This window comes from Sarcophilus harrisii, chromosome 6 (genome assembly GCF_902635505.1).
Source record: "Sarcophilus harrisii chromosome 6, mSarHar1.11, whole genome shotgun sequence".
In the NCBI taxonomy this organism is placed as follows: domain Eukaryota; kingdom Metazoa; phylum Chordata; class Mammalia; order Dasyuromorphia; family Dasyuridae; genus Sarcophilus; species Sarcophilus harrisii.
In genome coordinates, this window is record NC_045431.1 from 162,784,359 (window position 1) to 162,928,537 (window position 144,179).

The 144,179-nt window shown below is 35.8% G+C and overlaps 2 protein-coding genes across 3 annotated transcripts; both read right to left on the reverse strand.

Moving 5' to 3' along the window:
* Positions 1–6,512: 6,512 nt before the first annotated feature.
* On the reverse strand, positions 6,513–40,444 carry DCK (deoxycytidine kinase). The gene is made up of 7 exons (XM_031944259.1): positions 40,198–40,444; positions 26,753–26,868; positions 18,928–19,121; positions 18,233–18,380; positions 13,393–13,508; positions 11,420–11,510; positions 6,513–7,059 (listed from the first exon to the last, which is right to left on the reverse strand). Exons 1-7 carry the CDS (start codon positions 40,280–40,282, stop codon positions 7,033–7,035), a joined length of 777 nt encoding a protein of 258 aa, XP_031800119.1. The 5' UTR covers positions 40,283–40,444; the 3' UTR covers positions 6,513–7,032.
* A 14,814-nt stretch (positions 40,445–55,258) lies between these two features.
* Positions 55,259–121,210, reverse strand: MOB1B (MOB kinase activator 1B). Of its 2 annotated transcripts, none has more exons than XM_012551949.3 (6): positions 120,883–121,210; positions 76,096–76,262; positions 72,096–72,189; positions 66,827–66,960; positions 61,989–62,152; positions 55,259–60,873 (listed from the first exon to the last, which is right to left on the reverse strand). In XM_012551949.3, the coding sequence occupies exons 1-6, from the start codon at positions 120,894–120,896 to the stop codon at positions 60,796–60,798; spliced, it is 651 nt and encodes a 216-aa protein (XP_012407403.1). In that variant the 5' UTR covers positions 120,897–121,210; the 3' UTR covers positions 55,259–60,795. The 2 variants fall into 2 exon arrangements, with proteins under 2 accessions (XP_012407403.1, XP_031798671.1); XM_031942811.1 differs by lacking the exon at positions 120,883–121,210 and adding an exon at positions 82,625–83,023.
* Between the last annotated feature and the right edge of the window lie 22,969 nt (positions 121,211–144,179).

A 144,179-nucleotide genomic window follows, 5' to 3' on the forward strand; every position in this document is an offset into this window, starting at 1 on the left:
TCTTTGTAGAGAGAAATGTGTGTATATGTGTATATATGTATACATGTATATGAATAACTACCATATTTATATAGAATATGAATATGCCATATTTATGTCTTGCAACTTTGTGATATATACAAACACAATTGGAATTCCATGAATAGTCCCCCTAAATATTTAATTAGAAAAACTTTCATATAATTTAGTCAACTAAAATTTTAATTGAAACAATAACTTCAACAGTTATTAGACATAAAATACTCATAAATCATCAGCATTTCTATCCAAAAGGAAGAGTTAGAAAGAGAAATTCCATTCCAGAAAGATAGAGATTGGGCTATATAATGATTAGGTTAAATATATGATAGTTTTTGGTAATGCTGCTACTATACTGTAGAGAGTCATAGTCAATCTGGGTAAGGTATAAGACCCTTCAGCCCAGAGGGAACCTACTAACAATGTCTGGTTCAGATCCCCATCTCCCCTAAGGGTCTGGGTCTTCCTGAGAAGTTAGGGGGCAGTGACAACCTATGTTGAGACTGAAACAGAGTGATTCCAGGTGTCAAACTACATACAACAGCAAGTTGTTTATGTGGTCCCACATGCACAGTGTTGTTTTTTGTTACATTATATAAATGAGATAGTCCTTGAAATAAATGGTCTCCATTTTTACACCATCCTTAGGAGTCCCACCTTATCACTTCTCCACTAGGAAGGTATGGCTCTAGAAAGCAATGGTTTTGTCACCCCAACTTGGGGGCTGGGCTCTAGAAAGCAGAACTCAATATTTTAATCACCCCAACTTGGGAGCTCTAAAAAGCAGGACATACAACACTATACACAAGAAAATAGTCACTCAGATACTTATTAATTAGTTAATGCTCACATTCTAGCAACATCTCCCCTCCCCATGCCTTTTGACCACCAAAATTTGAATTATAGCCAATTCAGCAGGAAAAAAAAAAAAAAGCATGTGATGACCTCATGTGGCAAACACCTAAAATTACTGCTTAAATTATAAAATAATCATGAACTTTAATATTAAGTGTTAACAGTGATAGACTGTTTCTCATAATTCTCATGAGATTTAAGGGGGGGAAATGAATACTATACTGAATGTGCTTAAATTTATGAAGCAATGATATAAAGTGTTGCATATCAGACGTTAGTGGCTGTGATTCAAAAAATAGAATTAAAAAGCACTCCATGAATACTCTCCCTTAAAGATTAAATTTTTAAAACATGATGGTTTATTGAAGCAACTAAAATTTTAGTTGAAACAATAATTTTGGCAAAGTTGCAATACATAAAATTTCAGTATTTCTCTGTATTCCCACCATCACCCCCCCCCAAAAAAAAAAACCCTAAAAGAAATAGAAAAAAATCCATTCAAAATATAGAATGTATAAAATGCTAGGGAATCTCTGAAGGCAACTAAATGGCAGAGTGCTTAAAACAGTGGACGTGGAATAAGGAAAAATGAGTTTAAATCTGGTCTTAAGACACTTGATAACTGCATTATCCTGTCTCTTTATTTATTCAGCATTATGCTAATAAAACTAGCAAAGGACTGCTTTAGAGACCTATAAAAATAATAACATCCACCTGGAGAAAAATATGCAAAAAATCTAAAGGGAAAACATAAAAAAAAAATAATAATAATGGGAAGAAAGAGATAGGAAAGTTGTACCAGATCTCAACTATTCTACAAAGCAATCATTAAAACCATTTGGTACTGATGAGATAATAGATGGAACAATGGGCTTATTATCCAGAAGACTCATTTTTAGGAGTCCAAATTCAGCCTCAGACACTTTTTAGCTATGTGACCCTGGACAAGTCCCTTAACCCTATTTGCCTCAGTTTCTTCTTCTATAAAATGAGCTGGAAAAGGAAATGGCAAAGCACTTTATCTTTGGCAAGGAAAAACCCAGATGGGTTCAAGAAGAATTGGACATAAATAAACACCAACAACATAAGAGATCAAACAATCAAACTTCAGATGCCCAAACACAGAGATGAAAATGAACATAGTAACATATTATTCTACAAACTCAAAGACAATAATTACCGAGTAAAAGATAAAAACTGGTGGGAAAAACTTTGAAGGCAGTTGGGAAAATATTAAGTATAGACCAATATCTCATTTCATATAAAAAGATAAGCTTGAAATAAATACATGATTTAGACATAAAAGGTCATATTACAAATGAAGTAGAGAAGCAATAAGGAAAATAACTTTTTCAGAACTATGGAGTTCTGAAAGAGAAAGCATTCACAGCCAAAGAAAGGATGAAAAGGATTAGAGAAGATAAAGGTGACATTAAATTTACATATTGATTACATAAAATTTTAAAGTTTTTATACAAATGAAATCCATGAAGTTCAAATTAAAAGATTAAGTTAAATGGGAAAAAAAATCTTTGAGGTTTAGTGTCTCTAATAAAGATCTCATATCCAAGATATATAAAGAGCTGATTCTAACTTTTTAAAAATTAAATAGCATTTTATTTTTTCTCCAATTACATGCCCAGAAGATTTTTAGCATTTATTTTTACAAGATTTTGAGTTCCCAATTTTTCTCCCTCCCTCTCTTCTCTTCCCCTTTCTTCTTTCAAAGAAGGCATTTTGATATAGTTTATACATGTACTATTATGTTATTTTCCATAATAGTCACAGTTGTGAAAGAGATCAAAAGGGGAGGAAAAACACAAGAAAGAATAAAGTGGGGGAAAAAATATGCTTCAATCTGCATCGAATCCATCAAATCTTTTATCTTAATAGGGATAGTATTTTCCTTTTTAAGTCCTTTGTATTTATCTCAGATCATTGTGTTGCAGAGAGCTGAGTCAATCATAGTTGATCACACAATGTTGTCCATACTGTGTAAAATATTTTACTGGTAAAGTCCATTTCACTTTGCATCAGTTCATACAAGTCTTCCCAGATTTTTCTGAACTGTTTATCATTTTTTTATTGCTCAATAGTATTCCTGTACATTAATATACCACAGCTTGTTCAGTCATTCCCCAATTGATAGGCATTCCCTCAATTTCCAATTCTTTGCCACTATGAAAAGGGCTGCTGTGAATATTTTTGCACATATAAGTCCTTTTTAAAGATCTCTTTGGGATACAGATCTAGTAGTAGTATTGCTGGATCAAAGGATATGAAGTTTGGTTGCCCTTTGGGCATAATTTGAAAATTACATAAGTCAGTTCACAACCATACCAACAGTGCCATTTAATCACTTTCCTTTTTTGTCATATTAGCCAATCTGATAGATGTGAAATACCTCAGAGCTATTTTAATTTTTATTTAATTTATTATTATTAATTTAATTTTTATTTAATTTTATTTTATTTATATATAAATATATAATAAAATTTATAAATTTTATTTAATTTTAATTTAATTTGCATTTTTCTAATCCTAATCTAAAGTGATTTAGAGCCTTCATGTGCCTATAGCTTTGATTTCTTCATCTGAAAACTGCCTGTTCATATTCTTATAAACTTGATTGAGTTCTTTATATATATTGAGAAATGCTTTAAGACATTTGCTGTAAGGATTATTTCCCAGCTTTCTGCTTTCCTGCTAATCTTGGTTGCAGTTTTTTTTGGTTTTTTTTTTTTGTCTAAAAGCTTTATAATTCAATAAAAATCATCTATTTTGCTTTTTGTAATGCTATCTCTAGTTTGGTCATGAATTCTTCCTCTTCCCATAGATTTAACAGGTATTTGAATATGGTAAAAACTTAATGTCTACATCATCCATCCATTATTTTGGTGTGCACTGTTAAGTCTATGGCTAGTTTGTGTCCTATTACTTTCCAGCTTTTCCAGCAGTTTTTATCAAATAGTGAATTCTTATTCCAAAAAGCTGGGATCTTTGGGATTACCAAACACTAGATTACTGTGGTCATTGACTACTGTATATCATGTACCAAATCTATTCTGATTGTTACCATGTACAAAATCTATTCTACTAATCCAACACTACTTCTTAGACAGTAGTAGATAGTTTTGGATGATTACTGCTTTACAATATAATCTGAGATCTGGCATTACTAGGCCACTTTCCTTTGTATTTTTTTTTCATTGATATTCTTGATCTTCTTCCAAATGCATTTTGGTATTATTTTTTCTAGTTTTATCACATAATTTTCGGTAGTTTGATTGATGTGGCACTGGATAAGTAAATTAGTTAGGCTGTACTGTCATTTTTATTATCTTGGTCCAGCCTGTCTTGATTTGTCTCTGATTCTAATTTATGAGTCATTTCCCAAATGATAGATGATCAAAGGATATGAGGTTTTAAAAAAAAAAGTACTCCCCCCCAAAAAAACTTCTAAATTATCCACCCCCTTTGATCCAGCAGTACCCCTATGAGATCCATATTGCAGAGATCAAGAGAAGTATACATATGTAAAACATTTATAGTAGCTCTTTCTGTTGAAGCAAAGAATTCTATAAATTAAAGAGGTACTCGTCAATTAGGGAATGGTTGAATAAACTACGGTATTTGAATACAACAGTATATGTAAAACTTTATGTCAGTTTCAAAGAAAACTTGAAAGCCCTATGTGCAAAGATACTGAAGCCAGCAAGACTAAGAAGAAAAACTTACAAAACGAAGAGAAAAAAAAATACAGTAACACATTTCAAAACCAAATCAAGAAATACAAAGTAAGTCTACTCAATATAATCATCACCCATGATTCTAGAGAGATGAAGTCTGCTACCCACATACTAAGAAAGATCTGGACTCAAAGTTTAGAATGAGACAAGTTTTCTGACACAGCCAATTTGATTCAATTTTTCCAAGTTTTTGTTTGTTTGTTTTTGGAGAAGTGATGAGATGAGGGAAATATCTACCGTACCAGTGAGAGAAAGAAATCTAAGGATTATGTTCTTGAAATCTCCCAAAAAGAGTGAACAGAAGGAAGGTCAGAAAGAAACACAAAGAAGCAGAACTTTGAACATTACATATTAAAATTTATTATATATAGAAAAGAAAAAGAAAAGAAAAAAAAAAGAAAAGCAAGCTCTTTTAATAGATTTTAAATTTCATGTACAATCCTCTATGATTCTGCAAAATATATGAAAATGGTTTTCAAGTTTGGAGTGCAAAAATTAAAAAAAATATATGTATTCTAGGGCATCATATAAACTATTGAGAAAAGAACAATTTGGTTACTTTAATTCAATTTTAAATTGACATCCTACCTTGAAACAAAAGCACAAATTTAAGATTATAAATTTCTAAGGAAAAAAAAGTGTTATGTGCAGATGATTCCCATTGGTCATTTGAAAATCCCCAAAATATCAAAACATTCTGTAGTTTAAGGATTAAATATTATGCTCTAAAGGAAAATTTAAGCACTTTATTATAAATATAGAAACATGTTGTGTTACCCTTGGCATGACAATGGGCAGAAGCAATCTGCCATCACCTTCACTTCCTTCTGGAATCCACAGTAGAAATACCTTTATTACCCATCCTTCTTGACTTCTTCCTGCTCCATGTCATTCATGGATAGTGACATGAGAGTCATCAACTCTCCTACTTCTGGTGAGCTGGAGGACCACCAGAGTTTACCATCTGTCTTGCCTCTACCTCCTACAGACCTCCTTACTGACATAATGTAGGAAACACTGAACCTTACATCTTTATGTCAATGAACCCTTAGGTCTTTGAGGTTTTTCCATCCATAGTCTGCTCTAATTAGAATATAAGTTCCTTGAAAACAAGAACTATTTAGCTTTTTATATTTACATCATTAGCACTTAATGTAGTACTTAACACATAGAACTTAAATGTTTTTTTCATTCATTCAATGCTCCAGACAATATTCATGGGTTATAAGTTACAAAAAAGATGCATTGCAAAGAGTTTCATCACCAAGAAATTCCCTAAAAGAATCGAAGGCGCAGTCCATATTTATCCTATAAATACATTAAGTGGGAGGACTACAGAACACAGCAACTGCTGGCAATAAATGGTAATGATATCTTGTACAATTTGGCACTTAAGAGAAAACTAGGAAAGATGAATTATTAAGTACATATGTATGGATGCATAAATTTTTCTGTGTGAAAAAGGGTGAATGATCCTCATAAACCTCATATGCACATGGAAGCTAAAGTCTTGGCTCTAGAATATGAAGCCAAGTTTAGTCGGTCAGCAGCTAACTGAGACATCACTGAACAGAAGGAAATTAATTTAAACTACCAGGAAGTTTGTCCATATTCTGAATTATCTATACATGGTTAATTACCCTTCTGTTCTTGAGAGTTACTAAAGAGGTCCAGTGAAAAATGAAATGAAATTTACTGCTGGGCTTCATCTTGTTATTCCCACACTGCTTGGAAACTCTTCCCTCTTTCATTAAGAATCCCACCTCTTCTTCAAATAGGAAAATATATACTTATTAAGACTAAATACTTACATGTTCAAAAAACAGCAGACAGTAAATAAATAATCACACAAGACTGCTACCTTTTTACAAAAAAATCTTGCCCCAAAAGTTTTTTAAAAATAAAGTTTTAAATCCAACTTTATTTCATGATGAATTTACAACCTCAATGTACATATCTAACCTAAGCAGACAAAACAACTTATGAAAAATAAAAACAACTCACAAAATATGTAGATATTTTAAAAATATTTTGGTAATTTGAAACCAAGTCTCTTTTATAAAAATCAGTGCATTTAAAATAGTTAATCCACTGAACTCTCACCTTAATATTAAAATGAATAGTAAAATTATAATATAAAAAATTTCAAGACAAGCTTTTTTTAAAAACATCATAGTTTAAAACTACCTTAATTCATACTGAAGTCATGTTTTTGCGATATAATTTCATAAAGGTTTCCATAGTTACGAGATGCTAAAAATGTGGTCATCGTCTTTTACACAGATTTTCTAAAGAAAAAACACTGCACAGTTCATGCATGATTCACGTTTTCAGTTGGGATTACGTCAAAGGTGAAAATGCAGAAAACTCAAGTACTTCAATCACTGGCTGTAAATTGACTTCTGTAATATTATAAAGTGCTCAAAAATTCCTTGACCTAGGGAAAAAGAAAAAAGGCATGTTCATAAATGTTAGATCCCTCAAGGTCTTTCATTTACATTTTCATAAACCTATTTTCTAAATGGACCTTAAAATAAACATGGTGCTGAAATTTTGAGTTATTATACTAACATTTTAAATTAAAATTTATTAGAAGGTAGGGTAGTTATATGGCACAGTGGATAGAGCACTGGCCCTGGAATCAGGAGGACTTGAGTTCAAACCCAGCCTCAGACACTAATACTTCCTGACCTTGGGCAAGTCACTTAACCCCAATTGCCTCTCTCTCTCACACACACAAACACACACACACACACGCACGCACACACACACACACACACAGATTAAAAAAAAAAAACCTATTAGAAGCCAAATGGAATGACAGCAAATCTTCACAACTCTGAGCTCAAGCCCCATGCCATTCTTGGGTTTTATGATCTTGTGAGGACATTGAGGAACAAATGTGATAAAATTCCCTTAATAGTTTTACTTATTCTTTTCTAATTATCTCATTAAGTCTCTTTTTTGCAAATAAAGAATTTTTATAAGCCATGACAATTTCTTGGACTGTGTAATGTCCTGATTAGCTTTCTGGAAGTCTCCGGACCAGCCTTGGTTTTAGCAGAGTAATCACCAGAAGAATAATCAGGAATAAAGTCCAAAGTCTTTATTATCTCTTTCACAATTTGTCTCCTTCACCTGGGGCCTGGCTAGCTTTCTGGAGGCCCTCTGGAATGGGTCTTGGTTTCATTGCAGGAGGCAGGAGAGCCACCATGAGGATCTCTTATCTTGAAATCTGTCTCTCCTCCCAGATTTCTTAGCTCTTATATACTCTAAAGTACATCATTGTAGGTGTCAATCTTACAGAATAGGTGTCAACTTTTGAACTATACTAAGTACTAGGGAATCATCTTAATTTTACAGAGTTAACAGCTTGTTGTAGGATTAAATCAATCATACAGAGTTCCTGCCCTTTACAGGACTGAAACTGTCATTCTAAGTGACAAACTTCAAAAATTAGAAATTATGGTGAAGTGAAAATAGTATAAACTAATCACAAGGGCTCTAGGAATCACCAAGACTGCTGGGTCTTGCAACAGATTAACACTCCTATTTTCTATCTCTTCTTCATGTCACAATGAGCTGCTATGGATCTTAGTTCAATACTTCCTTATTCTGGTCACCCCTACAGAGGATGGAAAAAGGCTAGAAAATGATCTCTCTCCTATGAACCAAGAGCATTTTTACTACTAAGTATCTTATACTGTCTTGTGTCGTTATTAATGGCACATTACTCTCAAGTTATTTGTAAATCAATTTATTTTTTCAAATATGTATATCAAGAATTGACCAGAAACATCTCATTAAGCAGGAAAAGCAATTATTAAAATTAAAGAAAAAGTACTTCACTAGAAATAACTGTTAAATCAAGAGGTTTGTGGCAATTGTTAATGCTGTAAAGTTACCCATGCATATAACCTGTAAATAAAAGGCTATTAAAAAAAAAAAAAGAGAAGAAATTTAAGATTCTCATCCTGTATGTATACATATACTGTATTTAACATATACTTTAACATATTTAACATGTATTGGTCTACCTGCCATCTGGGGGAGGGGGGTGGGGGGAAGTAGGGGAAAAGTTGGAACAAAAGATTTTGCAATTGTCAATGCTGAAAAATTACCCATGCATATATCTTGTAAATAAAAAGATATATAAAAAAAGAAAAGAAATAACTGTTAAATGTGCAGCAGTTTATTTTCTAACCTCTCCTCAAATATGTTCACTTTGCTTTTATGGCAAGAAATCACAATAAAAAAAAAAAAGAAAAACACCCCCCCCAAAAAAAAAAATCACAATAAATCTTTTTTTCCTGGAACAAGTTAAGTTTTCTGAAATTCAGGTCAAGAATGGGTGTGGTCCAGCTTCGGCCTTCTTTTATCATATGGGTTATTCTTCCCTCCTATGATGCATTTCCAGCTTTTCTTTGCAGGTTTTGTGACTTGTCTGGGATGCAGATAGAATAATTGGTCTGGGGTCACACAGCTGGTATGTGACTGAAGACTTAAACCCAGGTTTCTCCCAGACTACAAAGATAGACCTCTATTTACTTTGCCACAAACCTGCCAAGGTTGAATGACAAGAAGGAAGCTGAAACCACTCAAACTAAGAAATCTAACAACTATAGGAGACACAAGATGAAACAGAAAAGAGTGGGGGCCATACAAAGAATGAAACCAATGGGGGGGAAACTTGGACAGCAAGAGCACTGGAGAGACAGTCTCTCCTAATATTTCATCCACCAAATGGTACTGAGCAAATTTTCAGATGACCACAAGCCAAATTAAAATCTTTCCTAGTCTTATTTGCTTTAAAACAAAGCAAAACAAAAAACATTTCTCCCTATACTCATAAAATAAATTTGCATTTATGTGATGGTAATTCTTATAAAAATTAGAATTGATACAATGTCAATGAATCAAATTAACTGTCTTGCATATTTATTAAAGTTTTTACATATTCTAAGCACATTAATATTTTCCTTTATTATCTCTTATGTCAGCAAAGAATATAAATAGGAAATGATATTATTAATTAGTTTTAGTCACTTCTCTCCAGTTGTGAAAATATCTCAAATTTCAAACAAAGCTGTTGCAAAAATTAAAAAAAAAAAAACTGATGAAATCATATGCTAGGTCTCCAAGAGGAAAAAATTTTATAATATTGCTAAAGCCTAAAAGTATGTTTGTCTTACTTACATAATATTTCTTAAAAATATCCTTGTCCTTCTGCTACAATGGTATAAAAATGTTATCCAATTTTGAATTGGGGCTTTATTTGCAAACATAGTAAACAATTTTAACTTTCAAAATTAAACATAATGGCTTATTTTTAAAATATATAATTGGTTGAGATCCCAAAGTCTGCAAAGTAGCTATCATATAACCTGCAATTACTTCCCAGGGGATATTAATCAAATTTTGGTACTTAATGATGACATACTTAGAATGTTATTCATAGGATCTATAAAACAAACATGTTATAATATTAATTATATGATCTATGATTATTTATGAACCATAACATACATACTTTTCACTGTTTAAAAACATATTTAAACTTAATTTCAATATTAAACAGCAAATCAAGTGCTTTGTGGGAAAATAATATAGCTTCTTGTCTCTCCTGGTTTCTGGGGCTTCCTCCAAGTCCCACTTAAATTCCTATCTTATAGAAGAAATCTTCCTTAATCCCTCTTAATTTGAGTGCCTTAACTCCATTAATAATTTCTTATTCTATATAAATCTCATTTATATATAGTTGTTTGCAATGCTTATTGTCTTTAACAGACTGATCTACAGAATCAATTCGGAGGAAAAAGGGAAATACCTTTAACAGTATTTCTCTCAATTATTACTCTCTAGGTTGAATAAGATAACTATTGTCTGGAAGAAAAACCCTGCCCACCTCATCCCCTCAATTCAAAGAAATTTATTAACCTAAGCATTGTACAAGGGGCTAGATAAAGACAATGATGTCCTTGAAAGACCTTATATTTTACTGAGGTGATCAATTAGTATAAAAGAACTTCTTTATGGATTTAATTTTTTTTTAAAGGGTTAGAACTATAATTTTGTTGCTGGAACTCCTGATGAAGAAACTTCTTTTGACCAATGAAAATATAAAACTGTTCAGCAATGTATAGCTCTGGACAGTTGCCTGGAACACTAAGAAGTCAAGTGAATGTCCCAAGTTCATACATTTATAAGATGAATTAATGAATTTAATTAAGAAAAGCCTATTTCCTCAGTGATTTCCATTTTAAAATTGCATCTCTTCTAATAGACTGAATTTAGGTTTTTTTGGCAAAGAGTAGAGAAACAGAAATCAAACCAGTAGCCTACTTATAGTGCATTTTTCCTTTGCTGAATAAGCTTCCCTGTTTCTAGGATCTTTTTTCTGCAACTTCAGGCCCAAACATTAAAGAAGAGAATGCATACACTGAAATCCCAGCACTACACCTGAACCTGGCAAAATTCTGCCCCTTGACTCTTTTGTAGAGGGAATGGCACCACACAAATGAAAGTGGTACAAGTCAAAGAAAGAACTAAAAACTTTAATACTAAATTACAGTGCAAATTGATTTTGTATCAAGAAATCTACAAATTTAATAATGTCCTAATTAATTTATTTGTAACTATCTGCAATTTCAGGGAGTCATAATCTTAACAGTTTCCATTATTAACATTAAGTCAATCTAATATTAAATAATTTCTTCTTTAAATCACAATGAAAAATAAATGATTTCTAACTAAGATTAAAATGAGCTGGAAAATTAATATTCCTTGTCATAATTTACCTTTTCAATGAGATTTTCATGCTTGTCCTTAAAATCTTCATTAACATCCAGTGTTAAAATGGGTATCTCATGTAGATAATCAAAGTTGGTTCTGTTTAAAAAAAAAAAAAAAAAAAAAGGTATTTTTTTAAAGGAATAAAAAGGAAATAGAAAAAGCAAAAACTATTCAAGATGGGAACACTTATAAGCAAAGTAAGGTGTTTGAAAGATGTAAGAGTATGTTCAGGAAACATCAAGTAGTTTAATTTGGCTGGGGTTCAGAGTACATGAAAAGGATGTTGAAGGGATGTTGGATATTGCATTGAATTCTAAGCAAAATAGTCTGGATTTATGTTTGGCAGATAAAACTGAGCCAGTAAAAGACTTTTGATCCAGTGGAGAGTCAAGACCAGAACTATGCTTTAGAGGCAGATTAATCTGGCAATAATTTGCAGGATAAATTAAATGGAAGACAGACAAGAAGTAAGGTGGATCTGGTGGTGGTAGTGGGCCCATTGAAAGATATGGATACATGAGACAATTTGAAATTATTGGACTTGATAGAAAAAAAAATTTTTAAAGGGAAGAGTTAAAAAAGACTAAAACTTTTATTTTGCATTCCTGTGAGAATTCATCATAGGAGATTTTAGGGCTAGAAAAGACTTTAAAGTTTATCTAGTTCATCTTTTTGTGACTGGAAATTAAGGGGATGTCTATCAATTGGGGAATGGTTGAACAAGTTGTGGCTTATGATTGTGATGGAGCATTACTATGCTATAAGAAATGATTGAGGGATGGTTTCAGGAAAACATGGGAAAATAAATGAACTGATGCAAAGTAAAGTGAACAGAATCAGGAGATAATAGTGTGCAGTAACAATAATATGATCAACTGTAAAAGATTTAGCTATTCTATTCAATACAATGATCCAAAACAATTCCAAAGAATTGATGATGAAAAATGCCATCCATGTTCACAGAGAGAACTGAAGAATTGAGTGCAAATTGAAGTATGATTTTCTCATGTTCTTTCTTTTGCTTTTTTTTTTTTTTTTTGATGGTACACCTGATAAGGAAATACATTTTGCATGATTTTACCTGTATAATTGATATCATATTGTTTGCCTGCTCAATGGATAGGAGGAGGGGGACAGGATGGAGAGAAAGAATTTAGAACTCAATTAAAAAAAAAAAAAAAAGAATGCTAACAATAAAAGTTATCAATGAACGCCTCTTCTTACTCTACCAGAAAGAATATTAGGCTGAGAATCATGAGTCTTCAATTCTAATTAGAGCTCTACAACTATGTAAAGTCATTGAAATTTATTCATCACCTTTTTAAGGTAAATAAAGCATTTTAAAAAGCTAAACTAAAGCATTTTTTTTAGTATAAAATCCTATTTCCATTTTAGTTTTCTTAAGTTATTTCTGTCATTCCACAATTTTAACATACCTTGCTTCAGGGCTCAGACAGAGCCCTTGACATGCAAAATAATCCTGAAAAACATCCATATAGAGGAATTCCTTTTCTGAAATCAATTAACTTTACATAACAAATCTTCCTTTCTTATGTAATATGGTAGACCACAAAACATCCTTGTTACTTCACAAATTCAACTACTTAGGACCATGCCCTATGCTGAATCACCATATTTATATCTTCAATAACCAACACAGTGCATTACACATAAAATAGTGTGATATACAGGAAAGCTCACTACATTTAGAGTCAAAGGACCTATTTTTAAATCTCCTAAATAAAATAATCTGCATCATGTTGTCCAGGTTACTGAATTTCTTGTGAATTGAAATGCTAAAAAAAATAGTTGTCTGTTAAAACATCCTGTTATCCCAGTTACTTTCTCAATCACCTATCATTGCTTAAAAAAATTCTGATTGTACATGTTATCATTATCACCTGCCAGGTTTCAGCTTAAAATCTTTAGAACAAACCATTTGAAGATAAACGTGGAACAGAATTTTTCAGAGTCTTACTTCAGTGTTCTATTCTGGAGCCAGCTTTCATGTTTATGATGTAGTTTTTCTAAGTATTCAAGAGGAATTTCTTGTTCTTCTTCTCTTCCCCTCAAGTAAATTCTATTTAAACATTTCTAAAGAAACAACAACAACAACAAAAAAAAAAAAAAAAAAAAAAAAAAAAGAAAAAAAATTATTACTTTTCACAATCTGCTAATTTTAAAATATAAAAATCAAACACTATCTTTCTGGTTTTTTAGTTCCATCTTAAGCAAAACTATATATTTACTTTTGGAAAATTTGTTAATAAGTAAAAAAGTTTTTTTCACTGTTTACAGTTTTTAGTTAATTTGAGGTTTGGGAGGACTTTAACGATTGACAGCTTTTATACAGACAGAGAACAGACTAAACCCTGAGGAGACTAAAAACAGATTATCTTCAGGTGAATCCCCACAGGAGGAGATCATCTGTTCCTCAGCAAAGATGAATCTCATAGAAGAAATTAAAAAGGCTCTCACAAAAGAGCTAGAAGAAAAATGGAAAAAGGAGAGGGAGGCTTGGCAAGAGTCTGGAGAAGTCACCCCACTCATTTAAAGACAGAGTGGATAAAGAAATCAAATCCTTGAAAAATAGGATTAGTGAACTGGAAACAGAAAATAGCTCTCTAAAGAATAAAATTGGCGAAAGGGAAAAACATTCCATAGAACAAATTGGACAATTAGAAAAAGATATAAAAAAAGTAAGTGAAGAAAACACTTCATTGAAGATAAGAATAGAACAAATGGAATTGGATAAATAAGTTATAGCATAAAGTGACCATTAAATAACAGATTCAGCTTGTAATATATTATCCTATTTCTCTCATGATTTTTCTCAAACATAAATTATATATTATATATCAAGCATGGAATTTGTAAATCAAAACCTGAGCTAAGTTTAAAAGTGTTTGGTACCCAGAATGTGTTTTCAAGTTATTACCAAAATAGTTCCTTAAAATTATATGAAATTGAATTTTTTTTTCACAGAACACTAACTGGTTTAATAAAATATAAATTAAGGATTTAATTTAATTGAGGATTAAGACAATTCCTAAATCTAGGGTGCCATTATCAAATAAAATATTTTTAAATGTTCAAAGCAGGAAATCTACTAACTATGAAGAAAATCCTGATGGAAGTAAAGCTAGAATGCCCCTTAAGAGTTTTAATGATCTCCCCTTTTAATAATTAAGCATATAAAAATGTCCTACTTGATATATCTCTCCATGAACTTTTTGTGAAATTGTTATCAAAGGGTATCATTCACAAATCTTTTATCCCTTTTCAGTTCATCTATTCCTTTAATACAGTTTTTAAAGACGGCATCATCCCACCTTCTCTTTACTTTGAATTAGCCGGAGACTGAAAGGGACAAGAGAGATTAAGGAGAAGGTTTCCACTGAAGATATTTTCCACCCAAATCCTCTCTTTTTCAGCCTTTAGTTCCTATTCCTTCCAGAAATTTCTTCAGCTTTCTTTTTTTACTTTTTCTAGTTCTGCCAGCAGAGCTCAGTGTCAACATCATGCCCTTATTCCTCTAAATTCTCCTCTTCCTCTGTTAAGGACTCATCTCTAAAGTTGGCTGCAGAAATGGGATGCAAGTGAGATTTCTAGTTTTTTTTCCCCCCCTGAGGCAACTGGGACTAAGTGACTTGCCCAGGGTCACAAAGGCTAGGATGTGTTAAATATCTGAGTCCAGATTTGAACTCGGGTCCTCCCTGATGTAAGGGCTAGTGCTCTAACCACTGCCCCTACAAGTGAAGGTTTCTTAGAAATAGAAGATGTGATTGTGTGTTCTCTAGCTGGACCATCTCTCTTTTTTTCTCTTGAATCAACTTTTCTTTTTCTACTCACTCTTGCCTGAAATCATGATGGCAAATCCCTTCAGGAGCATCTTGAGTAGTTTGTCTATATTTAATCTTTGTATGAGAAAGTAGATCTGTTTGAATATTGTTTGGAAAGCTAACTCAAATCACCTTCCACTTTTGCTCTAGCCCTCTTACAAGTGCAAAGGTAGGCCTTGATCTTCAGTAGCCCAAGGAAACCAAGTGTACATTCTCTTCATTTATAAAGGGAAAAGTCCCTCCTAAAAAGGGACAATGCCATAATAGGGAAGGACCTCTTACCTTAGTATTCTGGGAAAGTAGGCATAGGTATGAATTCAGAGTTCAGTTGTAAAGTCTCTTCCTCACCCCACCTCACCCCATCCCATAATGAAACAGTTTGCTAGAAGGAAACTGCACAGAGGGCAAAGGAATTCAAATAAGCCTCGTCACAGGATGGCTACAAGAAGCTAAAACTATCAAAACTGAAAATTTTTTTAATGCTAAATGACATGCCCACTTCTATGTTATCTAAATCTAATATAATGAAGTGTGCATAAGATTTTGATAACACTTAAAGGGCATGAGTCATAAGACATTAGCACTTGTAGACATTAGTATACACCAAAATGTTCCTTTATAGTCATGTATGGAATAGAGAGATAAGGTGAACTTAACAGGAATGTATGAATTCTTTTTCTGTATTTTATTTTCATTATTTCTGTGTTTCCCCTATGACCTGTATAATACGTGCAGGCGCATATTTGAGCCTTGGCCAGCTAGAAATATATTTACTTAACCTGAGATGATGACATTTATTGGTATTTGATATTAATTGATATTTAGTCTGTTAGCTGGACCACTATCTGCTTGATTAAGCCTGAAGGCCTGATTTTCTGTTTCCTAGAAATCAGGAGATTTCCCTGAAACCTTCCATTACAATCAATCTCTCCAAATAGCAGCAACCAATTAGATGCCTCCCCCTCCCTTTCTCAATGCTCTCTTCCTTGTGATGTAATTTCTTATATAAAAGCTATGTATCTTTACTACTTCTTTAGCCCTCCTATCACGAGCTTTCTCTTTCTTATCTCCCGATGGGATGGCTCATCCTCCAGAGATTTTCAATAAACAACTTTTCTGCCTTCTACTGAGTGATCTCTGAGCAATCATTTTGGGTAAGGGTCTTCTACATCCCTCACAATCATAAAAGACTGACTAACTGAAAAACCAATAAAGGTCCCAGGACAAACACATCTCCTCCTTCATGGCATAAAAGAAGATTCATGGCATAGGATTGGTTAGATATGATCTACTGAAAGTTTTTGCTTAATCATTTTCATTTTCACAAGGTTGGGGACAGGGAAGACAAGGGAAATGACAATTCATTCAAAGGTGAAAGGCATCAATAATAGATATTTTTAAAAAGAAAAATTCATAGGAGAAAATAGTTTTGGAGTCAGAGAACAAGTACTCAAAGGCATCACAAGGGCAAATGACTTTATCCCTCTTGGTCTCCATTTCCACATCCGAAAGTAGGAGATTTAGACCAAATGATCTGTAAGGTCTCTTGCAGCTCTAAATCTACTAGAAATGAAGGCTTCTTTTCTTTAACGAAATACTATATTTACACATTACTGAAAGAGCTTCCTTTATAGCCAGAATATTTCTACTTCTCAAAAACCTTGTTTTAAGGATAGAGATTAGGTAGAAGTAGAAAGACAAAACCCTAATCTTTTTCCTTAAATAGAAAGAAATTACTAAGGTTAAAGCTTTTCTAGTATCCTATTTATAGTTACACATATAACAACAATAATTGTTGGAGGGAGGGAGGGAGGAAGAGGGAGGGTAACAGCTGTGTTACCAAAGTCACATTTCAGAAGTAGCTCCTCCCATCACTATGAAATTATTTCCTGGCTTCCCTCCTATCTTCAGCAACCACCTTATATTCTCTCCCATACTCCAGGACAATCCAATTTACTAGAAGCCCATGCTCTACCCAAGTTCTTTTGGAAAAGTCCCTCCAAGGTCTGGAAAGCTGGCTGTGGGATTTCTCCAGAATATATTCCTCAACATCAATACCAATGGGCCTGAAAGTCTGAAAAGATTAAGAAAATGATAATGGAATGAAGGAAGAGGAGAGAGACAAGAATCTAAGAGGAAGAAGAGCTGGCAGTATGTTCCAAAAAAAGGAACATTCAACAATCTAGTCAAAAGACTTGCCAAATCTGGAATTTTAGATCTGTCAAAGAAAATGACACTGTATACTCTAAAGAATTTCATCTTGTTTTCTGAAAAAAATGGAAAACTAGGATACATAATCTTCACTGTATAACCACTAAATAAGAAAAATAGATGACAAAACATTGCTGATGAAACTTTTTATGATACCATTTGAAGTTTTCTTGGCAAAGATACTATAGTGGTTTGCCATTTCTTTCCCCAAATGATTTTACAAATGAGGAAACTGACTTGTCCAGGGTCACACAATTAGTAAGTATCTGAAGCCAGATTTGAACTTGAGAAGATGAGTTTTCCTGACTTCAGGTTCAGCACTATCTACAGAACCACCTAGCTGCCCTGATAAAACATACTAGTGTAATGGGCTGAAGCTCGAGTTGATGCACTGAGGTCCCAAGCACATGAGGCTAAATAGTATTTGGACCATACTCTATTAATATATATGCTTGGAGAAAGAATGGCCCCCACCCACACTTTGTGCAAATCCTGATGTGTTGTATAGAAAATGATGATTTTGGTGGGTGGAGGCAGAGGGGAAAAGAGAGAAGCGGAAAGAGACTGCTGGCTGGTGTCTTGTTGCAGCTGCTCACATTGCTAATCCCCCTTCACCTCCGATCCTTCTTCACTTCTACTGAGAATAAAGATTGAAGATTTTTCCCTTAACCTGAATTCCTGACTCCGGCTGATTTTAAAATACAGTCATCACATACTAGAATGCAAAAGACTGATGATGCCTAGAAAAGCTTTTCTATATCTCACCTCTGGAATAGCTCGAAGATAAATTATTCCATCCATTTCAAGACTTTGACCAAACTGTTTGTTCATCCAGTCATGCCAGTCTTGATAAATTGTCCATTCTGTTTCGTTCATACAATCAGACTCATATAAATTAGATGCAAAAACATATCTGAAAGACAATATGGATACATATTAATATATTTCTTTTTAATGAAAGTCAGCTGCCTATCACTTACTAGGCTAAAAAAGAGAAGGAATGGCCAAGCTGGCAATCCAGTCATATCTAATATGTCTGGTTCAAACCTTAAATTTAGGGAGTACCCAGTACTATTAAATTAAATTATCAAGAACAGGAAAGGCACTTACTACAACCTTTGGAAATCTGTGTAATAAAAACTCCAGAGAATCTGTGAATTCTAGAATCCTTGGAAGACGGGGAAGACTTGGTTCAACATAAACAAGAACAGATCGGAATTTCTGAAATGATGGGAGGACCATGCAGAACTCATTCCAAAAAACAATCTACACAAGGACAGGGGTCTTGTCCTATCTTCTGCCTGGATAGAGCCTTATTGGCACCAAGGTGCTGCAGGTGCTATCATCATTCATTACCTCTATATGCTCAATTTATCCCAACTGTTTATACAGCTTATAACTCAAAAAAGCTGAACAGACTCATTGGCTTCAAACCAAGGCTAATGAACCAAACAGTGTACCTGTCACTGTACACAGAGCGTTCAAAGAACACTACAGGCTTCTCAGTCTCTTTCAGCTTCCCATTGAGAGTGCAGAGTTGAGCTCGTATTCTGCTTAAGCAGGCATAGATTTGGAAGGTAAATGACCATCGTTCTGGTTTTTCATACATCATCTGAAGCACATTTCCACCACTTTTCTGAGAAGTTGTCAGTCCCTATTTTAAAACAAGAAAGTAAATTGAGCAGACTTTTTAAAATAAAATTAAAATTTTTTCCAAAAAAATCAATGCTAAGGAAGGTTAAGTTCTCACTCTGTAATCTTGTCCACTATAGTTCCCCAAACCGATGCTACCAATTCCTGAGACTAGAGAATATGAGGTAAATAAAAATCAATTTCTCCCGTTCTCAGGAAAGAGACCTGTATGTGCACAAATGTTTATGGCAGCCCTCTTTGTAGTGGCTAGAAACTGGAAACTGCGTGGATGCCCATCAGTTGGAGAATGGCTGAATAAATTATGGTATATGATTATGGAATATTATTGTTCTGTAAGAAATGACCAACAGGATGATTTCAGAAAGGCCTGGAGATACTTACACGAATTGATGCTGAGTGAAATGAGCAGGACCAGGAGATCATTATATACTTCAACAACAATACTATATGATGACCAGTTCTGATGGACCTGGCCATCCTCAGCAACGAGATCAACCAAATCATTTCCAATGGAGCAGTAATGAACTGAACCAGCTACGCCCAGAGAAAGAACTCTGGGAGATGACTAAAAACCATTTCATTGAATTCCCAATCCCTATATTTATGCCCACCTGCATTTTTTATTTCCTTTACAAGCTAATTGTACAACATTTCAGAGTCTGATTCTTTTTGTACAGCAAAATAACGGTTTGGTCATGTATACTTATTGTGTATCTAATTTATATTTTAATATATTTAACATCTACTGGTCATCCTGCCATCTGGGGGAGGGGGTGGAGGGTAAGAGGTGAAAAATTGGAGCAAGAGGTTTGGCAATTGTTAATGCTGTAAAGTTACCCATACATATATAATCTGTAAATAAAAGGATATTAAATAAAAAAAAAAATTTCTCCCCTTCAACAAAAATGTTTTGTCATTCTTCAAATAAAAACTGAATAAGCACCTGCTCTATCCCAGATACTCAGTTAAGCTGGAGCTAGAAAGACAACAGTACTATCCTAAAAGAACTTTCATTCTATTGAGGGAATATGACAAGCAAATTGGCTAGCAAATACAAAATACATAAAGTATGCACAAAGTAAAGTTGGGGACAGGAAGACAGGAGGCCTTGAACGAAACAGTATTCTAAAAAGTAAAAATGAGAATTACAAATGAACTGAAATGCAGAACCTATCCAAGCAGCTGGGTTTACAATGTCTGACAGGGGCCAAAGACCACTTCTTATTACCCATCCCCCAAGAAGGGGACTCTCTTGATAAACTGCAGATCAATTTCAATTACCTACATGATGCTCCAATAAATAAATTTTTATTGGCACGTATACTAGGGAAGTAGAAGCCTACCCTATGTTCATATACACTTCATCACTGTCACTCAAATTCCTTAAGGAATTCATTCCCAGATTTGTATAACCATTTAGATAATAATGAAGGCACACATTTTAGAGATCACATATTTAGGGATATTATGTAAAACAATAAATACAGGAACAAATACATTAATCCCTGTAATCTGTCTAGGGAAGTTTAATGTAGTGACTGAGTGTCCTGGATTTCATAAGGACGTCAGGACACCTGGCACTTCTTGTTACTACAACAATTGCATGATATCACCATACCTTTTATAGTCCTTTAGATTTTAGCCAGCATTCATGCTGAAATCTGTACCAGGTGTCCAAGGAAGGAAGAAAAAAAGGGACAGAGGGAAGGAAGGAAATAAATATTTATTAAGCACTTACTACATATCAGGTACTGTGCTAAGTGCTTTACAAATTTAATCTCATTTGATCCTCACAACACCTCTAGAAGGTAGGTATTATTATCCCCATTTTATGGGGAAACTGAGGCAGACAAATTAAGTGATTTGTCCATGATCACACAGCTAGTAAGTCTCTGAAGCCATATTTGAACTCAGGTCTTCCTGACTCCAGGCCCACCACTCTGTGCACTGTACCACCTACCTGCCTCTTGTGAAGGGAAGAGTAGAAATCTGAACAGGAAAAAATATAGCAACATCACTAGATTTTAAAGATAGACTTACTGTGGACCAAAATAAAAAGATCTATATTGGCAAATTAGCTAGATGGCACAGTAGCTAGAGCATCAGCCCTTAAATCAAAAGGACCTCAGTTGAAATCTGGCTTCAGATACTTAATACTTACTAGCCATGGGACCCTGGACAAGTCATCTTACTCCAATTGCCTCTCAAAAATAAATAAATAAAAGGAATATACAGTATTGGTAAAAATTAAACAAATATATCATAACAACATATAAGGGTAAAGATATAACTGGAAAGGGTCTATAGGGAAAAAAAAAACTAAACTGGCCAGAAATTAGAGAAATTGGCATATGAACACAGGCCAAAAGTATTAAAGTTCTTCGATCTGGAAAGAGGGATATTTAGAGGGAATATAAATGAAATCCATACGTACTAACAGTACTTAAGTTCACTTATCTTAATCAAAACTTTCACAAAGATAAAAAAAGGTTGAGCAGTTCAGCCTTATCCATTATCTGTCAACATTACTCAATCATAACCTTTTATTGTCAAGTACCACCTCCACTTTTCTCTAAAGCTTTGCTTACTTTGGATCTAAAGATGCTAGATTTGGAATCCAAGGCCCTAAATTTGAACTGTGTGACCAGCGGCTAGTTCTTCTCACTGGATCTGTTTTCTTGGGTATAACATGAGGGAGTTGAAATAGCCCAGAATGACAGTTTTGAAAGATACCCTCTGAGTTTGTTAAATACTGCAAAGAAAAAATCAAGTTATATATAAAAGATTTGCAGTTTCACACACAATCTCCTTTTTTCTGTTCTTTATCAAGAATTTTTAAAATGCTCATTAAATTTTCTATACAAGATTTAATATCATAAATAAGGATACTATTCTTATCCTCTGTAGTCCACATCCTTTCAAAAAAAATCAACCACTGGAAATTCCTCGAAATTTTTTGACATTAAGGAGATGGCAATATAGTATGTCTTATTCTTGTTATGACTGTCCCTTTTCTATGAGGTTATAAAAATCTCATTTCTTTCATGATACTTTTTGCTGGTAAAAAGGCTCTATATCCACCATACGGGTGATGACATGGGTCTCTTCACTACGCTCACAATTTTTTTTCCCAGAAATTATGCTATTCCATCAAACAAAAAAAGTGACAATCTTCACATTTTACAAAAGTATAATTTTCTTCAGAAATTTCAAAATGAGAAAATCTACTTGTGAAAAACAGAAAACTGACATGTGAAAAAATGTTTATAACCTTTTATAAAATTGGCTTGGGATTTTTTTAAAATGATAATTTCAAGGTAGTTATAAGAAAAAGGGTATAACTTCGGGTTTCCAGTTTATAAAACACAGGGCTCATTCACAAGGCAAAAGAGCTTCTGAATCTGTTGGAAAGGAGATCCATGAAACCTTATATGGTTCCATTTTACAAAGTGATTTCTGAGACCATTAGAGTGATAACATGTAAGGGCTTGGTGTTCCAGACAAAGACTAAGAATAGTCTGAGAGGGAAAGGAAAGTGCCAAATGATAGAGAAGAGAAAATTAACACCTTTATTTTGAATAGCAGCCTAGAATACTCAGGACTAGAAATCTTGAAAAGATCTAAGGCACAATTTCAAAGGTAGAAGGATAAGGGGCTTTTTTTGTATATAAGAGAAAGCAAAAGTTTAGCCAAACAAAGCTTCCAAGAAAGAAGTCAGCAATAAAACTATCTGATCTGAACTCAAGAGTTTTGAATTTATTTCAATCCTTACACTGTTAGCATACTACATAAGTAGAAATTGGAATTAAGTCAATACATGGACTGTAGTCTTAATAAAGAATTCTGTTCTATAGGTCAATAAATAAACATGTCTTATTTCAATCAAGCTAGGTACTAGGCAGACAAAATTTAAAATGTAACAGTACTTGCCTTCAAAGAGCTTATATTAATAGGTCAGTAGTTCATATATGTCTGCTTCTATTATCTAAATCTGAAAAGAACCTCTTTGATACTAACTTCTGTAAAGTCCTCACTATTCATTTACTATCAGAAGTACAGGAAGAGTATTTAGGTAAAATTCATTCACCTCCACATGGATAAATTCATATCCTGCAAACCTTGATCTGTTAGTTACAAAATCATCAAATATTTAACTTCTTAGTCTATATAAATACCCTACTTCCCTTCCATTACTGAAAATAACAGAGCTAACTGATAGATCAGAAATTTTATTGTACTGATTTTTAAAAACATAGACAATACATGATCTTTAGGAATATTACCCTTTGCTATGGATTCATTTGGAGATCCAAATGAAACCTTGTAAGAGACCATGTGGAAAGGTTAATCAATGGCTTCAAAGGCCACTTTGAAGAGAAAGTGCACTGTCATCCAGTACTTATAGCTAAGATCACAGAATTAATTTTCATATGAGCTTCTTTGTAGCCCAGAAAGAGTTCAGTCTCCCTCTTTACACTGCTGAAGCTTTGAAGAATTATGCAGATGTCTAAAGGAGTTGGAAAAGGAAACTCAAAGATCAGTTCTCTTCCAACAAATACATTCAAGGTAGTAGAAACAAAGGCAAAGCATCCAGCAATTTTTATGACAAGAACAAGACATGATAAAAGTCTTCCCTGACATGTGCTCTACTCCTGAACAGCAATATAAATCATAAAGTATGACAAGAAAATAAACTTCTCACATAAATATGGAGAGTGTTGTAACATTTAACTACTAGTCCAGGCCAGAGACAGTAAAAGTGGTATGACTATCTGACCTTCCCATATTATATCAAAATTAGTGGCAGCTATACTGAGTACATCACAATATTTTTGCCACCAGGGGGCACCTGGTGCACCAGGCAAAAAAACAAAACAAAAACAAAAAAATCCTCAATAACCATAAAAAGAAAGGAAAAAGCTTCAAATCAGCAACCAAAAAGGCCCTTCTTAATAAAAAGCAATGGAATCTCTAGTTCCAGTCATTCAACAAGTATTTATTAATCAAGGCTAATATTATACTGTGTCATTGAGACAAGAATAGAAAAAAATATATATATATGTTCTCAAGGACCTTCCATTCTGCTAGAAATATAACACACACACACATATAAATGAAGAGTAACCTTAGAAAGGGCAGTGGATGAAATAAGAAAAGTCCTGCTGTCAGATGTGATACTAGAAAGAAAGATGCAGGAGATTTCTAAGAGGCCCAAAGCCAAAGTTAGAAGAGCATCCATGATAAAATTATACAAAGACATAGGTCATGAAATGAGATCATATTGGCCATTTTGGCTATAATGTAGTTTGCTAAAGGAAATAATGTTAAGTAAGTCTGGAAAGCTTGGCTGATGCCAAATTGTTAAGTGTCTTCAACATCCACCAGAAGCGATTATAGAAATATGACAGAACTACTGAAGATAGCAGGGAAGTGACCAAGTAGACCTTGCCAATTAGGAGGGGTATTCAGCCAACTGCAAATCAGATGGATTGACAAGAGGAAGAGAGAGCAAGAAGAACAATTAGAAATCAAATTCAGTAGTACAGAAGAGATTAAACTCAGAATTAGGGAAGGAACTATATAAGTGGGAAAAAAAAGGATATGTGAGGGCCATGCTTCCTTCACTTCCCTGCCCAGCTTCTAACTTTCTGAATTTCCCACCCTGGCTTCATGACCCTTACATCCTAGAACATCCCACCATCTCTCTAATCCATTTCTTCTCCTGGTGAGTTCCCCCTGAGGCCTTTGGAGACTAATCCAGACCAATCGTCATCCACTCTTCCTGTATCCCCGCTTTGTGTTCCACTTTTCCCACATTCCCCCCAATATTTATCATTTTCTTTTCCTGTCATCTTAGCCAATTCGGATAGGTGTGAAATGGTACCCTCAAGTTGTTTTGATTTACATTTCTCTAATAAATACTGATTTAAAGCAATTTTTCATATGACTTTAGATGACTTTAATTTCTTCATCTAAAAACTGTATTCTCATATTCTTAACCATTTGTCAACTGAAGAATGGCTTGTATTCTTATAAATTTGACTCTGTTCTCTATATATTTTTAGAAATGAGGCTTTTATCAGAAACCATGGCTGTAAAAATTGTTACCTACCTATCAGCTTCCCTTTTAACCTTGGCTGCATTGGTTTTGTTTGTGCAAAACCCCCTGCTTGGCTTAGAAGCAGCTAGGTAGTATAATAGATAAGAGTGATGGCCATGAAGTCCGGAGAATCTGAATTCAACTCCTGTCTCAGTACTTACTAGCTGTGTGAACTCTGGACAAATCATTTAGCCTTTTTCAGATTCAGTTTCCTCATCTATGGGTGGTAATATGTGAGAATAATAACAGCATATACCTTACAGGGTTGTTATGAGAATCAAATGATGTTCCACTTTAATATATGGGAAGAGTTTTAAAAATTTATAAGTACTCTGTTTGCAATCTCTATATTCTCTCTTCCACATTACCAACTATTATTGGAGTTATTTTTATTACACGCATGTCCCGTAAGTATTTCAAATTGCAACATATCTAAAACGGAACTGTCTTTTCCCCTAAATCCAGCTTCCTTCCATTTAATTTTTTGAGATTTCTAATATAACAGGAAATTTTTTGTGATTAGAAGAATAAATTTATCTCCCCTTTACTCCTGGTTTTGCCATTTGGAGTCAAATAGAATAAGTGTAATTCTTCTACATGTCAGCCCTTCAAAAACTTGAAGACAACTATCATGTCCTACCTACCCACCCACCTTCTCTTCTCCAGGATAAAAATTTCTAGTTCTTTGAATTAATCTTCATATGATATCATGACCCTTCACTATCTTTGGTATTCTCCTTTGGATGCCCAAGGTTTAGAGTGTACTTATTTAAAGTTCTGTTTCCATTTTAAATATATAATTATACCTACCCTTCCCTCATACCAGCAGCTAAAATTTAAAAATAACTATCAGTACTTTATCCTATTAAGATATGAACAATAGGTTTCTGCTACACATTTCTATTTTTAACTATTATATGCCTTGCCTGCTTTTAAAGTTTTTTTACATAAAATTTTTTAATTACATAAAAAGTAAAAAGTTATTAAAGTTTCCTTCATCTTCCAGAAATACAGTTATTTATGACAATAGAAATTTATAATGAATAAATCAAAAATTTTTATTTTACTATGTTGGAAAAAACAAAATTTCATGGTTTTCCTCTCACTTTTCCCTCTGTAATACTGTATAGAACACTGCAACTCATATGGAAAAATGGAATATCAATTTGAGTTTAAAGGGAAAGATCTGACAATGATGTAAAATTGCATATTAGTCATCATTAAAACAGAGTTGAAAAATTAAGCAAGGAGGTTTGACTTATCTAAAAACAAAAGTCAACAAATATAAAAAGTCTCTTAGAACTAACTTAACATTTAGCATAGTGCCTAGCAGAAGATGCTTTAAAAATGCTAGTTGACTTTACTTAGAGTTGAATTCAATTTTATTACAAAAAATAGCAGAGACAAAAATGACAAAACACAGCATAGCTCTGAACTACAAGGTTTGAATGCAAACCAATAAAACAAAACAAAACAAAACAAAACTGAATCACCATATTCACCACTGAATAAGCAATATACCATTTTTGTACCTCAAATTCATCTTGAGTGTTTTGAACGCTGCACCACGTGGCAACAGGTTCAGGAACTACTTCCCAATCATCAGAGACTTGCTTAAGGATATTTACAAATGTCGACTTTCCTGCAGCTGTCAAAAGGTAAAAGAATACAACAATCAGAAAGTAGTGCTAAGAGCATTCATTAACCTTTATACATTTTTTCTTAAAATAAGGCATATTATAGCGCGTGGTTTAAAAACCAATTTTCAGATGTTTCTTTGGAGTTTTCAATTTTTAAAAATGTAAAATGAATTTGTAATAAGATAATGCAATTTGGTTTGATTTTTTTAGGGGGGGTGGCTTTCTTGTTTTGATTGTAAATGTAAAAGAACAAAAAAATGGGAGAAGTAAAAATCTAGGGATTTGTGACAGAAAAAGTTGCTTGTTAGTCATAGTAAGTCTTAACAATTTCAACAATTTGTGCTATTTAATTTATATTTTTAACTGTGATTCATACATGGGTATTTAGCCAAATGGCCAAGTTCACTCTCTGAACAAATATTACAGTAATTTCAAAAAAGATTTAACTCCAAACCATTTACATATTTTAAATATTGTTATTGATGCTTTTTTATATCATAGACTTACAAATATCTTTTTTCCTCTTCCCCAAAAATCTCCCTAGAGAAGGGAAAAAGTTTTTCAAAACTGGCATACTCCTGCCAGTACATCCAAACAATATCCCACACCCACAATCATCCACATCAGAAATGAAGGGAGTACATGAATTTTCTAAAAGAAGCATTACAGTGTTTAGATGTTCTCTGAACAATGTTGACATTCTAAATATGAGATGTTTCCAATAACCAGTATTACTAGATGAACTGAATTGTACCAGTTTTGACAATCAATATAAATGAAACCAGAAAAAAAAAATTGTAACCAAATGAAAAGAGCCTATAAGTTTGCCACATTTAAGTAAATAAAAAAGTTAAAATGCAGTTAGTTCTATTAGTCAAAAGTAACAAAAAAAAAAAAAAAAAAAAAAAAAAACTTTGTGGTGATTTTTTTTTTTTTAGAAAAATTTTAGAAAAAACAAAAATATTTTTAGATAAAAATATTTAGAAAAATACTATGAAAATGACCAGTTTGTATACTATTTGTTACAGTAAGAACAAAAAAAAAAAAAAAAAAGAAAAAAGAAATTCTATAAAGAATTTAATGAGGTCCTCCAAATTGAATTAATATATTTTAATATTGGGTGACTTCCATACAAAGGTGAGAAAATGGAGAGAATCAGTGAAAAATATCAGAGGTTCATAGTTTTAAAGTTGGAAGAGATGGTGGGCCATCATTTTAGATTCAGAAACAAAATATAAATTTGGATCCTCTAGAAACATTTATTATAGACGGCCTTCTAAAGAATTTTTGCCACAAAAGGCAGAAGAGATATAATGATAGTTAATAGGGATGGTAGGACCAACTGGGGAAATAGGAGCCTTTTTGTATGCAATAAGGCAAATATGTTTTGCTTAACAAAACATATTAGTCGGGGCAGCTAAGTGGCACTGTGGATAAAGCACTAGTTTTCCTTAACAAAACATTATTCAGGGCAGCTAAGTGGCACAGTGGATAAAGCACCAGATCTGAAGTCAGGAGGACCCGAGTTCAAATCTGAGCCTCAGACACTTAACACTTTGTAGGTATATGACCCTGGGCAAATCACTTAACCCCAATTGCTTCAGAAAGAAAAAAAAAATTGTTAAAAGGAGTTTTGTTTTCTTTTCATTTTCAATTTGGGGGTGGGGAGTGGGGGAGAAAAGGTAGGTTTTTGCTAGTTGAAAAAGATAATGTAATTTTTTTTAAATTGAAAATGAAGGGGCCACTAGATGGCATAGTAGATAGAGCACCAGTCTTGAAGTCAGGAGGACCTGAGTTCAAATTTGACCTCAGACACTTAACACTTCCTGGCTGTGTGACCTTGGGCAAGTCAGTTAATCCCCAAATTGCCTCATCAAAAAAATAAATAAAATTAAATTGGAATGACCCATTTCTGAATCGGCAGATTCAGAGCAAGATCAAAGCAAACTAAAGGAATAAATGAGATATACAATTTTAACTGTGTTGAGTCTTTTTTAAAAAATAGGAAATAGACAAAAGAAACAATACTATGATGAGTTCCCAAGAAAATTTCTTCCATGTAGGAAATTCAAGGTGAAGAAACTTCCTCTCCCAATACAGACCTGCAACTGTTCTGCAACTTAAGAGTTTTAAGGAGTTGCCTGGGGAAATTGAAGAAATGTAAGAGACTAAACAAGCTTTAAAAATTATCACTATAAACAGACAAGTTGAACAACCAAGGGTAAGCACAATTAGGTATGTAAGCTTCTTTGTAAAATCTTACAGTAGAAAATACTGCCTAAAAAAACAGATTGAACATTGAAGAAAAATGTTAGAAGGGAAAGCTTAATGAAATGCCCAATTAAACAAAATTATCCCAAGAACATTTAAGGATAAAACTGGAAGAAATGCAAAAAAATGCAAAAGATTTTAACTTCCTCTAATAGACTTTCCTCCTTCTTGACCTCTTCACAGCCTATGGCTAGCTCTTCCTTCCTCTCTTTTCTATTTCTGTGATTCTTCTTTATCCTGATTATTCCCTCATCTTTTGACTACTCCTTCTCTAGCTCCTTTGCTGCTCTCAGGCCACACTTAACACTAAAGAATAGTGTGTCCTTCAAGACTCTGCCCTGGGTCCCCTTCCCTTCCTCTCCTACACAATTTCATTTAATAATCTCATTCTCTCCTACAGATTCAACATCATCACTATGCTGAAGACTCTCAATTCTACTTCTTTAGCCCTCACCTCTCTGCTGACCACCAGGCTTACATCTCCAACTGCTTATTAGACCTTTCTACACAAATGTCCTATAAGCATCTGAAACTCAACATGTCCAAAACTGAATTCATTATCCTCCCCTCCTCCACATTTCCCTAACATTCTCCCAGTCACTTAAGACCACAACTTTGCTGTCATCAGTGTTTCCTCATTATCTGTTTCTCACCAGTACCCCCACAGCCAAGCTATTGCCAAGACCTGTTGTTTTACCTTCAAAACACCTCTTGTATGTTCTTTCCCCTCCTTTCCTCTGTCACTTCCCCCAACCTGTTAAAAGACCTCATCACATCACACTGCATCACTACAGTAACCTGATGACTTATCTCCTTGCCTCAAGCCTCTCTCCATTGCAATCTATCCTCTCCTCAGCTGAAATTAACCTATAAAATTAATTCATAAAATTAGTACACATCTCACTATATCACATAGCTCTCTATTCTCTATTCAACCAACTCTAATAGCTCCCTAATAACTCTAGGATCAAATGTAAAATCCTGTTTGGCATTCATTCACAGGCCTTCCATAAACTGGCTCCTTCCTCCTTTTCCAGGCTTCCTATCGCTGATGTATTCACCACAGCACCAATGTACATTGCAATGGTGACCCTAGCATCCTTGCTGTTCTTCAAACAAGAAATTCCAACTCCGGATTCTGGGCATTTTCTTCTGGCTTCCTCCGAGTTCTAGCTAAGATCCCATCTTCTACAACAAGCCTTTCCTAATCTTCCTTAATGCTATCGCCTTCCCTCTAAAATTATCGTGATAGATTCTGGATAAATCCTATTTGTACATAAGTGTTTGCTTGCTGTCTTTCCCAGAAGATGTGAGAGATCCTTTTTGTCTTTCTTTGTATCACCAGAACTATGTCTGTCACATGGTAGGCACTTAGCAAATGTTTGATGATTGATTGATAGCAAGGGCTTAATAAATATTTACTGACTTCATCAATGACAGTATTACCACCATATTTAGACTAAATTTAGACACAGTCACTTTGCTCTCTATGAGGAAGTAAAACTGGTATGAAGGAAAGCAAAAATTAGAAATAGACACTAAACTAGATTCACAAATATAAAGGAGTTGAATGCTAGAGACAAAACAATTAAGAAAATTTATGAATTAATTCCCAAAATCTCAAAGAAGGAAGGATGCTAAATGTTTTGGAATGAGGTAAACTACAGACACTATTTTAAAAAAAAGTAATCAAGGAAAAAATTATAACTATGACCGCATCTCTAAAACAAATGAATAATCTACATGTTCACTTAAAACATCACAGAACACCCTTAAAATACTCAGAGGCAACTTGGGAAACCAGAAAGAGCTCTGGATTCAGAGTAAGAAGAAATGAGTTCCAAACATCAATCTTCTACTTACTTTGTGGCTTAGGTCATAAGACAGCTCACCTGCCAAGGCCCAATTTCCTCATTAGTGAAAACAAAAAGAATGGACCTGAATAAAGATGTCAAACATGTAAATGGGCCTGCAGTGCTCCTGAGTGCCTCTTGAACCAGGTTAAAATGTAATTGAGAAATAAATATTTGATGAATAAGTAATGCTCAATAAAACATGGATAATGCTAAATTGTGATTTTCTAAGTCAACTATGTATAACCCACAAGGATCTTTATTTATGAGCTTTCTCCTGTTTCTATTTGAGTTTGACCCCACTAGAGTGGGTAGCCTCTGAAGTACTTTCTACCTCTAGATCTTATTGTATGATCCTTGAAGATCTGAAAAAGGACCAGGCAGGAGTTTGCAAATGACATTAATCCTGGAATGGCTGAACAGGTAGAGATTAAGATTTCACTTATTTATTGGCTGATGACCACAAAAAACAATTTGGTATGGTTGAACAAAAAGGTACCTTTATGATTCTCCTCCAGTAAAATGTCATGTCTTCCATATATTTTCTTTGTGCCTTGAGAATAAGAAGCCTTAAAAGATCCATCAATATAGAAAAGTGTTTGAAAATCCTCCAATTAATTATTAATACTAAGCAAGGAGGTGTGTATTCGTCAAAACTGTCTGCCAGTCATAAATAGATGGCAAGGGAAGTGACATATGAACAGTCCACAATGAACCATTCCAACAGAAATCCTCACTCTGCTGGCTAGAACTTTGTTCTTAGACACTAATCTTGTTCCAAGTCACTGTAATTCTATAGACTCTCAATGCATAGCCACATTTTTTCCCCATTATATTAGTTTATGGTAGGTCTGCCTCAGGGGCATGATCATCAGTGTTTAACATCCAGCTCTCCAGAAAGAGAAACATATGTATGACATAATTCTAAGTTTAACCTGCATTATTAATATTTTCTCCATAACTTTCCCAAACCTAGACAATCAACAGAACAATACATCCAATCCTGACTTGTAGCTTTTGCTGATTTCTGAAGTGTGAATGCTCAAACTGAAAATTTAACAATCCTTAGCTAGCTTGTGTGGGTTCTAGCTCATCCCTGGTCTGTATCCTGAACATCATAAAAGCCTGTCATTCCAGTGTTCCTTTTCTACACAAAATAGAAGTAAGGACATTTACAGGAGTTTTTCTCTAGTCAATTCAACAAATATATATTCAGTGTCTTTATGTAACACATAATATTAGGATCTAGGGAAGATACAAAATTAGAATAAGACAAAGTATCTGTCCTCCTAGAGTCTATAGTTAATCAAGAGATAGGATAAAGACATATAATCATGATATTATAATATGATTAAGTACATAAAAAGCAAAGAAAAAGATTACTAAAAAGGTAGACAGGGAGCTGAACTTCTTCCTTCCTTCCTTCTTTGAGATATTTTGGGAATTAATTCATAAATTTTCTTAATTATTTTGTCTCTACCATTCAACTCCTTTATATTTGTGAATCTAGTTTAGTGTCTATTTCTAATTTTTGCTTTCCTTCATACCAGTTTTACTTCCTCATAGAGAGCAAAGTGACTGTGTCTAAATAAGTCTTGATAAGTCACAACTTATCAAGATATATAAAAAGGAAGAGTTAAATAAGGAACAAGTATGTGAGATGATTGTGCAAAAAGTGGAGCAAGACACATCCTAACAGGAGAATCCAGACTTCTGTCATTTTCTAGGCTGCCTGTAGGGTGAAAAAAAGACTATTTAAAGTAAAAAAAATCTAAATTCAGATCCTAGCCTTGTTACCTATTACCTATGGTAAATCATATAAGTACTCCTGGCCTCTGTTTCTTCATCTGCATGATCTACTAGCAAATATAATTGATGAAGGGAAGACCAAAAGTGACCATGGATGGTTAGGTGTAGAGAACAAATTTACAGAAGTGATGTGCAATAAAAGGAAACACTGAAAAAGTAAACAACTATAATACTAATCAGAGAAGTGAAAAGAATAAATGGTGTTCCCCATAAACCACCAAAAAACATACTTTTAAAAAAAGTTCAGGCCACAAACTTGATTCTAAAATCATTCCCCCAACTTATAACACTAGACCATTCTGCCTTGTCTTTAAGCTGCCAAAGAGAAAGCAATGTTCATGCTGGTCACATCCTAAAAAGTGGAAAAAATACCACCCTCAAAACAGATTTGTATCAAGGAAACAATACTTACTCTTATTTTCCATCTGGGCAAAAGTCCAGTTTTTCAACCTTTTTTTTGAACAAACTAATACACTAATATTCTTTTTGGAGGCAAAAAGGAACGCAGCCAAGGATACTTGGGCAAAAAATTTGGGAAAGAAGTCATGGGAACTAAGTAGTTCCTAATGATTACTGTTTTATACTGAGATCATTGTGCTAAAAGTCACAGAGAATACTAAGATCAGAGCAGGAGGTGAACCCACCATAAACAAGACATAATAGTGTTCCACTAAAGGGGAACATTAGGTGAGGGGTTATGAGAGCACAGAATGTGACCAATTTAAAAAAACGAGGTCCCAAAACAAAGACAGTAAGACTTGAGGTTACAGAATTCTTTCTAATCTACAGAGGGAGGATTTCTAGGTCAATGACAATTTACAGTGAGAACTAGGCATTTCACAACTTCTCAAGCCCTCAGTTTCCTCGTTTGTAAAAATGACAAGATGAGAATAACATCTCCAGAGTGCCAATGAGAATCAAGTGAAAAATGTCTCTGGAAACGTTCAAAATCACAGAACTTGTGATATTAATGCAAGGTATCCACTTGAATAAGTCAAAAACAGGGTTTGTTCTACAATCAATATTAAGTATGATAGACCTTTACTCTCTCCAATGATTCCCATACTTTTTCATAGAATTTTACCAAAACCTAAAAATCACTCTGGAAAGAGACTTTAAAAATGAAAAAGCTTTTTAAAGATCAGTAAAAGAGAGAAAGCCTCTCAAATATATTTATAAACCATATTCAGCAAATTCATCATCACTGATTTATATTTTATTATTCTCCGAGGACTTCGCCTAACAAATTTTCCAAAGAAACTTTAAAAGATCCTATATTAAAATATAAATTATAAAAGATCCTATATTGTTGGAGGAGGAAATAGTCACACCAAATTAATAATGACTAAAAATAGCTGATACAAAACACTTTTAAAATTGCAAAGTACTTTTAAAACATTATCCTATGTTTGATTTAAAGACTATGGGAGAAGAATAGGAAGAGAGAAGACTTGGACTGAAAAAAAATGGAATTGCAAAGATGATTTAGAGGGATTTGGATCTGTAAATAAAATCAGACTAAATTTGAGGAGAAATTTGGGAGAAATTGAGTAAAGTAGGTAATTTTTAAGTGTTTAGAATATGAAGAAGGGCAAAAATTGAATTTTGAGGGAAGAGAAATGTGAGAGAACTTGAGAATAAAATAAAGAAGAATCTGAGCTTAAAGAGAAAGGAACATTCTGAAGGAAACCGCTAGTAAGAAAAGTGAACACAAGCTTCTGATGAATACATTAACAATAATGTGTGAATTAATTAATACAAAGCAAATTAGTACACAGCTGGGTGGCAAAATGATAGACTGTCAGTCCTGCAATCATGAAGACTACTCTGAGTTCAAATCCTGTCTCATATACTTAGTAGCTATATGAACACGGGCAAGTAACTTAATTCTGTGTGCCTGTTTCCTCATCTGCAAAATGAGCTGGAAAAGGAAATGGCTAATCATTCTAGTATCTCTTTACCAAGAAAACTTCAAATGGACTTGTGAATAGTGAAACAATTGAAAAATGACTGAACAACAAAATTAATTACATTAATTCATTTCTATAATAAACCTACTTTTTGTAGCTTCAAAAACTTTAATATGTGATTTTGTCTTTTCTTGCTGCAAGCACTTGTTTTATACAATTTTGCATTGAATTCTTCATCACAATGGATATCAACTACACCTTTGACAAAGAGTTCACTTCCAATTCTAGCCTTGTTTTCAATAGAAGTTATTTTAAGCTATTCACTAACCAAGAATATAGTGAAAATTTTGCAGTTTTTAGAGTCAGAGGCCCTGGGTTCAAATTCTAGCTCTGTTACTTCCTAACTTTCTGATCCAATTGGGGAAGTCATATCACTTCTCCTACTGTTTCCTAAATTGTAAAACTAAGAAGTTTGACTATATGACCTCTATTTCCTGCTATCCCTCTATAACCCCTACAATCCTAGGTCTAGCCACAAGATAGAAAAGGTGCAGGGGCGAAGGAGGGGATCTGTTGAATAAATATTCCAACTATGAAATAAATAAAAGTGGGCCTCTTGGAGAATAAATTGAATAAATTGACGAAAAGGTCAATTTATTCTCCAAGAGGCCCACTAACACATAAATATGAAGCCTTAGGCTAGCTCTCTCTTTGAAAAAAAATTGGCAAAATGATCACCTAGCAAGAGAACAATAACTATTCCTTGAGTGAAGGAATGAATGCCCTAGTAAACAGAAATAAAAGTTTCATTGAATTTTTTAAAATCTTTACTGGGCATTAATCAATGGGTAAGAAATTCAACAGATAAAAGGGAAAAGAAATATATTGGGATCCTAGGATCTAGAATTAGAAGAGATCTGGGAGAAGTGAGTCCAGCCTCCTCATTTTTCAGATGAGGAAATTGAGATTAGATCACATAGTACAGACAGTAGCACAGCTAAGATTTGACTCAAGTTTTGTGACGTCCAAATCAAGTGCTCTTATTCATTCATTAGGCATAGGAATCAACATAAATAAAAGGCATGGGAATTGGGAAAGTCATGAGTAAGTTATCTCTTGCACATCTCACAACCTTCCCCAAGCCAGTTTTGATATATCATAAGTCAGCATAAGAAATTAAACGGGAATTTGGGGAGTTTAGCAGAAGCTGCAAATGGCATCAATGCCATCAGATGACCCCCCAAAAATTTAGAAGCTCAAAGATACATAAAATGTATGTATAGTATTTTATAATATCAACCCAAATTTTGTAATAATGCATTGTAAAGACCTCATAAAAGAAAAAGAAAAAATGCAGACTTCTTCAGGACAAAGGGAGAGTAAAAAAAATTTTACTTGCATTTTCCAGATTGAGGAGATAGCCATCCCCTTAATTCATTACTCAGTGATGTGGAAGCGATATCAGAAGACAGTAATCCAACATGAGATAAGAGTAGTGCTATATTGTTAAAGGCCTTGAGAGCCCAAAGGAGTCATAGCTGTACTTTTTAGACAATTAAGATTTTTGTCAAGCAGAGTGAAGAAATATTTACAAATAGAAAATTAGTCTAGAAGTCATATTAAGGCTGGATTAGGGACAGCAGAGAGTGAAGTTAGGAAGGCCAGCGAGATGACTTCCAAATTGAATGTACTATCACAATTCCATTATTGTGTTAGGTTGGTTTTGCTAAAAGCTTTTTCTTTTTCTTATTCTTTGTTATTTATAGGCAGTGAAGGAAAGGGGATACACAAAAGCTAGCAATAAAAATTAAAAACAAACAAAAAAATGCTATTACAATAGTCCAAGCTGTAATATAAGCTTGTAATACTCTATCACATTAGATCAATATAACACAAGGTTTGCAAACATTTCTTCCTGACAACCCTGAGGAATAAATATTGGGTTATTACTTCCATTTTATAGATAAGGAAACTGAGGCTCACATAATTGAAATAATTTACCCAAAGTAACATAGCCAATAAGTATTAAAGCTGGAATATGGAACTAGGACTCCTATTCCTTCCACTAAAACATGTTGCTGTGCTGGGGGATGACAGCAAGATAGAGATACTTTTAAAAAGGCAAATGAAAAACATTGGATTTTTAATGGGGGTTGAGAGTGGGGATAAGGGAGAGATTCTGGAACTCAAAAACGTTTTTTAAAAATCAATGTTAAAATCTACTGGTCATCCTGCCATCTGGGGGAGGGGGTGGGGGGGTAAGAGGTGAAAAATTGGAACAAGAGGTTTGGCAATTGTTAATGCTGTAAAGTTACCCATGTATATATCCTGTAAATAAAAGGCTATTAAATTAAAAAAAAAAAAATCAATGTTAAAATACTATATGATGACCAGTTCTGATGGACCAGGGCATCCTCAGCAACGAGATCAATCAAATCATTTCCAATGGAGCAATAATGAACTGAACCAGCTACACCCAGAGAAAGAACTCTGGGAGATGACTAAAAACCATTACATTGAATTCCCAGTCTCCATATTTATGCCCACCTGCATTTTTGATTTCCTTCACAAGCTAATTGTACAATATTTCAGAGTCTGATTCTTTTTGTACAGCAAAATAACGTTTTGGTCATGTATACTTATTGTGTATCTAATTTATATTTTAATGTATTTAACATCTACTAGTCATCCTGCCATGTGGGGGAGGGGTGGGGGGTAAGAGGTGAAAAATTGGAACAAGAGGTTTGGCAATTGTTAACGCTGTAAAGTTACCCATGCATATAACCTGTAAATAAAAGGCTATTAAATAAAAATGTTAAATGTCAAAAAAAAAAACTTTCAAATAACATGGGAAATATTAAATAAATAAAATTTGTAAAAAGAAAAAAAAAAACTGAATGGGAAGGGAGGTAAAAAGAACCATTAAGTTTTATTTGGGGTATTGTTGAATTTCAAATGCTAGTGAGACTGAGAAAGGGAGCAATTCCCACAGGAATCCAAGTCAAACTGGGGAGAAAGCTCAGAGCTAGAGGTTCAGATTTGAAAATGGTCTTCATAGATTGGACAGCTGAAATAGCAGAAACAACTAAGTACTCTTATTGGCACTTGTCTAGAGCTGCAGAGATAAAGTCAGGACTGAAAGCACAGTTTTGAAAGTCATTTCTGTTGGGGTTCAAAGGAAACCTCACCAAAAGGTTGTGGTTCCAGACTGGTGTCCCGAAGTGTCTCAAAAAAATTCCCAGGCTTGAAGCCATATCTGAATCAAGGGGCAAAGTCTATTGTAATTGTGATGCCAATAGAAACAAGCTAAGTTCCAAAAGAATTTAGCAAAGAACCAGGAGCAAGGAGATAAAATTTATCCAGTTCTTCATGTCATTGATATACTAATTTTATGGCCCAAAGGTAGAACTGAGGAGTGGTCTCAAGAACCAACAGATTATTTGACAGTTAGTAATGTTCATAGGACTATTTTAAAGCCAGAAGACTTTAGAATCAGTGAAAAGTATATAGAATCAGCATTTAGTGGCTCAGACTTGGGATGACCAGACTGAGACCACTGCTCCATTGTTTAGATTGTTAGAACAGAAGCCCTCTAAGGTCAAGGGGACCTCCCTACTGCTGTCTGCCCTTAGAAGTTATATTTCATCAGTTTGGATCTTCAAGTCAAGGGGCAAGCTTACTATAATTTTAATGCTAATTACAGGGGGCTATGTTCCAAAAGAATTTAACAAAGAACCAGGAGCAAGAAAATAAATCTATTTATGGGGGTGCTCTGTCAGTGATAGGGTAATTTTGTGACTTACAGGTGGATTTGAGGGGTGGTCTGGTCATTACAATCTCAGACCCTTTGTTATCACTGACCCACAGGTTGTTATCTGACAGCCAGCAATGTCTAGCACTGCCAAGACCAGGGGACCTCAAGCTTATCTTTATATCGTCCCCATAAGTTAGGGGAATAAATATTTAAGTACATTACAAATATTAAGTGCATTTAAGTACAAAGTAATATGTAATATTACTCCACCCATCTCTACAAAGGTAACAGCTGAAATGGTGAAAGGAGATAAGGTCCAAGAATAGGACTTTAGGAAATGCCCATCTTAAAGGAAATGTTTAATACCAGCCGGTGAATAAAGTAGAAAAGTCAACATGTGCAATAGTTTTCTCCAGAAGCTAGCCTTTGAGGTAGGGGGTGCAACATACAACCCTTCCTCCTGAATTTTCCTAGCCCAGAGGTTTAAGGAAGAGATCGATTCTGTAAAAGCCAACACCAGCTGTGAACGAATCCAACCATTTTGGAGAGTAGTTTGGAACTATGCTCAAAAAGTTATCAAACTGTGCATACCCTTTGATCCAGCAGTGTTACTACTGGGATTATATCCCAAAGAGATTATAAAGAAGGGAAAGGGACCTGTATGTGCACGAATGTTTGTGGCAGCCCTTTTTGTAGTGGCTAGAAACTGGAAACTGAATGGATGTCCATCAGTTGGAGAATGGCTGAATAAATTGTGGTATATGAATATTATGGAATACTACTGTTCTGTAAGAAATGACCAACAGGATGATTTCAGAAAGGCCTGGAGAGACTTACACGAACTGATGCTGAGTGAAATGAGCAGGACCAGGAGATCATTATATACTTCAACAACAATACTATATGATGACCAGTTCTGATGGACCAGGCCATCCTCAGCAACGAGATCAACCAAATCATTTCTAATGGAGCAGTAATGAACTGAACTAGCTATGCCCAGAAAAAGAACTCTGGGAGATGACTAAACCATTACATTGAATTCCCAATCCCTATATTTATGCACACCTGCATTTTTGATTTCCTTCACAAGCTAATTGTACAATATTTCAGAGTCTGATTCTTTTTCTACAGCAAAATAACGTTTTGGTCATGTATACTTATTGTGTATCTAATTTATATTTTAATATATTTAACATCTACTGGTCATCCTGCCATCTGGGGGAGGGGGTGGGGGGGGGGGCTAAGAGGTGAAAAATTGGAACAAGAGGTTTGGCAATTGTTAATGCTGTAAAGTTACCCATGCATATAACCTGTAAATAAAAGGCTATTAAATATAAAAAAAAAAAAAAAAAAAAAAAAAAAAAGCCAACACCAGCTTGGGTCCCGGAGGCAACCTTGGCTTCCCCTCCCCGCCTCCTCGGGGCGCGCGCGAGCAGCGCCAGGTGAGGAGGGGCGCTCCGTGGGAAGCCCCGGGGCCTGGGCGTGGCCGATGAGCCGGAGCCCTGCGGCCAGCAGGACGCCAGCCTCTTTGAGCTTCAGCTTGCTCGCTTGAAAAATGATGAGCCTCAGAATTCCCTCCCAGGTTTAAGACTGGGGGTGCCTCTCCCTGCCCGGGCCTCAGTTTCCCCGACTCTCAGACTGAGGCGCGGGTCCTTCAGCCCGTTTCCAGCCCTCCCCTGCCCGGGCCTCAGTTTCCTCGCCCGTCAGGCCGGGGCCCCCCGGAGGGCAGGGACTCCTCACCGATATTGCCTTCGATGGCGATCTTCTTGATGCGGACTCCGCCGGCGGCGGGCGACGGGCAGCTTCTCTTGGGCGGAGTGGCCATCTCGCCTCCTCAGCTGCGGCCGCCGCTCTGACCAGAAGCGAATGCGAAAATTTAGGGAGACGCGGGAGACGCGGGAAACGCGGGAAACGCGGGACACACACTCAGCTGGCGCGCTGCAGCCGGACTAGTTTGATTTTGGCGCGCGGGAGAAGGGTGGGACGGCGGCGTCGGTATATCACGTCCTCCGGCCCCACCCCTCGCGGATGATTCCTCCCCCCATAGTCCCCGCCCACTCTGGCCTAAACCGCGGGAGCAGTGAGAGCTTTCGTTACGTCAGGAGAGGGCGCTGGGGGCGGGGCGATTTCCGAGTGACTGATGGAAGCCAGAGGAGGAGCGCCCTCCTGCTGGGCCGGGGTGGGGGCGGGCCGCTCGGGGAAACTAGCACCAAGTGTTTGCTGGAGAAGAGCCAAAGGAACAGCCCCTGCCCTCAAGGAGTTTACACTCTAATAGGGGGGCGAGCCGTACAACGGACCTATTAAAGGAGAGGTGGCCTAAGCGTTGGTCATCGAGCCCATCCACCCTGGCCGGACAGATGGAGAAACTGAGGCTCGGGGCGGTGCGATGAATGGCTTAGGGTCTCTCAGCCTGGCCATCCCAAGTCCCAGTCACTAATGCTGATTCTATGTACTTCTCAATATCTACTGCCTGCTGCAAAATAGCCAAGCTTCCCCCGACAACATCTACTGAACTGTCTCAGGGGTAAAGGAACCGAAGCAATGAGTGAATAGTCTCCCAGGATGAAGGAACCCGAGACCACCCATTAAATAGCCAATCAGGGTGAAGGACCGGAAGAAACTGTCCATTGAATAGCCTCCCAGGATAAAGAAACCCGAGACCATCCATTAAATAGCCAATCAGGGTGAAGGACCTGAAGAAACTGTAATGAATAGCCTCCCAGGATGAAGGAACCCCAGAGACCACCCATTAAATAGCCAATCAGGGTGAAGGACCGGAAGAAACTGTCCATTGAATAGCCTCCCAGGATGAAGGAACCCCAGAGACCACCCATTAAATAGCCAATCAGGGTGAAGGACCTGAAGAAACTGTAATGAATAGCCTCCCAGGATGAAGGAACCCCAGAGACCATCCATTAAATAGCCAATCAGGGTGAAGGACCTGAAGAACTTGTCCATTGAATAGCCTCCCAGGATGAAGGAACCCCAGAGACCACCCATTAAATAGCCAATCAGGGTGAAGGACCTGAAGAACTTGTCCACTGAATAGCCTCCCAGGATGAAGGAACCCGAGACCACCCATTAAATAGCCAATCAGGGTGAAGGACCTGAAGAAACTGTCCATTGAATAGCCTCCCAGGATAAAGAAACCCGAGACCATCCATTAAATAGCCAATCAGGGTGAAGGACCTGAAGAAACTGTAATGAATAGCCTCCCAGGATGAAGGAACCCCAGAGACCACCCATTAAATAGCCAATCAGGGTGAAGGACCGGAAGAAACTGTCCATTGAATAGCCTCCCAGGATGAAGGAACCCCAGAGACCACCCATTAAATAGCCAATCAGGGTGAAGGACCTGAAGAAACTGTAATGAATAGCCTCCCAGGATGAAGGAACCCCAGAGACCATCCATTAAATAGCCAATCAGGGTGAAGGACCTGAAGAACTTGTCCATTGAATAGCCTCCCAGGATGAAGGAACCCCAGAGACCACCCATTAAATAGCCAATCAGGGTGAAGGACCTGAAGAACTTGTCCACTGAATAGCCTCCCAGGATAAAGAAACCCGAGACCATCCATTAAATAGCCAATCAGGATGAAGGACCTGAAGAAACTGACCCAGTATATAGCCTTCCAGGAATAAGAACAAGAAGACCTGAGTTTCAGATATTTTGAGTTTTTGCATCTTGTGGACATAGGCTTAAGATCTACCTTTGTATCTAAAGATACAGAATTCTCAAACAGATCTACACTAAAATTGGAGAGTTGCATCCCCAGAGGGTAGCTGCTATCATAGGTTTTGGGAACAATGATGTGTATCTAAATGAGTTCCCATTAATGGATTCTCCAGTAACAATAAGCTGTTAGATATACTTATTTCTTAGCTGATGTATTTACTAAGATGGCATAGTAACACATATACACACATAACTAAACAGCTATAAAACATTCTCCTTCTTCCCCACCTACTCCCCCATAAATTAGGAACACATTTCACTCTTTTGGTAAACGTCAAAGGAGGAAGAAATTAGAGTGATTTTATTACTGGGATGTATTACAGAATATATGTATACCTGTACAGAAAGAAAAAATAGTTAAGGATTTGTGGAAACAGATCACAAGACAACCTAGTGATGAAGGCCTTCAATTATCCAAGCATTTGCAGAGTTGTTAATAATTTCTTGACTTGCCTGAATTTTAATTTTATCTTTTCAAAGGCAGGGAAATCAATAAAGGGAAATTCTATTCTGTTATGGATCAAAACTCTTGTACTTAAAACAAGGATTCTTACAAGGTACTAATTCAATGGAATTGATGAGACAATGATTAGTTTATCATGGTGATTAATAGTTCTCTAAGTTCAGAATGATTGATTTAATCTTACAACAAATCTTACACTTTCCTAGTGATATAATAATTGGGTTATACTCAATGTAAAGCATATAAACTGGGACAAACTCAGCCAGGGTGGGACTCAGACTTAGAGTCAGATTCATTCACTTCATTGTAAAGCACTTTGGCTGTCCTGGCCTCCTGCACTTCCCTCCATTGAAACCAAGGCCAGTCTGAAAGGCTTTCCAGAAAGCTGGCCCAGGCTCAAGGCAAGATTGTGAAGGAGATAATAAACAAATAAACAAAGACTTGTCCAAGACCTCAAGAAAACCACCAAGAACATTACACTATTCTGAAACTAATTCTAACTTGAAGGAATTGGTTTCTGAAATGGAAATAATGGAAATCTTGGGAGGAAGTAAGCACTGCATTCCAGAATCTGTAATAAAGGTGAGTAAGTCTGGGCATAATCTGACAGCCATTTTAGATTTTTGGTAAGCAGGTTTCAAAGGGTTCCAAGGAGGAACCTATGGAAGAAAAAGAATTTCAGAATTAAATTATCAAGATATCCCAATAAAAAGGAAAAATTAGATTTGTTTGAAAGAATCAATGTGGATACAAAGGAAAATTACCAACCAACTTAATTTTTTCACACTAATAGTAGGAGAAATGTAGAGAAGAGGGAAACAAGCTTGGGTAACAGATACTCACAATACTACAAATGAGATCAGACAAGTGTAGAGTACTCATAATAATGATAGCTAACTTTTATAGAGCACTCAGGTGTCAGGCATCATGCTAAGTGCTTTACAATTGTTTGTCCTTCCCGTTTTCAAAGAGGGCCAATGACCTCACAGATGATGTCTTAACTTGCATGTAAATTGGATTTAATTGAGGTAGGGCTGAACAAAATCATCAGCTTTACTCCTTCCTCTAAAGTTCTCAGGGTTCAGTGGCAAGATAAAAATCAGGATGGTTGGCTCAGGATTCAGTGGATAATCTTGGTATCTTCAATGTCTGACCAAGTTCTAAGCATTTTGCATCCTTCACTTCACCCATTCAAGCAAATTATTCTCGTCTGTCATTCTACATCTTCATGTGCAGAAGTCTTCATGCACTTGGGATAAACATCCCCCTTCTTCACCAAGGGGTTTAAGTCCTATATGTTATCTTCAAACTGGTTTCACCCATATGCTGAGATGGTTTTGCCTGGGTGTGGCCACTGTGTAGAGTTGGGTGAATCAGTTAGACACCTGAGCCACCCTGAAAAGGACTCAGCAAGTCCTCACACAAGAGTGCTAGTTCTTTCTGAATCCCCATATGCCCTGCTTTAACATTATTATCTTTACAACTACAAGAAAGGCAGGTGCTATTATTATTCCCATTTTACAAATAAGGAAACTGGAACAAATGAGTTAAGTGACTTGCTTATAGTCACACTGATAATGCATAGAGACTGCATTTGAAGTCAGGTCCTCCTAACTCCAAGCCTAGTATTCCATTCACTACACCACATAACTGTTACAATGGAATTATCATTTTCCCCTCAAGAAGCTTTGTCTCTCCTACTTCAACACAGAATCACATTAGTTCTTTCGACTGCTTTGTTGTTTGTTGTTCAGACATGTTTGACTCTTCATGACTCCATTTGGAGTTTTCTTGGCAAAGATACTGAAGTGGTTAGCCATTTCCTTCTCCATCTATTTTACAGAGGAGAAAACTGAGGCAAACAGGGTTAAATGAGTAGCCCAGAGACACACAGCTAGTAAGTGTCTAAAGCCAGATTTTTTTGACCTCTACATCTCACTAATTATTTATACTAAGTTGCAATCTACAAAATCCATCAGATTTTTCAGAACAACTGATATAGAACTATCTCTCTCTTATCATACTTATGAAATGTTTTTACCCATATGCAAACATTCATATGGAGCTTTATCTTATCAGATTCAATTCAGTACTTTCTATCAAAATCCTTTTGGAGCACCATGTTAGCTGTCCTTCCAAACTTGGTGTCATCTGTAAGTTTAATAAACGTGTCCATTATACCTTTATCCAAATCACTGATAACAATGTTAAATAAAACAAGACCAACCACAGATTCCTAGGGCCTTTCAATGGAGAATTCATACAATATTGAAATTGAATCATTGACTCTTCAAGTTTGGCCAGCCAACCTATTTTGAATCATTGTATTATTACCTAATCAAAAAAACCAACCCAAAGGAACGTATTTTAACCACTGTTTTTAACATATCATACAAATGCAGTAGTGTCCCAAAATGAGTGGCAGTTACAACTCCTTTAATTTAATTAAAAATAATGATAATAATAATAGAACTGTCCTCCAATTGGGCAACACCATGGGTAAGGTTTATGCATCTGTCACAGTTAAAAGATTCATAAATTATAGTATGAGAAATCTATGTATCATCAGGAATCAGAAGGGCTTTATGCCTACTGAAGGCTATAGCAAACAAATTTCTTATTGCAGTTCATCTTGAACAAAGCCAAATATAAAAGGAAAATTAATATCCCATTAAGCACAGACAATATGGCCGTAGTGGCTGACATATCCAAGTCCTTGACCAAAATGCTGGACAATGTAAGCGAGGTTGTCACTTGGGCAGGACTATATTTTACTGGGACCAAATGTGCATCCTTACTGGTTGATGGCCAGGAGAAGATAATATTCCCTATTCGATTTTAAATACAAAATCTGGGGATCTCAGTAGCGTCTGAGGACAACACTTATTCTTACCTTGGAATCTTCTTGGGGTTCCATTCCAGTCAAGGATGCTGTAACCAACATGATTATAGACTTAGAACTCATGGATAAGTCTAAACTGGCTCTTTGACAGAAAACAAACAGTATATACTTTCCTCCTACTCTGCATCTCATTCCACCATAAGAATGGTGTGTCCCCAAAAGTTCCCTCAAACTCTTGAATAGAACAGTTTTTGAAATGCCAAAGATACTTACATCTCCCCCAGAAAACCAGTACTGAGGCCTTGTAACTTCCCTCTAACAGCGGGGTGAGGTGGTAGAATTAATTTGCTACTATTGGGTAGCTCATAGGAAAAGGCCTCTAGAATCATTTGATCTGGGCCAACTGTTACATTGCTGTCTTAGTAAAATAATGAGGAACAGAATCAAACATGACCCTCAACCAGAAGATCTGACCACTTTAAATGACTCTATGGAAGGTAAATTTGGAAATGAGGGTGTAGGAGAATTGAACATCTGGTCCCACCTAGAGTAGCCTCCCTATAATTGTCGGATAAACTTTGAGTTGAGTAGAGAACAAATAATGGTGTCTTAGTGCTATGGTTGAATATCAGTTTGTTGGTCCTATAAAGAGTGGAGAGGCATTTGAAGCAGGTACTGATATATAATTTCAAACAGCAGCTGGTTGGTGAACTGGATCAGAGTAAAGTGTGTATTCTATTACCTCTCTGTCTGTGGCCTCATGTTTTTTTTTTCTTGTTTTTGTTTTTTAAATAAAGGAGAGATCTTTTACCTAATTTGAACTTTGAGTATTCATTTGCAAAATCCAACAAGATTGGGTCCCGTTCAATGGGATTAGGAGATCCGGTCAAGAGATAAGTACTATTGTTAGTATGAAACATCAAATGAAATACTTCCACATGTCCTTTGCAACTGTGCTCCTCAACTGAGTGCTTTTACTCAATAGACTAATTAAGGCTATCAAAGTATCTGAATAAATTGATTCAGATAAATTCAACAGTTCCAGGATTAGGTGAGGCCTTAAGACTAGATTTAGTAATTTTGGACAATAAGAAGTATTTACATTATTATTATGATTCATTTAACATAAATTTATTTTGCTATGGAATAAGCTCCTACATTTATTGAATTTTGAGTGCTACTTGTAGTTGCCTTGGTAGGACCAGACCAAATGATTTCACAGGCCTTATACAGCCTACGGGCCAAATATTCTCTACTCCTCCTCTAAATGATCTATTCTATAATATTCCCAGAAATTCAAGACAAGCTAATTTATAGGCATTCTCTTTCCTTTTGGGAAAACCATGACATTTAGCCTGTTCCAGTCTTATTATACTTCTCAATTTTCCAAAATTTTTCAAATATTACTGACAATAGTTTAGTAATCATATCTCCCAGTTCTTTTAGGCCTTGGGCATGTAGAGTATTAGGCTAGCCAGATGGTTTAATTTACAATAACAGGTAGGTATTCTCTTATTATTGCCTTATTTCTTGGGTATTAAGTTTACTAGAGATTTTCATTCTATGGTCAAAGGATATGAACAGACAATTTTCAGATGAAGAAATTGAAACCATTTCTAGTCATATGAAAAGGTGCTCTAAGCCACTTGATCAGAGAAATCCAAATTAAGACAATTCTGAGGTACCACTACATACTCTCAGATTGGCTAAGATGACAGGAAAAGATAATGATGAATGTTGGAGGGGATGTGGTAAACTGGGACACTGATGCATTGTTGGTGGAATTGTGAACTCATTCAATCATTCTGAAGAGCTATTTGGAACTATGCCCAAAGGGCTATCAAACTGTGCATACCCTTTGACCCAGCAGTATTTCTATTAGGCTTGTGTCCCAAAGATGGGAAAGGGGCCCACATGTGAAAAAATGTATGTGGCAGACCTTTTTGTAGTGGCAAGAAAGTGGAAACTGAATGGATGCCCATCAACTGGAGAATGGCTGAATAAATTGTGGTATATGAATGTTATGGAATATTATTGTTCTATTAGAAACGATCAGGAGGATGATTTCAGAGATGTCTGGAAAGATTTATATGAACTGATGTTAAGTGAAGTGAGTAGATCCAGGAGATCACTGTACATGGCAATAACAAGATTATACAATGATCAATTCTGATGGATATGGCTCTTTTCAGCAGCGAAATGATTCAGGCCTCTTTCAATGATCTTGTGATGAAAGGAGTCATCTACACCCAGAGGAAGGACTGTAGGAACTGAGTGTGGACCACAACATAGCATTTTCATTCTTTTTAGTTGTTTGCTTGCACTTCGTTTTCTTTCTCATTTTTTTCCTTTTTAATGTTATTTTTCTTGTTCAGCATGATAATTGTGGAAATATACATTCTGCCCCTGAATATATCTGGAGAAAGTCATACTATCTATTATGAATTTATTGTCCAATCCCACTGCAATGAAGCAATCCTTTTTACCTCCCTAATTGAATTTTCCATTCTTTACAATGTGAATTATCAGGAAATACTAACATGCTCATCTCAGGAACTTACTTTCCCAAACTGTCTTAATACTATAGGTAAGGCAACTGTGAGGTGCCCAGACTGTCTTTATTTTTAAGATACCATAGATCTTTAAGATAGCATAATGGGAACTTCCTTGACTATTTTGTTAAGCCCTAATGGGAAACAAGTTTTCCCAGAATATCTTTAAGACAGTCTCAATATCAATACATATCCTTTTTCTCCCCAGCTCTTCCCCTCCTCTCTTAGGAAATCCCCAAGATTATGTATAAGATTATGAATCATAATTACGTACATAAATTACAAAATAAAATAAAAATATATATTATAAAATATGTGCTTATGATGATTTTTGCTAAGTCCTTTTCAGGACTAAGTCCACTATGAGGTACCCTCCCCTTCATAGCATCTTGCCTTTAATGCCACCTTTTTCCTTACTATAGCTAACTCTGATATGCCAGTCACTGGTATAGTCAGTCACACTTCATGGGATATTCCCTTTTTTTTTTTGGGGGGGGGGGTATTCCCTTAATGGCTTCTTCCAAACCCTTTCCTTGCTAATTCTATTGCTCTCCTGAATCTATTTCTATTTACTGCTCCTGGTGCCTATTTTACCTGTAACCTCTTCTCTTTAATAAAGGTATCTTTTGACAAAGAGAATGCCCTTGCAAATTCATCACATGTGCCTTGCGTCCTGTATTTTGAACTAGGAATTGCTACTCTGAACCCATCATTTATAATCAATTTCAAACTTTCTCCTGTCTCAATTCTCTCACTCCCATTGATGAGGTCCTGAGTAATTAAGTGGGGATGGCAGAGAAAATTTGAAGTATTGATGAAATTACTCCCTAAAGCAAACATGGAAGAGCACTGACGGGGATTGGTTTTAATTTTTGTGGAAGTGATGGATAGCTGCACCTTGCTATGATCAGTGAGAAATCTGAGTTATATCAAAACCCTGAGGTTTCCCCTATAAATTTGTCCATGTCTCATGTCATCTTTGCTGAACCGCTTTTCTATCAGTTTGTCATAACACTCTGCTTTGTTGTGTCTCTCCTCTAATCCCTCCACTATGCCTCATAATGTCTTTCTCCTTCTTATAACTAACTCTTTTAGGATGCTAAATCCCTTTTAGGATTTACCCTACCAGCATACTCCAATCTCATGACATATTCCTTTTTCCCTGGTTAATTTTGAGTCCTACAAGATAACTTGTTCTTTCCATCATTAATTATTAAAAACCCTTTTACTTAATAACATATATACTCAATAGGGGTATAGAAATCCAGCAGGAAAACAGGAGGGAATAGGATATGGGAAGGGTAGAGAGTGACAAAAGAGAGGGCATATTGGGGGAGGGAGTGGTCAGTAGCAAAACACTTGAGAAGGGACAGGGTGAAAGGAAAGAGAATAAATGGGGAAAATACAATTAGCAATAGTGCTACAACTAATAGTAGTTGTAAAAGAAAATATCAAAGCAAGATTCTCTGATGGAATGTTATTCTCTGGAAAGTAATGAACAGGATGCACTCAGAAAAAAAATCCTGTAAAGTCCTCCATGAACAAAGTCAAATATACTGTAGACAAAGTAATACCAATGTTCTGGGATGACCAGCTGTAAATGACTTTGTCATTCTCAGTAGTACAATCATCTGCATCTATTCTGAAGGACTTATGATAAAAATCCTATCCATTCCAGAGAAGGAATTGATCAAGTCTGCATATAGATCAAAGAATTCTCTATTATTCTTGCTCTCTTTATTTTTAGCTTAATTTTTCTTGAGGGTTTTTATTTTCATTAAGGTGGGAGATCTATGTTTTCTTTCACAACTTGAATTTTATGGAGATGTTTTGCATGACTTCACATGTAGTTTCTTGGTTATAGACGGGGACAAAAGAGAAAACCTAGAACTCAAAAAATTGTTTTGAATGTAACTGGGAAAATATTAAATTAATTAACTAACTAAAAAACCCACAAAACTTTCCTCTCCCAACTACATTTCATATTTACCATTCCTGGTGTCTATTCTATCTTTTCATTTTGTCTATAACCTCTTCTCCTAAAAAAACTTCCCTTTTCCCAAAGAAAACGGCCATTGTGAATTTTTCACATGAAGGAACCTCAATATTTGGTGCCTCAACACAAATCACATCATTTGGTGCCCAAAATCCTCTGGCCTTCTTCTTGACAAGAGGCAAGAAATGCACACCCCAATTTTTTCCTACTCCCCAAGACAGGGTATGACGGGGAGCTCAGTAACATTTGGTGCTTTGAAACTCATTGGCCTTCTCCTAAAAATAAGGGGTTCTGGGGGCAGGTAGGTGGCCCAATGGATAGAGCATCAGCCCTGAAGTCAGGAGGACCCGAGTTCAAATGTGGCCTCAGACATTTAACACCTCCTAGCTGTGTGACCCTGGGCAAAACACTTAACCCCAATTGCCCCAGCAAAAATAAATAAATAAATGAATAGATGGATGGATAGATAGCTTGATAGATAGATAGATAAAATAAAAGTAAGGGTTCTCCTCCAATTTCAAGTTCCATTCCTCCAAGTAGTGGGCCCTCAGCAAAAACCCAGTTTTTTTGTTTTTTTTCCCCTTGAGGTTGATCACTTAGCATTATTAGGTGCTATCTGATTGGACTAATTCAGGAGACACCTTGAATCAAGTTGCTTTGCCATTTCTGGTTTGGACTCTACTTTTCTGAGACACTGGATCTGTGGCTGTCAGCTACAAGGATGGGACAGGAGTGAATGAGGCCACTTGAGTGTAGGATGGATTTTTAGAGATGTTTTCTGTTCCCCAACATTACAAAGAAGAACTAATGTAATATCTGACCCTCTAGGATTTAAAAGCACATTTTCTTTTTAGGATCTCTGGATCTCACCTCTCTGTGACAGTTTGCCTTCAAACTGTTAAAAGTTAAGCTTTTATAAGATAAAAACAGCCTCTAGCCTTTTCTCCACTGAAGGGATTTATGGAATGACCAAGGTCACCACTTATAAGATGGTATGTCCAGTCCAGGTTCTCCAGTGAATGGTTGGCTCCCCAACATCCTCCCATGACACTAGAGTCAGCTTTAGTTTCTTTCTAGAGGGAGATTCCTGACCTCCAGAGCCCTAAAATCCTCCTCACAGGACTCCATGTCTGTAGAAGGGGGTCTTTTCAGGTCTTGCTTAGATAGGAAATATAAGCAGTCTTCACAAACTCTCTCTAGACAGAAATTGTTTCCATGTGGATTGGGGAAATCCAGGTGGCTGAATACTTTTAAGATCTTTTCCCCTTTCCTCCATGTGGGAGGGAGAATATAAGCCATTCACGTGGGTTTGGGGGGATCAGAGCCACTGCTATTTTTGTCTGCAGGCACCATCCTGAAAAACTTCAGGTCTATGTCTCCATCTCAGGGCTACTGTCATTCAAAAATTGGGTAGCTCCCAGAGAACAAATTTGAATGTTGAAAAGTTTCAAAATGGAGGCCACTTTGGGGAAAAAAAAAAAAAAAAAGCCATTCAAAAATATGCAGGTTTAAATTTGTGCGAGTTTAAATTGAGAAACTGATTCTAAATTGTATGAAATAATCAGTTTTCCCTTACCTTATCCTGCAAATCATCACCCATATAAAGGATTTTATCTGACATTATGTATCACATTATCTCTTGGACTTTGGGGTAACAATACAGGAAATGTTCCTTTAATCTGAGTTTATCTGCAAATAATCATTATTAATTAATGTATGCTAAAATTGTGAACTTATCTAAGTGTAAGATCTTAGAAATGTGTGCATTAATCTTTAATACTGAAGTATTACTCCTAGAAATGTAAAGCCGTATTTAAGTAAAAACTGAACATTTAAACAAAACTCTCTGGTCTTGTTTGTATCTTCTCTAATGAGATGAAATAAATTTAAGGTGTTATGGTACTTTCTAAGTTGAACATTGTACAATTTGTAAAATTGTATGAGTTGTTTTAAATTTGTCAGCTATTGGACTTGCCGTAATTTTATTTTGAGAAGTTTTGCCCAAAATTATTCAGCTATCACCTATGTTGTGAAATGGATGATTTTAAAACCTAAAACCGGTCTTATTACTGTGTATAAGGAAAGATGCAGTGAAAACTTTATCTAGGTTGATCTTATTTGTGGATCAATAAGCCTTTTCCTCCCCCTTTTTTGGTTGGAAGAAATGAAAGAAAAAACCTAAATAGAATCATTCTTACTAGCAAGCTTGTCAGCCCTAAGAAATGAACTTGATATGGAATATGAAATTTCCATAAAGGAAAAAAAAATACACATGATAATTTGGCTACTACTTCTGAAAACTTTTTATTAGGATTTTTGGAAGTTAATCTGAAATTGAGGGTTGAAAATTGTATACTAATCATTTTCATAATTTCATGTTTTTATTTTAGATCAATATAATCCACCCTTGCCCCCTCACTGGATGTGCAGGGTAGTAACTGCTCCTTAGCCCACCTAAACCTTCCCATCCACCATTACATTAGTTAGGTGAGGAAAAAAATCCATTCACTAATGCTCATCCCCTTCTCTGGGGCCCCTGCTGTTTAAGTTAAAGTTCTTTACTTTCAAATAACTTCCATTATTTAAAGAGATAGCTTTCATCTCAAGTCTGGTTATTTATCTTAGATGTTTAGTGCAATTTTACTCTATTTAGGTAAGATGCTGTATCAAGAATTCTACTGCTTAATAATGCAAGAAACTTCTAACAAGTTGGTTAGACATTTTTATTTCCGGTTAGCTATTATCCATCTGTCTTCAGCAAATCATTTAACATTTATTTAGTGCATCATGGTCTCATTGCTTAAAGCACTGCCTAAAGTAATATTATAGTTTAGATCATGCACAATGATTTATGAGCTTCTTTTTTATATCTGACACCTCTGATGTGAGACAGTTTGAAAGAAAATCTCTTGGAATACCATAACTAATATTTCTCAAGCTTAAATCCAGATGTGGATGAGTACCAATAAGTCAGAAAACTTAAAGTTCCAGAGAAATGTCATAGAACTTCTCAAAAGATGCAGATGGATGTTGCTTTGCCATCTGGGAAAAAAGAGTTTGAAGGATGGCTTTGAATTCTAGTCTAGATCAGACCCTTCTAACTTGATTTCCCCATTCATTCTATAGGAATGATTCCACTTATTTCTGAGTCTAGCTGTAGGGTGAAATTATAACCGCATGTGTGGTCCTCATTTGTGAATTCACGCCTGAAAACAAACAACTAATGGTCTTTGTCCTATTATAAGCATGTCCCTTTTTCTCTTACAACAAACGTCTGTACTCAAGGCAAATGGTCAACTTAAAAGCATAAGCAAGATTCAAGTATGTAAGATAGTGCTATTTATCTGAGAATGTGTAGTCATTAGATAAATTACTGTTTTCCATCAAGAATAAGTGAATATTTGGCCTACTCATCTCCGTTACTAGATATGTATCTTATAAGAAATGTTTAAGGTCTTTAAATCTTTCAAAAATGTAAGAACATTTAGCTATTGATGCAACTGTTTGTGAGACCCAGCTGTTATTCTCATTTAGTGAAACTTAGGATAGACGATTTTAGTGCAATGTTCTTAGAAGATTTAATGGAGTATTCTGCACGACATCCATGCAAAAAGTCATTTTTATTTAAGCTAATGTGGAATAACACTTCCTTTTTTTGTCCTGGGTATTGTGTGGCATAAACATGCATTCATATAAATAACTTATTTGATATGCACAAACCAAGCTAACTGGCTTGCTGATGAAGCCACAAAAAAGGCTGCTGGCCAATCTATTATTGTCCTTCTTACTCCTCCAGTTCTCCAATGCTTAGTCCATCCTACAACAGACACTGGCAAAAGGGAGATATCCTCTATCCCCTCTGGTAGATTTTAAATACTCTCAGAATATTAATCCCATTGTCAAGCAAATTGAAACTTCTTAGACCTAGAATGCTCTTGAGTATCTTATGAAATCTATTTTTACTGGTCACAAGCTAGTAGTAACTATTAGGCAGGATTATCAGACATGGCAAAGTTGTGATATTTTGTGCTCAAATGATTCTTGAAAGTACCATTAAATCCTCCTCTTCTAAAACCTGTTCAGAGGAGGTATACTAATCTAGAAAAAGACTGGCAGACTTTACACATATGCCCCCTGTAGGGGCTTGGGCTAATCTCTATATATCAACATTCTTCTTCTTGAGAGGTAATCATAAAAATCAAGCTCCTAGTCACTAGTTAAGGCAAACTAGTAGAAGGGGACCAAGAAAGGCCTCATGTTGGAAGCGGCACTTGAGCTGAACTTTGAAGAAAATTAAAAGATTCTAGGAGTGAGATGCCATTTCCTTTCCCAGCTCATTTTACAGAGGACAAAACTGAAACAAATAGAGTTAAGTGACTTGCCCAAAGTCATCATTAATGAGTATCTAAGGCCAGACTAATGCAAGAAAGGTCTTCCTGAATCTACTGAGCCACCTATCTGCCCTATTTCACCCTAATTTATATAAATTTCTGAGGGGGAAATAAGAGTAAGGACCAGTTATTTCATGTCTTTGTTTGTCCTGTACCCAGTGATTTTGGGAGCATAGTTTTTCCTTACAACTGCCTGACCATCACAAAAATCAAAGGTAAGTCCCTCAATTGTACTAAAGCTTATCTAAGGTAAAAAGAAAGATATTGTAACAAAGTTGGCAGTTCTCAATAGAGCAGTTAGTTCCCCCACCCCCACCGACCATAGAGTAAGTATTTAAAATTCTGTATTTGAGCTGGAGAGCTACTGGTAGCTAAGTGATACTAGGTCTTAAGGCAGAAACATCCCAAGAGTAAACATTTTAAAAAAGAAACATTCATAGAATAGAAATTTTATCAACACTTAATGTGTTAAGTTCTCATATGATTCTCCAATTCTCATTTCCTACTTGACAATCAACTTTTTCCCCCCCTCTTAATTTGGTCAAATCCTAAAGGATAATCTTGTAGAAATATTCAATGCAGGTAATTTTTGCCCCAATATGCACTATAGTAAATTAGCAGTGTTTTATAAAAATCTTTTTCTAGTGAGATTCAGACAGTTCTCCAGAACCAGTCTGATCACCTCTGAACACCTGTGAATCCACAGGGTTAAAGACTAGACTGTGTTCCCTTAAGACACCACTGCCAAAATAAAAAAATCCCACTAATTTGTGTGTGTGTGTAAAAACCGACATAATTATTCAAAAGACAGGCACAATAAATCATGGCCAAACATAACTATTTATTCACTTTCTCTTATAAACAGCATTCAGTTTCTTACTGGGGAAAAAAAATCCTAAAATTTAAATACTTCCTCATCTCATTACATACCACAATCTGTATATATTATTTACATCTCTCAAATAAAACATGTTATGAATCTTTGACATTCATTTTTCCCTCTCTTTTAGAATCAATATGATGTGTTGGTATAACCTAAGATAATAACCATTAATAACTACAAACTGAAGTAAGATTGGCACAGTTAGTTTATAAATTCTCATAATGTATTTCATATTTTACATCTATTTTTTTTTCTTCAAGCTGCTTTAATATAAAGTGGATATGACTCTCCATGACAACAGGGATCATGTCCTTATAGATTTCATAATTGTCTAACATACTGTAAACATAACATGTATGTTGAAATAAGAATGATCTTGTACTTTTATTATTCTTGCTTTCACCTAAAGAGTTTCATTTATTCAGAAACTGTCATATGCATTTACTACATTCTTTTCTTGTCTCATTTTGAGAGCTAGTGGTAACAGAGTAAATACACCCTCCAAGCACAGAAGAATTCAAAGAGAAGCATTCCTGCACAAATAGTGCCCCTTGAATCCTAGGTTGGACATGTACAAAAACAACAAACTATAGTTAGTGGATGTTTTAAAAAAAAAACTCTGAAAAATACAATGATTTATGAAGAACAATTTTGAAAGAAAGTGTTCTTAAAATGAAAATGCACTTCCTGAAATATATTTTGAAACATTCAGAAGAACTGCATTTCAGCTAAAGGAAAAAATATGTGCAAACCAAGAATCATCCAGCCAGAGTTCGATGTTACTACTTTCTCTATTAAGAGAAATAAGTATTGTCTTAAAGAATAAGAACAAAACAAAACAAAATACCATTTCATCACTAGCAATCTAAAATCAGTGATTGGTACTTCAATGATGCAGACTTTAAAGAGCTCAAAATAGAACCCAAATAAGTCATCTTTATAAACATCTGTAAGGATGTCAATTTTCCAACACAACAACCCAAACCTTTGTATCAATAAGAATGGTTCAAAAATCACCAAGAATGTTGACTATCATGACCCAAACATCTAATGGGAGGAAAGTAAGGGAAGAAATGTACAGGATATTAATAGCAGCACATAGGCAACTTTACCTGAAAAAGGAGGGGGGAGGGAAAGAGAAAGTGTAAGAATACATTAAGATTAGTCAATGCTTCTAATTTATTTTAAGGAAGTGAAATTTTCCAAGTTCTCTTTTGTGTCAGATAGAACGTGACACTACTGGAACTCTAACCTGTATTATCTTTTTCTCCCTCCAAAGCCATTTAAACATAACTTCAGCTACCAGCAACAAAAATATAAAATGATCTGTGTTCAGAATTGTTTCATCTTTACAATTACAATGTAAAGTTCCTCTTCAATCATAGGTATACCTCATAGGTATGTTCACCTCTAAAAGTTGCCATCCAAAACTTACGGACAAACTTGGTGGTAGCTAAAAGACAATTTCTGTCCTGCATTTTAAAAATACCACACAAAACTCAGATACTTATGTTCAAAACAAAATACTGAGAATCCTGTTCTACAGAAATTGAGAACTGTTTCAAAGGATCGTTTTGTTCACAGATCCAGTTTAGTTTCAAAACAAACTGGATTTTATTTTTATGTGCCCAGATTTTCAAAGAACAACTATAATATATGGTCCATGTCTTTCAAGAAAGATATTAAAAAATAAAAGCAAGTAATTATAATAAAAACAGGAATGCTTTGTGGATTTAAACTTCAAACTCAACTAAAAGTAAAATGTTTATGCTATGGGCTTCTCATATTGTGATCTCCAGTCTTATTACCATTTTGTGTGAACAAAAGACATGGATAGGATTGATAAGTCTTCTAGTGTATTTCTCCTGAATTCTTTTGCCTTAATCACTTGAATCTCTCTATACTTCTTCCTAATTAAAACTGTCCCATAGTGACAAACAGGATCTATGACCTTTGTAGCACTGAATGTCAATGTCCTTGGGAACTTATTTTTGTGATACAGGATTAAAAGATAATAGAATAACTTTTTTGAAATTACCAGAATTTCTATTGCCAAATGAAGGTAAGTCCATCTGGGAGGTCATACAATGATTCAAATAACACTGCCATTGCTAAAACCATCTTGGGAGCTCAAGTTGCCTTCAAAATCCATAACAGTCTTTTGAGGATCATCCATCTTCACAAATCTTTGTATTAAAGGATGAATATCGTTTTGAGGAAGTAATCAAATGTCACCCAGAGGCAAGCAGGATGAATAAAGAAGCTGAATTATACAAGTTTTAGTTCAAATGAAGAAACAGTTGTAATGTAATTAATGTAAGGTGGTAATGATACAGACTTTCTTCCATGGCTAGTAAACTGGTTCTGAAGGAAATTGCAAAAAGGTAATTCCAAAGACATTTTGAGTGATGGTAGTAGCATCCCCAAATGAGGAAACATTTGGATGAATAAAAATTCCTCTATGACAGTTGAGATGTTTAAAAAAAAAAAAAAAAATTAGCCATACACTATTAAATTCTGCCTAAATTCTCACCTCTAGGCATTGATGAGAGAAAAACCATTAAGTATCTATCTTCTATTAATACAGCTTTCTAATAAGTGGGAACAGGGAGAGGAAAGCGTAAAATAATTGGTTAAAAAAGACTTAAAACTAATAACTAAAATGGAATCTCATGAATTTTAAAATATCCATACCATCTGTTTCCAATTATAATAACTATGGTGCTATAGCACTTGGATTCTCTGGGTAAACCAAGCAATTGGTTACCTATAATACAGAAAACTAAATATATTCACTCATTTAAACTGTGGTTTTTACTTTTCAGGCTTCATATCTATGTTATGACTCAACAGCATGACTTCTATGAAAATGAAAGGAAAAAAAGAGCTTTAAAAATTTGAGTCAATAACACAACATGGCTAACTAAAAGATTATCCAATCATTAAAATTTTCTAGTATGTTAAAACTTAACCAAGGGTATCTAGGTTAGGTTTTGTATTTGTTTTGTTTTTAAAGAAATATCATTAGTGGTGTTCTTTTAATCTTTCAAATGGAATTTAAAGGTAAATTCTGTAAAAATGTTTTGTGAACTCAGGTCAAGAGATGAGTAAGGCCTAAAAAAAGAGATCTCTGATTAACTTCTGAAGCAAAAGCAAAATCTGATACTAACATGGATTTTATATCCTCTTCCGGGGTGGGGAATCACCATTAAACAATTTATCTTAAAATAATTGATTGTGTGTAACGGAAATTTCTACTTTCTAGGCATACAGAGAACCAAGGAGTATAAGCCAGATCCCTTCTTAATGACAGCCTCTCTACTTAAAACACATAGAAACAGTAGCAGCATCCTCCAAATCCCAATGTCTTTGATCAAAGGAGTACCCAGAGGCAGGTACCTGAGGTTCTGGCACAATTAAGAACAAAATCTTATCCATAAACACTGGGAAATCAATGTACACTTACAAAATTATCTAAGAGAATTATTATATTCCAACATAACAGTGCTACATGACATTTATCAGATACAAGAATAATTTTCTCACCCATTCTCTTTCCACTAGGCTATTGCAACCCTGCTGTTAGTGGGTTTACACAAGTTGAAATGTGATATGGAAGGCCTTGGGTGACCTTGTGCTTTATTTCCCTGTGCAGATGGGATCTTCTGCAGATCCCTAAACCACTTGGCACCCAGTTGTTTCTAAATTAAATGTTTCATTTAATATCTATATGGATAATTACAAGAAACTTTTTTTTTAAAGGAGATGTGTGTATCCCAACTGTCCCTTATTGCTGTGCCACATAAGTATTATCAATAACTGATGGATGCACCTCTGCCAAACATTACTGTCTATTGCTGACACTTGACAAATTTTGTTGAACATTGCACAAAGGCAGTTCTAGGTAGTAATGATGCTAATGACATCTATCATATCAGTGCTCTGTTCATTAGGAAAACAACCCAAAGTGCTATTAATTTGAATTATTTTGCAAGAAGAGATCAGAGAGAACTGGACTTAACCAGTTTCAGGAGGCAGAGAGTGGTATCAAAGATAATTGAAATCTGGGAGTTTTCATAAGAACACCATGTATAAAATATTCACTTTACTAAATTGTTACAAAAGGATAGAACCCATTGAAAACTGATGTTAGTTTTAAATTAGTCACTCTTTTAGATACCTAATTACATCTCATAGTAGAACTCCTTTACCATTAGAAACTAGCTGGTTAAAAAAAAAAAAAGCCAGCCTTCAAAAAAAAGCCAGCAGAAAGCAGTTAAAAGAATGTCATTAAATGTGGTCATCATTCTTTAGTGACAAAAACAGCTCCATCCAATAAATGGAAGTGTTGAAAAGTAACAAGTACTTCTAATAACTCTCCTTCAATTTCATCCTTAATGTCTATGATGAGAATAAAGATGTATTTATTCTCTACTAATGGGAGTTGGCTCCAAAGTACAAGAGAAGGGTTTCTCAGAGACTGAGTTTACAAGAAAATTTATCCTTGGTACTGGTTTCATGGGTTTTAAATATTATTTCAGTGGAAATATTTTTGATTCTCTTCACAGTGGAAGATTTATGGCTCATTTGGCAACTGGTGAGAAACCTCCCAGATGGGGCTGGCTACATCATCTCAGAATGTGGCAATAAATACTTTATGATCTATAGTACAGGCATTTGTCTGTATGGAAGAGCCATGCTGGAATGATAACACATTCTAGCCCCCTCCAGTTTCAATATCACAGACATTACCAGGGTAGAAAGACCTGCTCATAATAGAATTTTCAACATTTGATGAACAGAGTAACATACATCAACACCACCCTCACTAACATAAATAACTGAAAATGTTATTTCTGGTTGTTTTTTTCTTTTAAAGATCTACATTCACATCTTCAAGAATTGTTTCTTCATATATTAAAAGCTGGAGATCACCAATTTAGGCAAACTATGGCTTTTTAAAAATTAGATAATCTAACAGAAATGTCATCACCAAGCATTGTGGGTAAGTGAGCAGTCCATTGTGTTCAGCAATGCTCAGTCTACTACATTTGCATTTTGCACCTCAGAAGTGAGCCTTCTGCCAAGGCACTTAAGAAGGTTAGTCTTTTATGTTATAAATGGGTCACAATTTACACCATGTAGAACCCATCCACCAGTAGGGTCAAGCACACAGACAGCATCAGCTAAAAACCTACAAGGAGGCAAACCCTATCTCAGTCTCTTTCCTAAATTCCAAACAAAATGAAAAACATCCACACCACTGTATGTCACTAAGAAAAAAGATTGTGCTCCACCAAAAGCATACAGAATGGATCTTGGTTGCCTCTAAAGTAACAGAAAAGGTTTCATTTATTTAGGAGGAAAAAAAATAAAGGAAAATAAATCCCCAAACCACCCAACCAAATAACAACCCCAAATATATTCCTAAGAGCCTGATTTAAGCAAAATATGATTAAAATAGCCCTCCATCCCTCATCTGTCCTTTGAGGTCAGTTTTTCGATCAGTTCTTGGAGTGGGGCAAGTTCTCTTCTGTCAATTAAGTTGAATTCCTATATGACAGAAAACAGAAAAGACAAGATTAACATTTTACATATATTTTCATTCAACAGAAATTTTTCATATATATGAATTGGGAGTTTGGGAGGAAAAGGACATTCAGTTTAAAATACTCAATAAGCGGGAATTAAAATTCAGATCCCTGAAGCCGATTTTTATACCTGTTTTGTGCTGATCATTTAAAATACTCAATACTTGGGTAGAAATGCATGTCTGGAATTCAGAAGTTTCATATGCAAAGAAACAAATAAATGGGCTAATTAGGTCACCAAGTGAGAAGATAAAGGGAAGAGACTAGGACCCAACACAGAGTCTTGAGCAACTCATGATTAGGGGACATGATATGGATAATAAACCAGCAATGGAGACTGAAAGAATTGGACAGGTAGGAGGACCAACGAAGAATATTATTGTCCCAAAAACCCAGAAGAGACTATGGAGAAAGAATGCTCAACAATATTATCTGTTTTTCAGATGTCAGGAAGGATAAGGATCAAAAAAGGGCCATAAGATTTGATAATTAAGAAATCATGAGAGCTTTGGAGAAAGTAGTTTTAATTGAATGATGAAGAAAGAAGACAGATTATTTCAGTGATATCCAACTAATTGCTAAAGGACATAAATTAAAGTTTTTCTAGAACAGAGTACTGAAACAGACACACTAGCAGTCATAAAATTTCAAAATCAACTGGTTTTACCTGCCTCCAAGGCCTGAATCAGGGAAAATTGGCTTATGTTAGTTGATGCTGAAAAGTTCTGATAAGTTAACACTAAGCACATTGCTCCCACTTTCCCCAAGAGTTTTTGTACACTATCTTGGTACATATAAGATGGGACCTTCTAGAACTGTTTTGGACTAACATTTGGGTGCCAAGAGTTTATTTAGGTCAAGAAAAAAAAAAATCAAAAAGGCATTTATTAAATGTCCTGTATATGCCAAGACAAATTTGACAGTTGGTTGGGATATTTAAAGTAACTTAGAATAGAAGAAAACTGATATCATGTAGATAAGAGTATGGGGGAGGAGGGGGCATAGAGGGACAGCGCCATCACATGGCATCTCTAGGTCCTCTACATTGCAAGAGTAAGCTTGACATAGTCAACTCACCTGCACAAAAAAAATGAAGTGCTTGAAGGATGTATTAAGATGGGCTTCTTCCTGCAGTTGGATCACTGGGTCAAAGTGCTGGTGGTAAATATGTGCATACACCCTAAACAAACGCTTCAGGATAGTTTTTGCCACTGACATGAAGTTCTTTGGGAAGGGGACACCTGAAAAATGAAAGCATAGAAAATAGACAGTAGTTAACAGTAAAGAAGAACCTAATTTTATAACAGGAGAAGGTAAAGTATAAAAATCACATCATAAGAAGCAATTTTTTTTTTATCTTTACTGATATCACTTGTATTTTTAATATCCATTTCCAAATATATCCTTTCACTCATCTGTTTAGCTCATAAATGAGATACTCATCTATTTATATGAATTTTTTTCAGAGCAAATAAAAATAAATATACTTTAACAAAATTAATAAGCACATAAAACAAATTGGCCAGTCCACATAAAATTCTGCACCAACCACCCACCCCATTCACAGGAAAGGAGGTGCATCATCTTACTTTATCTTCCAAGACCAACTTGGTCATTACAATCACTGTACATGGTACTCATTTGGGATTTTCAGACCGTTATAGTCACTGTATATATGAGTTTACACAATTTCCAGGTTCCAAGATTACTCTTCATATTCATTTTCTTACAACAAATTAATCTTCTCATGTCCATTTACCACCTCTGTTTAGCACTCTCAATTAGTGCTTCCAGTTCTTGATGGCTATTAAAAAATGCTGACATTTCAATGTATAAAGGAACTTTTTTTTTTTTTTTTTTAAATCACTTCCTTGGGATATCTTTCCTGCTAGTGGGATCCTTAGGTCAAGGGGTGAATACTTTGTAACTGCTTATCACGATTTCAAACTGTTTTCCAGAATGGCTGGACTAATTTACAATCCAACCAAAAGAGTTCTTCAACTACATCCATCTTTTGTCATCTTGTCCAATTGGCTGTATGTGAGCTAGAACCTCAGACTGTATTCGTCTGCCTTTCGTGCCATGACAATGGAAGCATGGTGCTCAGGGTTGCTGAATGTGCCAACAATCTAGATTTAGGAGAGGTAGCAGTCCATTCATATTTGCACTCAACAACGACTTTTCAATAACGTAGCAGCAACTGCAAAAGGAGTTCATGTAGCTTTCAAAACCTGTAGACTTTCATTTTGAATTAAGTTTCCTATTATTCTTTTAATAAGTATCTCCTCATATCCGTTGAGCCATTCATCCAATGGAAAATTGTCTTTGTTCTTACATAACTGGGTCACTTCCTTTATATGTGCTTATTATTACCTTAGATACCAAACCTTTATCAGAGATGTTAAGTGCTCATTTTTTTCCTCCCAATTAAGTTTCACTTCTTATCCTCAGTTAATTTTATGTACACACAAAAAGAGTTTAATTTCAAGAGACTAAAGTTATATAACTGTCACTACTTATTTGGTTAAGAATTCTCCTCATAGCCACAGCTGCAAAAGTTATCTCCTCTGCCTCTCTTCTCAATTATATAACTTTTAAAATTGAGATGTGAGCATTTTGAGCATACTGTGGTACATGATACAAAATGCTGGTGTAACCCCATTTGCTGTCAGCTGACTTCCATTTCCCAAGCAGTTCTTGTAAAAAGGAAAGTGGTTGGTTCTTCAAGTAATTTATATTCTTGAACACTGATTTATTGTCATTTATTTTTGACTCTTCTATATCTAGTCAGTTTCACTCTCTCCCTCCTGTTCTCTCTCCCCAATATAAAATAGTAGGGGCAACTCGGTAGTATAATGAAAAGAATGCTGAATTTGGAGTCAGGAAAACCTGATTTCCTGCCTTAGCTACTTATTGGTCAAGGGAGATCACTTGACCTTTCTATGCCTCAGGTCTCATACATAAAATGAAGGAGTTAATTTAATGGCCTCTAAAGTTCTTTCCAGTTTTAAGTCTATGATGCTATGGTTTTGATCATTACTGCTTTATAATATACCTTGATGTCTCTCCATTCACCATAATGGTGCTTTCTATTCATTACTAATCCATTATTCTCTTGAGATATTGCAATTTTGCCCCTCTCATTCTGTTATAATTTTGTCTAGTTCCTTTTGTAGTTTGATTAGTTTAAGACTAAATCTAAATTACTTTTAAGTAGGATCATGATTTTTATTCTATCACTGGGGCACAATCAAGAGCCTCTTCAATTCCTTTTTTAAAAATTTCTTTGAATGTTTTTTAATTGTATTTATGTGTCTTAAGTATGGATCAGTAGACAAATTCTCAAATAACTTTATGGTTTCTTTGAATGTAGGTGAGGAAGGAACCAAACAAGGACTTATTCGATACCTATAATGTGCTAAGCATTATGCAGAAGTGCTTTACAAATATCATCTCATTTTATCTTCACAATAATCCAGAGACAGAAACTTTAGATGAATAAATTGAGGCAGGCAAAAGATATGACTTGTCTAGGATCACACAGCTAGCGAGTATCTAAGGCTTAATTTGAATTCAGGTCTTCTGATGCCAGGATCTTTTAAATAGCCAGAAATAAAGTCATACCAATCTATTCTCCTAATTTGCAAACATTAAGTTTTAGTAATATCAGCTTTTAGTCAATAGACAACACTGATGATTTAGTCAAACTGATTACATTGTTCTTTTCGTTGTATCTTTTTAAATCTAAGCTTTTAGAATCATTGTCTCATTTACAGGAAATTATAATGCATTCAAATATATTTCAAATATATGAAAACTACTTTGTAGTAACTTAATAGCTGCCTCTAATGAGACTTCCCCCTCTATTATATCCTTTTGGATTTTGTTACATTTACATAGAGAATTATTAATGATTTTTTATGTTTATTTTTATTTTGTATCCAGATACTTGTTTCTTTACTGATGTCTCTGGATTTTCCTACACATGTTTATAAAATTATAACAAGTACTCTTGTATTTGTCAAACTGAAATCTTCTAGTGTTTCCCCATTAAAAATAATGCTTCCTTTCACTTCAGATAAATATTTGCCATTCTACACCTATGCTATATAAGGTTTTTTCTATCGCCATTTTTTGACAAATCTGTATAGTAGTTATTGTTGTTTTATAAATGGAGAAGCTATATTTGAAAAGATAATCTTGTCAATCCATCATGACAGAAATCAGCCTCCCAATTTGGAGCCATAGTAAAATGGTATGAATAATTCCCCCCCTCTAGCTACTACAACCTTTTCCACACCTACTGTTTTAGGAAAAAAGGAAGTGATCCCTATCCAAGGTTACAGCACATAGGACAGAGTGCCTCTTCAAACTCACATAATTTGATTTCTACAATAGTATTTCATTTTTTAATCACTACTATTTGTAATTCTAACATTTATTTAGCATCATAAATGTACTGATTACAAAAAAAACAAATATCCTGTTATATTTAAAGTACTCTCTCTTATTCTTGTTCAAACCAAATCTTTCTATTTTGTAGCACATTTATAGGATTATTAACCATTAAGTTAGAAAAATATAATTCGCTACGATTTTTCTAAAACTTGCTATGGAAAATGATCAAGACAAAACACTTGTGTGGGTGAGCAAATTATTTGTCAAGAAAAGAATGTAAATTTGCTACAAAAAACCTACAGCTTTCTCTCTAAATATTCCAGAAGCTAAAAATGTTGAATGTATACATTCAAAATCAGATACAAAATAAGACATTTAAATCTTAAGAGCTAGCATAGGACTCTAATTCCCCAAGGACTCAAATGAATTAAAAGACTCAGTGTTTCAAAAATAAATTAACGATAGCAACTGCTTGCCTACCAACAAGTCTCTTTCTGGTTTTTTTTTTTTTTTTTTTTTAATGAGTAGATTTCCTGAGCAGCATGTTATATAATAAGTCCCATCCACTACTCTTATGATGATCATTTCTACCACATAAAAAAGATATCTTTGAATAAGATAACAAATTCATGAAAAATTTTAATCAAGAATGCCATATGTTATTTAAGAAAATGAAATAACATTAATGGGGAGAGCAAGTTACTTTTTTTTGGAATCTAATAAGGAAAAATATGCAAAAATTTTGTAATTAAAAATTTAGTGAGAAGCAATAGGATATATCTTGATAGCACTAGAGGCAGCTTGGTCTCTGACTTAGCCGTTTCCTAACTACTTAGTGCTCTAAACAATATAAAATTTAATCACAGATATCATAATCTTCATCAGGAAAATTAATTTTGGTAGTGGGAATTTCATACACTGATGAAATCACACCAAACCCAAACAACTACCAACCAACTTTGTTAAAAACTAATGTTTGACTATAGTTTCAAAGCCCTCATGATGCCCACTTCCAGAGAAGAGAGGTGAACTCAATACAGATTACAGTATGTATTTTAACTTTTTTGGACTTGTCTTTTGTGGAAATTTGTTTTGCGTGTATATTTGTGATGAACTTTGTTCTTCCTGTCTTTTCAATGGGTGTCAGAGATAAAAATAATGTGGAATTAAAAATTACAATTTTTTTAAAAGCCAAAAGCTGTTTTAAAATGAAAGTTGTATTATAACTAGTTCCTAGAATATTCATTAAATATTTATGAATGATCAAAAAAAAAAAACCCCACAAAACAAAAACAAACCAAAAAAAAAAAAAAAAACTAGTAGTTTTACATATTTTACCTTTCAGATTAGGAAGTAGATAATATTTCCTCTGGAGTTATTCTACTCATATCTCAATGCAAGCAAACCATTCCCCATGAGGCAGTAGAAAAAAAAGAGTGAGAAGACAGACAGTGCTCTCATAAGCATAACGAATTCTATACGATATCCCTGTATGCACACTCTACAAGTGAATTTACCTATTTTGGATGGAAACAATGTCTCATCGTCCAACTGGTCCTGTACCCAAGTCATCAGGTAATCAATATACTTTGGTGCAGAGCACTTAATAGGCTTCTTTATGTTAGTTCCATCTGCCCAATGATATTCATATCTGAATTAGAAAAAATATAAGATGTCAACATATACATATTTGCTTTAAAAGAAATCCATTTTTCTTTCCAAATAATCTAAAAATACTAATCAGGGATTGATATCAGAAAATAACTTTGTTTTTCTGCTTCATGCAGATTTCTTTCAATAGTTTGTTTTGCTAAGTTGAAAAGAATTCCTCCCCATATAAGTTAGGTCTTATCAATTAGTTTTAAGGTGTTTGTTGGACATATCTGCTACTGGGTTTGGGGCTTTTAGAAGGAAGTGGGTAAAGTATAAATGAGTAAAATGTTTCAACAAACTTTTCTAAAAATCTTCAACTTAAAGTTACACAAGCCATTTCTAGCCCCATCCCCACCCCAAAAAAATCATTACTGGCAATACAGAAACCTACAAAATTGATTAACTCAAGCATATTTGAGAATTTGGATATTTAACTAAGGAACAAATGAAAACTCCAATTCTACACTGATAAAGTGTCACTTTCCAAAGACAATGTTTCTATCATTACTTCTAACTTAATATGAATTGTTTAGGAAATTAATCCTACTCTCCCAAATAAGATGCTTGTTGTCTTCAAATATACTATTCCATTTTCATAAATTTGGGGTGAATAACACAAGAACTATTTGTAAGTTACAATTTGAAGAGCTTTCAAGTTTATTTTGAGTTCTTCTTCCCTTGTTTTGAATCCAAAGTATAAAATGACTATCTGAGGCAAATCTGAGGAAGAAGAACTGAGACATGTATTACCTGATTAAAATGCCCTAACTAGTGATTTTAGGAGTAGAATGTGCAATAGAGAAAAGACAAAGTTTACCAGAAGACTACTGAGCTTCATCTGCAAAATAAGATTACCTCTAAAGTACCTTCCTAACATCAAATTACCTCCAACTACAGGTGGTGAAAGAGTGCTTTGATCCTCTGAGGACAGAAAGAGGACCTAGTTTGCTTCAAACACTTTAGAACCAGTGCCTTCTCCTTTTCATATGAAATAATCTGTTTGGCTCTGGGTGTCTGCATTTCTCTATGTCCCTTTTTAAAGGAAGGTATCAAAGATAACAGAAAAACGAATAGCTTTTGCATATGTTACTCTGTTATTGGGTTTGTTTTTTTTTTATTATATCAATGAAGTGGCACCACAGTGCACAGAAGGCTGGACCCGAGTCAAAAAGACCCAAGTTCAAATCCAGCCTCAGACACCAAATGCTTCACTCTAGGTAAGCAAATTGAGGCTGCTTCAGTTTCTTCATCTGTAAAATGAAGATGATAATAGCATGTACCTCCCAGTGTCATCCAGGTTTTTTTTTTTCTAGAGCTCATTTTCATGCTCAAATGTATTTGCTTTTCCTTTTTTCTTAATTCTTGTGCTTGCATTTCAAGTATCTTGGGTACCCTTTTGGTTTCAGACCTTGGCTTCAGAGACAGATTGACAGCTTCATAAAAGCATGCCCTCCTTTATTTATCAAATGATATGTTAAATAGTATTAATTTAAGCAGCCAATCTAAAAAGGTCCTAAAACTATCACCATCACTCAATCCCTCTCACTAAATATTAATACTAAGTAATACTAAGTAACTGAGATATCAACTAGTTTTGATCATTTATACTAGTGGTGTAGTAGACTTAATAAATAATGTCTACCAAACTATACAATTAGGTCAAAAGAAAGGGTTTTCTAACATGTAAAGCCAAGCCAATAAAAGAAAAAGTAGCCCTGTTTTTAGAAGGGATATCAATGAAAGGAGGAAAGGGAGAATAAGATAAATACAAGCTACATTTATGTTCATGTGCACACACAGCTTTAAGAACAGAAGTATGGCTTGACAATTAAATTCTTGGGAACCTATTCTCCTTAAGAAGCAGGTGCTTTTTAATTTTCAAAATGCATGACCAAAAGTACCTCCCCCAATATATTTAAATGGCAAGGAGAAAAATATCTGTTTTCAGAGATAAACTGAAGAAAACTAATAACACCCACATATGGTAGTACTGATAGGACTAATATTAGAAAGCTGACCCACCAATATCTCATACCAAATGGTCCTGTTCTCAAGATGAGTCAATTACTATGTTCTGTAAGCAATTTGCTATTAAAAGAAGTCATCACTTTTCAAAAAGACCATACCTAAAGGAATACTGCTCAAGCCAAAAAACTTCCTTAGACAAAGACTAAAATTTTAAATTATTAAACTATATAGGATTATAACATCATTGCATAATCCCAAATTTCTGCGCTTAAGACAAAAATTGGGAAAGTACTCTGCTTTCTCAAAATCAAAGAGCATGAGACTAAAGAAGAGATAAGGCAAAGGAAATAGCTGAGAAGGCAAAACAGACAAGAATGACCTAAAGAGCTCAAGTAGTCATGGAAGGCAATGGCTTTTTAGGTGTGCTAAAATTGAGGTTTCAGTGTCCTTCCATTCATCTCTCCTAAAAAAAAAAAAATGTTTAAACATAAAATAAATGATAAATCACTTATCTTCATTAAGAGTTCTATGGAACTCTGAAGTAAACTAGCTAATATGAAAAGTGAGTGACAATTCCAGTATCTCTATGCTGTTAAGAGACTGGGCAAATCTAAAAGCCAGCAAAATTATTTTTATATATAATTCATTAAGGACCGAAGATGAAAAGCTGGAATACACACCTTAGGACTCATGCCTCATTTTACAGATGATGAAACTGACAATTTGCCAAAAACAACAGATTTGAACTCAAGTTCGATAACTTCATACTAGAATTCCTCACCCTCATTTTCCCTTATCACCACAATTGTACAAAACAAAATGAAAATTCAATAGTTCAACATTCACAAGGACCCACAATCCTTCTGGAGTGGGCTAATTTAGCACTTCTTGACTTGAAGCTTGGACTTCTCCACCTTTTCCCATGCTTTACAGCTGTTAAGAGCCAAGGGTAGCAACTGCAGGTTGGAAGTCTGACCAAAGTCAGTTCCCTTACAAGGAAATAATAGACAAAATAATGAATAATGTAACACAATGCAAAAGTACTGACTTGATTTACTATGCACACTGATTAGCTTATCTAGGAGACATTTTTGCAATAAGAATTATGGTCTTCATTAAGTTCAACATTTAAGGTAAGGCATTTCCTTTTACATTAAACAAAAACTTCCCTTTGTTTTTGAGATTACAAAAGAGAAGTAAAGAAAATCAACTAGTGGATAGTCAACTGCTGAAAAGTCTTTTCTATTCTACTCCCAAACATATATTTGTGGTAAATTTCCTTAGATGGGCAACAGAAGGGGGAGGGGAACACTATAGATGAAGAAGGCAAAATTATAATATTTTAGTTTATAGATAAACATCTTAAAACAAAAATAATTAACCAGCAAGTTTCTTTAGTCACTACAATAAAATGAGGAGTTTGCTTCTTCAAGCTTAGTGGAATGTTACTGATTATGTTTATTAATTTAGATGTAACAAGAAAGAATACAGGAGGTATTATCTATATTTATATATACCATATGTACCATTATATAGATAAATATATATATATATATATATATATATATAAAGAATAATGAACTACTCCACAAAAAAGATATCAAAACTTGACAGAGGCAGGTAGACAATGCAGTGGATAGAGCATCAGCCCTGGAGTCAGAAGGACCCGAGTTCAAATCTAGTCTCAGAACTAAACACTTCTTAGTTGTGTGATCCTGGGCAAATTACTTAACCCCAACTGTCTTGTTGGGGGGGGGGGGGGGGGAAGAGAAGACTTGAAGGCGTGGAAAAGAACATAAAAAATCTATTATTGTCTATAAAATTTCTTTGATTATTTAATACAAACAGTATCATGTAAGGTTTCCTAACTTCTTTAGTCACTACATTTGACTACTTGAGAGGCAGTGTGGTACAATGGGTAGCTAAAAGGTCAGGAAAATCTGGTTTCAATATGACCTCTCCCATGTATTAACTACTCAACAATGAATAAAAGTCCCTTCTTCTATTCTCTTAGACTTATTCTTCTATTCTCTGGGTTCTCTCCAAGAAGAGCAACAGCTGATCTGCAGCTCTGCAGTGGGGGGGGGGGAGGGAGGAAATCATACCAATTCTAACCAACCCTACTATTTTATGAATGAGGAAACTGAACCCTAGGAGGTGGAGACTTATGTCCAAGATCACCTTACAATAATGTAGATACTGAGATATTGTGAGGACTGTCCTTATGAAATCTTCTGGTTCCATGCTAAGAGTTCCCAAGATGGGAAAACTAAATTTCATGGATAGTCGCTATATGCCTTTCAGGAAATATCTTAAAAATCATTTCAAATCAAATCTGGGGGATAAAGTTTTACATTTATGTTGCCTAGGAAATGCTACAAATGCCTGTTATCCATCCTCACCTGGGCCTTCACCCAGAGGGGCAGTGCTTTCATGCTTTCATTTCCCCCCCTTTACTGATTCTCCATTCCCTAAACAATCTATTCCAAATTTCTTTCTCCTTAAGCTTCTTGTGTCACCTTCTCCCAAGCTAAAGATTTTGCTTCTCACTTTACTTAGAAAATTGAGGGCATTTGACGCAAGCTTCTTTTGCCATTCTCTTATCTCAGCACTCATCAACACCATCTTCCAATATCCAACCTCCCTTCCTTCCCTCCATTCTCTGACTAAAAAGGTAGCCATCCTCCTGGCCAAGTCACATGAAACAAAGGCCCTAAGGCAAAAAAGTCCGACGCAATTCAGAGAACACAGGAGGCCAGCAACAGTGAGAGCACAGAGTCACCAAAACCAAGATGAAGTCAGAAGTCACTCTATCCAATGCCATCATTTCATAGAGGAGAAAGTAGGGGAACTAAGAGGTGCCACCTCACAAAGCTAAGCCAACACTCTTTCCATCATTCCACAGAAGGAAATAAAATTGGAAAGGTAGATTCAGGACAGGAACATGGCATGGAGGCCCTCAAATTTAGACTAAAGAGTTTAAGCTTAAAGTATAAAGCACTGCAAAGTCACAGCAGGATTTGAAGCACAAGAATAACATGAACAGGAATATTCATGCATATTTAAATATTTCTTTTCTTCCTGGATGTTTAAGTTATTTCCCTCTCCCCCACAGGTAATGAAATAAAAAAAATGTACACCAAATAATGGTCACAAATGTCTTACTTTGGGCCAGCTGACATCACTGGGCAGCTCTCTTCTGTACAGAAGTCTGTGATGGTCCCATAAAGCATATTGATCTGGTTGAAGAAATCCACAGCTGTAAAGTATATTAAGAATTAATTCATGGAAATGGAATGAACAGAATGAAAAGTTAAATTTTAATTACATTTAATCCAATACTTTTTATATTCCTCAAGTATCAAATAGTTTTTCCCTCTTCAGCTTTATAAAATAAATGAAGGTAGAAATATAACCTAGGTGATGCAAGTATCATATTCTGAAAAAACTACCTTGTCTTATTTCAATTCTGAAATGTCTGTTATTGTCAAGTCTACAGAGTCAGTTAATGATTTTACAATGTTTATAAACCCTGCAAGATAGGGTTTATAGAAAAGTCCATTATTTTTGTGGATTTAAGTTATTGCTGTCACAAATAAAAGTTTCCCCTCAATAAAATAGCAACACTTTCAAAAAAAAAAATCAAAGTAATTTTTCCAATGTATAATCCTTTTCAAAGGCACAATCCACTGTGACTGCCTTTATTTTAAGAAGATCAATGACAGAATAAACTAAGATCAATTTTAAAGATGGGTTTGCTATTTTTTATCAACTGAAAAGACTAAAAAGTCTTTCAAAAACCTATTTCCCCAGTGAGGAGAGGCAGCTTCTATCAACGTGTCCATGGCAAAGTTGGTAAAACACAGAAACAAAAGTGATGCTGGAAGGCTCAGGTGCACTGTCAGGGGAACTGCTATTAAGATTTGACCCTATTTGGAGTTTCTTGGCAGAGATAATGGAGCGGTTCATTTTTTACAGATAAGGAACTAAGTTTAACAGGGTTAAGTGACTTGACCATGGTCATGCAGTTAGTATCTAAGGTTAGATTTGAATTTAGATCTTTCTGACCTCAGGATCAATGCTCTATTTACTGAGCCACAGGGGAGGCAGCTTCCAATGAACAGGATCAAAAGTCCATCATAGAATCATGGTAGAAGAAACTACAGTGGCCAGATAGTCCAACTCATATACAAGAGGCATCTCTTTTCTTGAAGATCTCCAACTATCCCTCTGGACATGAATGTTTCTCCATTTGTCTTCAGTCCCTCAATGGTATTCAGCAATCCTATTCCAGGTCTATTCATTCATTCTACCTCGCTCCCCACAACCAACAATGAAACTTTTGAGGAGTTTGAAAGAACCCTGATTGAGAATCAGGAGACATCTCTCTATTACCTACTTCTATATGACTTTGGCAAATGATTTCACCCCTCTGGGTTTTAGCTTTGTCATCTTTAAATACTGATGTCTGACTAGATCTGTAGTGCTTCCTTCTTAAAGATCCTCATTCTGCCTCCAGTTCTTGAGTTCCCAGCAGACTATATAATTGGGTTTCACTGAAAACAGAGCCCAGCAAGCATGACTTTTCTCAATCATCCTTCCTAGATATCAGAACTCTTGAGTAACTTGACTTATCCTCTGTTCTTCCATTCTTGTCTCCTTACCCATGGAGGCATCTACAATCTTTGCCAATCCACTGGTACCAGATCATCTGCCTACACATATGTTCAGGTCTCCTCTAACTTCTTTTTACTGACAAACTTCTATTTCTTCCTCCTACTTCACTCCTTTGTGAGAATAGCATGGTAGGGTTGGAATCCAGACTGCAAAGGACACCAATGACGTGGGGTTACCTAGTTATAAAATCCATCTCCAATACTTTTTATTCAGTCCTCCTTTGTCTTAATTTCTCTCCAATTGTATACTTGTAACCACACTATTCTTTCAAAAGTGTCCCCTTTCCAGGTATTATGAGACATTACATGCTGCTGGTTTTTCTTCTGACTCCTAATTGGTCTCCTTTCCTTTACTCAGCCCTTAGTGTTGGCTCCCAAGGCTATGTATCCTCAGCCCTCTTTCCATCTATCCTGATTGTCACATTCGTCCTCACAGCTTTATGCCTTCTCCAGACCTGACATTTTAGGGGAGCTTCATAACATTTAAAACAATTTCTTGAGGCATTTAAAAACCAAATGTAGTATCTTTTAAAATTATTCTCCCAGAGGCAGCTAGGTGGCTCAGTGGATAAAGCACCAGTCCTGAAGTCAGGAGGATCCGAGTTCAAATGTGATCTCATATACTTAACACTTCCTAGCTGTGTGACCCTGGGCAAGTCACTTAACCCCAATTGCCTCAGATGGAAAAATCACTCTCCCTTCTGATCTGTTTTTATTTAATTATTTAAGCCACCACTGCCTAGTAGTAACCCATATACAATACCTTAATATTCAATCTTCCACCCATTTTTCTTCTTATCCTCTACACACAACTTTTAAAACCTATCCAATAAGACTTACTTTTCCAACCCATCCTTTCTATTCCCACTTCATGTACTTTCTCAATAGCCTTCTAACCAGTCTCCAGCCTCCAATAATTCCTTTAAAGTATACTGTATCAAGATTTATCTTAACTAGTAGAGGGCAAAGCAGATCTACTCCTTTGCTTAAATTCTTTAAGTTCTATGCTTAGCATACAGATTCTAATATCTAGAATTCCCAATCTGGCTTCATCTTAATTTTCCAGGTTTATTTCATACTATGGCCCTCCACAAGCACTTCCATTAACCTCTCCTGCATAGATACCCTGTCTTGGAGGCTATAATTTGCTACCTGGAATGACAAAAGTAATACAATTCTGAAAATGTTTATTTTCCTCTCAGGCCCAGGAGTAAAGAGGGACTTAGTGTAAAGTACTTGTCTTTCACCTTCCTCATACAAAAGGACACATCGTTTGGTCTTGTAAGAATGTGTGTAAGTGCTGTACTAGCTTACTGTATACCAGTTCTTTCTTATTTAACCCCGGTCTCACCTTGATCAGTGGTCTATCCATAATTGGGCCACAATACATGTGGCTGAATATAAATAGGAATTCTATTCTAGCCTTCCTTCTTCAAGTGGAGAAAAGGAGAAAATTCTTTAAAGGAAGAGGAAACTCTCATACCTTACAGGAGACTATACAAAAACCATTTTAAAAGGAACTTCTTATCCAAGATAAAAGGTCATAAATATACACATTTATGTTACAAGGGAGAAAAAGATCAGGCATAGAAGATGGCTATGTGAATTATAAAGGTCAGGCATCCTGCTACCAAGGCAAATCAACCCAATGACAGCTTGGCAGGAGACATGTACCTTGCTCTGACTGATCAGGGTTTCTATGCTGTGGGACTACTTGCCTAACATTTGGCAAATCAACGAACTTCTTCAGCATTCTAATCAAAAGAATTTAGTTACAAATTGCAATCTGTCCATCTCCTAACAATCTTTGTAGTTCCCACAAGCTCAGTGGACAATAATATTGTCAGACTTACTAGTCTCATTAAAATAATCAACAATAATCAAAATATTAAATTGTAATGCTTCTCCTAATTTACAGATTAGCTAATTCAGGTTACTCATTTAATTGGATTTTTATTTTGTGACATGGCTTACATCAATTTCTATGAGGTAAGAAAATCAATTCATACATGAACACTTGAATCTTATATTTAGCCCCCAGTTTATAGCATTTATTTTCATAAGATTTTGTTACAAGTTTTTTCCTTCCTATCCTTACCTCTTCTTTCTCTGTGACAGCAAGAAATTTGATAGAGGTTATACATGTATAATCATTTTACAATATTTCCATATTAGTCATGTTGTTAATCCTCTTACTCCTTTATCCTTTCCTCACATCAATTCACCACCATACACCAAAAACATAAGCTCTGTACTTGAAGTCATTTTTTCCCAAGGAACTAAAAGTACCCATGAATTGCACATGATTTATCTTTTTAACAAGGCTATCTAATTTCCAACGTGAAGTACTCTTTTCAGACAATAAAGGCTGCTATTTTGCAGCAGTTAAGAAATTTGAAGCATCTGTTCCCAAGAACTTTATAAGGACAGAATCACATTAAAGCCAAGTACAAAGCCACATGTCCACAGCAATGAGAATGTCCACTTACTGTTCACTGCAACCCACTCATTTAAGTCTTCCCCCTCAGGAAGCATGACAGCTGTCCGCAGGTTGCCACTCCCAAGGGTGGCTTCTGCATGTTTCAAGAGCTCATACTGGTGAGAACCTTCTGGAATGTTCTTCTTTGGCTTAAAAGTTTTGGAGGAGCGACTACCACTATAAGTAGGAAAACAAAAAAGGTTATTTTCATTATTTTGGACAGAGCATTAACCTATTTGATATGTTTTGTCTGGCACAATAGATGTTTCCTTACAGATACCCAAGCAAATGTGAGGGGCATAAGTAGCATCAGTCTCCCACTCTGGTGACTTATCTCTCTACTTATATCTCCATCCCCTTTATGGAAGCTCCTTGAAGGCCAAATCAATTTCATTTTTATGTGTATTCCAAGGGCTTAATAAGCACCAAAGCTGGCAAAGGTAGGTACTTAAACTTGTTGAATGCCCAGCTGTTAAAAATATTGGATTGCCCAGATTACAGACTTCCCTAACAAACAGTGACCAAATATTTTGCCTTTATTAATGCAGAATACCCTAAAACCAAAGCTAATAATGATAAACAAAATTCTATATTGAAAATTCATAATGGCACGATGGGTTTTCAACTTACTCCATGCTTCCTTCTATGACTTTCTACTAGGGAGAATTTTTATTGAAAACAATATATAAATTTAACTACCTCGTATACTAAAAACAAATTATAAAGCGCTATAATCAAATAATACAAAATAAAACAAAGTTGCTCAACTTCATTCAATTTCTTCTCTAGTCTCTAAAAGTACTAGCTTTTCTATCCTACTTTTTGTAAAGAGTTAAAAATACATAGACTAGATATAGAAAATCATGCATACAACAAGATTATACAATGATCATGTCTGATGGATGTGGCTCTTCAACAATAAGATGATCCAGGCCAGTTCCAATGATCTTGTGATGGAAGAGAGCCATCTACAGCCATAGAGAGAACCATGGCAACTGAGTGTTGACCATAACATAGCATTATCACTCTTTGTTGTTTGCTTACATTTTGTTTTCTTAATTTTTTTTCCTTTTTGATCTGATTTTTCTTGTATAGCAAGATTATTGTATGTATATGTGTGTGTATACACATACACAACGGATTTAATATATATTTTAATATATTTAACATACATTGAATTACTTGACATCTAGGGGAGGGGCAAATTTGGAACACAAGATTTTGTAAGCAACAATGTTGAAAAAATTATCCATGCATATGTTTTGAAAATAAAAACTTTAATTTTTAAAGTCATGCATGATAGCTAAGGTGATAACCTAACAGTTATGATACCACTCTGAAAGCATAAAGGAATCTGGGCCATCACTTGGTTTCCAGGGAATAGAGGATTTCAGTAGATTTGAAATAATTTCCAAGTGCTGTTGAGTGCTCATAAATAAATATATTTAAAAATATATCAGGATGAAAGAAGCCTTAGAAATTCTCTTGCTATCTTTTTAAACAAAGCTTGTTATAATTTGAACGTGGGAATTGGGAGATTATGCTTTATTATCAGTAAATGTTTGATTTTATACCTCTTTTTTTCTATCTATATGCCCAGGGTCATGTAAATATTTGTTGGATGAAAAGGGATTATAAGTGGAAAGTCTAAGAAGTCCTGTTTTAAAAGATGGATGGGGATGGATAGGGAGCTAGGTGGCTCAGCAGATAAAGCACCAATCCTGAAGTCAGGAGGACCTCAGTTCAAATCTGACCTCAGACACTTAAGACTTCCTAGCTGTGTGACCCTGGGCAAGTCACTTAACTCCAATTGCCTCAAAGAAAAAAAAAGTTGATTTCTTTCATGTGAGCAGTTTTGTCAAATTAGATTACATATCAAATGCAACTGGGTATAAATATAAGTCACTATTCAAACTATTACTATTCATACAACTATTCAAAAAAATAAGTCAATGTATTAAGAGCTTACTACTATGTACTAAGCTCTGTGCTAAATGCTGGGGGCTTCAAAAGAAGTCCCTGCTTTTAAGGTACTTACAATCTAATAGAGAAGACAATATGCAAACGAACACATACAAACAAGTTACATACAAGATAAACAGAAAATTTTTTCCAGAGGGAAGATGCTTGCATTAAGAATTGGAAAAGGCTTCTTGCAGAAAACAGGAATTTGCCTAGGAAACAAGGGAAACCACGAGATGCTGAGGAAGAAGGAAAAAGTCCCAGGCACGGTGAACAGTCAATGAAAATGTCTGGAAGCTGGATATGTAATACCACATATAAGAAACAGCAAGAAAATTAGTTGTTACTGGATTGAATAGTGCATGGAGGGGACAAAGGTGTAACAAGATTGCAAGACTGAAATCATTTTAAAATCTCAATATGGGGGAGTGGGGGAGAGGTGTTCTTCCTACTCAGACCAGAGTTTAGGAAGACTACTTTGTTAGCCAAGTAAACAAGAGATTTGAAGCTGAAAGACCAAACAATCCAATTGTGAGAGACTGCACCTGAATGGTTACTGTCAGAAGAGAAAAAGGGGTGTATATACCAGATATTACAAAGAGATTTGACAGAAGACGGCAGCTAAATGCATGTTGGATGTAGAAGGGAAAAGTTGAGAACACCACCTCAGTTCAATCTGGGGATTTTGCAGGATGGTGGTATATACCTCAGTGAAAGAAAAGTTGGAAGGAGGGTCTGGTGGAAAAAATAATTTGGTTTGGGTCATGTTGAGTTTAATATGTCTTAAGATGTCTAACACATCTAGTTCAGCATATTCTGGCAAATGGTAAATTCTTACATCTGTAAGAAGAAAGATCTGAGCTGGAGAATCACCTCCTTAGAAAGGACACTGTCCAGCAGTAAGAGATAAAACACTTGTGAGCCTACCTGCCAAACCAAATCCAAGAACCTATAAATACAATTACAAAACACTTTTGACATAAAGTCAGCTCTAAACAATTGGAAAATTACAAACTGCTCAAGGAAAGGCAGAGCCAATATAATAAAATTCTCTATTATTTATTATAATCATTAGTAATTATGTAAATTATCTATTGTGTCATTCCAATCAGTCAAAAAAATCAATTTATAAAACTAGAAAAAAATAACAAACCTCACCTGAAAGAGCAAAAGCTCAAGAATATCAAAGGAGTCAATGGGGAAAAAATGCAAAAGAAGATGGTTTAACTGTATCACATCTCAAACTGTATTAAAAAGCAGTCATCAAAACAATCTGGGACTGGTTAAAAAATAAGAATGATTCGATCAGTGGTATAGATTAGGTACAAAATACATTATAGCAAATGGCCATAGTCATCTAATATGATATACCCAGAAAACCACTTTTGGAACAAAAACTCACTAAAAAACTGGTGGGAAAACTGGAAAAAATTATGGCAGAACCTAGGCATAGTATACCAAGATCAAAATGGTACACAATTCACATATAAAGAGTTATACCATAAGCAAATTGAGAGCATGGAATATTTTTTTAGCTGTCAGATTTTTTTCCTAGGTTTTTGCTTTCCTTATGATTTTGGTTGCATTTGGTTTATTTGTGCAAAAACTAATTTTTTATAACCAAAAGTATATATTTTCGATTTTATAATGCTTTTCATATATCTTTTGTTCCTAAATTCCTCCCTTGCATAAATTTTTTGCAACAGGTATCTCTGATAAAGACCTGACTATATATAATAGTCAAATCAAATTTATAAAAATCCAAGTCATTCCCAAAGTGATAAACTGTCCTTTGACAGGCAATTTTCAAAGAAATCAAAGCTACCTAATATAGTCATATGAAAAATGCTCTTTACCATTACTGATGAGAAATGCAAATTAAAACTCTGAAATACCACCTATATACCTAACAAAAAAAAAAAAAAAAAGAAAGAAAAAAAAAAAGAAAAATATTGAATATTGGAGGGGATTGGGAAAACTGGGACATTAATGTATTGTTGGTGGAAATGTAAACTGATCTAAGCATCTGGAGAGCAATTTGGAACCGTGCCCAAAGGGCTATAAATTGGCTTTTATCCAGCAATACTACTTCTAGGTGTATATCCCAAAAACATTTAAAAAAAAAAAGGGGGGGGGAGGAGGGGTAGAGACCTATTTATGCAAAAGTATTTAAGCAGCTCTTTTCTGTTGTGGCTAAGAATTGGGAAATAAAGAGATGCCCATCAATTAGGGAATGGCTAAACAAGCAGTGATATATGATTGTAATGAAATATTATGATTGTCTAAGAAATGACGAGAAAGATTTCAGGGAAAAAAAAAGACATTAACTGATGCACAGTAAAGTGAACAGAACAAAGAGAACACTGTACATAATAGTAACATTAAATGAAGAACCCTGAATGGCTTATCTAAATCTAAAGCTAATCTAAATAATAAAATGATCCAAAACAATCTCAAAAGCTTAATGATGAAGCATTCTTTCTCCAGAGAAAGAACTGATACTGATGTAAATACAGACTGAAGCATTCTTAAACTTTTTCATTTTTGTCTTATTCAAGTCTTCATGTACACAATAATTAATATGGAAATGTTTTAAAGAATTGCATATGAATAACCTATATCTGATTTCTTTCTTGCTTTCTTTCTTGTAGGGGTGAGGGGGAAAGAATCTGGAACTTAAAACTTAAAAAAAAATTTTTTTTTTAAATTTTAAAAAAAGAAATGATCATTGAAATCAATGGGATTCTGATGCAATGTAATGAAATTTCATGGAAGAAGGAAGGAAAGAAGGAAATAAGCATTCATTAAGCACCTACTATGTGCCAGTATTGTGCTAAGTGTTTTAAAAATATCAACTCCTTTGATCCTCATCAATATTCCTAGGAAGGAAGTGCTATTATTGTCCCCATTTTACAGCTGAACAAACTGAAATAAAGTGACAACGTGATAATGCCAGTTATTGTTCTTGGTGATGCCAAGTCAATTTGACTCTGTAACGTGAATTTAGAGATTTGGTGTTATACCAAAAGATGAAGGAATTAATTTTACATTATATAAAATTTTAATGTTTTTGAAAGAATGACAGAAACTAAACAGAAAAAATATTTGTATCAACTATCTTTGTTAAAAGTCTAAAATCTAACCTTATACAGAGCATTAACACAAATACCCATTTAAATTCAAGTATTTAATCAATACCTCAAAGCACATCCAAGAGATGAGACCTGTCCAAGAGATGAGACCTGGGAAGGTCTGCTTAAGGTTATATGGTTTAAAAAAACAAAAACAAAAAGAAAAAAAAACAAAAAAAGAAAAACACTGTTTTGGAAGCCTATCAATGGCGGACAATTCATGACGCAGATTATTCCCTAAAAAGAACAAAGACGTACTATGACTGACCTCCAGAGTGGCAAATTCTCTGGGCACAACAGTTTCTCTACCTGTGTGCCTCATTGGGGAGAAAGAGTGAACACAAACTTGCAGAAATCCAACAAAGACACTGTATTCATTAGTGATTAGTGAAAGAATGTGTTTCAAGCTTATTAGCTGAAAGCTACAGTTTTACTACTTTTCCTTCCGTTTTCTCATGTGATAAATCTTTCACTTACAAAAGTTAATGATATCACTAAGAATGATTTGTGCAAATGAATCACAACTGGGGCTTAGGAGGTATGGTTTTAATTGTAGATGTCTTCCTCCCACATCAAGGCTACCTATATAGGACTCTGGGAGCAAGTTGTAGTAACATGGCCAACTTCTCTGGGGAATCACACTAATTTGATAGATAGGGGTGGGCAGAATGATTGGACCAGTCCTAGATCAGGAAGAGAAAGAGCTTTAAGAGCATTAGAGTTTAGCACTATGCCAACCCCTCTGCTGCATGTAGATGACAAAAATAGTTTTGCTAAAAGTGATGTTTGAGCTAACAAAAACCAAAATGTATAACCATTTCTCAGTGATTTGGGCACACAAGTTGTGGTCTACAGATAAAATGGAATACTACTATGCAGGAAGAAACAATAAATAAGCAATTCCAAGAAACATGGATAGAATTATATGTATCCATCCAGAGCAAATAAAGAGAACATGCAGAACATAAATAGGAATAAATTTACAACAAATAAATTACAACAAATCTTCATTTGAATAATTTTTCATGACTAAATTTGGTCCCTCAGAACAGATGAAGAAACACTAAGAAGTGGGGTGCTGAAGGTACAGGATACTGCATATGCTGTCAGATGTGGTCACTTGGTAGACTTACCTGCTTTTCTTTGTTACAAGAAAGAATTCAAGGAGAACTAAAGTTTTAGAAAAAGTCATCTAAAACTTAAACAATGTGAACAGTATTCAGGCATATTCAACATTCAAAATATTTGTACTAACATATTAAGGCATCATCTCATAACAGATTAAAAAAAAACCTTACAGCTAAATGACCTGAAAGATTATCTGACCCAACATCATCATTTCAAGAGCTATAGAAAATGGAGCTGAGGAATAAAGTGACTTCCCCTCTCCAAAATCAGTAATGGCCACCCTCCATCAATAATTCCAGAAACCATTTTAGTCCTCACCTTCTTTGACTTCTGAAGCTTCTGGTGCTGCTGACCTTCAGCTCCATCTTAATAACTCTTTTCCTTTGGTTTTCACAAAGCACTGACAAAGTTTTCTTGACTTCTTTGATCACTCTTCTTCCCTCACCAATTCAGCTCCAGTTAGTTTCTCCTTCATTCTTCTTTCATTTGTACAAAGGATGAATCCCCTAAACCTCTAAGTCTCCTGATTCTCCTCTATTCCTTGGTCTTATCCATGCTGATAATCAAATCTGTGCATCTGGGATTTTAAGCCATCACTGAGACCTTCCACCTTCCAAAAGCTGGCTCCAAACTAACTTTGTTATAGCCTCTTAGATCCTATCATCAACTGTTGTCTCCTTTCCCATACTCAAGCTGTACTTACACAGCATGTACTCAACACGCCCTACTTCTTGAATATACTCCTTTTTTCCCCTCCCTTACTACAATGCCCCACTTAATATTCCCTCAAATTGTTCAGATTACTCTGTTTGGACCTCTCTATTTGCAACTTAATATATTCCAAGTTATGTCACTGCTATTTAGAAGGATGCCATTTCTTCTATAACATTAAAATCTAATGGAAAGCAGGAGTTGCGTCTTATTTCATATTTTTAAACTCTTATTATGAACTTAAACATCAAATATGATTGTTTGACTGTACAAAGACTAGAAGACTGAAACTGAACTAGTGTATAGTATTAAAATGTACATTAAATTTAATACGTAGTATGAAGATTACCCTGTGTTTTTAAAATGTTTCAAGAATGCTTTCTTTATCACTTTTTAATCCTATAGCACCAAAGCTGCCCACATGACAATATGCCAAATAAGAAACCTGGAATTATTTTCTATTTTGTGTTTTTACCCTTTTATCCCAAACATTTTCATTTTCAGGATTTCTACTCCCCATCAAGGATTCTCCATAAAGTTTACTGTATGGCCACACTCTTTCTACGGTATGATCCATAAGAGAAAGAGTCTAAATGATTTCAACCACACTATGGTATCTGTAGAAGACTTTTAAAATTCTTTATTATTGCTTTTCTTGAATAAGAACTTTTTATACAGCTATGTATAGAGAATCTTTTGTCTGATACAAATGTAGCACTCTTAAAATGTTGTATACATATCTTTGTACCCCTCTGTGTTATCTCTTGTGTATACTATCTCTTCATTGTCGATCTCTTTTCTCAGATTACAGGCCACTGAAGAATAAGAACTTCTTTATCATTCTACATCTGAATCCTCCCTTCACTCCTTACTCCTAACCAAACACCGAGAGGCCAGCAGCCTTGGAACAATAATAAAACATTCTTAACTTGAAAAACCATGAAGAGAAATGAACTTCCTAAACATTGCTACAGTTTCAGAGCTGAATTGACATAAACACAAAGTCCATTTAACACAAAATATATAATGTGCTGATGGTTGTATCTTGAGGTGTGATTTTTAGGTCTTATAACTCCAGTGTGCCTCCACTCTGTCATGAATGATAGAGTTTCTAGGTCTCTGCAACAGCTGGGGTTTTCCTAGGGCTTTTTTGTGGACTTTCCTCTTCTGCCTCAGACATAGTCCTGCTGTCTACAAGTCCCTTTGGCCTGGCTGGTCATACAAGAAAGCTACTAACCTGTTTGCCTGCACTTTATTCATAGTGACATTTTCTACTGTTTGTAGACTTCTGACTTTGTGCAATTCTGGAGCAGAAGAAAACATTTCACTGGATTTCTCCATCATTTGTCATTTGTTGCTATTTGTTCATTTTTACCCACATTCAAGTGGCCATCTTAGTCAAAAGTCTCTCTTCAGACTTCATACCATTCATCTTATTTTCCTATGTAACAAAAGTTATTTGTAGAATTGTTCTTGTCATCTGATTAGATTCAACTGGGACCAGAGTACTTATCTTAGCACAGTGCCTCATGCAAAGTAGACGTTTGATAAAATGTTTGTAAAATGAACTGAAGTGGGAAAAAAAAGTGACAGATTTCTGTGCATTATTATTGTGGACATGTAGATAAACTCATATGGGGAAAAAAGGAAACAACCATTCTTCCTATCTTTTATCAATTATATTCATAAATGTTTTTGGTCTGACAATTCTAGTTAGCACAGAGCATTCTCATCTGTTTTGAAATATCCTTTACTAAAATTAATGGGAAAGAGGAATAAATACATGTTTATTTATTGCCTACTGTGTTCCAGGCACTATGTTGAGCCTTTAAAAAATTCTCACTTTACCTTCGCATCAATGCTACAAGTAGGTGCTATTGTTATCTCCATTTTACAGATCAGGAAACTGAGGGAAACTGAAATTAAGTAACTTGCCCAAGGTCACAACTAACATCTGAGGCTGAATTCAGATCTTCTTGATCCTGATTAAGCTTACTTAAAAGAAGGTGGGCATTCAGGATTTTTACTTCCATACTTTTCATGATTTACTTCATTGGTATACTCCTTTTGAAGGAGATGAAGCGAGATCTTTCAAGACAGTTGTGAAAAATCGAGTAAGGCTTCATCTACTTCAGTGTTTTAATAGGCCTGAAGGACTTTGAAGACTGAGTCAAGGGCATACCTAAGTCCCCTTCCTGCTATCCTCCCATAACATCAGCGGCTCCCTATTTCAGTGAACTATGGGCAACTGTGCACTTATTGGTCAAGTTCAATTTCTTGGGTAGTTCCCTCGTTTAGAATGTAAGATCCTCAGTCAATAAGGATGAGGGTCAGTGGTGGGAGAGGGTATTTACGTTAGGGATCAAAAGTGTTGACCCTGTCCCAGAAGATGCTTCCTCCTCCTTCGATTGTCTGCTCCCTGGGTTGGAGGCCCTTCTCTTGAGAATGCATAATAAACATTTATTTTTTGCTTTGCTTCTAGAGATCTCTCCAGCTTTTTTTTCTATTAAATGGTGACCCCCTCACTGTCTCTGAACCACACACTTTCAATTTCAAATCTCAATTCCTTCTAGTATCTGAGGCCAGTCTTCTGACCATAAGTCTTTCCAAATTTTATTAGACTGGTCCTCAGTTGTCAAACACGTTTATCTTCAAGTTAATATTCAAAGCCTTTCCAACTTGATAGCACCTCTCAGAGCTTATAATCAGTGGGAATAAGTTTTAAGAACCATAAGAGTGGTTTAATGGAGGAATTTGGGACTAATAAATCACATACATTATCAAAGGAAATGGTAGCTAAAGTGCCAGCTTATACTGGTATATGATAAATATTTTAATAGAAATGAAAAAAAATAGAAAAAGCATGATTTGTTCAAGATGAATTGTTGGTTTGTTACCATCACAGGCATGTAATTATTTGGGAAATACCCAGTATTACCTGAAGATTCTCATGTCTAAAGAAAAAAAATGATTTATATCAGTTTTTCTCCAACTGATTATTCCCATTTGAAAGTAACCCATTTCTTTTTGATATATGCCTCTTCATAGCACATGGAAGACAGTGACTGACCTATATTTTCTCATAACACAACTCAATTGTTTGTCTTTTGTTAATTTAATGAGATCAATATTTTTTCCTCTTCAGAGCATAAGAAATAAGTTGACAAAATGAGTCAAAGGAAACCTAGACCAAACCCCTCCCATTCTTTGTACTGTCATCAATCACAACTTGCTAATTGCATGCTCATGAGCGACAGATTCTTCCAATTTTAAAGCATTAAATAAATTTGGGTTCATTTCCTGTTGGAATCCTTACAAAGTGTTAACTCATTAGAGTTGAGACAATAATTATCTAATTTAGCATGGTTCAGTATGATTGATCTGATCCTACAAGATATTATGGGCCAAAATTTGAAACAAGGTACTAAGCAGAATTGAGGAGACAATGTTTAAATCTAGTTTAGAATTGATTTAATCCTATAACAAATAATGGTTTCCCAGTGATATAATGATTGGTGTGTACTCAGTGAACAGCATATAAGCAAGAAGCTCTCAGGTCCAGACACAGAGCACTCTGGGAGATACAGAAGCCCACAAACCCACTCTCGGAGGTGAAGTCAGATTCATTCCATCTTCCACTTTTGTGCTGGCTGAAGGGTGAAGAAAGCTGAGGCAAAGGACAAGCTGCAAGAGCTCTTGGAACTAAGCAGAGAGATAGGCCTCTAAGAAAACTAACAGGGCTATATTGGAAACAATAAAAGATCTGAACTTGTAACAGCTGGCTGCATTTAGGGTGATTATTACTTTGAACCCAAACTAAGGCTGCCTCCAGAAAACCTCCCCGAGAAACTCAGAGAACCAGCATATATTTTAGAAAAGAACAAGACCACAATTTCCTAAGGTCCATATCATATAAACACACACACACACACACACCTATTCTATGCTCCAATTCACTTAATGTATAAGTTTTTTTTTGTTTCATAAACACAAGCGCCCCAAAAAGCAAAACACAAAGTTGCCATCAGTTTGGAATGGGTTTTTATAGCTCTAAATGTTTACAGCAATTAAAAAAAAAAGAAACAGCAAATCAATGAGTTGGGCATGCAACTAAAAAAAAAAAAAAAAAAAAAAACACACACACACACACAAAAAAAAAACAACCCAGAAATAACAAATGAAAAATTCCCAATTAGACAGCAAATTGGAAATTCTGAAAATTAAAAAAAGTTAGCAAAACTACTAAACCAGTACATAAAAGAGCAATTTTTATGAAAAAGCCAATAACATGGATGAAACTATTGGTTAACTTCATTTTTCAAAAAAGAAAAAAGAAAACCAAGTTACCAGCATCAAAAATCCATAATGGGCACTATCAAAAACATCTAATATTTATCATCACTATTATTCTATACTATAATATCATTTAACACTATATTGCTATATTAACTATAGCAATAAGAGAAAAAAACTAAAGGAATTGGAACAAGCAATAAGGAAGTGAAACTATCACTCTATGTATATCATGGTATAATACTTAGAAAATCCTGGAAAATCAACTAAAAATTAATTGAAATTAACTTCAAAAAAAAAAAAAAAAAAAGTTGCAGGATATAAAATAAACCCACAAATCAGTGTTTCTATATGCTGCCAATCTTTAAAAATAACTGTTGACCAAATAAAAACACTTGCCAAGACCAACACAGGAACTATATTTTTCACAGAAATAAAGTCATATTTAAACAAGTGCAAAAATATTAACTGCCCATTAATAGGTTGAGTCAATATAATAAAGATGACAATCCCATCTAAATTAATTTATTCAGTGCCATTATCAATTAAACTACCAAAAAAAAATAATTTCATAGAACTGGGGGAAAAAAAAAAAAACAAACAACTTCCAGAAGAAGAAAGTCAAGCATATCAAGAGAATTAATGAAAATTAAGTCTCACCTACCAGATCTGAAATATTATTATAAAGCAGTACTCTTCAAACTATCTGGAACTGACTAAGAAACAAAGATACTATAAACAAATCAGAAAAGTATCATGTCAGATCTCTAGAGAAAGGAAGGATTTATGACCAAACAAGAAACTGAGAGCATGACAAATATACATGGACAATTTAGATTTTATTAAATTTAAAATGTTTTTGTGGTAGAAAAGAATGGGAAATTGAAAGGATGCCCATCAATCGGGGAAATGGCTGAACAAGTTGTGTGTATGATTGTAATAAAATACTCCTGTGCTATAAAAAGTAATAAGCAGGATGATTTCAAGAAAACCTGGAAAGATTTACACGTACTGATGCAAAGTGAATTAACCAGAACCAGGAGAACACTGTACACACTAACAGCAACATTGTGTAATGATCAACTATGAAAGACTTAGCAATACAATGATCTAAGACAATACCAAAGGACTCATGATGAAAAATGAGTTCCGTCTCCAGAGAAAGAACTGATATAATCTAAATATAGACTAAAGCATAATATTTTTCACTTAATTTTTTTCTAGGTTTGAAATTTTTTTCAGTCTGTTTTTATTCATAACATGAATGACATGAAAATGTTTTGCATAATTGCTCACATATAATCTATATCCAATTGCTTACCATTTCAGGGGGAAGAAGAAAAGAATTTAGAATTCAAAGTTTTTTTTTTCCAATGTTAAAATTGTTTTTACATGTAACTGGGGGAAAACAAATCATTAAAAAAATGGAAAAGGGTTTCATTATGAAAACAAGAAAAGTTCTTTAGTGGCAGAGGAATCCTGACTTAATAGGGAAATTAAGAGGTTTTAAAAAAAAAAAAAAAGTCATACCGTGAATAAAGGGAAGTAGCTCACTAAATATTTGGAAGCAGGAGAAAGATTAGGTTCTTGCTTAAGAGAAATCATCTGTACATTTTGAAAAGGGGGCATCTATTCATCACAGCCAAGTCAAGAATTATAGTTACTCTGCTTTTAGTAGAGAGTTCCAGAGAGCTATCTGCACAATATGCAAAAGACTGATATGTTAACCTTATTTTTTAAAAGACATTTTTACTAATATCTTGGTTTCACATCACCAACATTACTCAATGTGTTTCCCTTCTCTCCCTCAACAAAAAAAAAAAGGAAAAAAAAAAGTTCAGGAAAAACTAACCAATAGATCAAAAAAAGAAAATATGGTTCTCTATCTTCTACCCCTGCAAGGAAGGAATTCTGAAGAATTCATAGCTGCTTTCTGATTACAAGTCCTCCAATAAGAGCCAGGAGCATGTGATGAATTCCTAAGATGCTATCAGAGATGTCTGCTTTCTTCCTAGGTGAAGAATATAATCAGATTGTGACAGGTAACCTCCAAAAGACTTGACAAACTGGATAAGTATTACATATGATGATTCACATGGTCACAAATGACACAGAAATAATCTAGAAAGCCTTGATAAAGACTCTGCATGAAGGACTGGGCAGGAAACCAACACCATTCTTACATGACCTAGATTTCCCAATATATCTTCTGCTTATCCTGAAGGTGAACATATCAAAAATGATCAGGTGAAAAAGATGGTGTCTGTTTTCGATGATGAAATTATTACCACTCATATGAAAAAGTGTTCCAAATCATTAATCAGAGAAATGCAAATTAAGACAACTCAGATATCACTACATGTCAGATTCAAGAAAGGAAAAAATAATGATGATTGTTGGAGGGATGCGGAAAACTGGGACACTGATACATTGTTGGTGGAGTTAAGAATCCAACCATTCTGGAGAGCAATCTGGAATTATGCCCAAAAAGTTATCAAACTGTTTACCCCTTTGATCCAGCAGTGTTTCTTTGGTTTATACCCCAAGGAGATACTAAAGAAGGGAAAGGACCAGTATGTGCCAAAATGTTTTGGCAGCCCTGTTTGTAGTTAAAACTGGAAAATGAATGGATGCCCATCAATTGGAGAATGGTTGGGTAAATTGGTATATAATTTATGGAATATTATTTTCTTAAAAGTGACCAGCAAATACCCAGAAAAAGAACTCTGGGAAGACTCCATTACATTGAATTCCCAGTCCCTATATTTTACATTGCATCTTTGATTTCCTTCAAACTAAAACCTAATTCAGAGTTATTTTTTGTACAGCAAAATAATATTTGGTCATGTATAATTGTGTATCTAATTTTATTTTAATATATTTAAATCACTGGTCATCCTGCCATTTAGGGAGGGGTAAAAGGAAAAATTGGAACAAGAGGTTTGGAATTGTTAATGCTTAAAGTTACCCATGTATATATCCTAAATTAAATATTAAAAAAAAAAAAAAAAAAGTGACCAGCAAGATGAATACAGAGAGGCTTGGAGAGAATTACATGAATTGATGCTAAGTTAAATGAGCAGAACCAAGAGATTATATCCATCAACAACAATACTGTATCAAGATGTAATCTGATAGAAGTGGATTTCTTTGACAAAGAGACCTAAATCAGTTTTAATTGATCAATGATAGACAGAAGCAGCTACACCCAAAGAAAAACACTGGGAAATGAATGTAAACTGTTTGCATTTTTGTTTTTCTTTTCCCCGGATTTTACCTTCCCCAATTTCCCTTGCAATAACAAAACTATTTGGATCGCCACATACATTGACTATACTAGGACATATTCAACATATATAGAACTGCTTGCCATCTAGGGGAGGGGGTGGAGAGTGGGAGGGGGAAAAAAAAAATCAGAACAGAAGTGAGTGTAAGGGATAATGTAAAAAAATTACCCTGGCATGGGTTCTGTCTTAAATGTTACTATTTAAAATAAAATAAAATAAAAAATAAAAAGATGGTGTCTGATAACGAGACTTGACTGGAACTAACAAGCTCCTGGGCCAGGATGGTATGCGATGTAACTATGTGTTGGCAAGAATGTATTGCTTGTTATATGCCCAAAAGATCAATGATGAACAGACACAAAGATGGGAGAAAGAAAGGAAGAGAAGAAAAAAGGAAGGGAGGGAAGGAAGAAGGAAGAGAAAGAAAATTACTAGCCATTCCTCAATTGATAGACATTTAAAGTTGTATGACATGATAACTGGGAATTTAGTACTATGTTATAAGCACAGAAACAATGACAATGATGAATATTGAGAAGCAGGGAAAGACATGCAAAGTCAGTTTATAAGATGCCTACTAATAATGCAAATGGAAAAAACAAATAGGAAAAAAAGGCTATAAAAATAAGGGTCACATTTGACACCAAATACAAAATGTAAGATGGTGCATTCCCTGCTTCTTTGCAGAATCAGACTACAGATATGCAGAATCTTCCACATATTGTCAGCCCTTTTTGATGTTCATTATTTTTTCTTGACCTGTTTTTCCTCTTTCTTTCAATAAGGGATACTTCAATAAGGGAAACAACACTGATAAATCCTGATGATATAAAGCAAAGTATAAGTTAAATAAGTATAAGTTAAAATATCTTTCTGGAACTCTGCCAAAAGCAGAGCAACTACAGTATTTCTTGACACGGGGAGATGGAGGGAAAAAGAAAAAAAAAAAAAAAAAAAAAACAGAACCACCAACAAAAGAAAACACTAATTCTGAATCTGATTCTCAAAGATTAAATGGTTGCCAGATAGAAATACTAGAAACTTTGGTCATGGGGGGAATGTAATCAATCCATCTTAGATTCTGAAACAGGCAAGAACAGGAAAATCAGGAAGTGTCTGACATGAACCCTAAAATTTTATATAGGATGAAAGATTTAGAACTAGAAGGAACACAGACTGTGGTTCCAAAAAGCCAAGTGGCACAGCAGATAGAGCTCTGGCCATGAAATCAGAAAATCTGGAGGTTTAAGCGAAGGCTCAGAAAACTGGTATCCTGGCTTGCCAGTACCTGTACTTTTTTAGTTTGCTCACCTGTGAAATGGGAATAATAGCACCTATCTCTCTCAGAGTTGTAATGAGGGCTAACTGAAATACTTTTGAACACTCAGCACCGTGCTGGCACTATATAAAAATGCTATATACATATTTCTTCCAAAGTAATCTAAAACTTACCAAGTTATAGAGCAGGACCCAGCTTTTTACCTCCTAAATACAACACTTTCCCCTATATCCAAGGATTTGGGGAGGGGGGGGGGAAGGGGGAATGAAAGGCATACTTCCCAAGGACTAAGAGAAAGGGAAAATCAGCCTAATAGAAAGTTTGGTGAACTTCTAAGAACACAATAAGAAGCAATTCTGATGAAGAAAAGATAGGAGTTCTTCAGAGAAATTATATGCTATAGTACACAAGATTCAATGCCAAAAGTGGGGCAGGTAACAGAATAAATACAAAAAAATTTAACATTGTTTGTTTGTTTTTAAATAGAACCATCATGTGCATTCAAATTCAAAATGAGGTGCAGCTAGTAGATGGTTGTCAATGACAAGAAAAGTTGGATTTTGAGAATTTTAAAATTAAACGGGAAATTAAAAAATTAAATAGGAGACTACTGCTTTTGACAGATGGGTCAATAATATTTGAAGAAAAGGGCAGAGTTGTTTAACACTTTTTTTCTATTTAATCTGCAAAGGTTAATAATATATGGAATGGAGAAAGCAGAGTAGATAACAGTGAGCTAGCCCTAAAGAGGTCAAATTACCTGGATATATGCTCCGGGGTAATAAAAAAGCTGATCAATGTGGTTACTGAATCACTGAGTGATTCTTCACTCTTCATTTGCACCAGCTGCTCTGCTTAATGTCAATTCTATCATCATCTTCATCATGCTCCTCAGAATAAACTTACCATTGAAATGACTTGAGGTTTGCTATTCATACCTTATCGGTACCCGGTACCCTTAGTTGCATCTACCTCTCTGATCTGGAAGGCTAGGAACAAAAAAAAAAAAAAAAAATTCCTCACACCTCCCTTTAAAGAGAGCTCTAAATGTCAGTGATCTCCACTATCATCATCATGCTCTCTGGAATTCTCTTCCCTTTCTTTTGATTTCCTTTAAGTATTGTTTTCCCTCTTTAGATTGTAAACTTTCTGAGGGGAGGAACTGTCTTTCCTTTTCTTATTTATCTCTGTAATTTAGCATAATCTCTAGTACATGGTAAGTACTTAATGGATTGTAACAGTGATCTGTGGGTTCATGGAGAATGACAGGTTACAAATGATTACAAAACAATATAACAGAGTACTGATTTTCAAAAAAGAGAAGTGAGTCTGAAAGCTACCGACCAATGAGATGATATAACAGTCCTGGAAGGTTGGCACTATTATTACCCTCATTTTACAAAGAAACAAAGGGATTAAGTGCCTTTCCCAGGGCCACTGAGTTATTAACTATCTGAAGTCACTTTCGAACTCAGATCCAACTCGGGGTTCTAACCACTTTGATACCCTGCTGCCTCACTGATATTCAAACAGTATAAAGATGTATACAGTACTAGAATATAGCAATATATAGCTGCTATAAAGGTCTATTTCTCTCTTTTTTTCTCTTGACAAGGTTACTAAACTAGTTAATTAGGTGAATTCAGGAGAGTAGGAACATAAAATTGAAAAAGGTCTTCAAGGTGAGTAAGGTTGTATGGGGAGGGGCCACGGCTGTCAAGATTATGTAAGAACTGGCAGAGCCAAGACTTAGCCTCAGATCCTCTGACTCCAAATACAGGGTTTTTCATAGACTCATGAATAGCTCAATGGCATCTTCAAGGACTATTTCAAGAAGTTTCCAAGTATCTCTGCTTGGCTATTTTATCTTAAATAAAGGTATACATGGTATTCTTTATCAATTTTACAGATGCTATAAAGCTAGGAGAGATACCTCAAACAATGGAGGCCAAAGTAAAAAAAAAAAAAAAAAATCAGAATAGCCCTGGACCAAATCTTAAAAGCCAAAACTGGACAAGCATAAATGGAAAACCTTATAACTTAGTTTTTAAAAAATCAACTTTGCAACTACAAATAAAGAAGGTGATGATAATATAGCCATCACACCCCCCACCTCAAATAAAAAACTAGATGAGTGGGGTTTAAGTCTGTTAAGAATGTGCTACAACAGCCAAGAATGCTAATGTAACCTCAAATAAAATCAGAGGTGTGATGTCTAGGACAAGGCAAATGGTGATGTCACTCACTATACTCTGGAAAGTATCCAGAGAATGGCAACTCAGATGGTAAAGGGTAGGCTAAAGGATTTAGCTGGTGAAGGGAGAACTGAAGGGAAATATGACAGCTGTTTTTCATATACTTGAAGGGTTGTTGTGCTTGGCCATAGAAGGAAAAATTAAAGAGTAATTAGCAGAAATTTAAAAAGTAAATTTAGATTTCAAATAAGGAAAAGCATAAACTATCAGGGATATCCACAAAGGGCTATCAAACTGTGCATGCCCTTTGACTCAGCAATACCCTTACTGGATCTACACCGCAAGGAAACCATAAGAGGGAAAGGGACCCACATGTGCAAAAATATCTGTAGCAGCCCTTTGTGCTATAGCAAAGAAATGGAAAATGAGTAGATGCCCATCAATTGGAGAATGGCTGAACAAGTTGTGGTACATGAAGGTAATGGAATATTACTGTTCTATAAAAAAATAAGTTGATTTTAGAAAGACTTGGAAAGATTTACACAAACTGCTGCTGAGCAAAACAAGCAGAACCAGAAATACATTATATGCAATAAGAGTAAGAATGTGCAATGATCAACTTTGAAAGATATGGTTCTTTTTAGTATTTCAATTACCCAAAGCAATTCCAATAGATTTTGGACAGGAAATGCCATCTACAACCAGAAAAAAAAAAAAAAACTAAGGAGACAATAAAAAACTAACACATGCAGACATTCGCTTCTTTATTCTGGGTTTTTTTTCCCCTCTCGCATGTCTTTTCCCATTTGCTCTCCTGACATAATTCATAAAACAATGTGTATTAATAAATAAATAAATAGAAGCAATTAGGACTACCAAAAGTGCCTTGGTTGGTAATAAGGTCCTTCTTTATCAAAACTGGGGTGACCATCTGTCTAGCATGTTAGCTTCTTGTTCAGATATGGGTTCAAGCCTGTGTTTGACTCTTGTTCTCGGGCAAAATAAATATGTAGAAAAATGAAATAATTAGAAATTAGAATTTATTCTTTTTACCAGTGACCATCCAGAGAAAATTCAGTAAACAACCTAGTTAATTTATACACTGTATAAACAGCTCCTAGATAAAGACTTGTTCAACATGTCTCATTATCTGTCTCACTCAGAAGATGAAGTCATGAGTTCCTCCCCACTCTTATCAAGTTATTAACTTCTGAAAGGTTCAATGAAGCCAACCAACATCAAATGAAGTTAGTTCTAAAGTTAGAAAAAGTTTTAAATGACATAACTTTGGACTGTATGAAAAAGCTACACAATCTGTAGTTTAAAATATCTGTAATTAACACATTCACCAGCTAGTTTTGCTCCCATTTTCTATGACATTGAGGCAAACAGGTAAGGTCCCTTACTCATCTTGTCTAAACTTGATTTTTCTTAATTCAGAATATGTACATATACATGCGTAAGTATAATCTTGTTCAGTTTTGTGTACATTGTTAAGTATGGTACCCCTGCAATCTGGAAAATCTTTGGCTCTCTTTGTACCAAAGAAGGAATCTAAATTATTATGGTATTAAAACATGAAATATGTTGACACTACCCATATATTTTATACATTTCCAAGTTTCTAAACTGTATGTTGGTTCTGTGTTTCATGACATCCGTAGCTTCTGAAAAACTCCCAAAAAATTTAATTAATTCTCCCCAAAATAACTTTTTATGCTGACCTGCAATGAATAAAAACATGAGGAAAGTCATGGTACAGAAGTATATACACTTTCTGTGTCTGTGCCAGGTATGATGGGTAATAAGGATGAATAAAAAGGTCCTTCTCATATATGCACACATATATAAAAACAGGAAAAGTATAAGACTTCAATTAAGTCAATCCAACAATCTAAGAACAAAAATGTCCTTTTATGAAGTACTAAAAAAAATAAAATAAAAAAGGGGGGGAGAGAGAAGAGATGTAGAAATCCATACTTCTTCCTTACTTCAAGATATGTTATTACATACTTATTTAATAGTAATAAAAATAGAGACAGACATAAGTGCCTAAGGACAAAAACAGTCAGAAAAGGGAGAATTCCCATGAGTTCACCTAAAGCCTGGATTTCAATCCAGGAATCCTTCCCTGTCTTCTCTGGTTCAGTAATACCAACTCCCTATATACAAGATGAACAGCTGAAGGTCAAAAGCACTAGTCAGTCTATATACCATATGTATTTTTTAAATAATTTTATCAGTGGTTTAGTCCTCCTCCAAAAGAAGGAAAAGAACTCCTCTAATTACTACCATTAAGAGAAAGGCCAGCATCTGTGTTATGTTCAGAGAACTGAACAGGGCCACCTTTTTGTTCTCACACAATGGCTACCAAGTTGAGGTCTACTTACATTTTAACTCCCCCTTTCCCCCCCCCCCAAAAAAAAGTTAATACTGTTAGCAATACTCGGTCACAATAAAGAAGAGACAAGCAAGACCCAACAAAGCTGTTATGCTTTGACTTTATCCTTAATACTGAGAATTCCCCTCCAGAGTATCACAAGTAACTTGCATGATCTACATACAGGTAAACCCATCAACCTTCACTCTTCAGTCTGACTACTTTATTAATTCTATTACACTGTATGGTCTGATACCACCTCAAATTTCCACATATAGAAACTAATTTGCTCTAATCTCCCTCTCTGGCTTTTTTTTTTTTTTTTGGGGGGGGGAGGAGAGAATACCTAGTGAGCAGTGCTCAAGTTGAATTCATTCATTCAATCAACAAATACAATATCTAACATGCACAGAACTGTTAGCATCTAAGGCAGTTATTTATATGAAAGATAATCTCTTCCCTCATGAAGCTTACAGTCTAGTAGAGGGAAAAATACATCTATAGAGAAAGAGCACATTAACAAAATGTGATTTAACATATATTGGACTATTTGCCATCTAGAAGTGGGCATAGGGGAAGGGGGGGGAAATTTGAACACAGGGTTTTGCAAGGTCTAATGTTGAATGATTGCCCATACATGTTTTGAAAAATAAAAAGCATTAAAAAAAAAGTTGTGAGAATCAAAAATGGGGTCCCAAAGAGTAGGATTGTCTACATTCACGTGTAAGCCAAATACTGGTGAATGCCTAATGGATGGAAAACTGCTGTTCTGAAACAGGATAATAACCCAGAACTGCCCTGGGAAATGTGTATAGGTAGAAAGGGATAACAGACACATCAAGTCCTTTCAGAATGGCTCTTTAACAGTAGGTCTAAGATTAACCCCTAAGGTTCTCTTTTGGCTATATTGCCCAAAGAGTCAAATGAGTTACTTATTAACTCTAAATGAAATTTATAACCAACAATAGTAAAAGATAGAGCTAATCTTGACAGGTGGACTGCAAATCATTCACACCTTCTAGCTCCTTCCCAAAAAAGGGAATAGTATTAATGCTGTAGAACAGAGATTATATATAATCCGTGTTACTTTTACTAAGAAAAAAAATCCTAACTTCCAAGAATCCTTGATATTTTAAATATCTAAAGCCATTTAAGTGTTGATACTAAGCCAGTTATACCACTTGACTCATTTCAATTTCAATTTAAACACACCCTTCCTATAAACAGACTGTCAAAAAAAAAAAATTCAAAAATTCAATAAAACTTGCAGTTTCTACTATGCTAGAATTACAAAGAAAAAATTAAGTAGTCTCTGCTCCCAAGGAGCTTCTTCTAGGGAGATAATAAAGGAGGTCAGGTGGAGGCAGGTGGGGGGCATTGGGGAGCAAATGACAACTTCAGGCAGAATGCTCTAGTATTTGAGGATGGTCTCATTCATGTTTGGATGAGAAAATAAAGCTAAAAGGGGAGAAACCTTCCAAAAGTTACCTGTAGGAAAAATAAATTATTTCGATGACAAATGTCACTAACTAGGCTTCTGCATATTAAGTCACTGACACAAAGTTGCTCATATCTAATACTACAGGAAAATGGCATCCCTAGTTTGCTATCCTCCAAGCATTCCATTAACACAGGTAACATGACACCATGGACACAAATGCATAAAATCAAGACAAGTATTTACAGAGTTACTATGTACCCAGCACTGTGTTGGCTATTTAGAGAAACAGGAAATAAGATTCCTGCCCTCAAGAAATTTGTTACTATATGAAAAAGCTGAAAACCAATACAAGATCATAGGAAGAGACTAGAAGTCTTTGTTTGCCAAAGCTTGAAAAGCCAGGTGTGAGAGGGCCCTTTTCCAATACAATTTAGCATTTTCGCAACAGTCTACTTATTTTCAGTCTTCTTATTACCTATCTAGGCCTTTCAGAGGACAAGAATTTTCAATGACTTCTTCCTCCAAAGAAAATAAATAGTTTGAAAATTGTCCTATTCTTAAAGGATGTTGAGCCTGCCTAATCCAACATGGAAGTTACTCAAATTCACAGACAGATTATCTGCTTGGATCTCAATTGCCTCAATTGTGAAAATAAGGGATTATTAGATGACCTCTTTGGTCTTTCCTAGTTACAAATCTACAGTTTGATGTAACATGATTTAATGGCAATTGGGGGAGTTGAGATAAGCCTTGGGGGGCGGGGGGGGGGGGGGGAAAAGCAAGGCAAGAGGTTAAAGTAGTAGATTAGTGAGAGCATTTCCCTATTTTCCCCCACATCTCTCCATCAATATATCATACAATATTCCATTTTTGAGCATCTAGAGACCTGACTAGTTTAAATCTCAAAAATCAGATACAAGATACAAATTAACAGCTCAAATGTAATACAATGCTTACATTCCCTCCTACTGAAAATGAGGCAGCTGTTTTTCCTTCATTGCCAAGCCCCAATTTCCTCTAAAAGATTAAAGTAATTTAACTATACTTTAAAACCAACATATACTTCCTTGTAGTTAAAATGCAGTGACAACTTACAGTATCTTTAAAAAACCAAGAGAACAAGCTTATATTTGGCATTTAATCCCAGCCTAGAGTCCATTAGGAACAACACAATCCAAGATAAATTCCTTCCCAGACCTGCACAATGATGAGCACTCTGCAATCAGCTACAAATCTCAAATCTCCAAACGCTAAGAAAGATTTGCCCATACATCCTCTAGCCTGCCTTGTGTAGTGGATAAACATGCAGAGGCACAAAGTACATACTGCAGTCAGGAACACGGCAGTTTTATGACTTCAATAGTTTAGAGAGAAAGCAGCTTAGCCTAAAAGATGTTAAAAAAAAAAAAAATCAGACTCAAACTCCTAGCTACCTACAATTTTTTATTGAAGTTGTCAATTTCAATTCAGGGGTAATTCAGAGGTAATCACCATCATCTAATTCTTTTCCCTTCTTTGGGCAATAGAGTTACACTTGAAATGCATTACCTTAAGAAGCTGGCATTTAAATTCAATATGGGCAGAGAAGGTAATGCTTTCTATATATTTCTGCTAAAGGGTTTAATCTTGATGCTCTTTAAGACTAACCTGAATCAATTTCCAATGAGGAGAGATGAAACAGTGATATTATAGTTGAAAACATCTCATTTAAGAAAGGCAGACTGGTACAGGAGTTCAGAAAGTATATCCTGAAGTCAGAAAGACAGATTCAAAGCCTGCCTTTGATGTCTGTTACCAAGTCACTTAACCTCTGAAATGGAAGCAGCACCCTAAGATTCTGTTAAATAAAGGAAATATGTGCCTATTAGGGATGCAAACAACAAATGGTATGACGTGGTTTAAAACAACTTCTATATCTGCAGTCTAGTCTACTATGATAAAAGATAAATGACAATGCTCTATCTGCAGAACGGGAAATAAGATATTTCCTCCAAGGGATAGGATTTTCAAAACCCAAAGAAGTAAGAGAGGAATACAAGGTATGAAATACTTGTTCGATGGATTTATAGTTCTATTACTTTACCTCAAAAAAAAACTAAGAGGATACTAACATTGCATTTTAACCTGAAAGAGAAAGTACACAAATAGTGCAATCAAGATGCAAAAAGATCTAATGAACAGAGTGATGATGAAATTAACAAGGTGAAATAGAAATAAATGTGAAATCATATATGAATTTCTAAAGTTTGTACAGGATGAAGGCAGAGAAAAAGATGAGAATGAGATGTAGCTGGAAAGCAGGTCAAGTAAAAAGGTCCTCGAGAGTTAAAGTGAACCCAATAGGAGGAAGCAGCATGATGTGACAGCTAGGAAAAAAAAAAAAAAAGACAATCTTAGACTTCACTCATTTAATTACAATGTCCACAATGAGGAGCCAGCAGCTCTGCTCTATCCTACTTTGTCCAGCCCACACTTGGAGGAGTAAATAATAGTCTAAGAACTTCATTTTAGAATAAACACTGATTACCTAGAGCAGGTCCTGGAAGATAAGCAGGATAACTATGGAGATTCAAGACCACATCAGACAAAAATTGATTGAAGGGAATTAGGGATGTTTGAAGCGAACTTTTTTGAATAAGTCGTTAACACTCTTTTTTCCCCCCCTCTACTTATTAGAATTTAAAATACATTCCTTCTTAGGATACAAAAACATCAATACCCTGCATCAAAACAAATGGATAATGGGACCTAAATCTAAAAGATCACATCATTTAAAAAAAAAAAAAAAAAGTTGAAGTCCCTGCCACTAAGCAGCTTACATCCAAGAAGGAGAGAGACAAAACACATTGGGAAGTGATGGCCAGAGAAGAGTATTTGGTTGGAAAGTTGTAAGGATGGTGAGGGGAGCAACATTATTGAAGCAACCTGAGGGGGAGGAAAAGGCAGTGTGTGAACTCAATGGAAAAGTAGCTGTGGAGAAGATGGCCAGTGAGTCTAGTAAATCATGGCAGGAGCCAGATGAGAAAAAGCAAATGAAATGAAGATGACTAGGAAGATATCAATCATAGGGAGCATTAAAAGCATTATTATTTCCATTTTACAGAAAAATAACCGAGTCCCTAAAAGGTTCAATGACTTGATCACAAAAATGTCCAAGATAGGATTTAAACCCAGATCAGCCTGACACTAAATTCAACCCTTAATTCAATATGCCATATAGGCTCGTTAATGCTAACTTTATGATTCCATTTGGATTTAAATCTTTACATTTCTTGTTTCTTAATTTGGCATCACTACTGCTAAAATGAATGGAAACAGACTATATCTCCAAATTAGCATATTATATTACACCTTAAAACAGTTTAAGAATATCTAAAAAAAAACTATAGGGATTGGACAAACCTTCCCACTATTTGACATGGTCATCTACTACTTATTTCCTTTATCCCAACCCTTCAAACTATGACAAAAGCCACATTTCAACAACCAATTTGCTTCTTCATGTCATCTAATAACCATTTCCTTGTTTTCTGGGCAGAAAAAAAATTTTTATTTATTTTTTTTTTTTCAAAAGGAAATGGATTTTCAAAAGGAAATGAAGAATAAATATAGGGTCCAACGTTAACATAGGTGACATTTAATCAACTGTCTTTAAAAAGTGAACATAAGGGTTTGAAGTAATTGAGTCAAAATCACAATGTCTGCATCATTTACACTTGCCAACCAATTTAGTAGTCCCAAGCCAATTCTAAGGCAATTTCTAATTTATCATCACTCTCTGGAGGATTCAGATTTTAAAATTTTGCTCTTCTCTAAATCTTTTCAGCAACTTGCTACCCCTGGAATTGTCCCGTACTACACCAGGCTTATAAAACAGCATTCATCTAGAAGACAGGAAAAAGGAAGAGAGAACATGGGCTCCACCAAATGGTATTATATTTTTTTAATAATATTTTCCCCCTTAGGTCATAAATGAGACTGCATAAGATGAATATAAAAAAATTTATTAAATCTATTTAAATACAAAAATAAATTATAATAAACAAGAGCTGTAAAAACTGATCACTACAATACAAACTGTATCTGACACTTGAAAAAACTGAGTTTTTAAACTTACTCAGCTGAAATTGAATACAGATGTTCAATAAACTCAACACAAACTACCTGAGACTTAAAAATTAGAATTACTTTAAAAAATAAAAATAAGAGTTTGACAGAAGCTAGGTTAAGATGAGCAATTTACAATACATAACACAATAAGCTTCAAATTGACATGATTTTAAACATAGAACCACTGAAAGAGAGAGAGAGAGAGAGAGAGAGAGAGAGAGAGAGAGAGAGAGAGAGAGAGAGGAGTATTTCTTCACAAAACTATGACCAGAAAAATGATTCTTAACTAGGCAAAGAACAGAGGTTATCGTAAAAGGTAAACAATTTCAATTATATAAAATTTAAAAGGTTTTGAATAAACACAATGTAATTTAATGTAAGGAAAACGGAGGGGGGAGAGGAGATGGGAGGAAACAGGGGATCATATGACAAGTCCAGCATCCAAAATAATGATATAAATGTATTTCCCAAATAAGAGGTCAAAGGATAGGAAAAATTTTTAAGACCCAACTAATTAACTCATTTAAAAAAAAAAAAAAAGCTCCATACTACTAACAAGGAAAAAAAAAATCAAAACAATTCTGAAGTTTTAAAAAATGTCAAAAATGATAAAAGTATGAAAATAAGTGTTGGAAGGGCTATAGGAAACATGAACTCCACAAACTTTTAATAGGATTATGAAGTTGGCCAATTTTCCAGAAAACAATTTGGAATTATGTAAGAAAAAAAACTCTAAATAATTCATATCCTTTGATTTCACGATATATGATCCTACTGCCTAGCATATTATCCTAAGAAGGTCAATAAACCAAAATAGAGTCATAGCAACAAACACCAAAAAAGAAAAACAAAAAAACAAAAAAACAAAAACAAGGAAACTTAGATGAATATGTCAAGGCACAATTTAGAATGGCATAACAGTCAATGACCTATAGTCATAGCCTCAGAGAATCAGCTTGGGAACTTGCAAGGGAGTCTGAGGTTGGCCAAGTCTGACATCACAAATATTGCAAAACCTTCAACAGCAAATGTCAGTGATGAAATAGCAGATCAAGCATGTGCTATATGTACTAAATCTACATCACAGAATAAAGGGGAAAATTCCATGTTTGTTTTATATATAAGTAATGAAAAGTGAAATGAATAGAACCAAGAAAAGATTGTATGTGGTAATAGTAATAGTTTTAAGAAAAACTTGAAGTGAATAAATCATTTTGACTATTATAAATACCCAAATTAATTACAAAGGATATATAAATAAAGAAGTTATATGCACTTTGAGAAACAGACAAATAGAAGCTTATATAGAATAATTTTACATTTTATGTACCTTGTATACTTATGTGTGTGTATAGGAGTGTATGTATGTGTGTGTGTGTATCTTTTAAAAGTAAGAAAGCCATGGGTTTTAGGCATGGTTCAAGAGTTAGCAGTTCTTGTAACTTTCTCGGGTATACAAGGAGATTTAAACTCCTAAATTTAGATTCACAATCTAATGTTTTTGTTAAACTATATATTTGGAGTATGTATATATATACATATACATACATTCCTAATTTTATATAATAGTAACCACCTTTAGGGTATAAGAGAAGAAAAAAAATATATAGTAGTATTATTTAAAAGGAATCGCAAGCTGTACATAACGATTTGCAGTTTCATGTACAATCATCTTTTTTATCTTGTAATGTTATGAAAATGCTTGTTTTATTAACTAAATTAAAAATAATATAAATAAACATAAGGTAAAATTCCTTTATCTTTATAATTTGTGTAAAGTGCATATTATAAACACTGATAGATGGTCCAGGAAGACCTGAAGAAAAGAACAGCAGTAGACTAGACTATGAGTTCAGTGAGACAACTGAGAACTCCTGTTATTTATAACCTAGCAGGTTTTAAGGAGTTGGTAGAATTATTATGTGTAAATGAAAACCATAAAAGTGCTAAGGATTCTTATTGGGAAGGCCACCATATAAATGTGGGCACAGATTTAGGGCCCAAAGAACACAAAATATCTGGAGATAGAAAGACAGACAGAATGATCCAATTTGTGAGAATAAAAGGTGGGTGACAAAATCCAAGGTCAGAACAATCAGATAATTACCATTTATACATTGCTTTAAGTTGTACCAAACACTCCACATATCTTTTTGGTTTGAGCTCATGGCAATTTAGTGCTATTCTTATACCTATATTATATTCTTATACCTGTTTTATAGTGAGAAAACCAAGGCTGAGAGTGGCCTAAGCGATTTGCCAAACACCACACAGGAAAAGTAATGTCTTGGGCCAGACGAGTTGTCTATAACAGTCCCTACTGTGTTACCGATAAAAGAACACCTCTGGCTCAGTACAAGCATGAGAATAGCAGTGTTGGTGGAGATGGAAGCTCAGAACAAGAGAAAACATCTACAAATAGATATATTTTCAACAAACTAGTGGGGATGAGATGCGGTGTATGCCCAAGAAACAACTCACAAAAATCACAAAATCTGACACTCATCTGACTTTGTCAAGAATGAGCCAGGAAAATTTTATCTGAAACAGCTGATGATATCCATCATTTTTTTTTTTTAAATCACAGAATGAGCTGCTTTAAGAAAAATTTAACTACATTATCACAGAGTCTAGCAGCCTGTGTGTTTTACACATTCTTGAATACCAAATCCTTATTTAATACAAAATACTAAAGTACAGAAAATATCAAATCGAAAAGCATTTGTTAAACACCTACTATGTGCCACACACTGTATTAAATATTTAAAGACACCAAAAAGAGCCCCCCCCCCCAAAAAAAAAAGATCCCTGCTCTCAGGAAGTTCACAAGCAGAGGAAGAAGGGAAAGGGACCTGAATGTACAAAAATGTTTGTGGCAGCCCTTTTTGTAGTGGCTAGAAACTGGAAATTGAATGGTTGCCCATCAATTGGAACATGCCTGAATAAGTTGTAGTATGTGAATGCTATGGAATACTATTGTTCTGTAAGAAATGAGCAGCAGGGTGATTTCAGAAAGGCCTGGAGAGACTTACATGAACTGATGCTGAGTGAAATGAGCAGAACCAGGAGACCATCATACACTTCAACAACAATACTATGTGACGATCAATTCTGATGGACATGGCTCTCTTCAATTAGATGAACCAAATCAGTTCCATTTGTTCAACAATGAAGAGAACCAGCTACACTAGTGAAAGAACCATGGGAAATGAATATGAACTACAACATAGCATTTCCATTCCCTCTGTTTTTGGATGCTTGCATTTTTGATTTCCTTCTCAGGTTATTTTTACCTTATGTCCAAGTCTGATTGTTCTTGTGCAGCAAAATAACTGTATGGATATGTATACATATATTGTATTTAACATATACTTTAACATATTTAACATGTATGTGTCTGCCTGCCATCTAGGGAAAGGTGGAGAAGGAAAGGAAAAGTTGAAAAAGAGGGTTTTGCAAGGGCCAATGTTGAATAATTACCCACGCATATATCTTGTCAATAAAAAAGATTTATATATAAATAAACAATTGAAACAAAAAAAAGTTAATGGAAGAGACAACAGGTAAAGAACTATAAATGAAAATGTGATAAAGATCAAATTTCTTTATTAAAAGAACTATATTCAACAGTAAACTGTTTCTTCACACAATAGGAAGTAAATGAATAAACTACTGACTAGCCAGAATTTTACAATCCAACCCAAACTTTCACACCACCTTGCACTCTTCTAGCTGTGATTGATATTTTTGGGGCCTCGTCTGGCTTCAATGGAAGTAGGGATCAGATTCTAAAGGTCTGCCTTGGGTCACACAAGACTTTCTGCCGGTCTTGGATCTGATCATGACCACAAGTATCTTGCTTTTGCAGCTTCTATTGACAGCTTGTATTTCCGTAATCTAAAAAAGTGGTTTCTCCTGAGCTTTAAGTCTGGCTGGAGGACTCTTTCAGAGCAGTCCTTGACATACAGTATCTCAGCACAACACTAGCTTACTTATTAAATCAGCTTTGACCAATTAGTTTGGTGTGATCCACAAACAAAAGTGTGGCATCTAAAAGATAAAGAGAGCTAGATGAATTTGCCAAGAAAGAAAGAAGAGGGTGGGAGAGAGGTTTATATACATAAATACCAATATTCCCTTTTTAGAGAGTGGGAGGTAGGAGGAACTCATGGTTCTCAATTTTTAAGAATATAAAGGAAGTCTGAGATCAAAAAGTTGGAGAAACTACTGGGCTTATACCCCAAAAAGATACTAAATAAGGGAAAGGGACCTGTATGTGCCAAAATGTTTGTGGCAGCCCTGTTTGTAGTGGCTAGAAACTGGAAAACGAATGGATGCCCATCAATTGGAGAATGGTTGGGTAAATTGTGGTATATGAATGTTATGGAATATTATTGTTCTGTAAGAAATGACCAGCAGGATGAATACAGAGAGGCTTAGAGAGACTTGCATGAACTGCTGCTGAGTGAAATGAGCAGAACCAGGAGATCATTATATACCTCAACAACAATACTATATGAGGATGTATTCTGACAGAAGTAGATTTCTTCTACAAAGAGAAAATCTAACTATGTTTCAATTGATCAATGATAGAAGCAGCTACACCCAAAGAAAGAACACTTGGAAGTGAATGTAAACCGTTTACATTTGTTTTTCTTCCTGGGTTATTTTTACCTTCTGAATCCAATTCTCCCTGTGCAACGAAAACTGTTCGGTTTTGCACACATATTGTTTCTAGGATATACTGTGACATATTTAACATGTCTAGGACTGCTTTGCCATCTGGGGGAGGGGGTGGAAGGAGGGAGGGGAAAAGTCGGAACAGAAGTGAGTGCAAGGGATAATGTCGTAAAAAAATTACCCTAGCATGAGTTCTGTCAATAAAGTTATATTAAAAAAAAAAAGTTGGAGAAATAAATGGTTTTTTTTTTTGTTTTTTTTGCTGAGGCAATTGGGGTTAAGTGACTTGCCCAGAGTCACACAGCTACGAAGTATTAAGTTTTTGAGGCCAGATCTGAACTCAGGTCCTCCTGACTTCAGGGCTGGTGCTCTATCTACTACACCACCTCGCTGCCTTGAGAAACAAATGTTTAAAAAAAAAAAAGTTAAATAGCATATTCTTGCTTCTCTCCCCAAATTCTTAAATCCCAAGTCTCCACTGATCTTCAAAAACTCTGCCTGCTTACCTTTCATCAAAGTCCATATGATTTCTAAAAATATTGCCCCCAAAACCTGGGAAACAATTCTTTTACAGCCAGTGTTTCTGATAAGTTTTATTTCTAAAATATATAGAGAACCAAGTCAAATTTATAAGAATATAAGTCATTCCACAATTGAAAAATGGTCAAAGAATATGTATAAGCAGTTTCCAGGTGAAGTTAATGCTATTTATAGTCATATGAAAATGCTAGAAATCACTATTGATTAGAGAAATGCAAATTAACGCAAGTCTGAAGTACCACCTCACACCAATCAGATTGGCTAAGATGACAAAAAAGAATGATAAATGTTGAAGAGGACATGGAAAACTGGAACTCTAATGCATTGTTGGTGGAATTATAAATTGAGTCAACCATTTTGGAGAGCAAATTAGAACTATGTCCAAAAGGTTATAAAAGTATGCATACCCTTTGACCCAGCAATAGCACTACTAGGTCTGTATCTCAAAGAGATCATAAAAAAGGGAAAGGATCCACATGTGCCAAAATATTTATGGCAACTCTTTGTGATGGCAAGGAGTTGAAAACTGAAGTTGGATGCCCACCAACAGGAGAACAGCTGAACAAATTGCAGGATATGAACTCAATGGAATCCTATTGTTCTATAAGAAATAATGAACAGGAAGATTTCAAAAAATCCTGGAAAAATTTATATGAACTGATGCTGAATGAAGTAAACAGAACCAGAAGAACACTATATACAATTTAATAGTAATACTGTGCAATTATCAACTTTGATAGACTTAGCTCTTCTCAGCAATATAATAAAGACAATTCTATCCACATCTTAAGAAAGAACTATGGAGTCTGAATGCAGATCAAAGTATACATCATCCCCCCCCCCCCTTCTCATGGTTTTTCCTTTTTGTTTTGATACTTCTTTCACAACATGGCTAATGTAGAAATAAATATATTTATTGTACACATATAACCTATATCAAATTCTTTGCCAGAAGGGAAAGAGGAAAATCATTTGGAAATCAAAATTTCATAAGTTAATTTTGAAAATTACTTTGACATGTAATTGGTAAAAAATAGAATATTGGTAAGCAGAAGGGGGGGGGGGGGGGGGGGGGGGGGGGGGGGGGGGGGGGGGGGGGGGGGGGGGGAGAAATGCCACAACCGATCTTTCAGGCATTTGTGTTACATTTATATTGTTACATTTGTCAAGCAGCTATAGTTAAGTTAAAACCTGAGGACCATCATCTTGGTTCTCAGATACATCTAGTTACTTTAAAAGTCCTCACAAGTTTTGCTTCTGGCCTTAGTAATATCTACATAAGATAACTATGGTTCCTAATATTTACTAGCTATGTGTAATTATGCCATTTACAGAAATAGTCTTACAATATTATGTGAGGAAAAAACAAGTAAGTTCTATCACAAAGCTTGAAATAAGATGTCATGAAAAAGGGCTTTTTCAACTTTAAAGCAGTCTGTTTTTATCAGAGAGGGCAATTTTGCATTTGATACTCTAGTCTCAATTATATATATATCTCCATACAGCTACCTTTGTTCAGACATTTCTCTTCATTAATATAACCCAAAGTAAACCTGCCATTTCCCTGGCTCTGTATTTGACAGTACCTCAGTTCACTGTTAAATTACCTAAGACAATCAAGTGTTCTCTGATGAGATAGGCATTTGAATGTTCACTGCTATATGGTGTACTAATAAATTTTAATACTCAATTAAACCCTTTCAAGAAAGGGGATCCTGAGTTAATATAAAACCTCAGGAGATAAGCAGAGTAAAATTGTGGAAGGCTTACATAGGTACAATTACTAATCCTCTCTCCCCCCAAAAAAGGAAAGAAAAACCTATTAAGGCATTTTGATATTTTTACTTAAACAAATGCTCTCATTTTCACAGGGAGCAATATAATTCTGAATACGGCCAAAAAAAAAAAAAAAAAAAAAAAAAAAAGACTTGTGAACAAGGAAAAAATTGAGTTAACTGGCAAACAATGTAATATATACTACTTTTAGAGATAAAAATTTCAATTCATGAAAAGAATAGAAGAGGATTTTGGTTTGATCGTAACTATTGTTGATCGTAAAATATGTATGTAAAGAAACAATTTTCAGGTGAAATTTGAGCCACTTGTGTCAGAAAATGCAGTCATGTTGTAAAAACATCCATACTGAGGAAGATGCCTTATTTGTATGAGAACAGTTTGATTTAAAGGAAGTAAAAGAACTTTTTTATTAAAAACTAATAAAATACAAGTTTTAAAAAAAACAGTTTCCAAGGACACAATGTGATAGGACCATTTTAAGGATTGGAGTTGCAAGGCATTATGGTCATTCTCCTGCTCATTATTTGTCTGCAGGTCCTCTTTCAACTTAGAAACACCATGAAAAAAATTGTAAATTCAACTTATTGAATTAACTTCAATTAGTTATATGCAAATTAGCTCAGGGACCATATGGTCCCTAAAAAGGAAGTAGTCTATAAATAAGCAATGGTAAAACCAAGCAGTTACCAATGACTCTCAGAAGTTAAAATGGCAGTCATGGAGGATACAAGGGGAAGCTAAGCTCAGTTTTCTACTGTAAATTTATTTATTTGCTGAGGCGATTGGGGTTGTGACCTGCCCAGCATCACATAGCTAGAAAGTTTTAAGTGTCTGTGAGCAGATTTGAATTCGGGTCCTCCTGACTTCAGGGTTGGTGTTTTATCCACTGAACCACCTAGTTGCCCCATTCTAGTGTAAATCTGGGGGGTAGGAGGAGGAATATATCCTAAACTCAAAAAAAAAAAAAAAAAAAAAAAAAAAAAAAAAAAAAGACTTACAAGTAGTATATATTCTGCTTCTCATGGTCTTTTGAGATTTTTGAGATGTCATACTTTGACTGGGTATAAAGATGTTCCTTTACTAATTCTGCCTTAGACTTATTTGGAGGATGTGCAAACAGAAAAGAACAGGGAGTGGGAGTGTGGGGGACAAGAGAAGAGCTGAATCTAATACAATATAGATATTTCTGGGTCAGGGCTTGAGGCAAAAAAAAAAGCTAACTCTCCAGAAGGCTATCTCCTCTACAAGGGTCACAACCTTTTAGACATTCCAGATACACACAATATTTCAATTTACCCACAACAAAAACTTTATATAAAGAGTAGAAAACCAAACTAGGACAAAAGTTTATAACCCCTCATAAAGCCCAAGGTCACCCACCCATCAAGCCAGCAAGTATATGGGTGAAACTTGAACCCAAGTCTTCTGACTCCAGTGATGCTATTTCTACTGAAACAGAAAAATACTGCCTAAAAAAAAAAAAAAAAAAAAAATAAGGACTCTTACAGCAACATTATGTGATGATCAACTCTGATGGATGTGGTTCTTCTCAACGAAGAGGTGATTCAGGCCAATTCCAATTGACTTGTGATGAAGAGCTATCTGCATCCAGAAAGAAAACCATGGGGACTGAATATGGATCATATGTAGTACTTTCACCATTTTTATTGTTGCTTCCTTGCTTTTTCTTTCCCCTTTTTGGTCTGACTTTTCTTGTGCTACATGATAAATGTGGAAATATGTATAGAAGAAATGTACATGTTAACTACTATACTGGATTATACTTGCTGGCTAGGGGAGAGGAGTGAGGGGGAATGAGGGAGAAAAATTTGAAACACAAGGTTTTGCAAGAGTCAATGTTGAAGAGAATTGACTAATTTATAAGAAATCAAATCATTCTCCAATTGATAAATGGTCAAAGGATATGACCAGACAATTCTCAGACGAAGAAATTGAAACTTTCTAGCCATATGAAAAGATGCTCCAAGTCATTATTAATCAGAGAAATGCAAATTAAGACAACTCTGAGATACCACTACACACCTGTCAGATTGGCTAGAATGACAGGGAAAGATAATGTGGAATGTTGGAGGGGATGTGGGAAAACAGGGACACTGATACATTGTTGGTAGAATTGTGAATACATCCAGCCATTTTGGAGAGCAATTTGGAACTATACTCAAAGTTATCAAACTGTGCATACCCTTTGATCCAGCAGTGTTACTACTGGGCTTATATCCCAAAGAAATATTAAAGAAGGGTTAAGGGACCTATATGTGCAAGAATGTTTGTGGCAGCCCTCTTTGTAGTGGCCAGAAACTGGAAACAGTGGATGCCCATCAATTGGAGAATGGCTGAATAAATTGTGCTATATGATTATGGAATATTATTGTTCGGTAAGAAATGACCAACAGGATGATTTCAAAAAGACCTGGAGAGACTTACATGAACTGATGCTGAGTAAAATGAGCAGGACCAGGAGATAATTATATGCTTCAACAACAATACTATGATGATCAATTCTGATGGACATGGCCCTCTTCAACAATGAGAGGATCCAAATCGGTTCCAATAGAGCAGTAATGAATTGAACCAGCTATACCCAGCAAAAGAACTCTGGGAGATGACTATGAACCATTACATAGAATTCCCAATCCCTCTATTTTTGTCTATCTGCATTTTTGATTTCCTTCACAGACTAATAGTACACTGTTTCAAAGTCCAATTCTTTTTGTACAGCAAAATAACTATTTGGACATGTATACTTATATTTTATTTAATTTATACTTTAACATATTTAACATATATTGGTCAACCTGCCATCTGGGGGAGTAGTGGGAGGAAGGAGGGGAAAAATTGGAACAAAAGGTTTGGCAATTGTCAATGCTGTAAAATTACCCATGCATATAACTTGTAAATAAAAAGCTATTAAAAAAAACTGAAAAAAAAAAAGTGAATGTTGAAAATTTCTTTGCATATATTTTGAAAATAAAAAGCTATTAAAATAAGTTTCCATCACTGAAAACCTTTAAAGAGAGACTAGAAGACTACTTAAAATGCTATAGAAGACAATCCTGAAATATAAGTTTAAATAAACCACATCTGATATAGGATTCCATGATTAGGACTAGATTAGAGGTACAGTACTTCCCCCCCCCCCAATGAGAAGGCTAAGAGTCACTCAAAATGGCCCATTCCTGCAGATCTCTTTTTGGAGAGCCTGTGTTCAATATAAAAAGTAACCACAGTTGACAAACTGATTCCCCTAAAGCATAGGTCCAACCATATCATTCACCATCCCACCCCAAATCCCCTTAATACTGGAGTGGGGGAAAAAAAAAAAAACTTTCAAGTCTCATCTCAAGAAGCTTGCTTACCTTTTATCAAAGGAGACAATATCTACATAAATATACACAAAATAGATGTAAAGTCTAATTCAGATGTTACCCAATCTATGAAGCCTTTTCTGATCTCTCCAAGATAAAAATGGTCTTCCATCAATCTCATGAATCTCAACATTTTGGCCCTCTCTGTACCCTATTTTTAACAAGAAAGAGAAACAGACATCTCCCTTGAATTTAAGTTACAGAGAGAGTAAGGGGATAACTACTGTCTCTCTTAAGTGCCAGATAAGAAACAGATATTATTTCTATGACTTTCAAAGCACAGGAGGAATACTGGCAGTCACAACAATTGTCCAAGCACCCAGAAATATAAAGGTGTCAGTTGATCAGTGAACTCACGAGGAACATCTCTCCCTCATATGTTGGGGCCTGCTTTTCTGCCCTTATCTTTCAGGAATAAATTGTAGAGAAAGTCTATGTTAAGTAGCTGAAGGTGGGACAGAGAGGAAGCTGATAGACATTTTTTGTTGGGAAGATTTTTCAACTACCTCTCAAAGAGGATGTGGAAAAGATTTTACTTAATATCTTAAGACACACTAAGTGGGATAATACTGACCAGACAAGTAAAAGCAACTCCTGATATTTTAATTGTTTGAAATTACTCATTAGTAACCATACATGCATACATACACATTTGCATATCTTCATATTTATTCATTGTTAAATAATATTATATATTGAATAATTTTAAGATTTAATAAGCAAACAGAATAATTACCACTGGAAAGGAAGTATTCTCCATTTCATTAAATAAAACTTAATGAATTAGGTAAAAGTTCATGCTAATTAATTACGTAAGAAATAAATTATCCAAGCATATCAACCTAGTTTGTTCTAAAGGTAGGGAATTCATAAATTAAATACATAGCAACAAGTCAAGGCTAAGGTTGAGTGACAACCTACAAGTAAGTGTGGTCAGACTCTAGACCCCTACAAGCTGTTATATATCAGAACCAAATTCCCAGCTGTCACTTGTGAAATAGGGGGAAGATCTGGCTTCCTATTAAAACTGTTACATGAAGATTCATGTGTTTGTCAAGGACAAACTGGGTTCAAACTCAGAAATTGTTAGCTATTAAACTATCAATATGACCCACTCAACTCTAACTAATCAACAATTACTTATTAAGGAACTATGAAACATCCAAGCAAGTTTATTACTTGAAGATCTTATCGTTTGCCATGGATTTAATTATCATCTCCAGGAAAAGATCTCTACAGCCAGTTCTGATCTTTCCTGCTAGGCCCCAGTTTCCAACTGCTACTGTTCTGAAGTGGACATCCCATATACACATCTCAACCTCACATGTCCAAAGAAAGAACTTTCTCAAACTTTCCAGTCATCCAAAACGAGACCTTGGTGAAAAGGTCTCATTTTTGACTCATTCTCATTCATCTCACATATTAAATCCATTGTCAAATCTTCTTTGTACCTTCTCTCAACTTTTACAAGTGACAAACTCATTTGGCTTCTTAGCACTTCCTGGCCAATTCATTGCAGTAACTTCCTAAATGGTCTCCCTGCTTCAAGTCTCTCCCCAATCCATCCTCCACAGGGCTGCCAAAACAAATAAAAGCAGTCATGTCACTCTTCCCTACTCAAAAACTCCAATAGCTCCCTATTGCTTTTAGGTTCAAAGATAAATCCTATTTAGCTTTTAAAGTTCTTTCACAACTTGACTATTCTTTCCCATCCTACTATATTCTCTTTCTTCAACCTCATTCTGTGGTTTATCACTGTCACAGAGTACTCCATTTCCTCTGTCCATGCCTTTGTCCTCCTTCCTGGAAGATACTATCCCTAGCTTTCTCTTTTAGAATTCCAGGTTCTCTCCAAAATTCAGCACTAATGACACCTTCTGCTTGAGTTCTTTATTTCCTCTTTTTATTCCCCAGCTGATAAAGAGTCTTCATTCACAATATAACCTTGCATGTGCCTTAGATATACCTATATATAGGCTTCTAGTTTCTGCCATTAAAACAAGTTCTCTTAAAGTAGGTAGTATTCTAATCCTGTTTTGTATCCCCAATACATGGCACAGTTTTTGGCACATAGCAGACATTCAATAAATACTTACATCATAACAGAATTTGCAAGGAAGATCCCCTAAATAGTACAACAGTTTTTTAATTGTAACCACTGCTAAAATGGGAAAAGGGCAAGTAGTTACAAATTCCAGAAAAAATCACCACCTTTTTAGGTCTGAGCCTTTATTCACAATTACCAACATCTCAAATCGTCTGTTTAAGAGAGAATGACAAAAAGTCCCGAAGTCTCTGAAGGTCCAAGCCAATGCCAAGGTTGCCCAAAACATCTTGGATGTTAACAGGCTGTATGTAATAAAGTTATCATCACACTACTGCTCCAGGATACCTGATCTCCGAGGTCTCTCTTGCCTCTAACTGATTTTGATGTTTGCCATTTCATTCTGATCTCACAGTAGGTCAGCCATATACTTCCTACCATATCTTTACAAATGTACAGCCAGAGCTGTCACTTGCCCAGACACAAGCCCAGTTCAGAAACTGCAGAAAAGGAGAATGCTGCCCTCCTGCTGCCCCACTTTGTATCGTTAATGCTTGTTCCACTAACCCACACTGCCCAATAATAGCACATTGGACTTGCAGCTTTACCTTTCATCACTTTCTTCAAAGTTTTCAACCTTGGCCACACCAACCATCATCCTCCAAGCCAGCGCACACGCACGCACACACACACAAAATGCTATGGAAAGAACATGACCATGGCTTGAGAGGCTTTGGATTAAAATTTCAGCTACAATTTAGGCACCTACTTCCAAAACCCTGTGTAACCTGGGAAGAATCATTTTAATCTGATGCCTTAGCTATTCAGCTACATAAAAGATAAGCTGGTCTAGGTCACTTTTAAATGTAATTCTAAGGAAATCTTGATTGCTTAATATAATGCCCCGTTCTGTCAGTTATAGGTTAAAGAACACCTTGAATTAAGCTCACCCCTATTCTATCTTGGCAAACAGCACAGTCACCAGATCAGTTTCTATTCAGTCTTGGATGGCACCAGGTCTCAATTATAGAACATTTTCTTCTTGTGGCATAAACAACAAATCTTTTTGAAGTCAGGTTTTTCTGCCACCACCAATTCTTTACAAAACATTTTAGAGACTTACTATAAAAGGCATGAGACCTACTTAGCACAGGATCAACAAATAAAGTTTTCCTTAAATCCCTGCATCTGCTACCTGAACATTCAGCATTTCTGCTGTTTTTTCCTTTCCTATGATACAATAAATGATGCAGAGTCAACTCTACAAAGGTAAGGTTTCCCTCAAGCCCCCAATCACTTTAATCTCATTTCCCTAGCTAATGCACACTCTGAATGAAGAGCTAAGTGCTACCTTTAAGCCTTGTAAAATTCTCAAGAAGTCATGCATCAGCTCCTTCTAAAACTTCTTCCTCCTTGTGGCTCTCATATTGTTACCAGTCAACCTACTCAACAGGAATTCTCTTAAGCAACAGTACTCTTCAAGAGTACCATTTTAAGAAAGCCCTCCCTCTGCAATTCCCCACAGCACACCTAGAACCTCTCATTCCCTTTCACAGGAGTTCATATTTCTACACAAATTAGTGAACAAATTTTAATGCTCTATTTAAACTTTATATTACACTAAAATGTCTTGGGACACCCCATTATACACTTCCAGTTGTCAGGATGCATTTTTATTGTAATGCCAGAGAAACTGAGCACCACAGATTAGATGACAATTTAATAATTTATTAAGTGTTGAGATATACTGGAACCAATGGATCCATGTTTGGTCCCAGGGCTGGACAAGACTATCATCTCAAAGAATCCAGGTTTGAGCATTAGACAGGCTCTTTTATAGGATAACAAGAACAATGACATAATGGGGGAGGTACCTGGATGGGGGTAACCTAATGAGGGGAGGTGCGTAGGATGACAATGGAGGGAGGTACTGGAGAGGTTACTGATATTCTAATGATGTCTAAAATGGATAGATCTTTATCCTGTCAAACATTAAGGAATGATTAAAGCCTAAAGATATAAAACCTTTATCTCACGAAGAGGGAAAGGTTATAACCTGTGGCAGAATAACTAAATAGGACAATTGGGGAAACTGGGTCAGGACATTAAAAGGGAACTGTGGTATTATTAAATCAGGAAGCATTTATTAAGCACCTACTATGTGCTAGGTTCTGTTCAAGGAACAAGAAAAAAAAGAAGTGCTATTGGACAGGTAGAATACAACATGACCATAAGAATTGCATATAAACCATACACAATAAATACAATAATGAATGGGATAAGGGGAAAGGACTAGCAATTTGGAGAAGGAAGCAAGAAAGGCTTGGCTTCCTGGTTTTAACTGAAATAAGTGATTTTAAGATGCAGAGATGAGGACAATCCATCATGAGAAACAGTGCAAAAGTAAGGTAGTCCAGGGAGATGACGGCTAAGGATCAACAAAATAATCTGGCAAACCACAGAGTGAAGAAAGGGAGAAATGTGCAATAAGGCTAGAAAGGTAGGTTGGGACCAGGTTGGGGCTTGAAAAGACTAATAGAGGAGTTTATATTGATCATAAAAGTAACAAAGAAGAAGCCACTGATATTTATTACTTAGGGAATGACATGTTTAAAAGCTTAAGTGGTGAATGAACTAATTTTTCACGTTAAAATACTATAAATATAGAATCTATAAATAAAGAGCATCTTGCTAAATGGTTGAAAACCTTAATGAAGACTTATTTTTTGTTTAGTTCTTAGGAAAGTAGCAACATGAAGGAAATGATAGTTAGAAATCACCTGACAACAAAAATATGGAAAGATTTCTTCTTCCAATGCTCTCCCCAACTCCCAATACTCCAAATTGAGACTGACTTCTCTATCAATTATCAAAGAGAATGGAATGAACATAGACCCAAGAGATAACCCAAGAGAACAGACCCTATAGGTAGGTCACCGAGAGTGGAATAGTCAAGGATCATGGAGTGTTTAACTACAGGATTTCAAAGGTGCCAATTCAGACATTTAAGGGGTCTCATGTTGTCTTAACATTAGATTATAAAGTATTAGGAAGCTAAGAACAAACAAAAGCAATTATTTGAGATTTGCTTTTGTATCTTTCCTTTTACAATGCTATAAATATGAAGAACCAAGTAAAACTACAGCCGACTATGATGCTGGCATAAGGATCCAGGACTAATACCACATTAGAAACCAACTATATCCTACAATGCTATTATCGTGTACACTTGGGAGTATTTCTAGGGTTAGTCTTGATGTGATCCCTGGCTTTTTAAGGACAAAAGTGGAATAGAAGGATAACAGGAGTCGAGAGGAGAATTCTATTCCCAGCTCAGGTACTAACCTGTGCAACCTTGGGCAGGTCTTGACCTTTCCCCAGGGTCATTCTTTCTTTATCTATAGAAGGAAGTACTCTATAACCCTATCAATTGGGGAATAACTAAATAAACTATAGTGTGTGAATGTAATGAAATAGTATTGCAAGAAATAAGAGATGATTTCAAAAAATCCTGGAAAGCAGAAAGTGATGGAAAAAAAAAAGCAAATCCCAGGGAATAATGTATACAATGAAAACATTGTAAAGAAAAACCACTCTGAAACACTGAAAAACAAAGCAAAGAACAACCACATCCCCAGAAGACTGAGCAATTATGTTACTCTTTGGAGATACACATTTTTTGGACATAGCTACTCTGGATGTTTTACTCGACTATGCTTATTTGTTCCAAGGTGTTTTCCTTCTATTTTTATTGGGGGAAAAAAGAATGGCAATGGTGATGCTAAAAAAATAAATAAATAAAATTTAAAAATAAAAACTACAAGAGGAACACTGAAATATTTTTAGAAGCAAATCAGAAGGAAATAGAAACTAGAAGAGAATTTAAGTCACGGGTAGAAATCATGTGTTCTTCCACAGAAATGCTTCTCATGCAAATCTTTTGTCTTCTGGTACATGGAATTTGGGGAGTGTTTGTAAAATTAAGAATAAGAAATTCTCCCAAGTTTCTCTTATAGCTTCATAATTCTATGAATAAATGAGCCATATTAAAAATGATATTGTATTGGCTTCCCTGCTTTCCTTCAGGTCTCAGCTAAAAACCCACCTTCTCTTAGAAGCCTTTCCCAATCCCCCTCAAATGTTGTGCTTTCTCCTTCAGATGCTCACCAATTTACCATGAATATAATTTGTTTATACAGAGTTGTTCAAACTCTGCGATCCCAAAGAGCAGGGCCTATCTTTGTACCCCCAATACTTAATCAATGTTTGCTGTCTTGACTATCTGCATTTGGAAAAAAAAATATAGTAAGATTACCTTCACTGTTACCTTCTGCCAAAACTTTACTCCTTTAGCCCACTAAGCTTTTTACTGAGTAGAATCCAGTAATAATTTATAATGGCCATAGTTACATCAGCTGCCTAGCTTTAGAGCCTTCCAATTCCTAAAGCAATCAGCACTCCAAATCAGCAATTCTTAAGTTAAAAGCCATGCCTGTATTGATTACATCTGGAATTAGAAAACTTTTTAAATAGATTGTTAAGATCCAGGCACTGTTCTAGGATAGAGCACAGTTTCCACTTAGAAGCCTAAACAGGATTTACACTTAGAGAACGGTTTTTAAGCTTAAGAATCAAGTACACTAAATGTGTCTTCACATAATTAGAAGCAGAGCTCAGAAGATTATATGCAGATTTAATACTAAAAGGGACCTCAGTCATTGGATTTAACATCCCTCATTTGATAGATGAGACTGAGGGAAACCCAAAAAAGTTAATGAAGTTGTGCTCACTAGAAATTTTTACTTTTATGTCTGTAAGTAGTAGCAAGGGTTCATATTTATCTAAAATTTTACCTGGATATCCCCCAAAATTATATATTAAACATGAAAGCTGTAGGTTAAAAGAGAAGTGAAACTATCTTAGGTTTATGGGTGATGCCAATTTACTGAAAACTAAGAAAAGGATAAGAATTAAACTAGAATCGACTGTTCCCGGCTACTTTCTTCACAAGCCCTTCTCTCAGGACTTAAGGATGAGTTTCAGTCTCTTACTTTTTATTAGCATTTCACAATCAACAAACTAAACATGGGCAAATTGTAATTCACTCATCAAAGCAATGGATATGAAATTGGGACTATGAAAAATGTTCTAATGATCCTTGCTCCAATTTTTTGTTGCTTTTTTAAGAGTGGATAGAATCGGCATGCTTCGGTTCACGGGATCCAACGAGTTGGACATGACTCAATGACAATAACAGCGCATTCTACACTAAGAAAAAACATTCTCATCTCTTCTTCCTTCAAACACTTTTAACCAAATTCGAATACAGGAAAAAAAATAGACATGTAGTAGTCACAAGTAAAAGCTGCATTAATGATACAAGCCCGCACAAATAGCAGGCAATAAAAGTTCTATCAGTGGACTTGATGATATCGGGTGGGCTGAACAAACTGGTCTTCTGTGGCTGTTTGCAACTGAAAACAGAAATATCTTCTGTCCCGAGGAGGCCTCCATCTCGCCGGGTGACCTTAGATAAGTCCGCAGTACTTGTTTTCTGAGGGGCTGGACAAGATGCTCTCCAATCCTTCAGTGTAGGGGCTATACTGCATGTGTGTGGTCTGTACATGCTCTCTTTGCCTTGTCTCCCCATCAGACCGGAGCTTCTGGAGTTAAGAGAGCTCTTAGATACTGAATTCTATTAATGAACTTTTTTTTTTTTTTTTTAAAACGAGGTTCCACTGGCTTCCGGACCAAAATCTCTTTTACACACAGCCTTTCCTACTCCGCCTCCCCACACTAGTGACTAGCTCGTTTATCGTCGTCTTGTTTGTAGGTCATAGTTTGTACGCCGTTTCCCCACCGGATGGCGAGGTCCCTTAAGGGCAGAAGATAAGTTTTGCTTTTCTTTGTATCCCTGCCCTGACAGTGAGCGAGTGTATGGGCGCATTTGGCTACATATCGCTACAGAAACATACACGGGACGTATGCAACAAGCAAACGTACACACGTGCGTGTAGCTAGACACAGATACCGTATGCCCACGCAGCTCTATACTCACAAACCTCTACCTATAGCATACACTCCTGCACCCACGTATATCTCCCTACAGGAAATGTGTATATCAACAGGCGCAGCCACACATACACATATGCAGCAGATGCTGAGCGACTGACGCGTATGCACAGGTGAGCGCGCACACACACACACACGTGTGCTGCAGGCGAGGATGTCCCAGCTGGGGGACCCCTCCCCCACCCCCGCTTTCCCAGGCCGGGAAGGAGTGGCTAGGGGCGGGGCTGCAGTCACGGGGGGGGGGGGCAGGAACCCGAGCGGGGGTCGGGAGAGGCCTCTACAGCCGGGCACCCCGAGGGGCCCAGGGACAAAGGGGCAGGAGCGGCGCGGGCGGGGCGGGGGCGCGGCAGCTGCTACTCACAACAAGAAGCTCATGTCGGACGCGGCGGAGGCGCGGCGGCGCCGGCAACGGGGCAGAGTCGGGGCGGCGGCACCGGGCCGTGGCTTGGGCTCGGCTCGTTCCCGAGGCGGGGAGCGGAGAGAGCGCGGCCCGAGTCCCTCAGGGGAGGGGGCGGAGGCGAAGGAGAAGGAGGAGGGGCCGTTGGCTCCACTTGCCTCTGCCGCGGCCGCCTCCTTCTGTCCTTCCCGGCTTCCTTCCCAGGCGCCGCTGGCTAGCCCCGCCTCCTGCAGAGCTCTCGCGAGATCTCACGAGAGGCCGTGCACCCCTATCGCATCGCTCCCAACCTTTCCGAGGCCCGTCCCTTATCTTCCCGGAAGGCGGGACGAGAGGAGGGTTTGGAATTGAGGCCGGCTCAGCATTGGATAGGGGGCGTGGTTAGAGAAGGAAGGACACGCCCCGCGATCTCATTGGACTAGGGGGAAAAAGATGAGAAGCCTGGGACACACCCAGAGCAGAGGCACCAAAGTGGGTAGTGGATGCTAGGGGACTGCCCCACCCGGCCCTTTGAGAGCCCCTGGTTAAATGTTCCAGGTGCGTGTTTATATTTCGGAAGTTCTGCAAATGCGGCCGATTAGGGTTGATTGTTTGTGTTTTGCCAATTGAATAGGCTGAAAGTGATGGAGAAAATTTTAATGATGCAGATCATACTTCCCAGTGATTTGCAGAAACATTTTATTTTTCAGAGAGCTTACGCCTGTCACTGGGTATGAAGAACAGCCAGTATTTACATAGGTAATAAAGCTTTGTGAATATTAGTTGATTTGATTCTCTCCTTCCAGGGAGATGCTGTTGTCCCCATTTTACAGATGAGAAAATAGACGGGAAATAGTCACACCACTGGTGTGTGTCAGGCAAAATTTGAACTCAGATCTCTGGGGCTCCATTCCACCTAGGTTCTGAGGAATCATCAGCAACTTGTCCTTTTTTTTTTTCTTCTTCTTCTTCAAATTAGAAACTTATAGGTGAACTGATGCTAAGTGAAATGAGCAGAACCAGGAGATCATTATACACTTCAACAACAATTATAAGGATCAATTCTGATGGAAGTGGAGTTCTTCAGCAATGAGAAGATCCAATTCAGTTCCAATTGATTAGTGATGAACAGAACCAGCTACTCCCAGAGAAAGAACACTAATAAATAAATGTGGACTGCTTGCATTTTTGTTTTTCTTCCCACTTTATTTTTAACTTTCTAAATCCGATTTTTCTTGTGCAACAAGAGAACTTTATAAATATGTATACATATATTGTATTTCAGATATACTTTAACATGTTTAACATGTATGAGACTGCCTGCCATCTAGGGGAGGAGGCGGAGGGAAGGAAGGGAAAATTGGAACAGAAGTGATTGCAAGGGACAATGTTGAAAAATTACGCATGCATATTGTGTGGTTCAGAAATGGTGAGGAGTCACCATTTAATTTAAAAAAAAAAAAAAAAAAGCTGTAGAGATCTCTAGAAGTAAAGCAAAGTTTATTATACATTCTTGCAAGAAGGCCATTCCACCCATTGAGCAGACAATCAAAAGGAGGAAGCACCTTCTGGGCAGGGTCAACACTTTTAATCCCTAACGTAAACACCCCCTCCCACCACTGACCCTCATCATTATTGGCTGAGGATCTTACATTCTAAACAAGGGAACTACCCAAGAAATTGAATTTGACCAATAAGTACATAGTTGCCCATATTTGACTGAAACAGGGAGACACTAATGTCATGGCAGGATAGCAGGAAGGTGACTTAAGTATGCCCTTGACTCAATGCTCAAAAGTCCTTCAGGCCTACTTAAACTCTGAAGTAGATGAAGCCTTACTCGATTTTCACAATTGTCCTGAAAGATCTCACCTCGTCTCCTTCAATATAATTCAATAAAAAAATTAGAAACTCCACGGTTAACATAAAACAAATACAGGTGTCCTCAAACTAAGGCCCAAGGGCCAGATGCAGCAACTGAGAACGATTATCCCCCTCACCCAGGGCTATGAAGTTTCTTCATTTGAAGGCCCACAAAACAAAGTTTTTGTTTTTACTATAGTCTGGCCCTCCAACAGTCTGAGGGACAGTGAACTGGCCCCTTATTTAAAAAGTTTGAGGACCCCTGAAATAGGAGTGAAATCTAACCCCAAGTCTTTCACCCTTCACAAGGTGAACCATAGGAATTAAGGAACCACAAAGAAGATGTGGTGCCAAAGTTCCCTTTTAATGTTGTGACCCAGTTTCTCCAATTGTCCTATTTAGTTATTCTGCCTCAGGTTATAACCTTTCCCTCTTAATGTTTGATGAGATAAAAGTCTACCTCAGTTGCTCTTCCCCAAAACCCCAGGCTATAATCATTTCCTCTTAAATGGTTGATGAGATGAAGGTTTTATATCTTTAGGTTATAGACATTCCTTCTTAATGTTTGATAGGATAAAGGTTTATCCATTTTCGATGTCATTAGAATATCAGTAACCTCCCTCCATTGTGTCATCCTAGGGGCCTCCCCCACCATTAGATTATCTCCCCCCCCATTATGTCACTGTTCTTGTTATCTTATAAAAAAGCTTGCTGTCCCAGTACTCAGGACTGGACTCTTTGAGATGATAGTCTCATCCAGCCCTGGGACCAAGATCCCTTTGGTCCCAGTATCTCTCTCCATTTAATAAACTATTGAATTGGTCTCTAATCTCTATCTTGCTCAGTTTCTTTGGAATTACGTTTTGGAAGCCCCATAAAGATATTGGGAACTGAGAATGCGACTAGGGGTTAGAGACATTTCAAGTCTCCACTTTAGACTTGGAAACAGTTGGGGATCTGGGTTTTCTTTTTCTTGGAAAAGGCTGTCCCTTGATGCATTGTTGGTGGAGTTGTGAATGAATCCAACCATTCTGGAGAGTAGTTTGGAACTATGCTCAAAAAGTTATCAAACTGTGCATACCCTTTGATCCAGCAGTGTTACTACTGGGATTATATCCCAAGGAGATTGTAGAGAAGGGAAAGGGACCTGTATGTGCACGAATGTTTGTGGCAGCCCTCTTAGTAGTGGCTAGAAACTGGAAACTGAATGGATGCCCATCAATTGGAGAATGGCTGAATAAATTGTGGTATATGAATGTTATGGAATATTATTGTTTTGTAAGAAATGACCAACAGGAAGATTTCAGAAAGGCCTGGAGAGACTTACACGAATTGATGCTGAGTGAAATGAGCAGGACCAGGAGATCATTATATACTTCAACAACAATACTATATGATGACCAGTTCTGATGGACCAGGCCATCCTCAGCAACGAGATCAACCAAATCATTTCCAATGGAGCAGTAATGAACTGAACCAACTACGCCCAGAGAAAGAACTGTGGGTGATGACTAAAAGCCATTACATTGAATTCCCAATCCCTATATTTATGCCCACCTGCATTTTTGATTTCCTTCACAAGCTAATTGTACAATATTTCAGAGTCTGATTCTTTTGTACAGCAAAATAATGTTTTGTCATGTATACTTATTGTGTATCTAAGTTATATTTTAATATATTTAACATCTACTGGTCATCCTGCCATTTAGGGGAGGGGGTGGGGGGGGTAAGAGGTGAAAAATTGGAACAAGAGGTTTGGCAATTGTTAATGCTGTAAAGTTACCCATGTATATATCCTGTAAATTAAAGGCTATTAAATAAAAAAAAAAAAAAAAAAAAAAAATTGGAACAAGAGGTTTGGCAATTGTTAATGTTGTAAAGTTACCCATACATATAACCTGTAAATAAAAGGCTATTAAATAAAATAAATAAATACATACATAAATAAATAAATAGATAAATAAATTAATTAATTAATTTAAAAAAAAAAAAAAAAAAAAGGAAAAGGCTGTCCCTCTGGATTCCTCCAGAGGCTCCAGGAAGAGAACAGTTCACCAGCTGGGGCCACTCCCAACTTTGGATACTTTCAATTAGGATACTTACTCCAGAGAGAGTTAAGTGTTAGCACCTGGATTCTCAGAATATTAGAATATACTTGCTTGTGCTAACACCTGGGTTCTCAGAATAAATTCTGAGAAGTAGTGTCGAACTGCATGCAGTTGGCACTACCTGAGTATCTCCTAAGATACATCTGGTTCTGTGGGCCAGTTGGCACAACTCTGGGCATTCCAGAGTATTACCCTGGGTGTCTTTTAAAGACACCATTGGCTTAGCTTTGTGTGTGAATAACCAGACGTGATTGTCACTGTTGGGGTGTCCTTTTAAGGCAACATTTGGCTTGATTTTTGATTAGTGTCACTGTTGAGGTATCATAAAGGCATCTCAATGCATTTCTAATCTTTTTTTCATCACCAGAAAGCCCTACTCTCAAGCAGAAACTCAGAGACACCAGAGGAAGTCTCTCTTTTAACATTCCCCCCCCCCTCCCCAGACCAAGGAGACATATTGCTGGTCTGGGGACCCCACCTCTCTCGGGGGAGGTAACTGGAGAAATGTAAGAGGAGCCATGTTTGAGCCCTTCTCCCACTCTACTGTTAAATGCAATGGAGTCTCTAATGGTCAGGCTGTAGCCACGAGGAGAAAGGTCACTGAATTGGGGTGAGTTTAGAGATATGTCTCTGCCCACGACTGCTACTCCCTGGACAGGGGTGAGTAGTCTCTCCTGCAGGTCTTGCTCTCCCAGAAAGATTTGGGGGCTTAGGTGAGCTACCCCACTCTCAAGTTCCAATGTGGAATCGCCAGAGGAGCCCTCGCCATTCAGAATGCACCAAGCTGGGTAAGATGGCATCTCTTCCTCCCCTACCTTCAATCTGGCCTTTCCTCCCCCTTCTTCCATCGAGTAGGGAGTGCATACATTTGAAAATGGGACTTGGTTTCCCTGATTTGGTCATCCTGTGTTAGATCAATGCCCCTCCCATTGCAATCTTTTAACTGTAGAAGCCTCAGAATTAGGCTTTTCCATGCTCAGGGGGCTGCCTACAAAGGGGATTTTAAGATGCCATTTGGTTTGGCTTTAATGTTAATTCCTTTCCAAAAGAAAAAAAGGGAGGAAGAAATAGGAAATTGGGGAAACTGATATATTTTCTTAGGCACTTCTGCCCTACTCCCTATCTTACTAGTTCAGATTTAATTGGAAGTTCTTTACTCCTTGCTTAAATTTACTAGACTATGATTTGCTGGTTATGCTTTAACTTGGAAATCCCTTATTCTGTTGGAATTGCCCTGGCAGACTCAGTTTGGGGGATTCTTTTTAGAAACAACCAGAAATTGGATACCTGTCTTGGAACTGGCAGTCTCTCTGAGCTGTTTCTCCACTCCTGTTACCCCAGGTCCTTAATTAGTAGTTCAGCGTACTCTAAAGGACCTTGTAGTTGATATTGACCTCTAAAAGTTTGGGTTTTGCCTGCCTTGTTCTAACTGTGCATAATCTGCTCAGAAATCTGATGCTTTCTGCAGGGGAGGGACAGGTGGAGCCGCTCCAAGCCTCACCCTCCTCCCCTAGAGCAGACTGCCCCTCTGAATGGGCAGCACAACTGCCCTGAGCCTTGCTGCTCTGTAAGCAGAGGCCAGAGTCATGCACAAATGACCACAGCTGACAATTCTCAGATGAAGAAATTGAAGCTGTTTCTAGTCATATGAAAAGATGCTCCAAGTCATTATTGATCGGGGAAATGCAAATTAAGACAACTCTAAGATACCACTACACACCTGTCAGATTGGCTAAGATGACAGGAAAAGATGGTGACGATTGTTGGAGGGGATGTGGGAGAACTGGGACATTGATTCATTGTTGGTGGAGTTGTGAACGAATCCAACCATTTTGGAGAGTAGTTTGGAACTATGCTCGGGAAGTTGTCGAACTGTGCATACCCTTTGATCCAGCAGTGTTACTACTGGGATTATATCCCAAGGAGATTGTAGAGAAGGGAAAGGGACCTGTATGTGCACGAATGTTTGTGGCAGCCCTTTTTGTAGTGACTAGAAACTGGAAACTGAATGGATGTCCATCAGTTGGAGAATGGCTAAATAAATTGTGGTATATGAAAATTGTGGAATATTACTGTTCTGTAAGAAATGACCAACAGGATGATTTCAGAAAGGCCTGGAGAGACTTACACGAACTGATGCTGAGTGAAATGAGCAGGACCAGGAGATCATTGTATACTTCAACAACAATACTAGATGATGACCAGTTCTGATGGATCAGGCCATCCTCAGCAACGAGATCAACCAAATCATTTCTAATGGAGCAGTAATGAACTGAACTAGCTATGCCCAGAAAAAGAACTCTGGGAGATGACTAAAAACCATTACATTGAATTCCCAATCCCTATATTTATGCACACATGCATTTTTGATTTCCTTCACAAGCTAATTGTACAATAATTCAGAGTCTGATTCTTTTTGTACAGCAAAATGATGTTTTGGTCATGTATACTTGTTGTGTATCTAAGTTATATTTTAATATATTTAACATCTACTGGTCATCCTGCCATTTAGGGGAGGGGGGGGGGGGGTAAGAGGTGAAGAATTGGAGCAAGAGGTTTGGCAATTGTTAATGCTGTAAAGTTGCCCATGTATATATCCTGTAAATAAAGGGCTATTAAATAAAAAAAAAAAAAACAAATGACCACAGCTGTCCATATGCTCCCCAACTGCAGAAGATCTGACAATTGATTATCAGAAATAATTGAAATAAGGAACTTTGTGTATAGGTGATTAACTCTGGGGTTATCAGGGGAGAGACTTGACCTTACCATAAGTCCTTGCATTGGTCTAGCTTTATTTTGATTTTTATTTGGTCTATTTACTTCACATAAGGTTGGTCAAAATTATGGTGCTAAGGCCTTCTAGAGGAAGGCAATTCAAGGATTTGAATAGTTACAAGAGAAAAAGTGGGGAATGTTGTGCCAAAGTTCCCTTTTTAATGTTGTGACCCAGTTTCTCTAATTGTCCTATTTAGTTATTCTGCCTCAGGTTATAACCTTTCCCTCTTAATGTTTGATGAAATAAAGGTCTACTTCAGTTGCTCTGCCCCAAAAGCCCAGGCTATAATCATTACCTCTTAAATGGTTGATGAGATGAAGGTTTTATATCTTTAGATTATAGTCATTCCTTCTTAATGTTTGATAGGATAAAGGTTTATCCATTTTCAATGACATTAGAATATCAGTAACCTCCCTCCATTGTGTCATCCTAGGGGCCTCCCCCACCATTAGGTTATCCCCACCCAGGTACCTCCCCCATTATGTCACTGTTCTTGTTATCCTATAAAAAAGCTTGCTGTCCCAGTACTCTGGACTCTTTGAGATGATAGTCTCATCCAGCCCTGGGACCAAACATGGATCCATTGGTCCCAGTATCTCTTTCCATTTAATAAACTATTGAATTGGTCTCTAATCTGTCTTGCTCAGTTTCTTTGGCATTACAAAAAAGAAAGGTTCCTGCAAGCTTGATCTGCCAGCTTTGGCTCTGACTTTCTGTCATCTATCTCTCTCCTTGTCTTTACGATATGCTTCTATGCAGCATCTATGTCCCTGCAGCAGCAGGAGGACCCTCAGCCCCAACATTTAATAGTTAGAATTCACATGTTTGCCAAAAACTTTATATGACCATTTATTATTATAACAACTCTTTATGAAGACCTTACTAGGTTCTAGCTGTTGATGACATAAAGACATTGAGTCTTCTGTTTCTTGTGTGTGTGTGTGTGTGTTTTACCTGCCTGAATTCCATCCTTGGTTAGCTGTCTATCACCCCTGGGTCACTATAGTCCCCAAAATCCTAATTCCATTCTTAGTTAACTGGTTATTTTCCAAACCAATCTTTTCTTTTTTAAATTCTTTGCCTCTAGATAGCATCACTGAAGAAAACAACCCATATTTCTTTCATGCTCAAGATTTTGTCATTGTTATGGGGTACATTTGGGATCTAGAGGTCCAGAAATTCTCCTCTTAGTCTCAGCTGGATTAAGAGAGGACAACTGCTATTGTGTTTGTTCTGGCAGATTTCCATTTTCTGCTTCTTTATTCCCGCTTCCACCCTCCCACCCTATATGCCAGTCTGGAAGTCCAAGGGAGAGAAAACATGGGGAAAGGATAAAGAAATGGGAATATTCCAATATGAATCCATATGAACCTTGGTCTGCAAATCAAAAGCTAATCATAATTACTTTGAGACAATAAAAAAAAAAAAAAAAATTCCCTGTCATTTCTGTAAGAGTAGGACACAGATCAACATCTACCAAGGGTGCCTGACTCACAAAAGTACACACCTTGTAATTGTGTCGAATTCATTAGGAGACTCATTAAATAGGGACTTCCCTAATGTTCCCCTGAATGTCCCTGTAATAGGGAAATAAAGGACAAAAGTGACTAGAAATAGTATTCCTGGCATGGGGGATACCTAGTACAAAGGTACAGAAATGGAGGATGAAGCTGTATAATCTGGCACCATCTTCCTTTTAGCATTAGTTGCAGCAATTTAGTGTCCATTCTCCCTTGGGACTGAATTCATATAAGCTTGGGGGAAGCCACAAACAATGGCACGAGAAAAAATGTGGAACAAGATTTTGCAAGGGTGAATGTTGAAAACTATCTTTGCATGCATTTTGAAAAATAAAAAGCTAATTATTATTTTTAAAAAATACATGGAGAGGAGAAATTGAGATAAAAAGGATGGAAAATGGTCTAATTTAGCTAAAGTATGTAATAAGGAGAGTTACACATGTTTAACATGTTGGATTATTTGCTGTGTAGGGGAGGGGAAAGATAGGGAGGGAGGGGAAAAAATTTGGAATAAAAGGTTTTACTAGGGATGAATGTTGAAATATCTTTACATGTATTTTTAAAAATAAAAATTTATTATAAAATATGTAGTGAGGGGGAGGAGGACACATTATAATGTTATAATATATAATATTATCCCAGATTATACAGCTTTATTCTCCATTTCTGTACCTTTGTACTAGGTATTCTCCATGCCAAGAATGCTGTTTCTACTCACTTTTGCCCTTTTTTTTTTTCCCTAGCTTCCTTCAAGACTCAGTTTATACATATATTTTAACATATTTAATGCATTGGACTACCTGCCATCTAGGGGAGAGAGAGGGGGGGAAGGAGGGGAAAATTTGGAATAGTAGGTTTTTCAAGGGTCAATGTTGAAAATTTTCCCATGCAGATGTTTTATAAATAAAAAGCTTTAATAAAAAAATTTAATTTAATTAAAAAAAAAAAAGACTCAGCTTATAGCTCACCTTGGGGGGGGGGGGGGAAACTCCCCCAACTAAGCAGTTTTTTGTTTATTTGCTTATTTTGTTTTACTGGATCATTGACATGCCTTTACTGATTGAGACCTACCATCTTGACTTGGTAAGGGAGATCTGGCCATCTATAACAACTGCTGAATATCCTTTCCATGCTAACTACCTTTGCTGAATATCCTCTCCATGCTATCGTTTAGCCAACTTCCTTTTATTAAAGGTTTAATGATCTACCAGCATTTCATTTCATAACCCTGAGCCTGGTTGGACTGAATCAGGCTTGTTTCACCACCAAGGAACTTGGGAAGTTGAAGAACCAGTTTAAATAACAAGCACATGAGTCACCTGAACAAAGGTTTGGAGATCTCACAGAAGGCTTCCTTTTGCCAAGCCGGTTAAATCAGTTAAGAGGATCCAGAAAGGGACCATCTTTTGTTCCTTTGGGGAGTTAACCCTATCTGGCCCAATTAGGATGGATTCCCTTTTCAGTCAGTTTCCTGAGGGGGATCTCTAAAGGAGGGGGTGAAATTCCTGAAAGAAATAGGTTTGTGGGATGGCTTTCCTTGGCCCCACCCTAGCTTTTCAGCCTGTATGACCATTTGGCTTCAGGAGCAATTGGATTCCACTTGCTGGGTGGAGCCCCACTAGGATGGTCAGGGCTTAGCCACAAGCCTCCCTCACCACCCAGGCGTGGACAGATCAGCGGGTGAAATGTGAGCTGGACACGAGGACAGCAGCTGCAGCAGCTAAAGGGGAGGTTCAGCTCCTATCATCACCTTCAGTAGGCAGTGAGTAAAAGCACTTCTCTTGGAAGGAGGCTTTCTGGGGAGGGCTCCTGAAGCACAGACAGGGTAGATAAGGAGATCAGTGAAATTGTTCTGCATCATTCAGGATTAGGGGCCAGGTATGGGCCCCTATAAATAATGCCCCCAAGCATGAGCCATCCATCCTCTAAAGCTCTGGGCCCACTTGGTGATCTGAAGCTGAAGGAACTTCTGGGATGAATCTCTCTAGGATGAAGTCTGTGGAGGGTGTGTGAGATAGACTCCTGAGATCATATGTCCAAGTCACACTCCTGGGAAAAAAAGGATATAAGAGAGCATCTAGAACATTAGTCTATCAGAATTTAGGAGGTAGAATATTTGAAGTAATAGACATCTTTGCTCAGGGTAGAATCCAGGTTTGATATTTGGGTACCTCAGGTTTAGAAATGGATCAAAATGAGGAATTTGTGGTCCACTAATAGTTAACAAAAGGAGATTTACTTAGCCCCAGCAGGGCTAAGCCATTCCAAGCAAGGAAAGAATGTTCATTGAAGATACAATTGATTCTTCTGAGCCCAGCTTTCTAGCTATCTGGTTTTCTCAAGTAGTTTAGACAAGATGATCACTCTTTTATATCCTCTGAAATCTGACCTCTTGCCACATTGTTCAACTGAAACTGCCATTTCCAAAATTATAAATTCCTGGCTAATTCTAATTCCAATGTTCTTCCTGATCCTTCTTGATATCTATCTTTGTAGTAGTTGACAATGCTGATTGCCTTCTCTTTTTGAATACTTTCTCCTCTCTGTTTCCTTGACACTCCTGTCTTGGTTCACCTCCTATCTATCTGACCATTGTTTGATCTCCTTTGTTTAATCCTTCATCCGTGTCATTCCCTTTTACCATACTTTCATATCTCTGCCTCATTTCTTAACTAGCCTTAATTACTTTATGGTCATTGCTTCAGTCTAACTGAGACCTGTTAAAGCACTTAGGTTAAAAAGGTCGAGGTCTCCACAAACCCACAAACACCAGCTTTTGGGATAAGAACTCACTATTTGACAAAAACTGCTGGGAAAATTGGGAATTAGTATGGCAGAAATTAAGCATTGACTCACATTTAACACCCTGTACCAAGATAAGATCAAAATGGGCTTATGATTTAGACTTAAAGAGTGATATTATAAACAAATTAGAACAAATGATAGTTTACCTCTCAGATCTGTGGAAAAGGAAGGAATTTGTGGCCAAAGAAGAACTGGAGTGCATTATTGAATACAAAATGGATACTTTTGATTATATTAAGTTAAAAAGTTTTTGTATAAAGAAAACCAACGCAGACAAGATTAAAAGGGAAGCAATTAACTGGGGAAAAAATTTTGCAAAGGAAGGGGACATTTTGGGTTGGTGGGACTTGGGAGCACAGAACAGAAACAGGTCATGCTTGTTCAGTCCTGGTAATTAAAGCCCTAATACCACTTAAGTGATAGAAGGCTCTCACAACAGCAGTATCCAACTTTCATCCAAGACCATTGCCAATCGTGCTGATCTATATCTGGTACCCACATGGCTTTGGAGGGCAAAGTGAGGCAGGTGACCTAGCACAATCCTCCCTCCCTCAAATCCAATTCACTTGCATGTCATGGCATCCCTTCCTTGACATTATGGTCTTCTTCAAGAATGAAGGACAAATGACAACAAGAGACCTTTATTCCTATATAAGGATCCTTGCAGGCTGCATATTGATTTAGTTTTTAAATGCAATGCTATCTCTGCTTTATTGTATTTTTTTTTTTATTTTGTTAAATATTTTCAAATTATATTTCTATCCAGTTTGGTCCTTGTAAGCCACCATGTTTTGACACCTCTACCCTACTAGGTTTTTTATAAGACTTTTCCTGTAAGGGATGGAAGGTAAGGAGAAACATCTAATTTAGTATGGGAATAAGATTGGGATCATTTTCCAGATTTAACTGGTCCAGGGGACTATGAACCACTGATATAGCTTTCTGGTCCCCTAAAGCATAATAGTTCAGCATGTATTCACATCCAAAGAAAGAACTATGGAGTCTAAATACAGATCACAACATACTATTTTCACTTTTTTTTTCTTTGTCATGGTTTTCTTTTTTTTCTTCTAATTCTTCTTTCACAACATGACTAAAGTGGGAATATATTTAATGATTGTACATATACAATCTTTATCAGATTGCTTGCTGTCTTAGGGAGGAAAGGAAGGAAAAAAGAAGAAAAATTTGAAATCAAAATCTTATAAAAGTAAATGTTGAAAGCTATCTTTACATGTAACTGGACAAAACAAAATACCATTAAGTGAGAAAAAAGTAAAGAAAAAAAAAGGGGAAAAAAGGTTCAACATTTGAGTAGATGGTATTCCTCAGTCTTATCAAATTTCCCATTTCTGTAAAAAAATCAACATGCTGCCCACTTCCTTTAAAAAAAAAAAAAAGCTTAAGAATAGTTTATTTCTTTAAAGATGTTAAAAATTTGGTTAAATAATTCCTATTAAGACATTTATAAGTCTTTTAAGATAAACACCAAGAAATGGACTTTGTATTGTTGCATTTATTGCTGAACTGAAGATATCTTTTGACCTGAATCCTATCATGACAAGAATGGAAGTCGAGAACTACACCCAAATGAACAAATGCTGTACCTGCTGATTATTGTCTCCAAGGTACCGTGAACAAATTTCCTTTGTTATAAGTCTGCAAGTATCTCATTTCTTCCCAAGCCAGAGCTGAACCAGCAGATCAGCCTTAGTCAGGCCCAATCCCAGGGTTTCAAGTATCATTTTTATGCAGGTGGTTCCTACATCTATATATCTGGCTCTAGGCACTTTTCTTGATCCTGTAACTGACAAATTATTGGGTATTTCCAACTAGATGTCCTTTAGGCATCTTAAACTCAATATATTTAAAACAGAAGTCATTAACTTTCTCTACAAAAGACAGATGGGTAAGGTAGTGGGGAATACACTGGGCTTTGGAGACCTGAGTTTAAATCAGCTTCAGACAGTTACAAGTTATGTGAACCTGGGTGAGTTAATTAACTTCAGTTCCTTTCAGATGCAAAATAAGGATAATAAGAGCATCTTGCCTCCCAGAGTTGTGGTGAGGATCAACTGAGAAGATAACTGTAAATCACTTAACTGGGCATCTGGCACATACTAGGCACTAATAAAACTTTTTTCCCTTCCCCTGACAAACATAATGTCTACCTCCCTAACTTCCTTATTTCTCTTGAAGGATCATCACCTTTCCAGTCATTCAGGTACGGGACTTCAGAGGTATTCTCTACCCTTTGATGTTCCTCAGTTCCAATGTCAATCAATTACCAAGCTTTGTCAATTCCACCAATACATCTTTCACATTCATACCTTTTTCTCCATTCCTGAGTCCTCTGCCTGGTTCACTCCCGGATCACTTCTCCCCTCGTTTATTAAAAGTCTCTGAATTAACCTCCATTCTTTCCCCTCTTTAATCTATCCTTAATAGCTGAACAATTATTAGGAACTCATCCACCTCATGCTTAAGGTATTTCCTCTCTATAAGATAAAATAGAAGCTCCTTTGTCTGGCCTTTTAAGCCCTTTCCAGGACCTTAATCTACCTCGTCCACTTGAGTTCAGCCAGACTGATCTTTTTGCTCTCTCTTACACTCAACACTCTATCTCCCATCTCCAGGCTTTTGCCTAGTTTGTCCCCCATATTTGCAATCTACTCCCTCCTCTTCCTCCCACTTGTGAAAATTCCTAGCTTCCTTCAAGGGTCAATTAATGTCTCAGCCTAAAGAAGGCTTTTTTTTTTTTTTTTTTTTTTTAAATTTAATAGCCTTTTATTTACAGGATATATACATGGGTAACTTTACAGCATTAACAATTGCCAAACCTCTTGTTCCAATTTTTCACCTCTTACCCCCCCCCATCCCCTCCCCTAAATGGCAGGATGACCAGTAGATGTTAAATATATTAAAATATAAATTAGATACACAATAAGTATACATGACCAAAACATTATTTTGCTGTACAAAAAGAATCAGACTCTGAATTATTGTACAATTATCTTGTGAAGGAAATCAAAAATGCAGGTGGGCATAAATATAGGGATTGGGAATTCAATGTAATGGTTTTTAGTCATCTCCCAGAGTTCTTTTTCTGGGTATAGCTGGTTCAGTTCATTCCTGCTCCATTGGAAATGATTTGGTTGATCTCGTTGCTGAGGATGGCCTGATCCATCAGAACTGGTCATCATCTAGTATTGTTGTAGAAGTATATAATGATCTCCTGGTCCTGCTCATTTCACTCAGCATCAGTTCGTGTAAGTCTCTCCAGGCCTTTCTGAAATCATCCTGTTGGTCATTTCTTACAGAACAGTAATATTCCATAATTTTCATATACCACAATTTATTCAGCCATTCTCCAACTGATGGACATCCATTCAGTTTCAGTTTCTACCACTACAAAAGGGCTGCCACAAACATTCGTGCACATACAGGTCCCTTTCCCTTCTTTATAATCTCTTTGGGATATAACCCCAGTAGTAACACTGCTGGATCAAAGGGTATGCACAGTTTGATAACTTTTTGAGCATAGTTCCAAACTACTCTCCAAAATGGTTGGATTCGTTCACAACTCCACCAACAATGAATCAATGTCCCAGTTTTCCCACATCCCCTCCAACAATCGTCATTATTTTTTCCTGTCATCTTAGCCAATCTGACAGGTGTGTAGTGGTATCTTAGAGTTGTCTTAATTTGCATTTCTCTGATTAATAATGACTTGGAGCATCTTTTCATATGACTAGAAATAGTTTCAATTTCTTCATCTGAGAATTGTCTGTTCATATCCTTTGACCATTTTTCAATTGGAGAATGGCTTGATTTTTTATAAATTAGAGTTAATTCTCTATATATTTTGGAAATGAGGCCTTTATCAGAACCTTTGACTGTAAAAATATTTTCCCAGTTTACTAAAGAAGGCTTTATATAAGTTCAAAAGTCAATGGATTTCCTTCCCCTCTCTCCACCCTATCTTTTGTACAGTTTTTTGAATTTGAATCATACATGTTGTTTACATGTAATGCCGGAAAAACTGAGCGAGACAGAGATTAGAGAACAATTTAATAGTTTATTAAATGGAGAGATATACTGGGACCAAATGGATCCATGGTTGGTCCCAGGGCTGGAAGAGACTGTCTCAAAGAATCCAGCCCTGAGTATCTGGACAGCAAGATTTTTTATAGGATAACAAGAACAATGACATAATGGGGGAGGAACCTGGATGGGGATGGAGGAGGCACCTAGGATGACACAATGGAGGGAGGTACTGGAGAGGCTCCTGATATTCTAATGACATCTAAAATGGATAGACCTTTATCCTGTCAAACATTAAGAAGGAATAATTATAGCCTAAAGATATAAAACCTTTATCTCATCAAACTTTCAGAGGGAAAGATTATAACCTGAGGCAGAGTAACTAAATAGGACAAAGAGAAACTGGGTCAGGATAGTAAAAGGGAACTGTGACTTAACATAGACCTAGTAGAATATAAGTTCTTTGAGGACAGGAGCAGTTTTGTTTTTAACTTTGTATTCTTTGTAAGGACTTAATAAATGAATGAAGTCAGGGAATCATCAGGACTGGACATAAAGATTTTGAAATCATCTGGGAGAAATGAACATTGAATTTGGGAGGGTGAGCGAGCTTGTCAGTGGAATAATTTTAGGGAAGGGGGCTTTGGTGAACACACTGCAAATGGCCTATATTAAAGAGGCAGAGGTGGTGAAAAGAGGAATAGGACTCAGAGAAGGAGCAATTGGAGAGGTCGGAGGAAAAGTTGGCCTATAGCAATAAATTCTGCAGAATTAAGAAGCTGGTTTGAAATGAGGAATATCTACTCTGATATAACTGCCTTTCATTCGGGACACAGCAATAGCGCATAAGAACTAGAAAAAAGTGAATAGCCCCACAGGCCCCCGCCTAAGACCAGTCACACTTCACTCACTGAATGCACCAAAAGGTGAAGAATCTCCGCCCTGGGCTTGAATCAGGTTTTATTTCTGCTTACTCCCACTTTGGCTCAGACTCCTGAGAATAAGTGAGTAAGCATTGTCTGGATACTTACCTGGAAGATGCTGGAACCAAGAGGACAGGTAGGAACCTAGGTTGCATGATTTTTAAAAGTGCATAGGAAGGGAAGGTAAATAGTTTGAAAATCCATTTTCTTTGGCACCATGAAGCCTCAGTGCAAATGAATGTATTAAATGTATTCACTGTCCCACACACTATGCCATTATTAAAGCCCTTGTTCTTACCACCTTCCCCACAAGGGCAGTCCGGGGTCCCACATGGGCTGTATTCCATCTCAGGGCTGAGGGGGCCTGGAGTGGGTTAAGGTGGTATAACTAGGGCGGCCCCTAGGTGGCAATGCAAGCTTGTTACACCAGCTCACTTGTTAGACTTGCCGAAATAATATGTGCAAAATATCCCTGTCATGAGCAACTAGCTCAGGGACTCTGCATGTGCAGATCCCACCAGCCAACCCAGCTTTTACATATTCTCCAAGGCACGCAAGGCAAGGGTTCTTCAACTAGAGTCTGTAGATATGTATTTCAGGAGGTCAATTAGATGAGGAAAAAAATACTTTTCATTTTAATATGATTGGTTGGGGCTTTTTAAAAACCCTATGTATTTTATTCTATGCATTTAAAGACATTCTAAGACAGGGCTCATATTATTATTATTATTATTTTGACCATACTGCCAAAGGGAGTACAAAAAAAAGCTTAAGAATCAATGGTCCAAGGAAAAGGATATTTCAAAAATAAGTTATAAATTTCTCATAGGGAAGGAAGGAAGGAAAAGGGAAATAGGAAGAAATAGTAGTAGAGATCCTAAGGGGAAAAAAGGATGGAAAGAGAATGACCACATAAATGAATTATTTTAAAAAAAATAAACAGAAAAGAGAAGAATCAAGTCCAGAAAGTGACACAGACAATTAGTACTACTATACTTAATTTGAAAATTTTTTTAAACCCAAGCTATATGGAGCAGAGATTCACCATTTAAATGCACTCCTTTTTTTGGTTTCTTTTTGTGTGAGGAATGTTCATGTTTCTTACGATTTGCCAAGTTCATAATAAAAATGAAAACAAATAGTATCAGACTGGATCCTACAAAGACAATGTACTTATGTCACTCATTGCCCAATGGGGAATTGGTTGGACTTGCTGATGAAGGAAGGCAGGAAACAAAAAAATTTGTGCTATACTCACTAATTGATAGGCACTGCACTAAGTGGAGATATCAAAATAAATGCAAAAAAAGAGAGTTTTATTCTCAAGGAGTTTACACTATAATGGTGAAAGACAACACAAACATGCAAAAGAGAGTTGAAAAGTTAGGGAAGAATGAGGCAAGGGAAAGGGAAGAAATACAGAAACAAGGTCTATGTTAAGTATTAATTTTAACAATTCTTTTTTAGACCCAAAGAAGAGTTAAGAAAATGTTTTTCCATTTTCCTGGGGACAATGGGCATGTAATAATATATGATCTGACATAGCTAGTTTAGTCATTTTGTTTTACTATATCTTTTTAAACAATCTTTAATATAAGAGATGGCTTATTGAATAGAGCAGAAGAAATGATATCATTTCTGATGTAAAAATAAGATATAAATATATAATTTCACAACTCTATAACAAGATATTAAAAATTTGTTTTCCCACAACCCCTTCAGCATCTATAATTTTCCACTTTTGTCAACATGGCCAATCTGGTTGACTGTGAGGTAATACCTCAGAGTTGTTTAATTTGCATTTATTTAATTATTAGCAATTTAGGGAACTTTTTTCTAGATGGATTTTTTTTCCTCTGAAGAAACCTATTCATATCCTTTGACTTTTATCAACTAAGGAATGACTTATTTTTATAAATTTAAGTTTCCTATATATTTTAGAAATAAATTTTTTTCAGAGAAATTTACCACTTTTCCCCTCATTTTCTTTTCTCCCAATTTTAGGTATATAGGTTTTGCACAAGCAAACCTTTTCTTTTTTTTTTTTTTTTTTGGTAAAAAATTATCTATTTTAATTCCAATGAATCTGTCTCTAGATGATAAATTCCTTGAAGGTAGGAACTATGTTTTGCCTGTTTTTAGAACTCTAGCACTTAGCACAGTAGCTGAAACATTTGTTGTCATAGTTGATTCAGTTAGCCATGTCCAATTCTTCATGACCCCATTTGGGATTTTTGCAAAGATACTAGAATGGTTATTATACGATGAGGAAACTGGGACAAACAGGGTTAAATGACTTCTCTGGGTCACAAAACAACTAGCAAGTGTATATGGCCAGATTTAAACTCAGCTTTTCTTGACTCCAGACCTGCTACTCTATCCACTGTACACTCTAGCTACCCTTGCCTGGCATATAGATGCTTATTAAATATTTATTGATTACTTGGTCATAAACTCTTCCCCTATCCATAGATCTGACAGATAATTTCTTCCATACGCCACTAATTTCTTTATGATATACCTTTATGTCTATATCATGTGTCCATTTCTGCCAGTCTACTTTCTAATTTTTCCAACACTTTAGTGAGTTCTTGTACCAATAACTGGGCTCTTTGGATTTCTCAAACCCCAAGTTATTGAGATTTTTTGCTTCTGTAGATTATGTTCCTAATCTGTTTTACTGATCAAGATTTCTATTTTTTACTCAACAACAAATTGTTTTAACAATTACATATTTGTAGTAAAGTTTGAAATTTAATACTACTAGTTTCCCTTTTGTTATTTGTATTAATTAATTTATTTATTCTTTGGATATTCTTGACATTTTCTTATAATTTTACTTTAGCTCTATAAAGTATTTCTTTATTTTTAAATAATAATAGCTTGTTATTTTCAAAATATATGCAAAGATAATTTTCAACATTCACCCTAGCAAAACCTTGTGTTCCAAATTTTTCTAGGTCAGCTAGATGCTTCAATGGATTGGATTGGTCCAATTGGATTGGACCTGAATTCAAATCCAACCTCAGTCTTAACAAGTCACTTAACACTAATTGCCTCCCCAAAACAACAACAACAAAAAAAACCACAAATTTGTCTCCCTCCCTTCCTCTAACCCTCAGACAGCAAGCAATCCATCATACGTTAAACATGTGCAGTTCTTCTATACATATTTCCACATTTATCATGCTGCACAAGAAAAATCACATCAAAAATTAAAAAATGAGAAAAAAACAAAAATTGAGTAAACAACAACAAAAAGAGTGAAAATATGTTGTGAGAGCATATGGCTCTCTCCATCACAAGATCACTGGAATTGGTCTGAATCACCTCATTGTTGAAAAGAGTCACATTCATCAAAACTGATCATCATATAATCTTGCTGTTGCCAAGTACTATGATCTCCTGGTTCTGCTTATTTCACTCAGCATCAGTTCATGTAAGTCTCTCCAAGCCTCTCTATATTCATCCTGCTGGTCATTTCTTACAGAACAATAATATTCCATAACATTCATATACCACAATTTGGTTTAATTAACTAATTAATTAATTTACTTTTTTGCTGAGGCAATTGGGGTTAAGTGACTTGCCCAGAGTCACACAGCTAAGAAGTGTTAAGTGTCTGAGGTCAAATTTGAGCTCCGGTCCTCCTGACTTCAGGGCTGGTGCTCTATCCATTGAGCCACTTAGCTGCCCCACCACAACTTATTCAGCCATTCTCCAACTGATGGGCATCAACTCAGTTTCCAATTCCTTGTCACTACAAAAAGGGCTGCCACAAACATTTTTGCACATGTGGGTCCTTTTCCTTTTTTATGATCTTTTTGGGACTTGGGTCCAATAGAGACATTGTTGGATCAAAGGGTATGCACAGTTTTTTACTCCTTTGGGCATAGTTCCAAATTGCTTTCCAGGAGAGTTGGATCAGTTCACAACTCCAGCAACAATATATTAATGTCCCAATTTTCCCACATTCCCTCCAACATTTATCATTATCTTTTCTAAATTATTTATTTAGTAATTCATTTGGTATGTTATTGAATAGGTAAATCAAGTTAAGTATTGTAATTTTTATTACATTAGCTTGGTGTACTCAAGAACAATTAATATTTCTTTAATATTTAGATGTCTATTTGTGTGAAGAGTGTTTTGTAGTTAGTTATGTTCATATAATTTCTGTTTGTGTTTCCTTTGCAGGTAAATTCCAAGTATTTTGTACTGTCTTCAGTTTTCCAAATAAAATTTCTTCTTTTATCTCTTTTTGCTGAGTTTTGTTAATAATAAAAAGAAGTGCTGATGATTTGTGGGGAGTTATTTTACATCCTTCAACTTTGCTGAAGTTATTAGTTGTTTCAATTGGTCTTTTAGTTGACTCTAGGATTTTCTAAATAAACATTTTTATTACCTGCAAAGAGTAATAGTGGAGGTTTCTCATTGCCTGTGCTTATTCCTTTAATATCTTTTTCTTGTCTTATTGCTGTAGCTAGTATTTCTAGTACAATATTGAATAGTAATGGTAATATTGTAAACACCTTTTTTTCAGCCTTAATCTTATTGGAAAAGCTTTTAGCTTATGCCTACTACAGATAATGCTTGCTCTTGGGTTTAGATAAATGCTGTTTATCACTTTAAAGAAAGATCCATTTATTCCTGTGCCTTGTAATATTTTTTTGAAGAATAGCTGCTTTTTTTGTCAAAAGTTTTTCTCTATGTATTGAAATAATTATGTGATTAGGGAGATCATGCCCAAACATGCAAGTGAAGGAGTACTATGGAAAGTCATCAGTCTCAATTTCCCCTTCAAAGTCATCTGGGTCCAGTGGCAAGATACAGATCAGAGTGATGGAAGAAGATGCAGGATGCAATGGGAGATTTTGGCTTTTTAAAGCTAAGATACTTAACTAATTTTTAATTCTTATTGATTTAATTAAAAGTTTGTATAATATATAATGAATAAATAAATAAAATTATTTAATAAATTTATTATTATATTAAACTCATGTTAAGTCTCAATTTGACTGAGGCAATGGCCAATCAGTGATTAAAGCTAGGAAAGAGGAAACAAACAAACAAATAAATGAAATAAAAAAAATATATCAAGCTGTGTATGTGTCATGGGGTCCTTGATAGTTCTGTAGCATCCCACCTAGAGGGACCTGCTAGTCTTTTGAAGTACTGATGTAATAGAAATCCCAATAATGGTAGAGATCTCAATACTTCTCCAGAAAGCCCAGGCCACCTGACCTTGGGAATGATATAATCCAGGCCTCAGACTATCCCACCTTAGGAATGTAGCTACTGGGAGTGATGTGGCCCAACCTTGGAGAATATGTGTGAAAAAAAGGGAGTTGGGCTTGACGGCTTTATTCCACTAAACTATCTTTCAAGAATGTCTGGGTTGTCATTCAAGTCTGGGCTGCTATCTGGTGCCTGGGCCAGATAATGAACACTTCTTAGTTTCATGAAAGGGGAAAGGGAGTTGCTGTTAGCTAGCCCCCACTACTAAACTTGCCACCAATCATGTGGACCCCCATCCTATAGTGTCATTTACCTGCTCTGTTCTTTGTTCTGTACTCCTCAAATCTCTATACCTGTTTGCTCTCTGCTCTTTGCTATTCTGTTAAAATTTGGCCTGTTTTAATTCACATTACAATTATAATAAAACTTTGCCTCTTCACTTAAGAAATTATCTAAGCTTCTAAATTTGGGGGAGATCCTTGCAACCTTGGTCTGGAATTCCAATATATTTTGAGGATTCCCCTGCACCCCTGAACCCTATCATCTATTAGTATTCTCTAATATGAAGGGGATATGTGACTCTTGATTTTCTAAGAGTCTTTAAGGAAAGAGGAAGTAAAACAGAAAGGAGAGAAAGTGTGGACTTGGAATGGGAGATGAGAGACTCCTGGTTCTCAGTATCTGCACCCTCAGAGGCTTCTCAAAGCAAATCTTGAGTAAAAGTATTTTCTTCCTGTTCAAAATTTCATCTTCCTCCCAGTTCACATGGTTCTCCCCCATTCCCTTTATTCTTACATATTCTATTGCCTAACTACTACTCCCCTAGTTAATCTTTTACTTTATTACATTTGCTTGTGACTTGTGATTGTTTTTGGCCTAAAAAGCATTTGGTGGGAGAACAAAGCTAAATGAGATTATGATAATTGTTACCCTCCAAGTTTAAGAATATCCTTCTCCTGTCCCCCAATGACTAGGAAAGTAGCTTTTAACTTGAATTCCAAACTAGAATTATACCTTTTGAATATAAGTATCTGGTGTATAATAGGTAGATATTGTTCCACGTCTGATTCTCCCTTGAATATACATCAAGGAAGTGATTTCTCAAGCTTTACAATCATTCTGCTCCCCACAAGGACAGAATCTAGTCTCACTTATAGACTGAATCCCAAGGTTATCACTTCCTATTTACCATGACCCTCTTGTTACAGTTTCCTATCTGAAGGGTCTTGAGGGGTCCTAAGTGCTGACCTAAATCTAAGTCAAATTTATAAGAATAAGGCATTCTGCAAATGATAAATTATTAAAGGATATGAATATGCAGTTTTCAGAGGAAGAAATCTAAGCTATCAATATCCACATAAAAATACTCTAAATCATTAATAATTAGAGAAATGCAACAACTCTGAGGTTCCACCTCATATCCATCAAATTGACAAAAAGGGAAAATGACAAATTTGGAGAGGCTAGAGGAAAACAGATATATTAATGCATTGTGGGTGGAGAGTTAAACTAGTTCAACCATTCTGAAAAGCATTTTGGAACTATACTCCAAAAGGTATTAATCTGAGCACACCCATCTTTTGATTCAGAAATACTTCTTCTAGGTCTATACCCTTAAAGGGATCAAAGAAAGAGTAAAAGGACATAAACACACACACACACACATATACACACACACACATCTCTCTGTGTGTCAGCTCTTTTGTGATTTTTTTTTAATAGCAAAGATTCGGAAACTGAGAGTACCTGTTAATTGAAGAATGATTGAATCAGTTATCATATATGTATGTGATGGTCTATTGTGCTTTAAAGCATGATGAAGGGGATGATATCATAGAATCCTGATGAGAGGAATAATTTATACAATTACAAAAACATCAAAAAGACAAACAATTTTGAAAGATTTAGGAACTGATCTACATAATGATTCAACATAACATGAAACTTAGTATCTGTCCCCAGAGAGAAAACTTCTGGACTCAAAGTGAAATTTAGGACGTTGGTG

Bases quoted from the DNA above. Each gene is read 5' to 3' on its own strand.
- MOB1B (XM_031942811.1), bottom strand. From the start codon at position 82,671: ATGGAGCTGAAGGTCAGCAGCACCAGAAGCTTCAGAAGTCAAAGAAG. The intron at 66,961-72,095 runs GTAAGACATTTG...TTTCTAATTCAG, and splicing joins GTGATGTCAGCTGGCCCAAA to ATATGAATATCATTGGGCAG. The intron at 62,153-66,826 runs GTAAATTCACTT...TTCATTTTTCAG, and splicing joins ATTGTTTCCATCCAAAATAG to GTGTCCCCTTCCCAAAGAAC.
- DCK (XM_031944259.1), bottom strand. From the start codon at position 40,282: ATGGCCACTCCGCCCAAGAGAAGCTGCCCGTCGCCCGCCGCCGGCGGA. The intron at 19,122-26,752 runs GTACAAAAATGG...GTTTTAAAATAG, and splicing joins ACACTCAAGATGAATTTGAG to GGACTGACAACTTCTCAGAA. The intron at 18,381-18,927 runs GTACACTGTTTG...ATTGTCTTTCAG, and splicing joins CGCTCTGTGTACAGTGACAG to ATATGTTTTTGCATCTAATT.